This window comes from Trichomycterus rosablanca, chromosome 21 (genome assembly GCF_030014385.1).
Source record: "Trichomycterus rosablanca isolate fTriRos1 chromosome 21, fTriRos1.hap1, whole genome shotgun sequence".
NCBI classification, from domain to species: domain Eukaryota; kingdom Metazoa; phylum Chordata; class Actinopteri; order Siluriformes; family Trichomycteridae; genus Trichomycterus; species Trichomycterus rosablanca.
Genome location: NC_086008.1, coordinates 11315417 through 11459595, shown reverse-complemented (window position 1 = coordinate 11459595; position 144179 = coordinate 11315417). Strand labels below are relative to the sequence as shown.

The window sequence follows — 144179 nt, the reverse complement described above, 5'->3', positions numbered from 1 at the left end:
ACTTGAGTTCCTGCAAATGTCTTTATAAACCTTGCTTTGGGGCGCCTTCCTCCACTTACCATATAGAAGCACTTTGTAGTTCTACAATTACTGACTGCAGTCCATCTGTTTCTCTGCATGCTTTTTTAGCCCCCTTTCACCCTGTTCTTCAATGGTCAGGACCTTCACAGAGCAGGTATTATTTAGGTGGTAGATGATTCTCAGCACTGCAGTGACACTGACATGGTGGTGGTGTGTTAGTGTGTGTTATGCTGGTATTAGTGGATGACACAGTAGCACTGCTGGAGTTTTTAAATACCGTGTCCCCTCACTGTCCACTCTATTAGACACTCCTACCTAGTTGGTCCATCTTGTAGATGTAAAGTCAGAGACGATCGCTCATCTATTGCTGCTGTTTGAGTTGGTCATCTTCTAGACCTTCATCAGTGTTCACAGGACGCTGCCCACGGGCGCTGTTGGCTGGGTGTTTTTGGTTGGTGGACTATTCTCAGTCCAGAAGGGACAGTGAGGTGTTAAAAAACTCCAGCAGCGCTGCTATGTCTGATCCGCTCATACCAGCACAACACACACTAACACACCACCACCATGTCAGTGTCACTGCAGTGCTGAGAATGATCCACCACCCAAATAATACCTGCTCTGTGGTGGACCATTAAAGAACAACATGAAAGGGGGCTAACAAAGCATGCAGAGAAACCGATGGACTACAGTCAGTAATTGTAGAACTACAAAGTGCTTCTATATGTTTATGCTTTATGGCTGATTGGTATATACTGTATATATATTATATAGTGCTTTAATGGATCACATCAGGACATGTGCACACCACTTCAATGTATACCTTTTATGATAGGCTGCAAGAGAAGTGTTTCAAAAAAGAACAATCAAATTACAAAACCATGGGAATTTGTATACATAGTTGTGTGTGTGTGTGTGTGTGTGTGTGTGTGTGTGTGTGTGTGTATGTATGTGTGTGTATGTTACGTTAAGCAGGCCCACAATGCTGACTACTCAGCTGGATTTCAGCTCTGCTACGATGCAGCTCTGTTCAGCAAAAACATCTAAATCTATTTATCACAACAGCCGAGAAATGAGAGACGGATGTCATGAAATCTAGAATTCACAGTCGCTGTGTGCACATTATGCCTTTAATCAGCTTTTGCTGATATTCTGTTTTACTGGCTGTCAGCTCTGCTCTGCTGAGAGCTGGAAAGTCTTACAATCACCCGCTGCTTGCAAAAACTGATCCATGTAGTTACACAAAACTGCAAAATGTCAGATTTTTGCTATGTAATCTTTGGAATGACCTGGATTATCAGAACAAATATCAAATGTGGCCTGATTATCCTCATTATTTATGCATTATATGACCAAAAGTATTGGGACACCTCTTCTAAGTGCTGAATTCATGTGTGAATTCAGATGTAATAAATCAATTATTAATTAATAAGTCAATTAAACACCGATCAACCATAACATTAAAACCACCTCCTTGTTTCTACACTCACTGTTCATGTTATCAGCTCCACTTACCATATGGAAGCACTTTGTAGTTCTACAATTACTGACTGTAGTCCATCTGTTTCTCTGCATGCTTTGTTAGCCCCCTTTCATGCTGTTCTTCAATGGTCAGGACTCTCCTAGGACCACTACAGAGCAGGTGTTATTTGGGTGGTGGATCATTCTCAGCACTGCAGTGACACTGACATGGTGGTGGTGTGTTAGTGTGTGTTGTGCTGGTATGAGTGGATAAGACACAGCAATGCTGATGGAGTTTTTAAACACCTCACTGTCACTGTGACTGAGAATAGTCCACCAACCAAAAATATCCAGCCAACAGCGCCCTGTGGGCAGCATCTTGTAGCCACTGGTTAAGGTCTAGAAGATGACCAATTCAAACAGCAGCAATAGATGAGCGATCGTCTCTGACTTTACATCTACAAGGTGGATTAACTAGGTAGGAGTGTCTAATATAGTGGACAGTAAGTGGACACGGTATTTAAAAACTCCAGACAGAATAATACTCCATACACCTCGTGCAGGTAAAAAGAAGCGACTGGTACGGCACACCATGATGAAGTGGTCATGTGACAGCTGTTGCCCTCCTAGATCAGTGGAGTACTGCAGCAGTGGAGGTGATCAGTGTTGCAAACTCCTCAGTAAGGAAAGTAGCTACTGGCTGTCCTAAAAGTAGCTAGAAGTCGCTAAATGACGTCATTGCCTAATTTGCATAAGCTATAGCACATGTCGATAGGTCTATATCTTATTATAAGTAGTGGTAGCACATCTCGATAGGTCTGTATATTATTATAAATTATAGGTAGTGATAGATCCATTGATCTGTATCTCAGACATATAATTCAAATTTATTTATTAGGATTTTGATTAAATTTAATTTAAATTTTATATTAGCCAGTATACTAAACATTTTATATTCTAACCCTCTATGCAGGAATATCTTCTAAGGTTTTGCCTCCGTGATTTATTATACCCTGTTGGATAAGATCCCAGTGAAAAAACTATAGATCACACAGATCTTATCTATAGCTACAAACCATGGAATAAGGAACATATAATTGAACAGAACTGACAAGGTAAAAGCAACAACACTGTTTGACGTATACAAACAGCTAAGTACAAGATAAAGTAATAAATGCCCAACATATTCACTCAGTTATTGACTTTATTAGACACAACCTTGACTGTACCAGTTGAACTGCTAAGAAAGCACAAAACTGAAAAATAACCAAATACATTTTGTGTTGTCGTAATATTAAGGTCACAGATGGTTATTTAAAAATGATTGGCTTCCCTAGATGTATGAAAATCACTGAACGCATGTATAAACGTGGTTAAATAGAGTAAACCGTTAACACAGAGCATTAGATAAACAACTGTTCTTCAAGTGTATGCAATTAAGTATAGACAATTTGATCACCTTGTGTAATTCTGAAATAGAATAAAAAAGAAGTCACATAATAATGGCATTACATACACTTAAACTTTAAACTTTTAAAGGAATTAAAACTAAAACCATACATTACTAACCGCTAGCAGAAATAAATTAGGCAATGGCAGTACAGAATTATAGGCGTTCCCCGCAACGGGTCAAAAACCGATGTGCGCATGCTCGGTAGGACAAATCGATGGGTAGGATAAATCAACAGAACGCTTTTTTGAAAAAAAGTCGCTAGAGGGGTCTGAAAACTTGATAACTATAGCGACAAAGTCGCCATGTTGGCCACACTGGAGGTGATAGTACAAAATTGGGTAATTGGATATGACTAGATTGGGAGGAAAATTTAGGAAAGTGCATAAACTAAATATTAGAATTGAAAAAAAAGAAAGACAACCATATTTTGCCACTATTTAAACCACTATTACTGATATTTCGACGGCCTTATCCGGCTATAAAAATGTGCACACATTCGCTCATGGTTGCTGCATTACAAATCCACACACTGTTCTCACAGGTGTGTGTTCACAAGCCCGGGTTTGAATGTCAAAGCTCTTAAGGGAGCATCATGGCTGAATTATTTTCTCTCATCTTTTGGCAGGCTGTAATCCTGGCTGTATGTTGCTGTGCTCAGTAATTACAATCACTAAGCTCTCACACCTATACGGAATTCTTTTATAAAAAAAACTTTTTATGTCTTTTATGAGACGATGGAGAGTGAGTACTTATTTAAAAGCTTGAGAGATAACGTGATGGACTGAAATCTAGACCTGTCATCGCTTTGACGGTTTTATTCCTGGCACCTGGCTGCTGTGCTCGCTGAGAGTCAAGCCCTTTCTGTCTTCATTTTGAAGGGGTACACTTTCCCGTGCTGAATAATTAACACCCTGAGAGTTAAAAGTGCTGAAGTTTTTATCTCTGAAAACTTCAGGCATGCCGACGAGGGTGAGGCTGCTGTGAAATCGGCTGTAAATTTCGAGCGAGATTTCTAAACTGAGAGACTCTTCAGTGTTAAAGCATTTGCATGTCACGGAGCAAATGAACTGTGCAGAGGTTCATTCTTCACATTTGTAGAGGGTGGCAGGCGGGGTGAAGCTGGCGTCGGTGCATGACGAATGTTTTTTGTCGCTTGTTTGTCTACAAAGGCTTTATTTTCTGTTCTAGGCTCTGCTGTTTTGAAAATGCATTTAAACCCCATATGTCACAGATTCCATTTAAATAAAATCATGACATGACTTGTTAGGAAACTGGCGATGTAAACAGAACCAAGCTGAGGCTTTTTGTACCAAAAGTATTATAGTATAGTATAGTATATATTTTACAACCCCAAATCAGAAAAAGTTGGAACAGTATGGAAAATGCAAATCAAATAAAAATGCAGTGTTCCTTACATTTACTTTTTTATTTGATTGCAGACAGTTTGAACCCGAGATATTTCATCTTTTATCTGCTCAACTTCATTTCATTTGTTAATATACCTCCATTCCTGCATTTCAGGCCTGCAACACATTTCACAAAAGTCGGAACAGGGGCCATTCAGGGCTAGTAATGAGGTGAAAAAACTAAATAATGATGTGATTCCAGACAGGTCATTGTAATTATGGTTTGATACAAAAGCAGCTTCCAGGAAAGGCTGAGTCTTTGATAAGCAAAGATGATCAGAGGATCTCCAGTTTATCAACAAATGTGTGAGAAAATGATTGAAATGTTTAAAAACGATGTACCTCAAAGAAAGATTGGAAGGGATTTGCATATTTCTCCCCCTACAGTGCATAATATCATTAAACAATTCAAGGAATCGGAAGGAATTTCAGTACGTAAAGGCCAAGGGCGCAAGTTTAAGCTGAACGCTCGTGATCTTCGATCCCTCAGACGGCACTGCATCAAGAAACGCCACTCAACAACAGCTGATATAACCACATGGGTGAGGGATTACTTTGGCAAACTTTTGTCAAGCACTACAATACAGAGTTACTGCACAAATGCCACTTAAAACTTTACTGTGCAAAAAAGAAGCCTTATGTTAACCATGCCCAGAAGTGGCTTCAACTTCTCTGGGCTCTGAGGCATCTAGGATGGACCATCACACAGTGGAAATGTGTATTGTTGTCAGATGAATCAGCATTACAGGTCTTTTTTGGGAAAAAAGCCAGGGTCTGTCATGGTATGGGGCTGTGTCAGTGCCCTTGGTCAAGATCATTTACACTTCTGTGATGGCAGCAATAATGCAGAAAAGTACATTAAGATCTTAGAGCAACATATGCTGCCTTTAAGACGTCATCTTTTCCAGGGACGTCCATGCATTTTTCAGTGTACAAGTATTTTTATTTCCACTGTTTGTTTTTATTGTTTTTATAATTTAATACATTCATGAAAATACTGTTTAATTAAAAAATATGCAACCCCCTCAGCTTAAAAGATATCATGGTGATGTAAAGAAATTAATGAAATATACAGCAAGACGTCTCAGTAAACAGAGGAAGAAGATTGAAGCATTGATACATCAAAGCAACTGCAATGACATAAGTTATCCTGACAAGTGTCTATGCACACTATTATCCAACCCGCAGCCTCAGTACTTGGTGAAACATCCATTTGCCCTGATAACCTCTAATAAGCGAGTACAGTAAGTGCTAACAAGCTTCTGACACCTCTTCTGGAATCTTCACCCATTCCTATTGTGTGAAAGCTTCCAGCTCATTGACGTTTTAAAGCTTTTGTGGTTTTTGTGAAATTGCTTGTTTTTGGTTGGATGGATGGACGGACGGACAGACGGACGGATAGTGTTCACTATGGTTGCAACACACCTTGACCACTTCAATCACAGCTTAAGCAATATTGAGTTAACAATGGTTTTATCATTTTGTAACTCAGCTTTAGGTCCAACAGAGCTTTAGGTCTAACTATCAGTAATATAATATAGGGGTTGAAATATTGTAATATGCCCTTGAGCAAGGCATTTAACCCTGTTTGATCCAGGGGCATCCTTACATTAGCTGAACCTGTGTTCTGACCCCAGCTCCCAAACAAGCTGGGATATAAAAAAAAGTGATGCTTTGGGCAATGTTCTGCTGGGAAACCTTGGGTCCTGCCATCCATGTGGATGTTACTTTGACACGTACCACCTACCTAAGCATTGTTGCAGACCATGTACACTCTTTCATGGAAACGGTATTCCCTGATGGCTGTGGCTCTTCCAGCAGGATAATGCGCCCTGCCACAAAGCAAAAATAGTTCAGGAATGGTTTGAGGAGCACAACAACGAGTTTGAGGTGTTGACTTGGCCTCCAAATTCCCCAGATCTCAATCCAATCGAGCATCTGTGGGATGTGCTGGACAAACAAGTCTGATCCATAGAGGCCCCACCTGACAACTTACAGGAGTTAAAGGATCTGCTGCTGACATCTTGGTGCCAGATACCACAGCACACCTTCAGGGGTTTAGTGAAGTCCATGCCTTAATGGGTCAGGGCTGTTTTAGCAGCAAAAGGGAGACCAACACAATATTAGAAAGGTGGTCATAATGTTATGTCTGATTGATGTAAAGGCATCCTTCAATTTAAAATACTACATTATTCATTTATTTTTGCTTATTTGTCATGTCATGTTATTAAAATATGATTTGGAATCACAAAAGAATCCCAGAGAGGGTTTGGGGTGGATTCAGCCCTAATACAAGAGGCTACCAATCAGTCAAGTTCAGTGACTGGCCTTAAAAGAGCTGCTGGAGGAGAAAGAGTTAGTGAATTAATATCTGACTTTCCATCACTGCCAAATAGCGAGCGAGAGACAGAGTGAGTGAAATAGAGAGAGAGAGAGAGAGAGAGAGAGTGAACAAATAACCCAAACGTATGCTGTTGGGGCCCTGTGCAAATATTTTTTCTGATTTGCACATAATGGCTCATCAGTCTTCGTGTTTGTGTGTGTGCTGTACATTATTAATCACATTAGGGATGCTTAATGGTGCTGCAAACTCCAAACAAAACAACCACTCATCCTCTATGAGGCTGCCGCTGAAAAAAAAAAAAAAAGGGCAGTGTGTTCTTTGAGTTCGGGTGACTTTTGCTTTCCACAGATTTTTTTTTTAGGTAGGTGAGGTCAGCTGGGATTGTTTCAAATAAAAATAGCCTCTGATCAGGCTAATTTAACAGTCACAAACCCTATTTCTGGAACCATTGTCGGATATTCTCTGTCCACTCATGCCATTCATTCCTTGTTTCTACACTCACTGTCCATTTTATCAGCTCCACTTACCATATAGAAGCACTTTGTAGTTCTACAATTACTGACTGTAGTCCATCTGTTTCTCTGCATGCTTTGTTAGCCCCCTTTCATGCTGTTCTTCAATGGTCAGGACTCTCCCAGAACCACCACAGAGCAGGTATTATTTGGGTGGTGGATCATTCTCAGCACTGCAGTGACACTGACATGGTGATGGTGTGTGTTGTGCTGATATGAGTGGATAAGACACCTCACTGTCACTGGTGGACTGAGAACAGTCCACCAACCTCTGGGCAGCGTCCTGTGACCACTGATGAAGGTCTAGAAGATGACCAACTCAAACAGCAGCAATAGATGAGCGATCGTCTCTGACTTTACATCTACAAGGTGGACCAACTAGGTAGGAGTGTTTAATAGAGTGGACAGTGAGTGGACACAGTATTTAAAAACTCCAGCAGATCCATTCATATCAGCACAACACACACTAACACACCACCACCATGTCAGTGTCACTGCAGTGCTGAGAATGATCCACCACCTAAATAATACCTACTCTGTGGGGGTCCTGACCATTGAAGAACAGGGTGAAAGCAGGCTAAAACGGTATGTAGAGAAATAGATGGACTACAGTCAGTAATTGTAGAACTACAAAATGTTTGTATATGGTAAGTGGAGCTGATAAAATGGACAGTAAGTGTAGAAACAAGGAGGTGGTTTTAATGTTATGGCTGATCGGTGTATTTCGATGTATAAATTATATGACACATTTAAACTATTTTGAAAAACATCAGGGAGTCACAAAAGCTTCTAGATAACACATGAATAATTCCCAAAGTTTTATTAAATAATTATATCACTAATAATAATAATTAAATCACATTTATAGGACACTTAAGATTTGTAGCAGCACCCAGGATTAAAGTAAATAAACTGCATTTAATTCTAAGACTGTGGCTCAGTGGGTAGCACTGTTGCCTCACAGCAAAAAGGTCCTGGGTGGGATTCCCAGGTGGAGCGGCCCGGGTCCTTTCTGTGTTTGCATGTTCTCCCCTTGTCTGTGTGGGTTTCCTCCCACAGTCCAAAAACATGCAGTCAGGTAAATTGGAGACACTGAATTGCCCTATAGGTGAATGGGTGTGTGTGTATGTGTGTCTGCCCTGTGATGGACTGGCGCCCCGTCCAGGGTGGTACTTTGTGCCTTGCGCCCATTGAAAAGCTGGGATAGGCTCCAACACCCAGCGGTTAAGAAAGTGAGTAATTCTAAGACTGTGGCTCAGTGGGTAGCACTGTCGCCTCACAGCAAGAAGGTCCTGGGTTTGATTCCCAGATAAAATGTTCCAGGTCCTTTCTGTGTGGAGTTTGCATGTTCTCCCCGTGTCTGTGTGGGTTTCCTCTAGGAGTCCTGGTTTCCTCCCACAGTCCAAAGACATGTAAGTGAGGTGAACTGGAGATATAAAATTGAATCTTGCATAAGCAGTAACTACCTGTCCTGTCATGAATGTAACCAAAGTGTGTAAAACATGACATTACAATCCTAATAAATAATATAATAATTAAAATAATTCACATATTTTAAGACACATTGAGTAAGAAACATACTGTACCATAATATTAGTAGTTCCCTGCATAACAGAACTAGGTTAAACTGAGGCTATGGGGCTGAATAATCCTCTTCTTCTCTTTAGAGGCTGCTGAGTAGACTTCTGGTGCCCTGTCACTGTAAACAGGATTTATGTAATTTAATTAAGAATTTGTAGAATTAGGGATATTTATGACTGCGGCGGCTGTGCCCGGCTGAAACTATAGCGACACGTTGCCAGTATCTTGAGGGCTCGTAATTTTCCTCCTATCGCCCTCATTGTTCAAGTACACGGCCCTCATGAGGGGACATGCCACGGTCTGGTGTGGCCATACCTTTTGTTCTGAAATCCATTCATCTGCTCAAGCGATTTCTGTTGTAATCGGTTTTCCGGATCAGGTTAATTAGAAATGCCCCGCGGAATCAAAGAAAGCAAGCGAGTTTGTGTATTTCAGCATCCGGCACAAATCACTGTCACGATACTGCTGGGCTGTTTTATACTCTAAACTCTGGGCTACATATTTCAATTAGAAAATTCTCCACACCAGCTCTGGGGTGGTATTTAAAATAAAAGGGGGTCTTAAAACCTAACAGCACCTTGAGTCATTTCCAGATTAGAAAGACACAGTGGAGGCCTGTGTCTTTTTGTGGTGGGTGGCACGGTGGCTCGGTGGGTAGCACTGTCGCCTGAGAACAAGAAGGTCCTGGGTTCGATCCCCAGGCGGCGCGGTCCGTGTCCTTTCTGTGCGGAGTTTGCATGCTCTCCCTGTGTCTGTGTGGGTTTCCTCCGGGAGCTCCGGTTTCCTCCCACAGTCCAAAAACATGCAGTCAGGTTAATTGGAGACACTGAATTGCCCTGTAGATGAATGGGTGTGTGTGTGTGTGTGTGTCTGCCCTGCAATGGACTGGCGCCTTGTCCAGGGTGTTACTGTGTGCCTTGCGCCCATTAAAAGGTGGCGCAGCGGTAAAAGAACACGCTGGAACCAGAGCTGGATCTCGAATACATCGTATCGAATCTGAGCTCTGCCTGCCGGCTAAGGCTGAGCGGCCACATGAACAATGATTGGCCTGTTGTTCAGATGGGTGGGACTAAGCCGGATGGGGTCTCTCTCTCATGACTGGTGCAATTACGACCTCTGCTGGCTGATTAATAGCGCCTGCACAGAGATAAGAAAAGACTGCTGTCAGGGTGTGTCTCTCCGTGCACAACGCTGAGCTGCACTGCACTCGTCAAAGTGTAGGTGATAAGATGCATACAGCATTGCTGCCCATGTGTCGGAGGGGGGTGGGTTAGCTTCGTTCTCCTCAATCAGAGCAGGGATCGGCATTGGTGGAGAGAAAGCATGATGCCCCTCACCCCACCAACGACCCTATTTGGATAAGCAGTTAGGATAGTGAGTGAGTGAGTGAGTGAGTTTTGTGGTTGGTCTGGGGGCATCTGAAAACAAATTTTGCCCCCTGAAGAATGGGACGGTCCATTATGGGCCAAGATGCCCTGAGCCATTTACTCACCGACTCACTAATTCACTGTTCTTTTTGGAAGTGAGTGGGAGGAAGTGTCGAAGGGACTCATGCCAAACCTCCTACTGATGACTGGATGTGAGGATTGAACCCAGGTCCTCAGGTGCTCTGTGGCAAACCCCCCTACCTGCTGCACCACCAGATCTGTTTGTATTTGGCATGAATTTCAATTAGATGGTGCACAGTATTTTCTGTGCACATGTACTGGCTGTCCGACAGCAGCAACTCATTACCCGCCTCAGGCTGGTGTCTCTAAGGACAATGCGATTAGAGATCATTCTTTGTTTATCAATTTAGCGGACTGGTAATGTCATTATACCAGATAATAGCTGACAGCCAACACCTACGATGACTGGCAAATGAGAAAATTGGGAAAATTTTAAATGCTACCAGTTGTTAATAAACCTGCATCAGTTATTTATCCAAAATGAATGTTTTATCTGCTCAACTTCATTACATTTATTAATAATCATCCATTCCTGAATTTCAGGCCTGCAACACATTACATTTACCACTTTGTAATCTTGCCATTCCTTTTCACCACACTTAAAAGACGTTTTGGCACCGAGAATATCAAGTGATTTAGTGTTTCAGCTTTTATTTTGTCCCATTCTTCCTGCAAACACGTCTTAACATGTGCAACAGTACGGGGTCGTCGTTATCACATTTTGTGTTTCAAAATTCTCCACACATTCTCTATTGGGGACAGGTCAGGACTGCAGGCAGGCCAGTCCAGTACCCATACCCTCTTCTCCCGCAGCCACGCCTTTGTAATGTGTGCAGCATGTGGTTTTGCATCATCTTGTTGAAAAATGCCTGGAAGTCCCTGAAAAAGATGGTCTTAAAGGCAGCACAATGTACTTTTCTGCATTAATGCTGCCATCACAGAAGTGTACATGACCTTTGCCAAGGGCACTGACACAGCCCCATACCATGACAGACCCTGGCTTTTGGACTTGTTGCTGATAACAATCTGGATGGTCCTTTTCGTCTTTGGTCCGGAGCACATGGCGTCCATTTTTTCCAAAAAAGACCTGGAATGCTGATTCATCTGACCACAATACACGTTTCCACTGTGTGATGGTCCATCCTAGATGTCTCCAAACACCAGAGAAGTCGACACCGCTTCTGGACATGGTTAACATAAGGCTTGTTTTGCACAGTAACGTTTTAAGTGGCATTTGTGCATGTAACTCTGTATTGTAGAGCTTGATAAAGGTTTGCCAAAGTAATCCCTCACCCATGTGGTTATATCAGCTATAAGTGAGTGGCGGTTCTTGATGCAGTGCCGTCTGAGGGATCGAAGATCACGAGCGTTCAGCTTAAACTTGCGCCCTTGTCCTTTATGCACTGACATTCCTCCCGATTCCTTGAATCTTTTAATTATATTATGCACTGTAGAGGGAGAAATATGCAAATCCCTTCCAATCTTTCTTTGAGGTTCATTGTTTTTAAACATTTCAATAATTTTCTCTATAAGGTTTTAAAATGCACAAGACTCCTACAATAGTAATCACAGTAAATTAAGTGTTGTAAAGAAAATGTTGTTCTGTCATGTGACATCACTTTAAATAAAATTTAATGGATTTAATGAAGGTAGTTAATCCAATTCTCATGTGTTTTTTTAAACACTGTATAATTTAACTATAGTAAAAAACAGTCATTATATAAGGATATCATTTTATTAGACCTTCCACTTGTTTCACTTGTGTGAGTGATAAGTAAAGAATAGAATTAAAAAATTAGCTATGAATAATATACATGTATTGAATACTGTATTATTTATAGTTTGCATAAAGGAACCCTTAAATTTTGAATACAGCTGATCTATATTTTACATTATTATTTATTGTTACATATTATTTTTATTTTAGTGTAATGTGATGTCACACCACAGGACAACTTATGTTCCTCACTGTAAGAAAAGCTTATAAAATAGTAAAAAAAAAATAGATATCTGGTGAACACTAGCAGGTAAGGCTTTGAACATTAGAATAAAAAAAAAAATTTCATAAAAAATGCCCTAAATAGCTCATTTCCAAAAATAAGGCACTTATTTAGAAGAGTAATTAACCTGTTAATGAGGGCAGATATTTGGATCATCTGTTGTCAATCCTGTACTCACAGTTGAATTTTTTCACTTTTATGAATCTTAATTTTTTTTTTTTTTTTTTTCATTTAGGCCTGTTCTTTAAAAATAAGCCTGCATAATTAAATACAATTAATAAAGTTGCCAGTGAAAGTGTTTTCTATCACCAAAACTTTGTAAGGAACTAAATTAATAAAACTCATACATAGCTTTAATTATGAATGTGTAGTGTAGATAGAGGATCCAGAAAATCTAGCTTATTCTTTTACCAAATACACCGATCAGGCATAACATTATGACCACCTTTCTAATATAGTGTTGGTCCCACTTTTGCTGCCAAAACAGCCCTGACCTGTTGAGGCATGAGCTGACAACTTTCTATCAGAACCAGCATTAACTTCTTTAGCAATCTGAGCTAGCTCGTCTGTTGGATCGGACCACACAGGCCAGACTTTGCTCCCCACGTGCATCACTGAGCCTTGGCCACCCATGACCCTGTCGCCGGTTTACCACTGTTCCTTCCTTGGACCACTTTTGACAGATACTGACCACTGCAGACCGGGAACACCCCACAAGAGCTGCAGTTTTGGAGATGCTCTGACCCAGTCATCTAGCCATCACAATTTGGCCCTTGTCAAATTTGCTCAAATCCTTAACCTTGCCCATTTTTCCTGCTTCTAACACATCAACTTTGAGGATAAAATGTTCACTTGCTGCCTAATATATCCCACCCACTAACAGGTGCCGTGATAAAGAGATAATCAGTGTTATTCACTTCACATGTCACTGGTCATAATATTATGCCTAGTCGGTGTATATAGAAACCTTTTTTTGCGTTTTTCTCCCAATTTCCTAACAATCTAGTCGTATCCAATCAATGCATCACACATCTTCTCTACTGATGTTGATCTCCACCCCTGGTTGAGGACTAACACACATCCCCTCTGACACGTGCAGTATCAACTGCATCTTTTTACCTGCACGAGATGAGTTCATATGCGGATCAGCTTTGTGTACAGAGAGACACACCCTGATCCCATTATCCCTCGACTCAGGCGCCATCAGCCAGCCAACAATGGTTGTCATTGCATCAGTTATGAGGTCCTGTCCGGCACCCTCCCTAAACAACAGCCAATCGTTGTTCATGTAGGCGCCCAGCCTGCCAGATAGCTTGTTATATCACTTCTCTTAAATCACATAGTACTTTAGATGTCTTTTGTCACTCTAATAAACTTTCCTTTGATCTTTTACACTAATACCACTCTTATTAATCTTACACTCTTAAAATTAGAGTCTGAAAATCTGTGTTAAATATCTCGCTGCTTCAATTAGTACTAAACTTTTTTTGAGCTGGAACGAACATGTCACCAAGGGTAGCTAGTTAATCAACTTTCTCAAATCTTTATTTTGTTGCGCCTGTCCCAGCTTTTTTTGGAACAGGTTGCAGGGATCAAATTACAACTAAAAAAAACAATTGTTGTGTTCTATTACAACAATAGAATTGTTAATTGAACATGGACCATCATCTCCCACTCTTGCTATCAGACAGCTGGGCGCTTATACAGACACTGTGTTTCTGTAAGGGGCGGGACAATGTCTGAACAGGGTTTCCTCATAACTGCTACAATTACAACTTTTGCTGGCTGATCAGTGGTGCCTAAACAGAGATGGGGGATAATGGAGATTGGTGCGTGACTCTCCATGTGCGATACCGATCCTTATATGGAGTGGGGGCGTGTTGGAGTGGCGTGTGATGGTTGCAACCCTGCAGCAGTAGATGTGAAATACAATCGGGTAATTAGATAGACTAGATTGAAAGGAAAATTGGGGCATAAAAAAGCATAAAAATGGATCATCATGAATACTTATTGTACCTGGCTATCCTCTTTTGAATATGACCAAGTAAACAGTAACACGAGGGAGTAATAAGAATTGTCACCATTGGTCTGACCACAACTTTTGACTGTACCCCCTTGGTAGTTTTGGTATTATTTATACATTGCTGTGGGATGTAGGTGTGTATCATTTTTAGGGACTGCATTTTCTCTACAAAACAGCACATCTCACGGGTATTAAATAATGTTACATTCATCAAATAAAGGTTGACAAGGTGGCACAGCAAGTAATGTTTTCATACTCGTTCAATGTATGTGTGGTGTTTCTATTGTTTCCCTTCTTTCTGCATGGGTTTTCTCATACCTAGAAATGTGCCAGTGAATGAAGTGCCCTGTAACGGACTGGTTCCTTGTTCCCCACACGGAAATGTAATGTATATGGCATATACACTGATCAGCCATAACATTAAAACCACCGCCTTGTTTCTACACTCACTGTCTATTTTATCAGCTACACTTACCATATAGAAGCACATTGTAGTTCTACAATTACTGACTGCAGTCCATCTGTTTCCCTGCATGCTTTGTTAGCCCCCTTTCATGCTGTTCTTCACTGGTCAGGACTCTCACAGGACCACTACAGAGCAGGTATTATTTGAGTGGTGGATGATTCTCAGCACTGCAGTGACACTGACATGGTGGTGGTGTGTTAGTGTGTGTTGTGCTGGTATGAGTGGATCAGACACAAGAGTTTTTAAACACCTCAGTGTCACTGCTGGACTGAGAATAGTCCACCAACCAAAATTATCCAGCCAACAGCGCCCCGTGGGCAGCATCCTGTGACCACTGATGAAGGTCTAGAAGATGACCAACTCAAACGGCAGCAATAGATGAGCAATCGGCTCTGACTTTACATCTGCAAGATGGACCAACTAGGTAGTGTCTAATAGAGTGGACAGTGAGTGGACACGGTATTTAAAAACTCCAGCAGCGCTGCTGTGTCTTATCCACTCATACCAGCACAACACACACTAACTGTGGTCCTGTGGGGATGCTGACCATTGAAGAACAGCATGAAAGGAGTCTAACCAAGCACGCAGAGAAACAGATGGACTACAGTCAGTAATTGTAGAACTACAAAGTGCTCCTATATGGTAAGTGGAGCTGATAACATGGACAGTGAGTGTAGAAACAAGGAGGTGGTTTTAATGTTATGGCTGATCAGTGTATATGTCAGTATATGAAATTGTGGCTGGAACTTGCAAGCCTCCAGACGCACTGTAGTCCTGACCAGTATCAAGCAGTTATTAAAGATACACGTTAGATTTAAATGCACTAATTAAATGAATTAATTGTATCTGTATAAAGATATTGTCTGTTGTCCAGATTTAATAATGCATCCTATTTGTCCTTCATAATAAAGAATTGACTTAATAATTGTGCAATCATGACTAGGCTTGTAATCAGTGTGTAATGGTTTCGGTGGGAATTCTCATAAATTAATAGCATTTCTCTTTACACTGGCCTATTGTGGGATTGTGGGTGTAGTGTGCTGGTTGATGTACTTAGAGCAGCCCCTGCTGGATAAATCCATTCACTCAGAATGTCAATTCAGGTCTGTATGTCTCTAAAAATCGTGATTTGCCACTGTACCTTATTGACAGCTCATGAGTCATTCTATAATTTGGGGTACATTCCATGTCCAATGATAATAATGATATTTATTCTAACTATTTTCTTTAAAAATGTCATATTTTACCTATTAATGGAAAACATGTTGTAATATCACAAAAACATGATGTGCATCCTATGCTTCATTCAGCATTTTGCTGTGTCCATTTTTTAAGTTGAGGGTGCCTTGGTTTCAAAATAATGAATAAAATCATTAAGGGCAACAACATCTATTTTTTTTTTTTTTTCAAAAGTTTAAATACTAAAGAAAAATTATATTTTTTAAATTGAGTTTCTCTTTTAAATCATTTAAATATCTTTATTTATTAATGTCTGCAAAAGTTCTGTCAACTATGTTACTAACCGAACTCCACTCAGCAACTCAAAAATGGTTTGTTCTAAAACTATGTGACCAGCATTACATGATATAATTTTTCTCTGTGGAGGGCATATTGAACAAACTGTAGTGAATGTTCTCTTATTTTTAAAAATATTTTATCTATAATAGAACATTGTCAATGAGTATATTAATTGACCGTCAACTATGTTACATACATTGTTATGGTTAAAAAAATTTTTTATAATTTTAATTCAAATGTATGTTCAAATTAGACTTTATTCTGTTCAAGAAATGACATGTGGTCAGCCAGGCAAGGTCCACCACTGAAGTTATGGGTCAAAATAGGGAAATTGTCAACTATGTTACCTGTCAACTAAGTTACCTAGTAGTCTACATCTACTGTCCCTTTTAAATAAAAATAAAAAAATAATTATGTTTAAGCTTTGCAACTAGTGGATATGTTACACTAAAGGAATATATTAACTTAAACCACTGATTGTTCTGTTGAGAAAGAACATTGTTTTTGTACTTTTTGGTGATGTGAAATGTACCCCAAATTATAGAATGACCCTCATGCTGACAATCACTACAATACAGTATTAATGCATACTTATTCATTTATCCATCTTAAATTACCTCTTTATCCTAAATAGAGCTAACTACGAGTCTGGTTCAAACCCTAGTCCCTAAGGCCCATGTTGCTATGTGGCACCCACATTTCCATGCTGTTCAATACCATCCAACACATTCTTTTATTTCTTTACTCATTGTAGTGATCTGTTCATTCTGTTCAGGGTCATTCTGTTGGGTTCCAACACCCACGGCAAGCTGACAATCCAGCACCGAGTATTACAGAGCTGTTTAAAGCAAAAGTCCACCTTCTGCATACTTTTCAGACAGTGGCAACAATAGATAGATAGATACTTTATATATCCCGGTATGGGTTTTCTCATACCTAGAAATGTGCCAGTGAATGCAGTGCCCTGTAACAGACTGGTTCCTTGTTCCCCACACGGAAATGTAATGTATATGGCATATACACTGATCAGCCATAACATTAAAACCACCGCCTTGTTTCTACACTCACTGTCTATTTTATCAGCTACACTTACCATATAGAAGCACATTGTAGTTCTACAATTACTGACTGCAGTCCATCTGTTTCCCTGCATGCTTTGTTAGCCCCCTTTCATGCTGTTCTTCACTGGTCAGGACTCTCACAGGACCACTACAGAGCAGGTATTATTTGAGTGGTGGATGATTCTCAGCACTGCAGTGACACTGACATGGTGGTGGTGTGTTAGTGTGTGTTGTGCTGGTATGAGTGGATCAGACACAAGAGTTTTTAAACACCTCAGTGTCACTGCTGGACTGAGAATAGTCCACCAACCAAAATTATCCAGCCAACAGCGCCCCGTGGGCAGCATCCTGTGACCACTGATGAAGGTCTAGAAGATGACCAACTCAAACGGCAGCAATAGATGAGCAATCGGCTCTGACTTTACATCTGCAAGATGGACCAACTAGGTAGTGTCTAATAGAGTGGACAGTGAGTGGACACGGTATTTAAAAACTCCAGCAGCGCTGCTGTGTCTTATCCACTCATACCAGCACAACACACACTAACTGTGGTCCTGTGGGGATGCTGACCATTGAAGAACAGCATGAAAGGAGTCTAACCAAGCACGCAGAGAAACAGATGGACTACAGTCAGTAATTGTAGAACTACAAAGTGCTCCTATATGGTAAGTGGAGCTGATAACATGGACAGTGAGTGTAGAAACAAGGAGGTGGTTTTAATGTTATGGCTGATCAGTGTATATGTCAGTATATGAAATTGTGGCTGGAACTTGCAAGCCTCCAGACGCACTGTAGTCCTGACCAGTATCAAGCAGTTATTAAAGATACACGTTAGATTTAAATGCACTAATTAAATGAATTAATTGTATCTGTATAAAGATATTGTCTGTTGTCCAGATTTAATAATGCATCCTATTTGTCCTTCATAATAAAGAATTGACTTAATAATTGTGCAATCATGACTAGGCTTGTAATCAGTGTGTAATGGTTTCGGTGGGAATTCTCATAAATTAATAGCATTTCTCTTTACACTGGCCTATTGTGGGATTGTGGGTGTAGTGTGCTGGTTGATGTACTTAGAGCAGCCCCTGCTGGATAAATCCATTCACTCAGAATGTCAATTCAGGTCTGTATGTCTCTAAAAATCGTGATTTGCCACTGTACCTTATTGACAGCTCATGAGTCATTCTATAATTTGGGGTACATTCCATGTCCAATGATAATAATGATATTTATTCTAACTATTTTCTTTAAAAATGTCATATTTTACCTATTAATGGAAAACATGTTGTAATATCACAAAAACATGATGTGCATCCTATGCTTCATTCAGCATTTTGCTGTGTCCATTTTTTAAGTTGAGGGTGCCTTGGTTTCAAAATAATGAATAAAATCATTAAGGGCAACAACATCTATTTTTTTTTTTTTTTCAAAAGTTTAAATACTAAAGAAAAATTATATTTTTTAAATTGAGTTTCTCTTTTAAATCATTTAAATATCTTTATTTATTAATGTCTGCAAAAGTTCTGTCAACTATGTTACTAACCGAACTCCACTCAGCAACTCAAAAATGGTTTGTTCTAAAACTATGTGACCAGCATTACATGATATAATTTTTCTCTGTGGAGGGCATATTGAACAAACTGTAGTGAATGTTCTCTTATTTTTAAAAATATTTTATCTATAATAGAACATTGTCAATGAGTATATTAATTGACCGTCAACTATGTTACATACATTGTTATGGTTAAAAAAATTTTTTATAATTTTAATTCAAATGTATGTTCAAATTAGACTTTATTCTGTTCAAGAAATGACATGTGGTCAGCCAGGCAAGGTCCACCACTGAAGTTATGGGTCAAAATAGGGAAATTGTCAACTATGTTACCTGTCAACTAAGTTACCTAGTAGTCTACATCTACTGTCCCTTTTAAATAAAAATAAAAAAATAATTATGTTTAAGCTTTGCAACTAGTGGATATGTTACACTAAAGGAATATATTAACTTAAACCACTGATTGTTCTGTTGAGAAAGAACATTGTTTTTGTACTTTTTGGTGATGTGAAATGTACCCCAAATTATAGAATGACCCTCATGCTGACAATCACTACAATACAGTATTAATGCATACTTATTCATTTATCCATCTTAAATTACCTCTTTATCCTAAATAGAGCTAACTACGAGTCTGGTTCAAACCCTAGTCCCTAAGGCCCATGTTGCTATGTGGCACCCACATTTCCATGCTGTTCAATACCATCCAACACATTCTTTTATTTCTTTACTCATTGTAGTGATCTGTTCATTCTGTTCAGGGTCATTCTGTTGGGTTCCAACACCCACGGCAAGCTGACAATCCAGCACCGAGTATTACAGAGCTGTTTAAAGCAAAAGTCCACCTTCTGCATACTTTTCAGACAGTGGCAACAATAGATAGATAGATACTTTATATATCCCGGTATGGGTTTTCTCATACCTAGAAATGTGCCAGTGAATGCAGTGCCCTGTAACAGACTGGTTCCTTGTTCCCCACACGGAAATGTAATGTATATGGCATATACACTGATCAGCCATAACATTAAAACCACCGCCTTGTTTCTACACTCACTGTCTATTTTATCAGCTACACTTACCATATAGAAGCACATTGTAGTTCTACAATTACTGACTGCAGTCCATCTGTTTCCCTGCATGCTTTGTTAGCCCCCTTTCATGCTGTTCTTCACTGGTCAGGACTCTCACAGGACCACTACAGAGCAGGTATTATTTGAGTGGTGGATGATTCTCAGCACTGCAGTGACACTGACATGGTGGTGGTGTGTTAGTGTGTGTTGTGCTGGTATGAGTGGATCAGACACAAGAGTTTTTAAACACCTCAGTGTCACTGCTGGACTGAGAATAGTCCACCAACCAAAATTATCCAGCCAACAGCGCCCCGTGGGCAGCATCCTGTGACCACTGATGAAGGTCTAGAAGATGACCAACTCAAACGGCAGCAATAGATGAGCAATCGGCTCTGACTTTACATCTGCAAGATGGACCAACTAGGTAGTGTCTAATAGAGTGGACAGTGAGTGGACACGGTATTTAAAAACTCCAGCAGCGCTGCTGTGTCTTATCCACTCATACCAGCACAACACACACTAACTGTGGTCCTGTGGGGATGCTGACCATTGAAGAACAGCATGAAAGGAGTCTAACCAAGCACGCAGAGAAACAGATGGACTACAGTCAGTAATTGTAGAACTACAAAGTGCTCCTATATGGTAAGTGGAGCTGATAACATGGACAGTGAGTGTAGAAACAAGGAGGTGGTTTTAATGTTATGGCTGATCAGTGTATATGTCAGTATATGAAATTGTGGCTGGAACTTGCAAGCCTCCAGACGCACTGTAGTCCTGACCAGTATCAAGCAGTTATTAAAGATACACGTTAGATTTAAATGCACTAATTAAATGAATTAATTGTATCTGTATAAAGATATTGTCTGTTGTCCAGATTTAATAATGCATCCTATTTGTCCTTCATAATAAAGAATTGACTTAATAATTGTGCAATCATGACTAGGCTTGTAATCAGTGTGTAATGGTTTCGGTGGGAATTCTCATAAATTAATAGCATTTCTCTTTACACTGGCCTATTGTGGGATTGTGGGTGTAGTGTGCTGGTTGATGTACTTAGAGCAGCCCCTGCTGGATAAATCCATTCACTCAGAATGTCAATTCAGGTCTGTATGTCTCTAAAAATCGTGATTTGCCACTGTACCTTATTGACAGCTCATGAGTCATTCTATAATTTGGGGTACATTCCATGTCCAATGATAATAATGATATTTATTCTAACTATTTTCTTTAAAAATGTCATATTTTACCTATTAATGGAAAACATGTTGTAATATCACAAAAACATGATGTGCATCCTATGCTTCATTCAGCATTTTGCTGTGTCCATTTTTTAAGTTGAGGGTGCCTTGGTTTCAAAATAATGAATAAAATCATTAAGGGCAACAACATCTATTTTTTTTTTTTTTTTCAAAAGTTTAAATACTAAAGAAAAATTATATTTTTTAAATTGAGTTTCTCTTTTAAATCATTTAAATATCTTTATTTATTAATGTCTGCAAAAGTTCTGTCAACTATGTTACTAACCGAACTCCACTCAGCAACTCAAAAATGGTTTGTTCTAAAACTATGTGACCAGCATTACATGATATAATTTTTCTCTGTGGAGGGCATATTGAACAAACTGTAGTGAATGTTCTCTTATTTTTAAAAATATTTTATCTATAATAGAACATTGTCAATGAGTATATTAATTGACCGTCAACTATGTTACATACATTGTTATGGTTAAAAAAATTTTTATAATTTTAATTCAAATGTATGTTCAAATTAGACTTTATTCTGTTCAAGAAATGACATGTGGTCAGCCAGGCAAGGTCCACCACTGAAGTTATGGGTCAAAATAGGGAAATTGTCAACTATGTTACCTGTCAACTAAGTTACCTAGTAGTCTACATCTACTGTCCCTTTTAAATAAAAATAAAAAAATAATTATGTTTAAGCTTTGCAACTAGTGGATATGTTACACTAAAGGAATATATTAACTTAAACCACTGATTGTTCTGTTGAGAAAGAACATTGTTTTTGTACTTTTTGGTGATGTGAAATGTACCCCAAATTATAGAATGACCCTCATGCTGACAATCACTACAATACAGTATTAATGCATACTTATTCATTTATCCATCTTAAATTACCTCTTTATCCTAAATAGAGCTAACTACGAGTCTGGTTCAAACCCTAGTCCCTAAGGCCCATGTTGCTATGTGGCACCCACATTTCCATGCTGTTCAATACCATCCAACACATTCTTTTATTTCTTTACTCATTGTAGTGATCTGTTCATTCTGTTCAGGGTCATTCTGTTGGGTTCCAACACCCACGGCAAGCTGACAATCCAGCACCGAGTATTACAGAGCTGTTTAAAGCAAAAGTCCACCTTCTGCATACTTTTCAGACAGTGGCAACAATAGATAGATAGATACTTTATATATCCCGAAGGAAATTATTAACCCAAAGAAAATTATTAATGGAGTACCTATTTTATTTATTTATGGAGTTCAAGGGAGTACCTATAAGAAAACCCATACAACACAGGTTTAGAATGAATAATGAATAGTTCTTTTTATTCTTTTCATCAAGCAGGACATCCTGATCAGGGTTGCAGCAGGTTTCACAGAAAAGCACTGGGCACAAAGCAAGAACAGCCACTATGAAATATATAATAAATATATTAACTGTGGAAATGGTGAACTACAATCATTTTTACCATTTAGGTTTTGAGGATGATGACACAGCAGCAGAGAGTTGGGTTTGATTCTTTCATCTAGACATTGTCTGTGAGTTTTTCTTCCACCTCCCAAAACATACAGAAGGGGGATTGGCTACTTTGTGTAAAAGAGTGACTACCGTTCCTGTCATGAATGTAACCAAAAGTGTAAAACATGACGTTAAAATCCTAATAAACAAACAAACAAACAAACTCTGGTTTCCTCCCACAGTCCAAAGACGTGCAGTCAGGTTAATTGGAGATAATAAAGTCCCTCTAGGTATGTGTGTGTGTGTGAGTGTGTGTGTTTTTCCCTGTGATGGACTGGTGACTTGTCACTGGTGTCCTGCCTTTTACCCAGTGCGTTAAACCCACTGTGACCCTGAATAGGATGGTGCGATGGTATAATAGACAATGAATGAATGAACAAACGAACGAACAAATGAAGTAGTTACTTGGCAACATTTCCTATAATGTGTCCTGATTCATCAAAATATTCATGTCTGCTTCCATTATGTGTAACGTCCCAGTACTGTTTGCATCACCTCCATATTTCAGTGCGGGTATGTTGGTTCTGTGATATTTTTTAGTTGTTTTGTTGTTTGTTTAACCTTACCATTGTTCTTTGTATGCAAATTTTAGACATTTATCTCTGTTTCTCTTTTAGCAGAAGCATTGGGTATAGAAACAAAGATAACTGCAAGGCAAGCTTACTAATTACACTCGCTAATTGGTAATTGCAATTTATAAGTAAAGGACAGTTTGCTGGAGCAGTCAGGTGATCATTTATTTAAAATATACTTTGGGGATTGTTTTATTATGTGTATATATTATAAGAGTAGTGATAGCTCAGTGGTTAAGGTAATGGATTAGTCATCAGAAGGTCCCTGGTTTGAGGCCAACCACCAACAAGTTGCCACTGTTGTGCCCGTTAGCAAGACCTTTAATTGTAAGTCGCTTTGGAAAAAAGCATCTGCCAAACTTTACAAAATACTGTTTATTAAAGCAATAAGCCATGAGAGGCTGTGCGTTACTGCGATTTTATCACGGGGGAAGGATGTTTTGTTTGACATTTTTCTTTTTAAAATGTCAAACTACATTTTTAGCCAGAACTATTTCCGGTTACTTGTTTCTAGTGTAGTCATTTTTCACCCAATTGTGCACAAAACCTTCAGGAATGCAAAAGTAAATTGATTACCTTTGTACTGTATTGTTCCTATTATTAAACTCTCTAATGTAACAACATTTTTTAAAAGCTTTATCTATTGATTCATGTCTGTCTGACCTGATAGACCTATGAGTTTAACAGCTGCAGTTTCAAAAATTGCATTGAGTTGCTTAGTTTATTACCATTTATTAACAGAACTGTAACTGACTTTTTAATATGATAATAAAATGAGTTTTTATTAACTGGCTCGCAGGTGTGCACTAATTCCTTAGCTGTACAGTAGATCTGATTAAAAATGTTATTACAGTTCAATTTTAATGCGGCTGACTATAGGCAGTGTTGAAGTCCATATGAATGGCAGGCTTGGGATTGTAATGATTTCTGCACCGGCTATTGCAATTTATCTGGAATTGAATGATGGAAATACATTCTGTTTTATGTCTGTGGGGAAAAAAAACAACATTATGTATTTGTAATACATTCTCTGTCATCTACATTTACGGACTGTAGTCCATCTATTTCTCCACATACTTTTTTAGCCTGCTTTCACCCTGTTCTTCAATGGTCAGGACCCCCACAGGACCACCACCGAGCAGGTATTATTTAGGTGGTGGATCATTCTCAGCACTGCAGTGACACTGACATGGTGCTGGTGTGTTAGTGTGTGTTGTGCTGGTATGAGTGGATCAGACACAGCAGCGCTGCCTGAGTTTTTAAATACCATGTCCACTCACTGTCCACTCTATTGGACACTCCTACCTATTTGGTCCACCTTGTAGATGTAAAGTCAGAGACGATCGCTCATCTATTGCTGCTGTTTGAGTTGTTCATCTTCTAGACCTTCATCAGTGGTCACAGGATGCTACCCACGGGGCGCTGTTGGCTGGATAATTTTGGTTGGTGGACTATTCTCAGTCCAGCAGTGACAGTGAGGTGTTTAAAAACTTCATCAGCACTGCTGTGTCTTATCCACTCATACCAGCACAACACACACTAACACACCAGCACCATGTCAGTGTCACTGCAGTGCTGAGAATGATCCACCACCTAAATAATACCTACTCTGTGGGGGTCCTGACCATTGAAGAACAGGGTGAAAGCAGGCTAAACATAAAGTATGCAGAAAAACAGATGGACTAGAGTCAGCAATTGTAGAACTACAAAGTGCTCCTATATGATAAGTGGAGCTGTGTATAGTTCAGTGTATAGTTAAATGTTCATTTTTACTTTGACAAACCCCTTTCAATAACTAGCTAGCTTCTGGCACAACTGGTTGGATCTTTGATCACTCTACTTAGCAGAATTGGTAGACTTGGCAGAGTTAAACCAAATTTGTTAGCTTCCTGGCACAGACTACACTTTTCAGTACGACCTAAGTCTTCTCGATAGGGTTAAGGTTAAGAGATTAAGTAAAGGTCATTCCAAAAGGTTAGTTTAGGCATTTAGAAACCAGTGTTGATGTGTGTTTTGGAACATTGTTCTGCTGGAACACCTAACTGCACTTTAAATGCAGTGTATTACTTTTTGTTCACTGTGCAAGTGTTGTCACTTTATTACCTTCCTTGCCGTTTGTCTTAAAGCACATTGTAAAATCCTGTGTGGTGCACTAGTCCAGTAGTCCCCAACCACCGGGTCATGGACCGGTACCGGTCCATGAGTCATTTATTACCGGGCCGCACAGAAAGAATAAATAATTAGAGATCACTAGAAGAGTAATTAAATTTCCAATACTCTTTGGGTGTTATTGTCCCCAATCACCACTAGGTGGGAGCAGTGTCTCATTCCAGTAAAAAAAAAGCTCAGGATTCACACTGATTTTCCATTCTATAGCCCCCGCCGGTCCGTGAAATTATATCTTATATGAAACCGGTCCATGGTGCAAAAAAAGTTGGGGACAGCTGCACTAGTCGAATCCATTTGTCGATTATTGGACTGATTGTATTGACCATGATGTTTGTTAGTTTGTTTTTATTGTGACGTTTTTACATTTTTTTCCAGATGCTTATTAAGAGAATGGTGACTGGCCATGTGACACTTCACTACAATGAATCTATTAATTGTAATTATGCAATCAGTAATTATTTAGACACTTATAAGACTTTATAGGCTTTATTTGGAAATTAAACTGCAGTTTTACTGTGTTTTACCATCACGAAATCCAATGCCATGCTTATTATCCAATTTTCTTCTTTCTGCAGAGAAACCTGTAAGAAATAAAAGGCAGCCGAGTCAAGGCTAAGGAAAACACAGAACAAAGCAATAGGGATTTAACAGCAAGAAATCGATGATACATGATAGATAAGCTGAGGCTTGGAGGGGAAAAAAAGAAAAACAATCAACAAACTGGAACACAAATCCATTAAAGTAAATCAGCCCAGACTTAAATGTCACACCTGAACTTAGTTGTGATCGTGGCAAAGGATGTTTTATGGTGCTCTAGTAAATTGTACCATTATTATTTTATTTCAGTTATATTTTTCTCTGTATGTGTTAAACTAACGTTAGTCTCACAGGGCCAGAGTTCAGATGAAGATAAGTTTGAAGACCCTGGTGATTCAGTGGATAGAAACAAAGGGAGATAAGAAACTCAGTTTGAAATGTAAAATCCAATACGAGGTTAAATTCTCCATTGGACTTACCTGGGAATTGTAAAGTAAGAAAACATGGACATTATTTGTTATTTGTTATTTAGATTGGTCTGTTTAAACACTATAGATGTAAACACTGTATCTGTATGGTAACTAAAGTGAATACTTTGTCCATACTTTGTCGACCAGGCATAACATTATGACCACTGACAGGTGACATGAATAACACTGATTATTATCTCTTCATCACGGCACCTGTTAGTTGATGTGTTAGAAGCAGGAAAAATGGGCAAGCATACGGATTTGAGTGAGTTTGACAAGGGACAAATTGTGATGGCTAGACGACTGCAGCTCTTGTGGGGTGTTCCCGGTCTGCAGTGATCAGTATCTATCAAAAGTGGCCCAAGGAAGGAACAGTGGTAAACCGGCGACAGGGTCATGGGCGGCCAAGGCTCATTGATGCATGTTGGGAAGGTTCCGCTGAGGGCTGCGCACGGGTCGGAGGAGGCGTGAGCAGCAATACACCCACCTCGACTTCAATCAGGGATCCCCCAGCAGCGGAAGACAAATTGACTACACTAAATTGGGAGAAAATGGGGAAAAATGCATAAATAAAATAGAAAAAGAAAAAAAATACATAAATAAAGAAATGACTTGTATTTCATTGGTTTAAAGCCACCACTTTCAGTGAGGACATCTGCCACTTTACTCCAAGGCGGCACGGTGGCTAAGTGGGTAGCACTGTCGCCTCACAGCAAAAAGGGTTCGGTCCTGGGTTCGATTCCCAGGTGGAGTTTGCATGTTCTCCCCGTGTCTGCATGGGTTTCCTCCGGGTGCTCCGGTTTCTTCCAAAGACATGCAAGTGAGGTGAATTGGAGATACAAAATTGTCCATGACTGTGTTTGATATAACCTTGTAAAGTGATGAATCTTGTGTAACGAGTAATTACCATGTCTGTCATGAATGTAACCAAAGAGTGTAAAACATGACGGTAAAATCCAAACAAACACACTCTAAATTGTCCAGCCCTGAAATGCTAGTTAATTACTAGGTTTTAATAACTGTTTTGCTGTCAACATGCTAAAACGAAAAACAATCTACAGCTCTGAGTGGCCTCACCACGCTTTCATTTCGAAGAGTAGGTAAGATGAATTTCATGCTGTTTGTACTAAAGTAACACAAGCAGACTCTAAATGTGGTGAGTAAAACATTCATTATCATCAGTTAAGGTTTTAATTTTGTGTGCTGTAGATGTTATCAAGACTACCCACTGTCGCCGCTCAGGTGGTGCAGCGGTAAAGTTCACACTTAGCGATTGAGAGCCGAGTTTCGATCGCCGAGCGAACGCCGAGTTGCTCCCGAGCCGGCAAATCTAGCGCCGACCAGTCGCCGAGCGAAAATCGGGGCAAAAGTCGTGTAGTGTGAACTAGGCATTAGAGGGTAGAGAGTCGGATCATAGGTCCTCATAACTGGTACAACTGCGGCCCCTGCTGGCCGACTGATGGTGCCTGCATAGTGCTGAGGAATAATGCTGATGGGGGTGTGACCCTCCGTACACATCGTCCATTAGTGTATGAACTCGACTCGTGCAGGTGAAAAATGCAGTCTGTACTGATTGCTTCCTCAGTCAGCGGTGAAGGGTCGAACCAGTATAGAGGACGCATTCTGGGTAATTGGACACGACTAGAATAGGGGAAAAATAGATAATTTAAAAAAAAGACTACCCACTGTCATGCCCTTCTTTTTGGGGTCTAATTACATTACATTTACGGCATTTAGCAGACGCTTTTATCCAAAGCGACTTACAGTTATGACTGAACACAATTTTGAGCAATTGAGGGTTAAGGGCCTTGCTCAGGGGCAAAACAGTGGCAACTTGGTGGTGGTGGGGCTTGAACCGGCAACCTTTTGATTACTAGTCCAGTACCTTAACCACTGAGCTATCACTACCCTACATGCCCTACTGCCCTACGGGTCTAATGCCGTCCTTTTTGTGGTTATGTAAGTGGCCAGCCTATTCTCACACCTTACTATGTCGTGGCCACGTTTTATTTTTATTTATATAACATGTCACCTGCGTGGCTTTGTAGACATTGCCTTGTTTTGTGGATAGAAAGTGGATAGAGAACATACAAATTGAAATGAAAATGTGTGACTTCTTTGAGTAAAGGTATTGTTTGGCCAGATGGGGGCAGCACCTTTCTGTAAGGTCAGCCCACTAACCCCAGTGGTCAGACAGGCAACCGTCTGTTTACAGTATCTGAAAATACACTCTGATTGCTTTGAATTAACCAATGCTAATGAAGCTAATACAATATATGAAAGAACAAGATTCATGCTTGGACAAAGTACTATGATTTACTCTGATGTGGCCCACTTTCTAACAAATGAGTTCTGCACATGTTTTTCTTTCACTTGCACACACACACAATTCAACGCTGTATAGCCCAAGTCCTGTTCTTGCTAACAATAGCTACTGCTAGAATAATTTGTTTATTTAGCTTTTTCCAGCACACTAAATAGGTCAGGGTCTGAAAAGCAGCAGATGCAGGAGTTCCCCTTGGGGTTTCTGGGTGAATGTTGGCTTTTTTATCTTCTTATTAAAGGAACTTCTTCAGACACGGCTGGTCTGAGGCTGCCCGGAGTGAAAGCTAATGAAAGATGAGGGCCGCAAAGCTAAATGACAATGTATCAGTCCAGAACACGCTTATTATAGGCTGAGTGTGAAGCCCTGGCCCAGACGCTGTTTTTAAAGCTGAAAAAGTTCCACTTGAAACATAGAATTGGGTCAGGCTGGAACAAAAACAAGGCTTCGAGTATTATGAAGACAGTTAGATTTAGGTAGGATGTTTTGCACAATTGTCATACTGAAATGTTTGGGTTCATGAAGGGTTAGTTCTATGAATACATGCATCCATCTGTGATTTTATGTGTGGGTGTGCATGTGCATGCGTCCATCCGTCCTACTAATGTGCAGCAGAAGGCTTGGACAGCAGTACTCTCAGAGGGCAGCAGAGTGGGGGTGACTCACAGATGGGCAACGTCGACCAGGGCCGTTCAGCCATCACGTTATTAGTGCTAGTTTTTCCTCCTTAGTAGAATAACTACGTTGTGATGGCTAAAAATTATTGATTTTTTATCAGTATTTTATTCGTAATGTTGCAATGTTTTGTTTATTGTTTATGGGCCTATATGGGCAGATCTATAATTAGAAAACTGAATAATAAGCAAGGGTGAAAAGACAAACAATGCTAAACAAAAGCGCTGCCTACCAGGACAACAAGAACAACTAAAACACAAAAGTACAAAAAATTGGTTACAACAATTGTCAGATTTCTAGCCGTGTGACATATCACATTGTCTTCGTTCTGGATTTCTGGATGGTATTTGATGGAATATATTAGTTATATCTGTGGAAACAAAGGTTAAAACATGCACAGACATTTAACTCTTTGGTCCTGCCCTCTAGAATCTCTAAATCTTCTAATAATGTTATGGACTGTAGATGGAAAAAATCCTTTCCTTCCAGCAGGTGTGGAAAAAATTCCAGTGGCCTGTACAGAGCCCTGACCACATCCCCATTAAACACCTTTAGGATAAATTGAAACGTTGATTGCCAGCCAGGCCTGCTTATCCAACACCAGTGGCTGACTTTACAAATACTCAATTGACCACATGTCATTTGCTTTCTCATAATAAGCTTATGTAAACCTCAAGCACTCTTAAAACAAAGCAGGATGAACATATGTAGGTGTGTATGCATATGTGTATATGCATGCATTACTATTAAGTATTATATATAAATTATATACAACCCCAAATCAGAAAAAGTTGGGACAGCATGAAAAATGCAAATAATAAAAAACACAGAGTTCCTTACATTTACTTTGACTTTTATTTGATTGCAGACAGGATGAACCTGAGATATTTCATGTTTTATCTGCTCAACTTCATTTCATTTATTAATAAACATCCATTCCTGCATTTCAGGCCTGAAACACATTCCAAAAAAGTTGGGACAGTAAAGCATTTACCACTTTGTAATGTTGCCATTCCTTTTCACCACACTTAAAACACGTTTTGGCACAGAGGATATCAAGTAATTTAATGTTTCAGGTTTTATTTTGTCTCGTTCTTCACGTCTTAAGATGTGCAACAGCACGGGGTTGTCGTTGTCGCATTTTTGGTTTCAGAATTCTCCACACATTCTCTATTGGGGACAGGTCAGGACTGCAGGCAGGCCAGTCCAGTACCCGTACCCTCTTCTTCCGCAGCCATGTCTTTGTGATGTGTGCAGCATGTGGTTTTGCATTGTCTTGTTGAAAAATGCCTGGACGTCCCTGGAATAGATGATGTCTTGAAGGCAGCACATGTTGCTCTAAGATCTCAATGTACTTTTCTGCATTAATGCTGCCATCACAGAAGTGTAAATTACCTTTACCACGGGTACTGACATGACCCATACCATGACAGACCCTGGCTTTTGGACTTTGGACTTGGTCCTTTTTGTCTTTGAAAATCCGGAGCACACAGTGTCTATTTTTCCCAAAATAGACCTGGAATGCTGATTCATCTGACCACAATACACGTTTCCACTGAGTGATGGTCCATCCTAGATGCCTCAGAGCCCAGAGAAGTCGACACCGCTTCTGGACATGGTTAACATAAGGCTTCTTTTTTGCATAGTAAAGTTTTAAGTGGCATTTGTGCATGTTACTCTGTATTGTAGTGCTTGACCAAGGTTTCCCAAAGTAATCCCTCACCCATGTGGTTATATCAGCCATTGTTAAGTGGTGGTTCTTGATGCAGTGCCGTCTGAGGGATCGAAGATCACGGGCCCTTGGCCTTTACGCACTGAAATTCCTTACATTACTGAAGTAAATGTAAGGAACACTGTATTTTTATTTTATTTCCATTTTACCTACTGTCACAACTTTTTCTGATTTGGGATTGTATTATTATTCTATGCATTATATTGTGTTTTAATTCCATATTTGTATCTACCTACCCATCAATCTATCTAACAATCTGTCTACCTACCTACCTACCTATCAGAAACAACAAAGCGATATCAATACACAAAACAAAGAAATCCTAAAGCATTTTTACGGCACCGTATGTCCACAAAGTAGTAGTTATGTAAGTACGAACACATAAAATTTTGGTTACTCATAAAAGTACAAAAATATGCCTTTAAAAGAAGTAATGAGCTTTGCACAGGGCTTATAAATCATAATTCTTTTGGAATCATGGATTTTTCAAAGTATGTTTTTAACCAAGAGAGTATGGTTGGATAAAAATAGTCTCCATCTTGCCAGTAATGACAAAAGCATGCCTACTGATCTGCAGGCAAAGCAGCGTCTTTTCTCTCAAATGTACAAGCCAAGACCAATAATAAGTCTATTTTTGTAAGTTTATTCAGCACAAATAACTGGAACTGACTACAGCAAGGCAGCAGTAAGTAGAGTTTCCATAATCCTTCATTGCTCTGTTCAGTCTGACTTTGTTATTAAATCTGATTGTGGTGCATTCGTGGCTCGAGTACAAAGGAAAATTTAACCTATTTTATTTCAGCTAATCCACGTTCATTCATGCTTCTTTTATTCTCATTAAAGTGCTATTATAATCCTAATTATTCCTCACAGAAATGTGACCGCTGGTTAAATGAACCCATTTTTCCAGATACAATGGTGTAAAACGTAATTACCCTGTGATCTGACCCTGTAATTACCTCTGTTAGTGAATATTGGTTACACTACATCATTTAAGATCAATAAACAAAAATTGAAAAACAGTCCAAGTGAGGTGAATTGGAGATTCTGTGTAAAACATGACGTTAAAATCCTAATAAATAAATATATTGCTATCAAGGAGACATCTTCTCCTGGGAAGTCTGTGGTTATTTGGGCAAGAACAGGCAAAAACCCCTACCTCAAAACTGCAACAATTATCAGTAACAATTTAAGTATCCTCAGCTACCAATTAATTAAAAAGTGTTATTAATGGGAAAAGCGATGTAACACTGTGGTAAACAAGACTCTGTCCAATGTTTTTGAGTGCAATTTGTTAATAATTATAAAATACAATAAAAAATTACAGAATCTTGTTTTAGGGCATTGTAGTGCGATTTTACTAAATGCCTGGGTTTGTAAATAATTTATATCTGGCAATTAAGGTTCCCAACTGCAGTGAAAAAGGAAGGCTGATGAATTTAATACATTGTGAAAGATGTTGGTTCCCAGGTCTGCAAGACACAGCAAAGAGTTTTCTTTATTCAGATTTTTAATGTTGGGTGGCTTGGTGGCTTAGTGGGTAGCACTGTCGCCTCACAGCAAGAAGGTCCTGGGTTCAATCCCCAGGCGGGGTGGTCCTTTGCATGTTTTCCCCGTGTCTGTGTGGGTTTCCTCCGGGAGCTCCTGTTTCCTCCCACAGTCCAAAAAACATGCAGTCAGGTTAATTGGAGATACTGAATTGCCCTATAGGTAAATGGGTGTGTGTTGTGTGTGTGTGTGTGTGTCTGCCCTGAGATGGACTGGCACCCTGTCCAGGGTGTTACTGTGTGCCTTGAACCCATTGAAAAGCTGGGACAGGCTCCAGCCTAATTGGATAAGCGGTTAAGAAAGTGAGTGAGTGAGATTTTAATGTTTTAATATTTTAATGATTCACGATTACAGAGACCTACAAGCTCATGGAAAACATGCCAAGCAAATAAATAAAATAAATACATTAAACATAACTTTATTTGGTGGCTATCTCGCAGATAGATAAATATTAGAGTTGTTAGAAACTGAGCTACTTGTGATTATTTTACAAGTGTTGTTGCCTATAAATACAAAATCCAAAAATCTGGTTAAACTGGTTATTCATGGCTTTTTGTTAGACGAATGTGAATCGCTTCAGTGACAATTTTGAATCATGTGTAAGGCTTTGATAAATTTCCTGTATGTCAAGATACTGTTGCTAAAGATAATCACATGATTTTTAGATTCTACAGTACAGAGCCAAAACTATGTGGTTGCTTAAACATTGGATGTACACTGATCAGCCATAACATTGAAACCACCTCCTTGTTTCTACACTCACTGTCCATTTTATCAGCTCCACTTACCATATAGAAGCACTTTGTAGTTCTACAATTACTGACTGTAGTCCATCTGTTTCTCTGCACAGTATTTAAAAACTCCAGCAGCACTGCTCTGTCTGATCCACTCATACCAGCAAAACACACACTAACACACCACCACTATGTCAGTGTCACTGCAGTGCTGAGAATGATCCACCACCTAAATAATTCCTGCTCTGTGATGGTCCTGGGAAAGTCCTGACCATTGAAGAACAGGGTGAAAGCATGTAGAGAAACAGATGGACTACAGTCAGTAATTGTAGAACTACTACAGTGAGTGTAAAAACAAGGAGGTGGTTTCAATGTTATGGCTGATCAGTGTATATGTGCTTTTTTTATATAAAAAACTGTAAAATAAATACATTTGGCTGGAAAATTCAGAACCTGGCAACCCTGTAGTGACGTCAACCAGGCGAGGTGAATAGCGCCAGTGCTCTCTGCTGTTTAAAGTGAACATTGATTCATTATACATGTAAATCGATTTGAATTGTTACACATGTGAATCGATGTTTAACTATCTTGTGGTGCATCGTTACATCCCTACTAATAAATACGTATTAAGCCCAATTCTGGAAAAGCTGGGACATTCTGTAAAATGCTATAAAAACTAGAACCATATATACATATATATATACTGTATATATATATACAGTATATATATATATATAAGATTTCCAGTTTTTTTTACTGATCGACTTAATCGTGTTATGTAAATATAATTCTATAATAGAATTGTTCAAATTACGTTACCTTTCATATAAATTACAAATTTTAATCATTTCAGAACTGAGAATACTGAATGCGGGGCGCATTCACAAAAATAAAGCTTAACGTGGCTTTATGTACTAAAAGAACGACACAGGAACACTGAGTTTCTCTAAATTATTACTGGGCATAAGTTCTCTCCACCACTTAAAATTCTTCGTTGTTTTATGACAATACGTCACGTTAAATTTTGTCCAATCGTTTTTCATACAGGCTGTGTCGCTTTTATCATGTCATATGTAAGTACGGTTTTGCCGCTTCTCATGTACCTACACAGTGTTGCTGCCACCATCTGGTAAAAAGTGGAATTACATCTTGTACATCTTGTACATTAGTATATAAATATTTTTTTTCTGTTTGACTGTGCTAGCGGGCCACAAGTAATGCAATTTAAGACAGAAGACGCGGGCCGTATAAAATCCGACCTCGGGCCGGACTTTGAACATGCCTGTCCTAGTGGGTAGTGCAGCCACTAAACCAAGATTTTAGTTAGTAAAATGATGAAGCATGACTAAGAATTCCCACCCAGTGAGAATGGGTCCTTGGTGAGTCTAGTTTGTTGCAAGATCTATAATATTTAGGGAGTTTGGGACCGGTAATGTGTAAAGTTGCTTTGAGACAATGTCTGTTATAAAATGGCTATACAAATACATTTAACTTGATTTGACTTGACTTGATCCTCAACTATAAATGCCATCCTAATGCCTCTTAACCATAAATAAGTCAAAGTGGGTAGCACTGTCGCCTCACAGCAAGAAGGTCCTGGGTTCGATCCCCAGGTGGAGTTTGTATGTTCTCCCCGTGTCTGCGTGGGTTTACTCCGGGTGCTCCGGTTTCCTCCCACAGTCTAAAAACATGCAAGTAAGGTGAATTGGAGATTGTCCATGACTGTGTTTGATATAACCTTGTGAACTAATGAACCTTGTGCTTTCCTGTCATGAATGTAACCAAAAGTTTAAAACATGACATTAAAATCCTAATAAACAAACAAACATTTAAATGACCCCCTTTCTTTGTTTCTCTTTTAACTCTTTGTAAGCCCTTCATATTTCATTCCATAATTGCAAATCTAGTCTGTATTTGAATGCTAGCCTGCACTTCCTGAGCCAACATAAACCTCAGTCTATAACGTCATACTGTAAATGACAGTTAGCTTGTTAGCATTGACTCGGGTCGCTGCTCACTTCCCTCAGAAGCAGGATTAGCATGCAGGATGGGAGGCCAGTTCAGGACACATCTCTAGAAAGATTCTATTATTTACGCCCTGCCTTTGTGCACTGAATTAAAGCTGACAGCAAGCACAGGAAGCTTATGAATAAACCACCGGACCCTTAAAAACAGGAGGAGGAGATGTGGGTTGTGGTGAGTAGGTCACTCTGACTGAAACTGGTAAGTGGAGGAGGAGACTAACCTTACCAGCAGGATGAGATGCATTCTGTTAATATTTCAAAGCAGAGCAGATGACATCATTTCCACTTTCTTTGTCTGATTGTGAGAAAGGCATGATCCATGTTGTCAGCATCTGATAAATTGACTGCTTTTTTAAGGATGAAACACTCTGAATGAAATGCTCACTTCATACATATTATACTCATGTTACTGAATTCCATTCCACACCATGTTAGGAAGTCATGGATAGGCTATTGTGTACATGTGTAGTACCCAGATCAAAAGATTACAGTATTATAGTCAGATTTGACTTTGATTTAATATTTTTTAACTGTTTATTGAAAAGTTAATTAAAAGATATTAATGTTTTTTCCTAATGCAAACAGATGGAGCTTGGTCTTTGTTTGACTGAAAATAACTCTATTTCTATGAACAGATTTATCGCTTTCAGGGTTTTTGCTGTAAATGTAAATGTATTTGGACATTTGCTTTTAAATACTTATAAATAGGGATTTAACGATACACTCTACCCACGATGCGATACAATGCGATACGATTTACGATACTGGGTTCACGATTAGATTTTTTCCCGATTTTTTAAACAAATTTAAATTGAAGACAAATTATGACAGTTTCCTTTTATTATTTCTCTTAAAAAAATACAATAAAATAAAATACTAAATATTGTATGTCCTTTTATTTCTGAGGTAGGTACAAACTATGCAAAACAATGTTGCACATTTCCCTTTTTGTATAAAAAAAATTTAATATAATTTTAAAACAAATCCCACATTAAATAAATAAATGAATAATACAAATAAAGAAAGTATCCTCACATAAATTAATTTGGCTGGAAAATTCAGAACCTGCCAACCCTGTAGTGACGTCAACCAGGCAAGGTGAAGAGCGCCAGTGCCCTCAGCTGTTAAAAGTGAACATCAATTCATTATACATGTAAACTGATTTGAATTGTTACACATGTGAATCGATTTTTAACTATCTTGTGGTGCATCGTTACATCGCTACTAATAAATATAAAGCCCAATTCTGAAAAAGCTGGGACATTTTGTAAAATGCAATAAAAACTAGAACCATTCTCTTGAGCTTTATAAAAGATTTCCATCACTGTTTTAGCACTGATCCACTTAATTGTGTTATGTAAATATAATTCTATAATAGAATTGTTTAAATTATATCACCTTTGTTATAAATAACAAATTTAAATCACCAGTTTTGCTTGATACAAGACTGCTCAACAGACCATGGTCACCACTGTCTAATTCTAATCTTCATGATGTGCCTTACATATACAGATGTGATGTAGATGCCAGCATACAACTCTCTGATATCCCAGTATATGCCTCCATGTCAGTGGTATCTTCACACATATACAAGTCCAATTATCACCATGGTTTAATTTTACCACAATTCCTCCTCAAAATGCCTCAGTATTACTGTGAATCCATGATGCAAGTTTCCGCAGCTTAAAATCATTCCCACATCATCAGTGACCCACCTTCAAGCTTGACTGAGGGATCATATTCTTCTGGCCATAAGCCTTGCCTTTCTTGCACCAGATAAACGGCTAAGCCAAGGAGTGATTTGTCACTTCTTAGAACTCTGCAGGCCGAATTCCTTCTGGTGTATTCTAGTCTGGTCATGTTGTTAATTAATCTTCTTATGGTTGCCTCTGACACATTTGTCCCGGCCTTCATCAGGTCATCCTGTAAGTCTTCTGCAGTAACACCAGTGTTTCTCGTCATTGCCTAAGACAGTTAAAGCCTCTGGGAAAAACGTTGGGTTTTTTCCCATGGCCAGGAAGGTTTGCTATTACGCTATAAGTATGGAAATTCTGAACAATACTCTTAATACTCCTAAAAGTGTGTGAAGTCCCTTTTCTGGTCCAGTGTGCCTATAAAGGCATGGCTTGAGTTAGGTTGGGTGAACTCCTGTAGTCTGTACAAAGCCTGACCTTACAATTGCTGTTTTGGCTAAATAAACACAAATTTCCACATACACACCTAAATCTTGTGGAAATTATTCAGAGAAGAGAGAATGCAGTGATGGGGACAATTCCATACTAATGGACGTGTTTTTGGAATATGGAATTAATATTCAGGTCATATTTTTGGCCATATTGTCTAATGGTGGACTGTGGTAGCCCAGTGGGTAGAGCTATGGGTTGCCAATTTGGTGGTTTTGAATCCTGGCTCAGCCATGCATTCACTTTCAGACCCTTGAGCAAGGCTGTTAAGCCTCTCTGCTTTAGAAGCAGGACAATGAATGTTCCTGAGCTTTGACCCTAGCTTTCGAAGAAGTAAGTAAATAATTTCATTGTACTGTACATTTGTATATGTTCATATGGCATTATAAAAGTGTCCTAGATTATCTTTATTCTTAATCCCTACTGGTAAGTATAATAATCTATGTGTAATGATAGATAGATAGATAGATAGATAGATAGATAGATAGATAGATAGATAGATAGATAGATAGATAGATAGATAGATAGATAGATAGATAGATAGATAGATAGATAGATAGATAGATAGATAGATAGATAGATAGATAGATAGATAGATAAAAGTTAAGCATAGTAAGAAGTAAAGTAGAGTATCAACCTAATATAGGTTAAAAGTAACATCTCTGAGGACGGAGCTGCTGCAATCGGCTGCCACTCACCACGGCGTCTAAATGAGTGTGCCTAATGATAGTTGAAGTGTTTTCCTCCACCGGAGCTAAAACCCTTAAATGAATACCATTGTCTCGGTCATTAAAAAGAAGCTAACGCTGGGTTGTGGTTGTATTTTTAAGTAGGCCAGTGATCCAAAACCAATCAAGATCCAGACAGAAATGGTTTAATTCTTACAGATTCAAGCTTTGCCACCTCAATTCCAGTTGTTTGTTCTAAACCCAATTGAACAACAGTGGGTTAAGATATAGAGAAAGGTCCTGAAAATCTTCTGTATTTATGAGTGCTTTTAGATTGTTTAAACATTAAAAAAAGATTTTTCTTCTTCTTCTTTTTCCTCGGCCTTTGTCCCGTTCGGTTGCAGGGTCGGCTCTCGGCGGATTATGATCCGCATTGATTTGGCACACAATTTTTACGCCGGATGCCCTTCCTAACACAACCCTCCCTATTTTATCCGGGCTTGTGCACTACAATGCACTGGTTTGTGCATCTAGCGGCTAGGTATCTATAGGACAATTCAGCATTTCCAATTAGCCTGGTGGCATGTTTTTGGACTGGGAGGAAACCGGAGCATAGGGTTGCCAACCGTCCCATAAAATACGGAATCGTTCCTTATTTGGAAAATAAACGTGCCGTTCCGTATTGAACTGATACGGGACGTGCTTTGTTCCGTATTTTTATCAATGGGAGAGAAATGCTGCAGATCAGACTGAGACAGGGCGATATGTATGAAACAGAAGGAAACTGTCACTACCCTTGGTAATTAGAAAGCGTTTGGTTATTATTTTAAGTAGTACGTATTCACTTTTAGTCTTAGTAACGCCGTGTGTGCGCAGGCATATCAGCATAACAACCGGTTTATTACTTCACTGTTAACTGTAGCGCAGTGGGCAGAGCGCATCACGCATATGTTTCCGCCCTAGGTTCGAATCTGGCTTAGGGCGAAACTAAAGTAACACAGACAGGGCCAGCACTATGCCCCCTCCCCCAGATTTTCTCACTGCCCCCCTAAGCAACGCAGTCCAGAACCAGGGGCTGCATGTCAGTGTGAAGATGGTTTATGTAAAAATGTTGTTTGATGTTCTTTATGCATGTTGTTTTACTTAAAATATGGTTCTGATTTATTATCATAAAGAATGAAAATAATAAATGTTAAACAGCCTAAATAAAACATTTTGATAATGTTCCTATCACAGTGTAAGACCCGTTATATTTTTTATAGGTGCAACCCTAACCGCCTACCCCCCCCGCTCAGGTAAACACCCACCATCTCACCCCCCACCCTATGCCTTCCGCCAACCTGCCAGCCCAGGGTGTTCCTTATTTCCAGTTCTGAAAGTTGGCAACCCTACCGGAGCACCCGGAGGAAACCCACGCGGACACGGGGAGAACATGCGAACTCCGCGCAAAGAAAGGACCCGGACCGCGCCACATGGGGATCGAACCCGGGACCTTCTTGCTGTGAGGCGACAGTGCTACCCACTAAGCCACGGTGCAGATTAAAAAAAGATTTAATATTATTAATAATAATCATAATGTTTTATTCATATATAAAAAGTGCTGTTAGTTAGTGCTGTCATGTAAAAAATTGAACATACAGTAGTAATGCAAGTGTACTAATATGTCAACTATTTGTTAAAATAGCAGTTTAAATAAGTTTTATGTTCCAAAAATAAATGTTTTTATTAAGGGTTTAATATGTATCTGATATAAAACATTTGAACTATCTTTAAACAAAGATAGCAAACATTTAAGAGCTAACTGTAGCTAATACTGATAGCAGATGTGATCGATGTGCTCGGCGCTGTGTTAGCTGAGTCTGCGCGCGGCGCTGACGGGCACGCGCAGGGAGACGAGTGAGACTGGGAGCAGCAGTGCAGCAGAATCTCTACATAAAGCTGAAACTTTCTCAGGAATAAAGCGTTATAACGCGCTATGTCATTGGAAAGGAATAAGGAGGAGAGTGACGGATACTAGAGGAAAACCGTCGAGCGTTTCAGAGAGCAGTTTGGGTGTTTGGAACTAATTCTAAACAGAAATAAAAGGCAGGGAAAGCCTTGCGCATAAACCCTGACAATAAAAGCACTCCCTCATTCCCGTCAAGTGTGCTAACGAAAAGTAGCGCCGCGACAGCACTGAGGGAAATATTTCGTTTTTCTGCTATTTTTACTTTTATAATTTCGAATTCGTGTCATTTTCCTGCTCTAAACTCGAAACTGTGGAAACAATGAAAACATAACTCGTCAAGTGTGCCGTCAGCTAGCCTTGGCTAGCTAGCTACCCGTCGTGTGTTGTGGGACTAGCAGCCAGCTAACGGTGTACACAGAGAAAGTTTCGGGCGCTTTTCGCAAAGCGTTTATATTAAAGAAAGCAGGAGCAGGTTCTCTTCTGGCTGCACAGTTTAATGGACGGCGGAGGCCCCGAATCGGCTCAGTTTCCGTTCTGTACCAAATCGACTCGGGTGAGGGTGACAACCGACTTCCGCCCGCTGGACAATCTTAGCAGCATGATGATCTACCCGGTGGCCGGAGAGGAGCTAAACAGGGCCGGGTCGAGCTCAGGAGGCTGTTACTCCCCCGGATCGGATGGACCAGACAGCCGCACATCTCCCAGTTCGGCGGCACCGGACGGGCCTGCAGGTTTACCCCCGCTTCCTCCTCCTCCTATGTTGTTCTCTGGTTCCGGAGCCCAGGGCAGCGTGGATGAGGGCGACCAGCAGGACGGAGCCGAGTACGAGGAAGAGGAGGCTGTGTTCTCCCTGTCCGCACCACCCACTAACCAGTAGGCATTATTGTCTTTTCTTAACTGGACATGGTCTAATTAACCATCTGAAAAGTAAAATATGCCTCAGGAAAGATCCAACATGTGAGATATATCTTTGATCTAAATATGTGCTGTAATTTACTGCAAAAGTAACGTAATCTGTTGTAATCATTTACATTTTCTTACTAGCTTTGATTTAATGAAAGATCTGATTAATAAAATATGCCCCAAGAAGATCCAATGTTTGGCTTTAAATTTAGATTTTAAGAAAAGCATTTAGTGGGATCAAACATATGTCTAATTGTGGGTAATAATAAATTATTAGGATCATCTAACCCAACAAACAGATGTCTCAGTGTTCCAGTGTTCTTGCTGTTCTACTTATTTGAACCTTATATTAACCAGCAAGCTTTTGTCCCATTATCAGCCTTTCATTTTACTGACGAGCAGTGATCTTAACTGAGCTGTCTAGTGGAATATGCCTCAGGAAATACCTGGAAAATCTAATGCAGATCTCAAAATTTGTTGATAGAGAAAACAAAATAGTGGACGATCTATTTAAAGTGATAAGTCATAGTGGGCAAATAAAAACAAATCTTATTATTAGGCAGTCCACCACACAGGTGAATACTTTGACATAATTTCCAAGGCAGAGGTTTTCCCAATTCATACCACCCATTAACCTCGATACAGTGGGGTCAAAAAGTATTTAGTCAGCCATTGTGCAGGTTCTCCTACTTAGAAAGATGAGAGAGGTCTGTAATTTTCATCATAGGTACACTTCAACTATGAGAGAAAAAATGAGAAAAAAAAATCCAGGAAATCACATTGTAGGATTTTTAAAGAATTTATTCGTAAATTATAGTATTATAGTATTCGCAAATAAGTATTTGGTCAATAACAAACAAGCAAGATTTCTGGCTCTCACAGACCTGTAACTTCTTCTTTAAGAAGCTCTTCTGTCCTCCACTCGTTGCCTGTATTAATGGCACCTGTTTGACCTCGTTATCTGTATAAAAGACACCTGTCTACAGCCTCAAACAGTCAGACTCCAAACTCAACCATGGCCAAGACCAAAGAGCTGTCGAAGGACACCAGGAAGAAAATTGTAGACCTGCACCAGGCTGGGAAGAGTGAATCTACAATAGGCAAGCAGGTTGGTGTGAATAAATCGACTGTGGGAACAATTGTAAGAAAATGGAAGACATACAAGACCATTGATAATCTCCCTTGGGGTCAAGATCTCATCCCGTGGGGTCAAAATGATCATGAGAACGGTGAGCAAAAATCCCAGAACTACACAGAGGGACCTGATGAATGACCTGCAAAGAGCTGGGACCAAAGTAACAAAGGCTACCATCAGTAAACACACTACGCCGAGAGGGACTCAAATCCTGCAGTGCCAGGCATGTCCCCCTGCTTAAGCCAGTACATGTCCAGGCCTATCTGAAGTTTGCCAGAGAGCATATGGATGATCCAGAAGAGGATTGGGAGAATATCATGTGGTCAGATGAAACCAAAATGGAACTTTTTGGTAAAAACTCAACTCGTCGTGTTTGGAGGAAGAAGAAAAACCCAAGAACACCATACCTACTGTGAAGCATGGGGGTGGAAACATCATGCTTTGGGGCTGTTTTTCTGCAAAGGGGACAGGACGACTGATCCGTGTTAAGGGAAGAATGAACGGGGCCATGTATCGTGAGATTTTAAGCCAAAACCTCCTTCCATCAGTGAGAGCATTGAAGATGGAACGTGGCTGGGTCTTCCAGCATGACCATGATCCCAAACACACCGCTCGGGCAACGAAGGAGTGACTCCGTAAAAAGCATTTCAAGGTCCTGGAGTGGCCTAGCCAGTCTCCAGACCTCAACCCCATAGAAAATTTGTGGAGTCCGTGTTGCCCAGCGACAGCCCCAAAACATCACTGCTCTAGAGGAGATCTGCATGGAGGAATGGGCCAAAATACCAGCTACAGTGTGTGCAAACCTGGTGAAGACTTACATGAAACGTTTGACCTCTGTCATTGCCAACAAAGGTTATGTTACAAAGTATTGAGTTGAACTTTTGTTATTGACCAAATACTTATTTTCCACCATAATTTACAAATAAATTCTTTAAAAATCCTACAATGTGATTTCCTGGATTTTTTTTCTTATTTTGTCTCTCATAGTTGAAGTGTATCTATGATGAAAATTACAGACCTCTCTCATCTTTCTAAGTAGGAGAACCTGCACAATCAGTGGCTGACTAAATATTTTTGGCCCCACTGTAGGCACCTGTAACATTCTGAAATATCTGCCCAACTAATAGTAAATAAATGATCCATTCTTAAAATCACCTAGTCCACCAACAAATGAATGCTTTATTGTTTTCTTAACAAAACCTTCCTCAGGAAATAGCTAACTAGTGAAAGAAACTGGTCTCAGCGGAGATCTAACTAGTAAAACCTGCTACAGATTTGAAAAAAAAATCAGATTTAGGAAAGACATATCAAGTGAAACATGTGCATGAAAGATGAATGGGCAAAGCATACAATTGTTCTGCCAAGTCATAGTTCTGCACAACACCTGCTTACTCTCATTGGGGCTGACGCATATTAATACATATTCATGCTAGTACTAGTCTCAGACACTTCAAAAAAATCAAAAATAAATATTTAGCTGTCAAGAATGGCAATAAATGGCAATTTTAACCAACAACATTGGTAATTGTTAACCATTATAGCTAAATCATGCTGTCCCATCATCCTTAAACTTTGAAGCACCTTCTAAATCAAACTGCTGACTAACTCTTGGTGGTATTAAAAAAATGTGTATGACGTTGTGGTTTGAATGTGTGGTTTAGTTCCGACAGATGCGTCATAATCCATCACCATTAACATCAAAATTTGTTTGTTTATTTTCTGATTTTTCTTTCTAATTTATCTTAAATAAAGCAGCTGTGTTTAACCATGTCGAAATCCCTGTCCCTTACCAGGCCTAGCAATGTGAGGATCAATACAGCCATATGCATGAAAAATGTAATACTCATCAAGTCTTTATGCAATGTTCCGACTGGTATAATAATTCAATGCTGTTACTGACTAGTATACATGGACCACCATACTTTTGCCCATTAAAGCTCGGCATATATTCGGTTTGAATGGCACAGCCATAATTTATTTTGAATTTTTTTACTACAGACATTTGCTCTCCACAGTCTTGTTCCTTGACTGTCTGTGCAAACTCTTTTTAAACATGTTTTCCCCCGACTGATTTAAAGCCAGTGTGAAACGCGCAACTTGCTAACTAAGTCTGCGTGTAAAATAAATGTGACCAAGATAACACTAAAATAAATGAGATGATCTGAGAAGGTGCGCAAGTTCTCCCTTGATTGGTGACTTCATTGGTGACTAGACCCAGCATATGCTCAGTGGGCTGATGTCTCCAGTTAATTTTTAGTCACTGAGTGGGTTTACATGCACACTTATTCTGATTAAGCCATGGCCGTGATCTGATTATTCAACTGATGATATAAACAGCTCACTTTAATGTCTTATATGGTGTATGAGTAATCCTATTAGGTTACCTGGTTTCAGTAATTGGTTTATTGAAGTCATGTATATGGGCAGTCGGCTTGCTATTGATTTTCTGTGTCTGCATGTGTGCGTCTGGAGAGGCGATTACCCAGAAATAGTAAACACTGACAAAAAATACTGGTGGCGTTTATTGCTGTTTCAAGCCAAAAAGTTGCTGTTTCAAGCCACACCACTGCCAAGTTGTCACTCTTGGGCCCCTGAGCAAGACCCTTAACTCTTAATTGTTTGCACTTTATTGAAAATAAATAGTACTGCTTATACTGAAACCCTGTGTTAAAATAGGTGCTTATGCTTTCATGCATTACTTTCATCTTCATTTAGTGTTCAGAAAAATAGAAAAGTTGTTTTCCGGACTGCATTTTTATTTTACTTTTTAACAACCTCTTTATCCTGGTCAGGAATGTGATGAGTCCATTTCCACCGGAACTCACTAGGCACAAGGCAGGAACACCCCGGACAGGGTTCCAATCCATTGCAAGGCTTTGACCAGAACAATCTAAGACGTATGCAGTCATGGCTGACAATAACACAGCTAAGATTAAAAAACAGGATTTCAGTGGTGGTAGCATTATAGACCTTTGTGCCACCACAGTGCCCGCATCCTCTTTCAGTCCTATAAATAAATCTTGTTGTATTTGCCAATCTAACTTTCCTAATCCAGTCATAATAGTGGTTGAGAACATCATAGTATCAGATTTATTTGGATTCAGGCTGCAGTAAAGAAGATCTTTTAAATAAAGATAATTTTAGTTGATGTGCAAACCTAATTGTTGGGGAAGTAAAAAAAAAATCACAAATTTGAAGAAGCTTTTTTGTTTGCAACATGTGTGACTACACGTTGTGAGGTTTAGCATCCGATAGACAGCTATGACCATTTACGCCTCTACAACGCAGTTCATTCACAAACAGCAGTTCCAGCAGAGTTATAAATATTTCACAGCTGCTAATCAGCTTGCCGCTTAATGACGAATACAAACTTAATGATAAAAAATGGAATATGACAAGTGACATCAGCTCACATGAAAATGAGTGGTTGGTAGTTTTGTTCTCCCCACAGACTAGAGTGGATTTTAAATTATACATGGTTTCAATTTGGAGCTGGAATAATTTGGATTTTAAGGTCTGTGGCATTGGTAATGGGCTTGCCAGATATACAGAGTGTAATAAAACGTTCCCTTTTTGGGAACTGTTAATCGAGCACCCTGCTGGCTAATTGTTTCAATAGAAACATGGAGCCAGCAAAACTTCAAATAGGACAGGACTGAAATTACATAGGCTATTAAAATTAAAAAGGCTTTGCCTTTCAATAGACCTTTTTCATTTTTTGTGAAGTGCATTTTGTAATTTCTTGTGGGTGAAAGTTTTATTTCATTTCATTTTCATTTTCGGTATTTAGCAGACGCTATTATCCAAAGCGACTTGGAGTAGTGTGACAGTATACTGTCTAAGAAATTGAGGGTGAAGGGCCTTGCTCAAGGGCCCAACAGTGACCACTAGCGACCTTTTGATTACTAGTCCAGTAACCTCTTGGCTACAAATGCCCTAAATTTACATTTGCAGCATTTAGCAGATGCTTTTATCCAAAGTGACTTACAATTATAACTAAAAACAGTTTGAGCAATTGAGGGTTAAGGGCCTTGCTCAGGGACCCAACAGTCGCAACTTCGCGGTGGTGAGGCCTGAACCCGCAACCTTCTGATTACTAGTCCAGTATCTTAACGAATGAGCTACCACTACCACATTTATTACAGGACTGAAAAGATTGGACAGCACTAGTCAAATTTCTGCAAATGTGTACTTTTTTTTTTAAACTTACCTACTTATTTTTGAAAATAAAACCAACGTTAAATGTGCCATTACATTCCATTTGTTTAAGTTTATAATTTAGACATATCCATTCCCCCCATACTTTCTTGTCCGCTTTTTTTCTCATGTACAACATTCATGCTGGCCAACGAAGGCCACCCCACCAGCACTGATGCCATCTGGCTCTTCTTTTTAACAGCCAGCAGTGAACTGATACATAAAGCCATAACATGTAGAGAGGAACATGTTATACTAAAATAATCCCCTATTGATATATTTAATTAGGGGTGTCCCAGCTTTTGTGTCTTGTTGTGTTCATGCACTCATACTGCCCTTATGTCAGCACGGTGGCTAAGTGGGTAGCACTGTCGCCTGACTGCACGAAGAAAATGTTACCTTTTCCCACAAAACAAGCAGTTTAAGTTTAAAATTAAGTAATAAACAACAATGAAAAAGATTTAAGATGGGTGTGGGTAAGCTATTACAGACAGCCTTCTGTACAGGTACAGTCTGTAAAACTCACCACATGTATACAGAGCACTCTGCTGCTTTAAAACGAACAGGAAAACAATATGTACTTGTATTTTTTAAATAATGACTGACGGAACTACTGTATTGTGCATGACAGCATCTCTAGATTTAGGAAGTTGAACTCGTTCAGCCCATGGTGTTTTTGTTTCAGTATGCTTTTGAGATGGTACACTATAAGCTTGTAGGTTAATGGTTAAATATCAACTAATGACATTTGGTTTGCATCCCTAGAAGCCATGCACTGTTCATTTTATTTTAAAGCATCTCCTAGTGCCCTTAGTCAGCACTTTTAATTCAGTGAGCTGTGTGACTTTATTGGTTTAAATTAAGTCAAAGGAAAATATCTAGATTAAGACTTTCTAGGCAGTCTTACTTAATTGACAAGTTGGCTGTTGGCTTATTAATCAATTATTCAATAATTCCGATCCATCGCTGTGTGTGATCCATTCACAAACGTTAGTGGTAGTGAGGGAGAGGGTGGTGAGGTTTTCAGACCATCTGTAATCGCAGACAAAATCCCACGCCCATTTCAGTACCACTGCATCCTAATCTCTCTCAGCGTGTACACCGCGGCTGCTCTGCTCTCGTTCTCTACCTTATTTCTCATTTCAACTGCCCTCACAGAAAAGCACTGGACGCGACCCGTTAATGGAAACGTCCAACGTACGTCTGGAGAAGAATCAACTCTAGACTCGTGAATGAAAGATGATGGTAAAAGAGGTGCTACCCCTGTTCACTTCAGCTTTGCTCTTTTAAAACTGGTTAGCTTTGGTCCTGTGGATGTAAATGTAGTTTATTTGCTGTCCTGAGGAGAGAATGATGAGCTTGACGCTGCCGTGGCTCTGTCGGAAGATGTCCGAGATTGTGTGGGAGTATCAGCTATGTCCGATGAGACGGGAAAGGCAGATATTAGCAGTTTAACAGCTGAGCAGCTTTACTTTGTGCACAAGGCGTGGAGTGGGACAGGCAAGGATGCAGCAAAGGATGACGTAAGTGGGGCAGAAATGTGTGTTCCATTTTCTGATGTTTGTTGTTATTTTGAAGTAGAATTATATTGTTTTGAATAATTTTGGTTGAGAAATAAATAGCAAAATTAATGTTCTTTATTATTATTATTATTATATGTTTTAAAATTAACGTTATTAAAACACATTTCAATACTTTTTATTGGTTGCAATATAACATTATCTGTTCTTTATTGAGTCACTGTATAGTAACAAACACACACTCCCTCTGCCGTTTGTAGTATCCTCCGCTTCTTTTCGTTTGCACCAGACGGGTTCAGATTGAGGTCCGCTCCGGGTACAGAGAGTCACGCACCCTTCTCCACTATCCCTCGTCTCTTGGTGCAAGTGCCGCTGACCCTTAAGAGCAGTTAGGAGGAATCCCCCTGGTCCTCTTTTCTCCGAACAGGCCAATTATTGTCTGTATAGGCACCTGGCCAGCCGATAGCAGAGCTGAGATTCCAATTTGCAATGTCAGCACTGGTGGGTTAGTGTGTTTTACCACCTGAGCACCCCATATTTCTTACTTTTGAAATGAGATGTGCTTTCACAGTTTAAACCTTTTTAATCTAATCTTTTTCAAATTCTAAATAGGTTTCTTTTTAAATAACGTAACATTTTGCCTTTTTTTTACCAACAAGTAGTAGTAATAACATTTCTTATTTCAGAATAAACAGTGACAGAAAATACCGTTAAATAAAGAAGAAAACAATCCACCTTTAAGCCCTGCACACAGGGTTTTGTTTGTAAAATTCTCAGTTTGAAATTGCAGTTATTTCAGTTTAATTAGTAGAATTAAGCAGTTTTACGATGGCAACTTTTTATGTAAATGAAATTTACCAAAAAGTCATTTAACTGTAGTTTTTGGACTTTGATTTGCAAATTTCTATCTGTGACAGAATCATCGCAGTGTACCAGCTGAGATTTACTACAGTTTTACCCAAGCTGAGTTCCAATGTTTCAAACAGTAGCGACTTTATTTTCATTTGTGGTTCATGTAGGCCAAATTAGCTTTGCTTGCTCACAGCAACTTGGACAGGTGAGGCAAACTGTCAGCAAAACCCAAAATTATAAAGCTTTGTTTACACATAGGACCTGGTTACAATTACAGTTACAATACATTACATTACACTGCAGTTATATAGTCTGTATAACCACAATAATTTCCCACATTACAAGTAAGGAATAGCTAAAATGCTAAGTGGACCGTAATAGCAGACTATTTACATCTAAATACCTACCGTCTTTGTCTGATCACGCCTATTTTGCAAAGTGATTTTAACAGGATGTTTGCTTTGTCCAGGGATTTTCTGTGCTACTGTGGGTTTCTATGTAATAACTTTTCAAACACGTTTCTTTTTTTCTGACGCGAGTTCAGTGTTTGACGAGACATTTTGCTGTGATGCTTCGTGTTGGGAAACAAGACCAATATTTATATATATTATAGTATTAAATAGTATTATTACATATTATATACTATATTATAGTTTTTTTCAGGGCCGTTTATATCCTAATACAACTCTTAATTGGTGGAGCTATCGCTGTATAATAACTTTGTGGACATGTAGGATTTTATTGGCTTACCAAACAAATTAATTTGCATTTATAAGATGACAAAATCAGACTTTACTTACCTACTGACAATATACACATATTTGATGTGCTAAGTCACTGCTAAATTGCTAACATTTGGTTTACATTATATCCCCAAGTCAAAAGAAGCTTTGCAGTAGATATCACATGAAAGAGGGCTACATCTGTAGGCAGAGGTACATTATTCAACAGAACACCAGAAATAGTAACACATGTAAGTGTCGCAGGCACAAGGTGTTTTTAGTATACACGGTCAGCAAAAGTGATTTTTACTTTTTATACTGAGTTGTTAAAGTGCTCGGTCAACTTTACATCAACTCAAGTTTTGAACTTACCGTACTTACCTTTTTACCACCCAACTTTTAGTGTTTCCTAGACTCATTGTAAACTTGAATTCCTCATTAGCTGGATAGGTTTTTGACTTGGCGCCAGATCTGAGGAAGTAAAGTAACTCGTAGTCTTTCTCTTTCTTTTGTGGTAATTAAAAGAAAAGAGTTTTGCAGCTGACATTGTAGTAAGTGGAAGGGTAGGGCAGTCATAGAATGCAACTATTGAAAATACGCATTCACAATATAACAAAAGGTTTGTATTCAGTTCAAAATAGGGATGATTAACTGATGACCGATAAAGAATTCATTGTTCGAATAATGCTGTTAGTTAAAAAGGTGATTTCAGTTCATTTCAAACAGCTGATGGTGTGTATGCACCGGAGTAGAGTTACAAATACATTTACGTAGATGAAAAAGAACTGTTGTAAACCATACAGATTATTTCAGTCATGAATAACTGAATTATTATGCAATAAAATTACAAACGAAGTGGTTGTGTGTCAGTATGGAGTCTGATTTCATGTTTCATATTCCAGTGTCAATGTAAAACTCTGGTCATCATCTTATAACTACACTAAAAATGTTAGAAAGAGCTAAAAATACTAACTGCATCTCCTTACTATGTTTAGCATGTATAGTTAGCGCTTGTAATAAACAGTTTGCTAACAGCTACCATGTAAAATCTGCATTCAGAAGTTGTAACTTATGTTGATCTTACTTTTCTACATTACTGCCACATTTACAAGGTTAAACAGAGTATAAAGACTTGTTGATATGATACTCTGTGTTGTGTTTAACTTTGTAATGAGATGCTATGAGCTTGTTGGTTATCAGTTAATAGAAATTGGCAAATTGGCCACCCCTAGTCGAAATATGTTTTGAAAAGATTATTAGATTATTCCTTTTAAGTAAACAGTTTTTAATAGGCTCTACACAGAGTTGTATAGTTTTTATCTCGCAATTAAGCTTTTTAAACTGCCGTACCTAATTTTTGTTGCCGGTGCTTTAGGTCATTGTTTTTGCGACGCACACGCTTGTCCACTTCCCATTCCTAACATAACATATTCATTATGAGTGTATTGTGGTGTGGGTCAACTGGTCTACCTTCTTGTAATTATTCTTTCTTTATTTAGGACAAATGTGTAATTATATTTTGGCCTGGTTTGGAATGGCAATCAAATGGCATAATGCCATAATAATTAAGCTTTATTGTTACAATTGCTGTATTTTAGAAAATCCTATTGTTCCCGCCGCTCAGATGGTGCAGCGGTTAAAACACACGATGGAACACCAGAGCTGGGATCTCGAATACATCATATCGAGTCTCAGCTCTGCCTGCCGGCTGGGCTGAACAGCCACATGAACAACGATTGGCCTGTTGTTCAGATAGGGGTGGGATATTAAAGCCAGATAGGGACTCTCTCATAACTAATACAGTTATGACCTCTGCTGGCTGATTGATGGCGCCTGCACAGAAACGGGAAAAAAGTGCTGTCAGGGTGTGTCTTTCCATACACAGTGCTGATCCGCATTGCACTCGTCAAAGTGTAGGTGACAAAATGCATACGTCTGCTGCCCACGTGTCGGAGGGGGCTTGGGTTAGTTTCGTTCTCCTCAATCAGAGTGGGGATCGGCATTGGTGGAGAGGAAGAATGATGCAAAATTTTTTTTTTTACAAGCTACGTACAACATTTAACATTCAAATAAAATATTGTTTAGAGCATTTATTGCCAGAAAATCATGGGTCAAATAAAAAAAAAAGTTTTTCTGTGTTGTCTGACCCCATTAAATGCAAACCGAACAGGTTTATCTTTTTTAATTTTTTATAAAGAGTGATTTTCACATTCTGCATATTGCTCATCTTTCATATTGCTGTTGGTTGTTTTTATGCTACTCTTGGTGCAATAATTAGTGTAGAGTGGCTGTTGTTGATGTCATATGAACATCCATTGTTCTCTTGATCACATTCCTGAGGTTTTCAATGGGGTTTGAGTCTAGATATTGGGTTGACTATAAAGGGTTTAGATTTTTTTGAATTTCATCCACACCTTGTTTGATTTTTCTCTGTGCCAAGGAGCTTTGTCCTGCTGGAAAAATACCAGTTCTCAGAGTTGGCTGACATGACTGGATTAATGTGTCCAACACAAGGACAAATCACAAGGATTCTAGCCTTGGTGAAGCACCTTAGATAATCAGAGATCATGCACCAAATTTCACAGTGGGTTTGAGACACTGTGGCTTGTAAGTTTTTCCAGGTACCTGTTAAATGACCAGGAGTTGGGCCATGCTGAAAATTGGTCATCTACAGTTCTGGTTTTTTGCAAACCTCAGCCTGGATCTTCTTTGATTCTCTTTGATGCATGTTTTTATTCTAGTTTTGCATGACTTCACCATGCACTTTATCCCAGATGCCGCTTGCCATTCTTTTTGTAGGTCACTTGATGTCATCCTCAATTGTTAAGTGAAATATGCATTCACGTAATATGAGTTAGTGGTCAAGAGAGTGAATAGAGAGGTTTTTTTTTTTTTTTTTTTGCTGGTCTGTTGCTTTGTTGTTTCCGATGTCTGCTCCTTGACCTGGTTTTAAACCACAGTTTTTGAAATTTTATGGGTGGGAAGCCTTCTAACACTCACTGTATCCCTCTGCTATTAAAGCCAGAATTGAACCTTACTGTTTTTCCTACCCAGCTGTTTCTGTTTTGCATGAAAACAGTGATGACCACAGCAGTGGTTGAGTTGATCATTGAATTAGTTCCCCATTAAGCAGAATGTACAGTGTATCACAAAAGTGAGTACACCCCTCACATTTCTGCAGATATTTAAGTATATCTTTTCATGGGACAACACTGACAAAATGACACTTTGACACAATGAAAAGTAGTCTGTGTGCAGCTTATATAACAGTGTAAATTTATTCTTCCCTCAAAATAACTCAATATACAGCCATTAATGTCTAAACCACCGGCAACAAAAGTGAGTACACCCCTTAGTGAAAGTTCCTGAAGTGTCAATATTTTGTGTGGCCACCATTATTTCCCAGAACTGCCTTAACTCTCCTGGGCATGGGGTTTACCAGAGCTTCACAGGTTGCCACTGGAATGCTTTTCCACTCCTCCATGACGACATCATGGAGCTGGCGGATATTCGAGACTTTGCGCTCCTCCACCTTCCGTTTGAGGATGCCCCAAAGATGTTCTATTGGGTTTAGGTCTGGAGACATGCTTGGCCAGTCCATCACCTTTACCCTCAGCCTCTTCAATAAAGCAGTGGTCGTCTTAGAGGTGTGTTTGGGGTCATTATCATGCTGGAACACTGCCCTGCGACCCAGTTTCCGGAGGGAGGGGTCATGCTCTGCTTCAGTATTTCACAGTACATATTGGAGTTCATGTGTCCCTCAATGAAATGTAACTCCCCAACACCTGCTGCACTCATGCAGCCCCAGACCATGGCATTCCCACCACCATGCTTGACTGTAGGCATGACACACTTATCTTTGTACTCCTCACCTGATTGCCGCCACACATGCTTGAGACCATCTGAACCAAACAAATTAATCTTGGTCTCATCAGACCATAGGACATGGTTCCAGTAATCCATGTCCTTTGCTGACATGTCTTCAGCAAACTGTTTGCGGGCTTTCTTGTGTAGAGACTTCAGAAGAGGCTTCCTTCTGGGGTGACAGCCATGCAGACCAATTTGATGTAGTGTGCGGCGTATGGTCCGAGCACTGACAGGCTGACCCCCCACCTTTTCAATCTCTGCAGCAATGCTGACAGCACTCCTGCGCCTATCTTTCAAAGACAGCAGTTGGATGTGACGCTGAGCACGTGCACTCAGCTTCTTTGGACGACCAACGCGAGGTCTGTTCTGAGTGGACCCTGCTCTTTTAAAACGCTGGATGATCTTGGCCACTGTGCTGCAGCTCAGTGTCAGGGTGTTGGCAATCTTCTTGTAGCCTTGGCCATCTTCATGTAGTGCAACAATTCGTCTTTTAAGATCCTCAGAGAGTTCTTTGCCATGAGGTGCCATGTTGGAACTTTCAGTGACCAGTATGAGAGAGTGTGAGAGCTGTACTACTAAATTGAACACACCTGCTCCCTATGCACACCTGAGACCTAGTAACACTAACGAGTCACATGACATTTTGGAGGGAAAATGACAAGCAGTGCTCAATTTGGACATTTAGCGGTGTAGTCTCTTAGGGGTGTACTCACTTTTGTTGCCGGTGGTTTAGACATTAATGGCTGTATATTGAGTTATTTTGAGGGAAGAATAAATTTACACTGTTATATAAGCTGCACACAGACTACTTTTCATTGTGTCAAAGTGTCATTTTGTCAGTGTTGTCCCATGAAAAGATATACTTAAATATCTGCAGAAATGTGAGGGGTGTACTCACTTTTGTGATACACTGTATATTATTGCTTAAAAAAAACACACACTTTTGATTTGTCTGCAATGCTATTTCTTGGGTAATACAGTAGACCCTTGAGTTACGAACGGTTTACCATATGAACATTTTGGGTTACGAACGATCTTTTTCAACTTGATGTACAAACAAATTTCGGGTTACGAACCGAAATTCGTAAAACACATGACGTCACAAACAAGTTGACTCCAACTCTCTCTCTCTCTCTCTCTCTCTCGCTCTCTCTCTATAAAATTCTATATTAAAATGGCCAAAAAGAAGCTGCAGAGAAAGCGTAGTTGTGTTGTATAATTTTTCCTGCCAGTAGGTGTCACAGTGTATCAGACAGAGGGGACAGTGAGTGAGAGAAGAAGGTACCTAAAAAATACAACACTATTGGAATAAAGAAGGAAATATGAGAGTTATTGTTGTTTCTGGTAGATACATTTAAAAAAAAAAAAAGAAGGAAATGTATTATGGTGTATGGTACAGCACACGTACTGTACTGAAATGTAATGTGTGTTTTTTATGTACTGTACTACTGTGTATTGTTTATTATTGTTTATTACAGTAATGTTTATTCTATAATTTAAAATTTAAGGGAAAATATACTTGTATTTATAACAAAAAAAGACCATTTAAGACATTAGAAAAATTAGGTAAGGGGGGGTTTGGGAGGTCTGGCACGGATTCATCCTATTTACGTTATTTCTCATGGGAAAAACAGGTTTAACTAACAAACATTTTGACTTAAGAACAGCCCTTCAGAACCAATTAAATTCGTAAGTCAAGGGTCTACTGTATATTATTAACTATTCAGCTGTGAATATTTTAAAAGCATTCTGCATGAAGTGTAGTTTCTAACTGCCATGTTAAACTCACTGACGGAGAGGAAAGTTTGCAAAATCCTTCCTGAATGTGATTCCCAGATGACAGCCAGCAGCGTGGCAGCAGCACATTTCTTATGTCAAGCGGTACAGTCTGCTTTTACACTGATGCTAATGAGCAGTGACTGGACATCCTCGGAGATGTATTCTTAGCCTGTCGGGTTCCATCAGGGAAAAGAGAGGTGGATAAATGCATCTTGATGGAAGATGTAAAAGTAAGAGAGGGAGAAAAATAAAGAGTTTAAGTGACCCCTCAATCAAATCTCAACGAGCAGGGGCTGCTCTTGCTTTGAATTGAAGCGCTGTAAATTGAAAGGTGTTTTTCCACAGGATGGCTGTCATGGATGAACAGAATGTCCAGTGAAGTCAGGTCCAGTTTTATTACAGAAGGTTTAAAACTAACAAAGGAAGAGAATGTGGTATTGATTTATGTGTACCTTGTCTTCCATGGTTGCCATTGGAACTGAAGTATTGAAATAAGACGTCTTGGGGGATAATTGTTAACAAATAGCTCACTTTGTTGGCTAAGTGGTTAAGCTACTGGTCTATTGATCAGGAGGTTACTAATCCAAGCCTCCTCACTGTCAAGTTTCCACTGTTGGGCCATTGAGTAAGAGCCTTAACCCTCAGTAGCTTGCATTATATCCAGTGACAATAGTGAGTCGCTTTGGACATAAGCATCTCATAATAGCTATAAATGTACTTCTTTTTTGCAAGGAAGTCCCTTTTAAAAGTATTTATTTAAGCATTTTACACCCTTTTTTCCCCAGTTTAGCGTAGCCAATCCGCTGCTGGGGACTCCAAGGCTTCCAAGGAGGGTGTATATTCACCTGACACACACACTCCAATGTGTGCACAGTCCACCCATACCCTCTTATTCACCTATGTATCTGTAAATTTTCTGTGGATTTGTGTGCGAGAGCCACGCCCTAATCTCTGTGCTCCTCTACTTTCTGTACAGGTGCCCTACACAGTTTAAACAGCAGAAATGTTATTAAATATATTTGTATGCAGACTGTTTTTTGAGTATTCTATTTACAATAAATAATTTGCCTGGATTAAGTTTATACCTTTGTTAGTAGACCTGGGCTCTCCCTACAAGCTGATGAGAAAAAGCAATGCTAGAAGAAAACATGGCAATAGTGACAAATAAGAGGTAATGCCTAGTTCACACTACATGATTTTTGCCCTGATTTTCACTTACCGATTTGCTAGAAAATCGGTTCTCGATCGCTATGTGTGAACTGTTCAACGACTGATCGGCTTGCCGAGCGCTCGCCGATTGCTCGCAGACTGTAGAAAAAGTTCTTTAAGAGTGTCTCTGTAAGCAGACTTAAAGATGTGGAAATTCATTCTTTTTTTTTTTTATTTAGTTTGTCGTGAAGTTTGGGTCTGATGGATCACTACATTTAATTTTCCTTCTTTTATTACAGCTAATTGTTTGCTTTTGTGAATCGGGATGCATGGTTGGTTTATGAAAAGCTCTTGTTTTTATTAAAGCCCCATTATAGCTGTAGCTGAACTTGCAGTTAACCTGTTATAAAGACCTTGTTAACCCTTTTTACAGCTTTATCAATAAAACAATGGCTAAATTGCTAATAGGTTAATTGTTCTATTACACAGAGCAAATCGGTCAGCTTGCATTGTCTGGAACTGGAAGTGTACATGCATCTACGGGTGTGCAACTGCTGACCCCATGAGGCACAGACTTTATACAGCTGTGCATAAAATTATGCATACTGCCATGTTTATGGACAAACATTAACAAGGGGATAGGTCATACTAGAAACTTACTGGCTTTGTGTTGGACTGGCATAGGCTGCCACTTTTCCAATGAGTTAGTCCCAGAAATGTTCTTCTGACTGTAGGACACAATATCTTTGACACATATTTTTACAGACACGTAGCAAAACCTTGTGGAAAGCCTTCCGAATAAAGGAGTCTGATATAGTCGCAAGTGGGATGTGGCTGTGGGTCCATATTTATGCTCAGTATTTTGGAATATGATTTCTAGCATGCTGATGACCTCTGGGAGCAACACTGGAAATTGTTGTCAAGATTTTTATGGTTGGAATTGCATAGCCAAGCAGCTGCAATGCCGAACATAGTGGAGTAAAAAAGCCTCGGTTGGTCTCTGGAGTAATGGAATCACACTTTCTGTAATGATAAATTACACTTTACAGTCTGGAGTTCTGTTGGGGGGATGCCAGGTGAATGCTTATGCAGTAATTGTTTTATATACATTATGCAATCTGAAATATTTAACCCCTCAAAATTATATGCTGTTGCAATTAGAAATATTTAACCCTCCAAAAATAAGGATTTAACTCTTAAGCTTTCTTGCAAAGCTTGTTTTTGCTTTAAATGAAGTCTTTAGCAAATAAGCAAGGCAAAACGAATGATTTTAGAGTAACAGTACTTTTTGATAATACTGCCATGTCACAATTATTCAACCCCAAAATAATATTGCTCATCTTAAAACCTAGTGTTAGTCTGTATGAACTAAAGTTTGGTTACAGCATGATTAAACTATTGGGAACTTAATAAAGACCCTTAATTTGCTTCAACTGTGATGTCGCATAAACATCATCCAGAGATGTGTTCACGGTATGTTGGTAAAAACTTAAAACCATGGTGAAAACTAATGAGCTAAGAGAGGAGGTCATTTAATCACAGCAAAAGAGCAATGTGTACACGGTGTCCCTAAAGTCTGGACACAAAGGCAAAATGCATATTTTCAATACAATTTTCAACACCATTTTTTAAAATTAGATTATTAATCAATAAAATCTTCAATGTGTTTTCCACTATTCATGATGCAATATGTATGTGTGTGTATTTTATTAAACATATAGTTAGTTAGTGACATTTCCTGTGTCCAGACTTTAGGGACACCCTGTATAATAAGATTTCTAAGACATTCTAGACACACCCTTGGATAAATTTTTCATTTTCAAACTCATATGGATCAGCAGTTTTTCTGGTGCATGAAAGGCAAGGCAAGCCTGTGACTAGAGGAATACTCTGCCTCATGGGCAAGTGTGAAGGTGGGTCAGTGATGTGGGGATGGGTTTCTGCTGCAGACACTGGCAATAATGACCATGTGATTGTTAAGGCTTTGCGAGGAGGACTGTTATGCCTTCTGTGATTAAATTGAACCTTGGTGTTAATTATACTTTCTAGCAAGACCATGATCCCAAAAACACTTCCAAGTCAACCAAAGCTCAGACAAGGAAATCCTGGAGTGGCCTTCTCAGTCTCCAGATTTAAATCCCAAATTGAAAGAAAGCAGTTAACTTGCAACATAAACCATCAAACCTTAATGAACTGGTAGTCTTAGCACAAGAAGAATGGGTGAAGATTCCAAGCATGAGCTGTCAGAAGCTTGTTAGCACCTACTGAAATTGCTTATTAGTGGATCTCAAGGCAAAAGGATGTTCCACCAAGTACTGAGACTGTGATTAAATAATAGTGCACACTGACATTTATCAAAAGAACTAGATGGTTTTCATTTAAACTCAGAATAATGACTTATGTTCTAAATATTGCATCTATGCATCAATAAATCTGTTCCTCTGTTCACTGAGAATTGTTGCATATTCATTTAATTCTGTACACATCACCATAATGTATTTTAAGGTGAGGGGGTTGTATTTTGTGCACTAGGCCGTTGCTCTGCTAAAACAGGAAGAAGTGACCCACAGTCTGTTACCACAAGGAAATGGTGTACTAAGTTTGGTGTGGAAAAAAAACCTCATTGGCCAACACACATCCCTAATCTTATCTCTGTTTAACACTGTTGGAAATAATTGGAACACAGACTATGAGCAGAGCCTATAAAATTTTTTATGCAAGAAATAAAGTAGCATTAGTAAGTACATGTCAGCTTAAGTGCTTAGTAAAGAGGTTGGTTTTAATTGTCTTTTGAAGACAGCATGAGACTCAGATGTTCGGACAGACAGAGGAAGCTCGTTCCACCACTTGGGTGTAAGCACAGAGAAGAGCCTTGATGCTCGTCTTCCTTGAGTTTTGGGTGGAGGATCAAGTCGAGCAAGTTGCATGGTACACAGCAGGGTTTTATTAGACATTGAAGGTAGCTTGGGTCTGGTTTATTTTTGGCTTTGTAGGTGAGCATCAGTGTTTTAAACTGAATGTGTGCAGTAGGGCTGAAACGATCACTCGAGTAATTCGATTACTAAAAATCATCTATTCAAATTTTTTGCATCGAAGGAATCGTTTGTTTTCATACACCGATATACAGCTCACAGTGTTTCACACGGACTTCAACAACGCGTTCACGCTGTGTGCAGGTGACGTGAGGAAGCCGAGGGCTGCGTCCCAAATCTCACACTTAAACGTGACTTAACAGGATTTAATCCGGGTACTTTTCGCCTGCGTACTGTTTACTATGAAAGTAGCGATTTGAAATGCAGCCGAGATTTGATAGCGCGGACTGCAAAATGGGGAGAGAGAGAGAGCATAGCGGGCCGAACAGAGAAAATTACTGAATGTTTGAGATCATTTTAAACTGGAAAAAACTAAAACTCAGAACAATATCCACACCACCAGACTGTCGTGTTTCTTTTCTTCATATATATATATATATATATTAGGGCTGTCACACGATTAAAAATTTTAATCGAGATTAATCACGATTAAAGAACAAAATTAATCGCGATTAATCTCTATTAAAATTTTTAATCGTGTGACAGCCCTAATATATATGTATTCATCTCAATTAATCGCAAACTAATAATTATGCAAAATTTGAACAGTTATGCACATTGTTATTGCAAGAACGTGTTTACCAATAAAACATTCATAAAATATGATAAAATTATTAAATCTAAATTCATTGTAGAAAGCACATTATCTGACAAAAGTGAGGATCTTTTCCTGTTCATGACCCTGACACTGAAAACAGGTGCACCAACCATAATGTTTTGATCTAATATATATATCATAATATATATCATATAATATATATAATATATATCAATACAGCATCAAAACACAGATATGATTATTTCATAGATCTATTAAGAAAACCCTTTAATACTGTGTTTGTGCAGAAAGAATACTGGGAAATACTGTTCTAAATTACCATTTAAACACCTATAAATACCTGAAACAGTCAAGTTAGCAGACATTATCTATAAGTAATTGACTGTAGCTATATAAAAAAAAGTGTTAATTAAAACAGTCCATGTAAACGCTTAGTCCATATAAATATCAGATACGAATGTGTTTTTAGAAAACTACAAACATCACAAATATAAATCATGTTTATAACCATGTGATAGAATAACCTGAATAAACTGTAGAGATGAAACATCACACAGAGTTTCACACGGAGCTACACGGTTTTGATGGACAGCTCTAGCAGCAAATGGAAATACTCGTTACAAAGCTTGCGTGGTGTCGTTAATTTTTTCATCGACACGTACAAAAAGTGAAAACCGCTAAAAGTAGTTTATCATCGGACAGTTCATGCGCTTTACATCCTAATTCATCTGAAATACAGTTAATTACCACAGAGACACACATGTATGTGGCACAAACAGCCAAATAAAAATAGTTAGATATTTTTTTTTAATCGCGATTAATTTTTTTAATCGCGATTAAAATTTTAACGCGTTAATCGCGTTAATTAACGCGATTAACGACAGCCCTAATATATATATATATATATATTATAAACGGTTTATCTTTAAACTGTCCTGTATACAAGTAATAAAAATATACAGTTTGTTTTAACAGACATGTTGCATTTAATCTTATATGTATTTATTTTTGCTCTTTTTTTAAAGCAAAAGCATTTCTTATCCGATTACTCGATTAATCGCTGGAATATAACATAATCGGATAGAATACTCGATTACAAAAATAATCGATAGTTGCAGCCCTAGTGTGCAGCTACAGGAAGCCAGTGAGGAGAACACAGCAGTGGGGTGATGTGGCAGTGTTTAGGTTGGTTAAAAACCAGGCGAGCAAGGGTTTAATAGTGGACATAGGAGCACCTGCCAGGAGGGAGTTGCAGTAGTCCAACCTTGAGATTACAAGTAACTGGTCAAAAATCTGAGTGGCTTCCATGGAGAGGAATGGCCGAATCTTCTTGATGATGTAGAGGAGGAACCGGCACGATCTTGTCATGCTGACTACATGAGGAGAGAAGGACAGCTGGTTATCCAGGACAACACCAAGGTTTAATACATTATCAGATGGTCTGATCTGGAAGTCAGTTTACTGGGAGGCATATTACTCAATACCAGTCACTTCATGACACTTTAATAGTCGAATGAAAGCTAATCTGCTAAGTGGTCATGTTCCAAAATCAGCTGGAAAATTTTTGAGTTTGGGGTTCAGGTCTGGATATTGGGCAGATGGCCTTTTTTGAAGAGTGAACACTGTTAGTGCAGCAAAAGGTCAAAAAACTTCACACTGATGCTTATTTAACCAAAAAAAACAAACAAACATATGTTTGGGAAGTTCAGTGGTGCACAAACTTTAGTCCCTCACAGCCTGGACACAAATGTTCTAGAACACACATAGGGGAATTGTAACAGCTGCACATAACACCCTGGAGCGCACACTGCAATGTAGGTCAGATCTTATGACTATTTACAAATGCACCGTGTAGTGAAACAAGTAGATAAATGCATCCTTTTGATGGGGTTCAATTATGTAATTAGTTTAAAAAGAGGAGATTGATAATTGGATGATGTATCTGAATTGCATCTCTGAGTTTATCGGACCTCTCACTGCCACATTTCATGTTCTGACATGTTCAAGCATTCCTCAGGCTGATGAATGTTTGACTTAGGGTCTCTTGACCGCTAGTATTTTAATCGTGCCCTGATAAATTAAACATTGACCTGTTTGACCAGAGCTAAGCATAACTAGCAAGGCTAGTGAAGCGTCTGCTTTCTTATGTTCACTTATATTTGACCATTTTAATTGGGCCATAATCGTATCAGTATTGTATTGTGAGGAATGAAGTTAATAAACAAATGAGCAAGCAAGCCTTACGTTATAGACTCAAAACAGGTACATCAAATTCAGCTCCTGATGTTTTACATTCAAAACTATCTAGACAAATGTCCTGTCAACAGAAGGTGCAGAGTGGAGGCTGCTAAAGCTACAAAATGGGTTCAACTGCATAGTAATTCCCATGGTTCTAAAATGAGATGTCAAACGAGCGTATAGTCAGGTTTCTACATACTTTTGCTCTTATAGTTTGTATCAGATTATTGCCTTTCTTCCTTCCTTCCTTATTTTATTTACTTCCTTCTTATTTTCTTTAGTTCTTTCTTTCTGTCTTTCGTTCATTACTTTCTTTGGTTCTTTCTTATTTTCTTTACTTTTTTAGTAGTTCCTGCTTTGGTTCTTTCTTTCTTCCTTTTTCTTCTTCTTTTATTTTTCAGTAGGTCTTTCAGTAGGTATTTCTTTAAGTATTTGTTCTTTGCCTAACCATAACTTTTATTTCCTTCCTTCCTTCCTTCCTTCCTTCCTTCCTTGCTTCCTTCTTTCTTTACTTCTTTCTTTCTTATTTTCTTTACCTCTTTGTTTCTATCTTTCTTTCACGACTTCTTTCTTACGTTCTTTCTTATTTTCTTTACTTTCTTTTTAGTTTTCCTTCCTTCCTTCCTTCCTTCCTTCCTTCCTTCCTTCTTTCAGTAGGAAATTCTTTAATTACTTGTTCTTGCTCTATGCCTAGCCCTAACTTTTATTTCCTTCCTTCCTTCCTTCCTTCCTTCCTTCCTTCCTTCCTTCCTTCCTTCCTTCCTTCCTTCCTTTCTTTCTTTCTTTCTTTCTTTCTTTCTTTCTTTCTTTCTTTCTTTCTTTCTTTCTTATTTTTTTTACTTCTTTCTTTCTTATTTTCCTTACCTCTTTCTTTCATTACTTTTTTCTTAGGTTCTCTCTTATTTTCTTTACTTCTTTCTTTTTTGTTTTCTTTCATTACTTCTTGCTTTGGTTCTTTCTTTCTTTCTTTCTTTTAATCTGTCTTTCAGTAGGTATTTCTTTAAGTACTTTCTTGTTCTTTGTCTAGCCCTTTCTTTCTTGCTTGCTTGCTTTCTTTCTTGCTTTCTTGCTTGCTTGCTTTCTTGCTTGCTTTCTTGCTTGCTTTCTTGCTTTCTACCTACCCTACCTACTTACCTACCAACCAACCAACCAACCAACCAGGCTGGTTCAAAAAGAGGCTGTTTAAAAAGCTTGCTTTAGTTTCCAGGGTCCTGGATTGCCATCGTAAAACGCATATAGCCACCAGAAAAAGGCAGATTACCAGCTAACAAGTTCATTACTTATTTACTAATGATTAATGTAGTGGGATTAATTTAAATGTAGTATGCGCGTGGCGCATTAGATGCCACGCATTCCTCCCCCATGGAAACAAGTTACATCTGTTTATACCACTTGAAGACAGTGTTGATTGTGACATCGCATTAATCACACTGCAAAAGGTGTCAAAATGCAAGCGATATGTAGTCAAAAGTCCCTGGTTCTTTAATGTGGTGACCAGTTGGTAGCACAGTTGTGTGTGTCATCTCATCGCCCACCTTCACCACACAACCACACCTACACTTCCTTTACTTAGACACTCGACTAATTTCCTACAGCCACATAGCTGAGAATGTTCTGGTGGTTTATGGTAATCATTGATGTGCAAGTTTGCAAGTTCCTGACGCGTGTCAATAATTGATGGTTTCATAATGTAAATGATATTTCAGATTGTTTACAAAAAGCTGGGTTCATAATCGTGCTGCACAGTTAAATACTGAGTCCTTTACAGTTTATTTTTTGCTAGCAGTATAAAATACCCTTGTACAGGGCTTCAGGTGTGTTGGTTTATTAGCTCTGTACCAAGAAACACATACAGACGTTGAACCTCCAGCTCCTCATTCTTGTCCCGTCTCTCAGCTCTCTTGAGATTTTTGAGATTTCACAGATCTGGTCATTTAAAGCCGACTGGAAACGGCTTGCACGCTATTCTTTCACATTTGTCTGTTGTTCACTTTACTTCTTCATTGGTCACACCTTTTGGGTCTGGTTTTCTCACTCGTGCTTTCTTCTCTTCCTGTCTTATCATCAAACCCCATCTCGCTCAATGCTAATCCGAGAACATGTGCGAATACTCATCTGCCCCCACAGGCTAAAAATGTAACCAGTGTTTAAAAAAAACAAAAACTAATTTTTAATTCATAGAGTGGCCTGCATTCTAGCAAAAGGTTTTACTCTTAATTCAATGCAGGGCTGCCTTCTTAATAGTGATTTCAGAATGGCTCTAAAATGATGAGATTGTGAAGACACTTTAAAAGATTTAAGAACAGCTTTCTTATTATTCTTTTTCAATTGTGTGTCCGGTATGTGATATTCATTTTTCATTTTCAAAGGACCAGGTGGCACAATGCTTTAAGCCGAAAAAAAGCAAAAACCTGTGTTTTTGTTTCGATTAAGAGTATCCTGGAATTCCTGTTTGGTTTCTTTTCTCTACATCTATTTTCTTTTTTTTTTTATAACTGTGTCTGTTAAAGTAAGTTTAAATTCTATTCCCTCTTGTCACCCTAATGCCTAGTTCACACTACACGATTTTTGCCCTGATTTTCGCTCGCCGACTGGTCGGCGCTAGATTTGCAGACTCGGGAGCAACTCAGCGTTCGCTTGGCGATCGCAACTCGGCTCTCGATCGCTATGTGTGAACTACTCAACAACTCGATCCGAGCGTAACAAAGCGAAATTTCTCGCCGATTGCTCGCAGACTGTAGAAAAAGTTCTTTAAGAGTGTCTCTGTAAGCAGACTTAAAGATGTGGAAATTCATTCTTTTTTTTTTTTATTTAGTTTGTCGTGAAGTTTGGGTCTGATGGATCACTACATTTAATTTTCCTTCTTTTATTACAGCTAATTGTTTGCTTTTGTGAATCGGGATGCATGGTTGGTTTATGAAAAGCTCTTGTTTTTATTAAAGCCCCATTATAGCTGTAGCTGAACTTGCAGTTAACCTGTTATAAAGACCTTGTTAACCCTTTTTACAGCTTTATCAATAAAACAATGGCTAAATTGCTAATAGGTTAATTGTTCTATTACACAGAGCAAATCGGTCAGCTTGCATTGTCTGGAACTGGAAGTGTACATGCATCTACGGGTGTGCAACTGCTGACCCCATGAGGCACAGACTTTATACAGCTGTGCATAAAATTATGCATACTGCCATGTTTATGGACAAACATTAACAAGGGGATAGGTCATACTAGAAACTTACTGGCTTTGTGTTGGACTGGCATAGGCTGCCACTTTTCCAATGAGTTAGTCCCAGAAATGTTCTTCTGACTGTAGGACACAATATCTTTGACACATATTTTTACAGACACGTAGCAAAACCTTGTGGAAAGCCTTCCGAATAAAGGAGTCTGATATAGTCGCAAGTGGGATGTGGCTGTGGGTCCATATTTATGCTCAGTATTTTGGAATATGATTTCTAGCATGCTGATGACCTCTGGGAGCAACACTGGAAATTGTTGTCAAGATTTTTATGGTTGGAATTGCATAGCCAAGCAGCTGCAATGCCGAACATAGTGGAGTAAAAAAGCCTCGGTTGGTCTCTGGAGTAATGGAATCACACTTTCTGTAATGATAAATTACACTTTACAGTCTGGAGTTCTGTTGGGGGGATGCCAGGTGAATGCTTATGCAGTAATTGTTTTATATACATTATGCAATCTGAAATATTTAACCCCTCAAAATTATATGCTGTTGCAATTAGAAATATTTAACCCTCCAAAAATAAGGATTTAACTCTTAAGCTTTCTTGCAAAGCTTGTTTTTGCTTTAAATGAAGTCTTTAGCAAATAAGCAAGGCAAAACGAATGATTTTAGAGTAACAGTACTTTTTGATAATACTGCCATGTCACAATTATTCAACCCCAAAATAATATTGCTCATCTTAAAACCTAGTGTTAGTCTGTATGAACTAAAGTTTGGTTACAGCATGATTAAACTATTGGGAACTTAATAAAGACCCTTAATTTGCTTCAACTGTGATGTCGCATAAACATCATCCAGAGATGTGTTCACGGTATGTTGGTAAAAACTTAAAACCATGGTGAAAACTAATGAGCTAAGAGAGGAGGTCATTTAATCACAGCAAAAGAGCAATGTGTACACGGTGTCCCTAAAGTCTGGACACAAAGGCAAAATGCATATTTTCAATACAATTTTCAACACCATTTTTTAAAATTAGATTATTAATCAATAAAATCTTCAATGTGTTTTCCACTATTCATGATGCAATATGTATGTGTGTGTATTTTATTAAACATATAGTTAGTTAGTGACATTTCCTGTGTCCAGACTTTAGGGACACCCTGTATAATAAGATTTCTAAGACATTCTAGACACACCCTTGGATAAATTTTTCATTTTCAAACTCATATGGATCAGCAGTTTTTCTGGTGCATGAAAGGCAAGGCAAGCCTGTGACTAGAGGAATACTCTGCCTCATGGGCAAGTGTGAAGGTGGGTCAGTGATGTGGGGATGGGTTTCTGCTGCAGACACTGGCAATAATGACCATGTGATTGTTAAGGCTTTGCGAGGAGGACTGTTATGCCTTCTGTGATTAAATTGAACCTTGGTGTTAATTATACTTTCTAGCAAGACCATGATCCCAAAAACACTTCCAAGTCAACCAAAGCTCAGACAAGGAAATCCTGGAGTGGCCTTCTCAGTCTCCAGATTTAAATCCCAAATTGAAAGAAAGCAGTTAACTTGCAACATAAACCATCAAACCTTAATGAACTGGTAGTCTTAGCACAAGAAGAATGGGTGAAGATTCCAAGCATGAGCTGTCAGAAGCTTGTTAGCACCTACTGAAATTGCTTATTAGTGGATCTCAAGGCAAAAGGATGTTCCACCAAGTACTGAGACTGTGATTAAATAATAGTGCACACTGACATTTATCAAAAGAACTAGATGGTTTTCATTTAAACTCAGAATAATGACTTATGTTCTAAATATTGCATCTATGCATCAATAAATCTGTTCCTCTGTTCACTGAGAATTGTTGCATATTCATTTAATTCTGTACACATCACCATAATGTATTTTAAGGTGAGGGGGTTGTATTTTGTGCACTAGGCCGTTGCTCTGCTAAAACAGGAAGAAGTGACCCACAGTCTGTTACCACAAGGAAATGGTGTACTAAGTTTGGTGTGGAAAAAAAACCTCATTGGCCAACACACATCCCTAATCTTATCTCTGTTTAACACTGTTGGAAATAATTGGAACACAGACTATGAGCAGAGCCTATAAAATTTTTTATGCAAGAAATAAAGTAGCATTAGTAAGTACATGTCAGCTTAAGTGCTTAGTAAAGAGGTTGGTTTTAATTGTCTTTTGAAGACAGCATGAGACTCAGATGTTCGGACAGACAGAGGAAGCTCGTTCCACCACTTGGGTGTAAGCACAGAGAAGAGCCTTGATGCTCGTCTTCCTTGAGTTTTGGGTGGAGGATCAAGTCGAGCAAGTTGCATGGTACACAGCAGGGTTTTATTAGACATTGAAGGTAGCTTGGGTCTGGTTTATTTTTGGCTTTGTAGGTGAGCATCAGTGTTTTAAACTGAATGTGTGCAGTAGGGCTGAAACGATCACTCGAGTAATTCGATTACTAAAAATCATCTATTCAAATTTTTTGCATCGAAGGAATCGTTTGTTTTCATACACCGATATACAGCTCACAGTGTTTCACACGGACTTCAACAACGCGTTCACGCTGTGTGCAGGTGACGTGAGGAAGCCGAGGGCTGCGTCCCAAATCTCACACTTAAACGTGACTTAACAGGATTTAATCCGGGTACTTTTCGCCTGCGTACTGTTTACTATGAAAGTAGCGATTTGAAATGCAGCCGAGATTTGATAGCGCGGACTGCAAAATGGGGAGAGAGAGAGAGCATAGCGGGCCGAACAGAGAAAATTACTGAATGTTTGAGATCATTTTAAACTGGAAAAAACTAAAACTCAGAACAATATCCACACCACCAGACTGTCGTGTTTCTTTTCTTCATATATATATATATATATATTAGGGCTGTCACACGATTAAAAATTTTAATCGAGATTAATCACGATTAAAGAACAAAATTAATCGCGATTAATCTCTATTAAAATTTTTAATCGTGTGACAGCCCTAATATATATGTATTCATCTCAATTAATCGCAAACTAATAATTATGCAAAATTTGAACAGTTATGCACATTGTTATTGCAAGAACGTGTTTACCAATAAAACATTCATAAAATATGATAAAATTATTAAATCTAAATTCATTGTAGAAAGCACATTATCTGACAAAAGTGAGGATCTTTTCCTGTTCATGACCCTGACACTGAAAACAGGTGCACCAACCATAATGTTTTGATCTAATATATATATCATAATATATATCATATAATATATATAATATATATCAATACAGCATCAAAACACAGATATGATTATTTCATAGATCTATTAAGAAAACCCTTTAATACTGTGTTTGTGCAGAAAGAATACTGGGAAATACTGTTCTAAATTACCATTTAAACACCTATAAATACCTGAAACAGTCAAGTTAGCAGACATTATCTATAAGTAATTGACTGTAGCTATATAAAAAAAAGTGTTAATTAAAACAGTCCATGTAAACGCTTAGTCCATATAAATATCAGATACGAATGTGTTTTTAGAAAACTACAAACATCACAAATATAAATCATGTTTATAACCATGTGATAGAATAACCTGAATAAACTGTAGAGATGAAACATCACACAGAGTTTCACACGGAGCTACACGGTTTTGATGGACAGCTCTAGCAGCAAATGGAAATACTCGTTACAAAGCTTGCGTGGTGTCGTTAATTTTTTCATCGACACGTACAAAAAGTGAAAACCGCTAAAAGTAGTTTATCATCGGACAGTTCATGCGCTTTACATCCTAATTCATCTGAAATACAGTTAATTACCACAGAGACACACATGTATGTGGCACAAACAGCCAAATAAAAATAGTTAGATATTTTTTTTTAATCGCGATTAATTTTTTTAATCGCGATTAAAATTTTAACGCGTTAATCGCGTTAATTAACGCGATTAACGACAGCCCTAATATATATATATATATATATTATAAACGGTTTATCTTTAAACTGTCCTGTATACAAGTAATAAAAATATACAGTTTGTTTTAACAGACATGTTGCATTTAATCTTATATGTATTTATTTTTGCTCTTTTTTTAAAGCAAAAGCATTTCTTATCCGATTACTCGATTAATCGCTGGAATATAACATAATCGGATAGAATACTCGATTACAAAAATAATCGATAGTTGCAGCCCTAGTGTGCAGCTACAGGAAGCCAGTGAGGAGAACACAGCAGTGGGGTGATGTGGCAGTGTTTAGGTTGGTTAAAAACCAGGCGAGCAAGGGTTTAATAGTGGACATAGGAGCACCTGCCAGGAGGGAGTTGCAGTAGTCCAACCTTGAGATTACAAGTAACTGGTCAAAAATCTGAGTGGCTTCCATGGAGAGGAATGGCCGAATCTTCTTGATGATGTAGAGGAGGAACCGGCACGATCTTGTCATGCTGACTACATGAGGAGAGAAGGACAGCTGGTTATCCAGGACAACACCAAGGTTTAATACATTATCAGATGGTCTGATCTGGAAGTCAGTTTACTGGGAGGCATATTACTCAATACCAGTCACTTCATGACACTTTAATAGTCGAATGAAAGCTAATCTGCTAAGTGGTCATGTTCCAAAATCAGCTGGAAAATTTTTGAGTTTGGGGTTCAGGTCTGGATATTGGGCAGATGGCCTTTTTTGAAGAGTGAACACTGTTAGTGCAGCAAAAGGTCAAAAAACTTCACACTGATGCTTATTTAACCAAAAAAAACAAACAAACATATGTTTGGGAAGTTCAGTGGTGCACAAACTTTAGTCCCTCACAGCCTGGACACAAATGTTCTAGAACACACATAGGGGAATTGTAACAGCTGCACATAACACCCTGGAGCGCACACTGCAATGTAGGTCAGATCTTATGACTATTTACAAATGCACCGTGTAGTGAAACAAGTAGATAAATGCATCCTTTTGATGGGGTTCAATTATGTAATTAGTTTAAAAAGAGGAGATTGATAATTGGATGATGTATCTGAATTGCATCTCTGAGTTTATCGGACCTCTCACTGCCACATTTCATGTTCTGACATGTTCAAGCATTCCTCAGGCTGATGAATGTTTGACTTAGGGTCTCTTGACCGCTAGTATTTTAATCGTGCCCTGATAAATTAAACATTGACCTGTTTGACCAGAGCTAAGCATAACTAGCAAGGCTAGTGAAGCGTCTGCTTTCTTATGTTCACTTATATTTGACCATTTTAATTGGGCCATAATCGTATCAGTATTGTATTGTGAGGAATGAAGTTAATAAACAAATGAGCAAGCAAGCCTTACGTTATAGACTCAAAACAGGTACATCAAATTCAGCTCCTGATGTTTTACATTCAAAACTATCTAGACAAATGTCCTGTCAACAGAAGGTGCAGAGTGGAGGCTGCTAAAGCTACAAAATGGGTTCAACTGCATAGTAATTCCCATGGTTCTAAAATGAGATGTCAAACGAGCGTATAGTCAGGTTTCTACATACTTTTGCTCTTATAGTTTGTATCAGATTATTGCCTTTCTTCCTTCCTTCCTTATTTTATTTACTTCCTTCTTATTTTCTTTAGTTCTTTCTTTCTGTCTTTCGTTCATTACTTTCTTTGGTTCTTTCTTATTTTCTTTACTTTTTTAGTAGTTCCTGCTTTGGTTCTTTCTTTCTTCCTTTTTCTTCTTCTTTTATTTTTCAGTAGGTCTTTCAGTAGGTATTTCTTTAAGTATTTGTTCTTTGCCTAACCATAACTTTTATTTCCTTCCTTCCTTCCTTCCTTCCTTCCTTCCTTGCTTCCTTCTTTCTTTACTTCTTTCTTTCTTATTTTCTTTACCTCTTTGTTTCTATCTTTCTTTCACGACTTCTTTCTTACGTTCTTTCTTATTTTCTTTACTTTCTTTTTAGTTTTCCTTCCTTCCTTCCTTCCTTCCTTCCTTCCTTCCTTCTTTCAGTAGGAAATTCTTTAATTACTTGTTCTTGCTCTATGCCTAGCCCTAACTTTTATTTCCTTCCTTCCTTCCTTCCTTCCTTCCTTCCTTCCTTCCTTCCTTCCTTCCTTCCTTCCTTTCTTTCTTTCTTTCTTTCTTTCTTTCTTTCTTTCTTTCTTTCTTTCTTTCTTTCTTTCTTATTTTTTTTACTTCTTTCTTTCTTATTTTCCTTACCTCTTTCTTTCATTACTTTTTTCTTAGGTTCTCTCTTATTTTCTTTACTTCTTTCTTTTTTGTTTTCTTTCATTACTTCTTGCTTTGGTTCTTTCTTTCTTTCTTTCTTTTAATCTGTCTTTCAGTAGGTATTTCTTTAAGTACTTTCTTGTTCTTTGTCTAGCCCTTTCTTTCTTGCTTGCTTGCTTTCTTTCTTGCTTTCTTGCTTGCTTGCTTTCTTGCTTGCTTTCTTGCTTGCTTTCTTGCTTTCTACCTACCCTACCTACTTACCTACCAACCAACCAACCAACCAACCAGGCTGGTTCAAAAAGAGGCTGTTTAAAAAGCTTGCTTTAGTTTCCAGGGTCCTGGATTGCCATCGTAAAACGCATATAGCCACCAGAAAAAGGCAGATTACCAGCTAACAAGTTCATTACTTATTTACTAATGATTAATGTAGTGGGATTAATTTAAATGTAGTATGCGCGTGGCGCATTAGATGCCACGCATTCCTCCCCCATGGAAACAAGTTACATCTGTTTATACCACTTGAAGACAGTGTTGATTGTGACATCGCATTAATCACACTGCAAAAGGTGTCAAAATGCAAGCGATATGTAGTCAAAAGTCCCTGGTTCTTTAATGTGGTGACCAGTTGGTAGCACAGTTGTGTGTGTCATCTCATCGCCCACCTTCACCACACAACCACACCTACACTTCCTTTACTTAGACACTCGACTAATTTCCTACAGCCACATAGCTGAGAATGTTCTGGTGGTTTATGGTAATCATTGATGTGCAAGTTTGCAAGTTCCTGACGCGTGTCAATAATTGATGGTTTCATAATGTAAATGATATTTCAGATTGTTTACAAAAAGCTGGGTTCATAATCGTGCTGCACAGTTAAATACTGAGTCCTTTACAGTTTATTTTTTGCTAGCAGTATAAAATACCCTTGTACAGGGCTTCAGGTGTGTTGGTTTATTAGCTCTGTACCAAGAAACACATACAGACGTTGAACCTCCAGCTCCTCATTCTTGTCCCGTCTCTCAGCTCTCTTGAGATTTTTGAGATTTCACAGATCTGGTCATTTAAAGCCGACTGGAAACGGCTTGCACGCTATTCTTTCACATTTGTCTGTTGTTCACTTTACTTCTTCATTGGTCACACCTTTTGGGTCTGGTTTTCTCACTCGTGCTTTCTTCTCTTCCTGTCTTATCATCAAACCCCATCTCGCTCAATGCTAATCCGAGAACATGTGCGAATACTCATCTGCCCCCACAGGCTAAAAATGTAACCAGTGTTTAAAAAAAACAAAAACTAATTTTTAATTCATAGAGTGGCCTGCATTCTAGCAAAAGGTTTTACTCTTAATTCAATGCAGGGCTGCCTTCTTAATAGTGATTTCAGAATGGCTCTAAAATGATGAGATTGTGAAGACACTTTAAAAGATTTAAGAACAGCTTTCTTATTATTCTTTTTCAATTGTGTGTCCGGTATGTGATATTCATTTTTCATTTTCAAAGGACCAGGTGGCACAATGCTTTAAGCCGAAAAAAAGCAAAAACCTGTGTTTTTGTTTCGATTAAGAGTATCCTGGAATTCCTGTTTGGTTTCTTTTCTCTACATCTATTTTCTTTTTTTTTTTATAACTGTGTCTGTTAAAGTAAGTTTAAATTCTATTCCCTCTTGTCACCCTAATGCCTAGTTCACACTACACGATTTTTGCCCTGATTTTCGCTCGCCGACTGGTCGGCGCTAGATTTGCAGACTCGGGAGCAACTCAGCGTTCGCTTGGCGATCGCAACTCGGCTCTCGATCGCTATGTGTGAACTACTCAACAACTCGATCCGAGCGTAACAAAGCGAAATTTCTAGCATGTCAGATTTTTCAATCTGAGTTGCCCGACTGGCAATGAGTGCTATGTCGAACAGCTGATGAGAACGCAAGATACGGGGTGAGAGGAAACGCAGGGGGGAGTTGTAAACAGGTGGGACAGGGGCATAATATAGTTTATATCAGAATACATCGGCACACACAAGTTTACAGTATTTCTGACCTGATGGTTCTCTACAAAACATAACACCAACGTTGCATTGCAAAAATATTTATTAACCTCCAACTCACTATAGAACAATCCATACTGTTCATATAGCCAAATCCACTCAGATTCATTTATTTTTCCTCTTTGATTTTACGCTGCACATTAGCGCACAAACTTTGATCGCTTGTTACTTGTTGACGTGCATTTTTGGACGTGGTATCATTAAACCCCTCGTCACTTCTCACGTTTTCATGTTTTCATGACACAACGTAGTTTGGGAGACCATAGATCGTGTAGTGTGTGACCCCCTATCGCCGATCAGTCGTGTAGTGTGAAATACACACCGACTTGAAGTACTCCTGATTACAAGAGATCTAGTCGTGCAGTGTGAACTGTACAGCAACCTGACGAGTTGGAAAGTCATGTAGTGTGAACTTGACATAAGAAAATGCTGTAATGCTCATAACTGTCATTTTTTGTCATTTTTAGATGGTACCATGGGAAGCTGGACCGGACCATTGCAGAGGAGCGACTGCGCCAGGCCAAAACGCCAGGCAGCTATCTGATCAGAGAGAGCGACAGGAGGCCCGGCTCCTTCGTCCTCTCCTTCCTCAGCATGACCAACGTGGTCAATCACTTCAGGTGAGCACAATGCCATTACATGCCAGAGGTGAACGATCAGCCTAGGCTTCAGTTTGAATTCTGAACTCATTTCAGTTTTGTTTTGAAGACACTTCGCGTGATGTTTTTTTGTTTGAGTGGTAACCGTGGAGAGATGTGGGAGATGCGTGGGTGGACTTAAAAAGGAGAACGCAGCAACTCGGCATGAACAGACTTAACACATTTGCAGCGTGAAGTCAATGTTTATAAATCAGCTGACATTTAGACTGCACATAACACTCCCCGTTTTGTCTGAAACTTTTATTAATGGCTTATTTTTGTACTGATGGGGTGTGATTCTCTTTTTAGATCTTGCAGATTATTATTCACTGTGAAACTGAGCCATTATTGTCACATACCGGAACGTTTATGCTTGTCATGTGATACACTGTTTTTTAGCCAGTTCACTTTAACCAAAGAACAACTTTTATAAATAAATTGCTTTTACTTATGTTGATATATTGGGTGAGTCAAAATTATGTTCACAATAACCTCACGAATACCCCACGAAATGTGTGTCCGGGCTTTAAATGGTATTGTTGCTTGCTGGTTTATGTCTTGAACATGATGGCCCGATGAAGATGGCCCTCCACTTTTAGTGCATCCAATTTCTACCCATCAATCATCCTCTCACTAATGCTGGTCCCTGCTCCGACATGTGCACAGCAATCGAACATCTTATCACCTACACTTGACGAGTGCAGTGCAGTAGAGCGCTGTGAAAGGAGAGCCACACCCTCTACCGCACTCCTTTCCCATCTCTGTGCACAGCGCCACCAGCCAGCCAGCAGAGGTCGTAATCGCACTAGTCTGAGAGAGAGTCCCCATCCGGCTTGATTGATTGATTGATTTGAGTACTTTATTAATCCCCGAAGGGAAATTATGGTGTCGCAGCAGCAATAACAATTATGACAAAAAACATCACACAGTGACATTACAATGAGGTAAATAAAGAATCAAAAAATTAGTACAAATGTAAATACAAGTAAGATATAAAATCTAAAAATATAGATATAAAATCTAAAAATATACATATATGAAGAAAATAAAATAAAATAAAATAAAATATAATAACATAAAAAATAATAATATAATATAAAAACATCTAACAGGACAAGAACAAAAGAAACTAAAAAGGGGGGGGGGGGGGGGCTGAAGGTGCAGTTACAGACGTTGTGCAATTTTGAAATTTTTAAATAAAAACTAAAAACAGTACCCTGTGCAAATTGTAGTTTAATTGTCTTTTGTGGGTGTTATAGGTTCTGAGTCCTTCTCTTGCACCAGTGAGAGTTATTATAGGTTGCCACCGCTGTGGGCAGAAATGACTTCCTATACATTGAAGGACCTGAGCCTCCTTAAGAAATAAAGTCTGCTCTGGCCTTTTTTGTAGACAGCCTCGGTGTTGCACTTCCAGTCCAGTCTGTTGTCAAGATGGACACCAAGGTATTTGTAACTTTCCACCACCTCCACATCTTCCCCCAGGATACAGAGGGGTTTCAAAGCAGCCCTGGTCTTCCTGAAGTCTAGGACCATCTCTTTTGTTTTGGTCACATTTAAAAGAAGGTGGTTGTTCCTTGACCACGAGACAAAGCGGTCAACCAGATCCCTGTACTCACTCTCATCTCCACCCCTGATACACCCCACCACTGCTGAGTCATCTGAGAACTTTTGTAGATGACAGGACTCAGAGTTGTACTGGAAATCTGAGGTATACAGGGTAAAGAGAAAAGGTGAGAGAACAGTCCCCTGCGGTGCTCCTATGTTGCTAATCCCGCCCCTATCTGAACAACAGGCCAATCGTTGTTCATGTGGCCGCTCAGCCTTAGCCGGCAGGCAGGGCCGAGATTCGATACGATGTATTCGAGATCCCAGCTCTGGTGAACAGCGTGTGTTTTTACCGCTGTGCCACTTGAGCGGCCTAAATCATAATTTTTAAAATCAAATATATTAATTGATGATTATTTTTTTTTACCAGTGCATTAAATTGTATGATTGTAAAACTAGACGATTAGCTCATATGGTTGTGATTATGTAATCATTGCAACACCCCTTCTGCTTAGTCTCAGATAAAAAAAAAGGCCTTCAGTTCTGCTTTTGAATTAAAATGCATTTTATAAAAAGTAGATAAATAAATAAATTGACTTATTTTAAGCTTTGTGTGTTTGTGTTTCAGGATCATTGCCATGTGTGGGGATTATTACATCGGTGGAAGGCGGTTCTCATCCCTGTCAGACCTCATTGGTTATTACAGCTATGTGTCTTGCCTACTAAAAGGTGAAAAGCTGATCTCACCAGTGGCTCCACCAGAGGTAAAACTGCAGCCCTGGCTGTCCAAGGGCTTTCCAAACCTCATACATTTAGATAATGCGAACTTTGCTGTCATTTATCTTTAAGTAATTGCATTAGTTGTTAGTAGGGACGTAAAACCAGTTCAGCATCTAGAATATAGATTTTTACAATGGTCGGTCTTTTTAATTGGAGAGTGAGTCCACTTGGTGCTAAATTTTTTTTTTTTTTTTTACCATGGACCCATCATATTGAAGTGGGCTGTCTGGTTGGCATCAGAAACTAAGCAAACGGTCGACTGGTCAGATAAAATCTCCACTAGAGATCCGACGGGATAATCCACTAGCACACCAGCACCGAGATTCTGAGCTCATAGGTTCAAATCTCGGCTCTGGTACCGGTCGACTGGGCGCTCTCTAGCAGGCACTATTGGCTAATGCATGCAGCAGACAAAATTGGCTTCCAGTTTGCTGGGTGGGAAAGACTGGATTAAGCGGTGGGGTAGAAGGACCTTGTTCAAAAAGTGAAGGAGAGCAGAGATCAGGGTGTGGCTGTCGGTACACAAAGCCAACCTCACCAAATCCACCGAAGTATGGCTGAATAACAAGGGACTGGTGGACTGCGCACACGTCGGAGGGAGTGTGTGTCAGGCGAATATACACCCTCCCTGGACTTCGTCGGGTCCCCAGCAGCGATGTTAATTGGGAGATAAAGGGGGTAAAATGCATAAAAAAATACTAAAAAAAAACCTCCACTATACTAGAGTCAGTGCAAGCACCATATTTCAAACCAAACTGCAATAGATTTTATAAAAGCGGTGTCATGAAAAACAACAACATAAAACACCACAGCAGCAAGGCAAACAGAAAACAAGTTTAATCCAGTTGTGCTACTGCTAGTGTTTACAGTTACCGTGGTGTATTTGCTCTTTGCATCTGCTCGGAGAATCCCAGCCTCACTTTCCACGAATACTCTGGTGCAATCCGAAGCTAACAGTAGCTTCATAGTTAAGCTAGCAATAGAAAAAAGCTGGATACTGCAGCATGATGCAAAATACCCACACAATCCATATAAAAACCCCAAAAACAACGTTCCACACAAAGCCACATGTGTAGTCATTTGAACTATTGTGCGTTCAAACCACAAGCCAGATTGCAATGTTAATTATATGAATAATATCGAGGGTTTTCCTTTTCGTAACACAACTGCAGTGCTCTTGAATGCATCTGCTTTCTCTGAATGAGTATGTAAACACTCAGCTGGTGCATGCCCCCGAGAAGTGAAGCACAGTGAATTACAAACCAGCCGTCTAAACTCTCTGCAAAGCTTCTATCTTAGTGCAGATTAAACATCAGATTTTGGAAATAAACTGAAATTACATTTGTCATAGACAGCATTAATCAAACAATGACGTCTTGCTCAGTTATTAGTTATAAATGTAAAGAAAATTGATAGATAGATAGATACTTTATTGATCCCGAAGGAAATTAGAGTTTGATTAAAATTGATTATTTGATAGTAAGAAATTGTGCTGTAGCCCTTTTGAAGTTTTATTCACTCCCCACACAAAGACAAACAACTGCCCAGATGTATAAAGGACATTTTTAATGATTTGATGCTAGTTAGATGTCTTTTGTCTCTTTCATTCAGCCTGTGGAGGACAGGAGAAGAGTAAGAGCCATCCTTCCGTACACCAAAGTGCCAGATACAGATGAGATCAGGTACACTCTTTATCATTCTTGAGAAGCTCCATCATATATGGCTGTCGACAAAATTACAACTGCGTATATCAAATGGGCCATGTTATTATGTCTTGAGTGTTTTTTAGTTATACCCTGTTGTTTTATGTATGCCCCTTATAAGCCTTTTAATGATTGTATAACAGATCATGTACAAGGAAATATTAATTCTTTAAACACAAGCATTTGACCATGCCACCTATCTCCTTACTGTCCAGTATCAGCCAAAGCATTAACCACTTCCCAAAAATGTGCATGACATCTTAGACTAATTCATAGCAGTGGAGAAGCTCAAATCTGCCTGAGAAAATCATGTACGACAAGATATCTTATACATTCTTTAAACAAAAGCAAACAAGAACGCCACCTATCTTCTTACTGTGACTGTCCAGTATTGTTTACATTTTACATTTTCGGCATTTAGCAGACGCTTTCATCCAAAGCGACTTACAGTACTGTGACAGTATATTGTCTAAGCAATTGAGGGTTAAGGGCCTTGCTCAAGGGCCCAACAGTTGCAACCTGGCAGTGGTGGGGCTTGAACCAGCGACCTTTCGATTACTAGTCCAGTACCTTAACCGCTAGGCTACAACTGCCCTATCAGTCAAAGCGTTAGGACCACTTCTTAAAATGTGCCACATATTATTTCATAACAGGGGGCAGAACAGTGGCACGGTGGGTAGCACTGCCACCTTACAGCAAGAAGGTCCTGGGTTCGATCCCCAGGTGGGGCGGTCCGGGTCCTTTCTGTGTGGAGTTTGCATGTTCTCCCTGTGTCTGGGTGGGTTTCCTGCAGAAGCTCCGGTTTCCTCCCACAGTCCAAAGACGTGCAAATGAAGTGAATTCAGAGACACAAAATTGTGATTGAATTGAATGTGTTTGACATCAAAGACTTAAACTGATGAATCTTGTGTAACCAGTAACACATGTCCTGTCATGAATGTAACCAAAGTGTGTAAAACATGACTGATCCTAATGAAATAAACTAAATAAATAGTTACAGCTGTATGTTGTGGGTAACGTACTTCAATACTTGCGTATGTTTGTGTCAGTTTCCTCCAAGGAGACATGTTTATCGTTCACAATGAACTCGAAGATGGCTGGATGTGGGTGACCAACGTAAGAACAGAAGAGCAGGGTCTCATAGTGGAAGATCTGGTGAAGGAGGTGGTAAGTGCCTGCCTCTCTCTTAGCTAACTGCAATGCTCTTACGAGCTATCCAATATCAACCACTTCTGATTGATTGCAAGAGTGCTTATAAAGACTGGGTCAAGGCTTCAGTAGCGTTGTCGTCTGAAGCGCTACTTACGGCGATTAATGACTGCCTCTGTTTTGCAGGGACGAGAGGAGGATCCCCACGAGGGCAAAATGTAAGCCAGCACAATGTTTTATGTTGTCTCATATTGTGAGAAGGCTGCAAAATTAATGTGATGGAACCACAGTTTATTTAGGGAGCCAGAGTATAACAAATTGTTCAAGAGGGGGGTTAAGTAACACTCTCGTAGCCCTCTTAAAGGAGATATACAATACAGCATATTTGAAGAGCCACTTTGTTTTAATTAAGAGAGATTCCTGCTCCCTCAGGGCCACTTATTCTTAGTTCAGGTGCCATTTACCGAAGGGAGGATGTTTAATCTATGAGTTTTAAAAAGCATCCGTCTCTGTGCACTAATGACAATGACCGTGACTATTGTTCATTTGTTTGTCGTAAAATTGCAACAAAAACTGAAAAAAGATACACGGTGCTTTGGTAAGTGATAAATTCTGCTAGCATTCTACTGCTAATCCTTGGCAGTGCTATTGGCTGCTCTGGCGTCTACATACAGACATAATTGACTACGTCTGATGGAGTGCAATAGATTGCCGTCCTGTCCACCCTGACCAGGATAAAGAGGTGGTAAAACATAAAAATAAAAAATTTATTATTTTTTAAAATTTATTAGTAATGAGGAGCAGGTAAAAAAAAAAACATGTTTTAATTAAACTCATTTACAGGACTGTTTACATGAGTCCTTTAGCCATGAGCTATTAATTTGATCACAGTATGTCGATGGTTAGACTGACAGAAAACCCTGATGTTTTATGAAAGATGTGGCGTGTCATAAACTCAGTAACCCACCTTGATTTAGGACTGATTCATATTCACTAATTCTGCGTCCTGCCTCAGATGCATGATTTATTCTTTGCTTCTAATATCCTTTCTTTCGTTGTAGCTGGTACCATGGGAAAATCAGCAAACAAGAGGCGTACAATCTGCTAATGACAGGTATATACATTTATACATACATACATTGTACATATATTGGGACAGTGATAACCTAGTGGGTAGAGCTTTGGGCTATCATCAACTGTTGGGCTCTTGAGCAAGGCCCTTAACCCTCTCTGCACCAGGGGTGCAGTGTAATGGCTGACCCTGCGCTCTGACCCCAGTTTCCAAGCAAGCTGAGATATGTGAAAAAAGAATTTTATTGTACTGTATACGTGTATATGTATATATGAAAAATAAAGGCATTGTATAGTATTGTACTGTATACATGTAACATTGAATGATGCCCACAGTTCGACGTTTCTGTGTAAGTGTATAACGATTGTTCAAAGCAAACCTTTTCATAGGGCTTTCATCAAAACCACACAGGATACAACATTAAAATCAATACATTAAAAATTTTGTTATTAGGGCTGTAATAATAAACACTCAGTTTAATAATGCAAGTTCTGTACATTTGAATAACCAATACTTTTTTACATGCTTGTGCTTATTGAAAATTCAGCTCCAACTCCTGTGTATGACTAAAGTTTTAAGCACCATCCCAAATATTTTCTTTGACTTATTGTACCCTGAAAGATCAATCAAATGTATATAAATCATCCTTGAGTGTTCTTGAAGCCTTTTATTATTGTTAGGCAGATTAGCAGTGACTTTTTTTGTATGTAAAGCCTTAAACCTACAGAAAACGAAAAAAAAAAAAATCATATCACCTTTAAATGCTATAAAATCTGGCTGCTCAGGTGGTGCAGCGGTAATGATACTGGTCTGCATACCTGATTTGACACTGTTTTTACCGGATGCAACCCTTCAGGGCTTGGGGCCGGCACTGAGAGCACACTGCCAAATTAGTATTTACTAAGTACTTGAATCAGCCATGTAATCGTAAATGACATATTATAATAATAATAATTGTAATAATACCCTATTATAGCTTCATATATTTTAGGGACACTGTAAAGCTGTCAGATTCAGCAGTGTGTGTCATTTCTACTGTACAGTATTTTAATTAAGCTAAAGGTATTACAGCAACACAATTCAGGCTAATGCAGGCTAATGCAGACTGCACAAACCGCACAGTGAAGCTGAAGATTGCTTTATAATTGTTCATCCAACTGCTTATGGAGCAATAACTGCATTTAATTTTGTTAATTTATCCCATTAATACTTGATTATACACCAAACATGACTGAAATATGAAATGCTCCAGGAGTGTGTTGTTTAATTTGAACAAGCTTGGAAGAATATAAGTAAAGTATAAGTAAATCAAATTACTGCGAGAGGGAAAAAACAAACAAAAAAACACGGCATTAGAGAAATAGTAGACTTAAATGTTTAATGTCTTAAGATACACTATATGGCCAAAAGTATGTGGACACATAACCAAAAGCTAGTTAGACATTCCATTCCAAAACCATGGATATATGTACAGTGTTGGTCTTATTATGGATGTCACAGCATATTCTGTTCTGGGATGGCTCTCAACAACATTTTAGGTGTTTGTAGGAATGTTCCCATGTGATAAGAGCATCTGTGGACAAAATGTTATGGGCCGCAGTTGATCTTCTGATTTGTACCTAGAACGATCAGGAGCATTGAGGTCAGGGCTTTATGTAAACCACTGAAGTTCCTTCACACCAAACCCATTAATGCATGTCAAACTGGAACCTGAATTTAATAATTAGGAGGGGTGTCTACATATGTCTGGCCATATAGTGTACTTATAAGCCACTGTATTGTAGTAGCATAGCATTGAAGAAAGAACGAAAGCATATAATGCATTTTTTATGCATTTTTTTTATGTATTTGGTAAAGAAAACAAGAAACAAGCAAAACATAAAAACACTGAGTTATACAAGCAATTACACCACAGGCTCAGCCAAATTAAGTAACAAACCCTTTCAAAAGGGTGCGATATTTATAGCTCTATATAGTCAGGGTACCCATTACCCATACCCATTAAATTACAGCGGCCTGCTGTAAAAAGTGCGGCAAACTTCCCTTATTGTTGAACTTTAGAATAATGACCTCACACAAGTGCACAACTTCATTACATTACAGCATGACACCAGCATTAATCACAGATTAATTGCAACATCTTTTGCCTAATAAGTGTTTTATTGCTGCATTATAAGAGCTGTGTATAACACGCTGTTCCTCGTCTTTCCACTAGCGGGCCAGGTGTGCAGCTTCCTGGTGCGGCCGTCAGACAACACGCCGGGAGACTACTCGCTCTTTTTCCGCACCAGTGAAAACATCCAAAGGTTTAAGATCTGCCCCACCCCAAGCAATCAGTACATGATGGGCGGGAGGTACTACAACAGGTATGTCTAGAGGGCATGGCTTTAATGTGCACTGGCAAAGCCTAAGGGCATACATTTCCCCCTGGAGCTGTGTCTTCACTGGGAATTGCTGCTCATTTATATTTTATGGATTTCCAAACAGGCAGCACACCAGAGACTAGCAGAGGATCTATGCAAAAGTTTAGACACCCTTGGTTAAATTCCATGTTTTTAGTGATTTAAAAAGAGGTTAATATGTACCCACATGTGACCCACATTTTGTCCATGGTTTTTTTACGCACCCATGCAACAAAACAATTCATTTTACTGTCTCTGTACAATCTGGTCCCACTGTGATTTACAAAATGTAACATAAAGCCTCCATAAGGAGTCGTTAGCTTACAAGTTTATTTAAAAAAAAATTTCTGCAACCCATTTTTTTGGCTCTTCACCCACTTAAGGATCGTGACCCTCTGTTCTAGCACCCAAGTGGTGGAACGAGCTTCCTCTGTCTGTCCGAACATCTGAGTCTCTTGCTGTCTTTAAAAAACGATTAAAAACCCACCTTTTTACTAAGCACTTCAGCTGACTTGTACTTATTTTACTTACACTTTTCTTCCATTTCCAAAAAAAAAAAAAAAACTTTGGTTCTAACAGGTTTCAGCAGATTTGTGTTCTTTGACTGTTGTTTACTAATACTTGAGAAATGAAATGTTTACTATGGAAGCACTTCTGTAAGTCGCAAATGCAGAAAATGTAAATGTAAATGTGACCCAGCCTTAAAATATTTAAGACTTAAAATACTTAATATAAATATCCCAAAATTTTTGGATTTGGTGAATGCATTTTAAATCTACAGTTAAAACAGTTTCCTGTAGACATGTTTTATTTATTTTATTTATTTATTTATTTATTTATTTAATTATTATATTTATTTATTTATTTATTTTCCCCACAAATTTTCTCCCAATCTTGTCATATCCAATTACCTGATTGCATTATGCTTCCTCTCTACTGATGTTGACCTATTCCTGCCTGAGGATAGCCGTGATTAACACACGCCCCTCTAACACGTGTGCAGTAGCCAATGGCATCTTTTCACCTGCATTAGGTGTTATGGAAGAAATTAGATTTTATGCTTAATATCACTTTTAGTAGTATGCTGTTTTATATCTTAAATTCTTAGTTATATTGTGCTTAAGCGGAGACTAGGAGTCTATACTACAAAGATAAGCAACATACCTGTCATTTAAGCACTAAATGGTTGTAAAGCAGTTGTAAAGCCTACAGGGGTAACACCCAATGGGTCCAACACCCAATGTCATGTGACCAGAGCAGTATAAAGAGATAGCCATAGCAGTTGTTCTGGGTTCTCGTCCAGAGACACTGCTGGAGGAACCCACGGCCGTGCCAATAAATTCTGCAATCCAGTCATCTAAAATCTTTGTTTTTATTTACCATCTCACCATATTTTTCCATGACAGAGGCGAGTTCATATGTGGCTCAGCTTTGTGCATGGAGTCACACCCTGATCACATTATCCCCCGTCTCTGTGCAGGCACCATCAATCAGCCAGCAGAGGTCGTAATTGCATCAGTTATGAGGAATCCTCTCCAGCACCCACCCTGCAAGCAAGTCAATCATTGCTCGTGTAGGCGCCCAGCCAGTTGGTAGCACAGCTGAGATTCGAACCAATAAGTTTGAGATGTCGGCTCTGGTGCGCCAGCCTGTTTTACCACTGCGCCACCTTGTTCAATAATTTTTACACAGAATATCATAAAAACTGAAAAGTTGACCAGGGTTATGCAAACGCAAACGTGATGAGACTATATCTTTTTTATCACTGTTATTGTGGTGCTGATGTAAAACAGCTTTATCTAGTCTTATTGATCTCGCTGAGCAGCAGAGGCCACAGTTGCAGCAGCAATGAGGAAGCCTTTCGGCCCATCCTCCCTCAGACAAAGCCAATCATGTCTGTGAAGGTGCCTGTCTGGCCGATATCAGACCTGAGATTTGAACTCGAGAGTGGGATAGTGTGTTTAAGCGTTCTGCCACACAAGTGACCCAAACTAAAAATTCATTAGTAAAGAACTTCTGGTAGTAATTTCCATTCACCATTTGGTGGTCAGTCATAATGGATGAAGCTCATTGTTTCCTCTATGATTGTTTTTAACAGTGTTGATGAAATCATAGAGCATTACAGAAAAGAGCAGATTGTAGAAGGCTACACCTTAAAAGATCCTGTTTCAGTCCAGGTAGGTAAAACCAAAGCTGCTTTTTTTTCTAGCACTCTATATTTTTTGGGAGGGTGAATATTATTAATTTTGCCTGTTTTCTAGCAACAAGAACAAGTACTCTCGGACACAGCCATGGGCAGAGAAATTTACAACACTATTCGCCGAAAAACAAAAGATACTTTCTATAAAAACATTATCAAGAAAGGATATCTCCAGTTCAACAAAGGTACTGAAATCCAGTGTTTTATTTTTCCTAGCAGCACTGTGTTACGACCCAGTCTAGGGGAAAAGTTCATAACACTTAAATGTAAAACACCAAATGCGCATGAACCATTTTATAGTAATAAGTGCAGATATTTACAGGTGGGGAGAAGGGCCAAAGTATGACTATATACAATTACTACATACAACATACACTGATCAGCCATAACATTAAAACCACCTTCTTAAAATATAGACACACAATTATTCTACAATTATTGACTGTAGTCCATCTATTTCTCTACATACCTTTTTAGCCTGCTTTCACCCGTTCTTTAATGGTCAGGACCACCAGAGGACCACCACAGAGCAGGTATTATTTAGGTGGTGGATCATTCTCAGCACTGCAGTGACAATGACATGGTGGTGGTGTGTTAGTGTGTGTTGTGCTGGTATGAGTGGATCAGACACAGCAGCACTGCTGGAGTTTTTAAATACTGTGTCCACTCACTGTCCACTCTGTTAGACACTCTTTCCTAGTTGGTCCACCTTGTAGATGTAAAGTCAGAGACGATCGCTCATCTATTGCTGCTGTTTGAGTTGGTCATCTTCTAGACCTTCATCAGTGGTCACAGGACGCTGCCTACGGGGCACTGTTGGCTGGATATTTTTTTGGTTGGTGGACTATTCTCATTCCAGCAGTGACAGCGAGGTGTTTAAAAACTCCATCAGCATTTCTGTCTTATCCACTCATACCAGCACAACACACACTAACACACCACCACCATGTCAGTGTCACTGCAGTGCTGAGAATGATCCACCACCCAAATAATACCTGCTCTGTAGTGGTCCTGGGAGAGTCCTGACCATTGAAGAACAGCATAAAAGGGGGCTAACAAAGCATGTAGAGAAACAGATGGACTACAGTAAGTAATTGTAGAGCTACAAAGTGCTCTTATATGGGAAGTGGAGCTGATAACGTGGACAGTAAGTATAGAAACAAGGAGGTGGTTTTAATGTCATGACTGGTCAGTGTATAACTAATAACAGACAGATGACAGGACAGGCCCTTACACTAACACTGGCAGCAACACTAGATATAAAGCAAGTACAAACGATGCGCAACGCTAACAAGCAAAGAAAAGTGGGGCTAATATCAGAATGAGTCGAAGTCGCAGAGTGGATGCCAGTTCCAACTCTTGAAGTGTGAACCCCGCCTCTTCTCCACGATCTACTGCGGTGATTGGCGATGCTGCTGCCGGAGTGCTACAAACTTTGGTCCAGCCACCGGGTGGAACAGCGATCCATTGGCCAATTCCCTGGACTGAGATGATGGCACACTAAAGCGCATAAGAGTGCAAACACTAATAATAAGCTGTCTCTTATCAGGCAATGATCTGGATCAAATGAGATCAAATGAGACCAGGCTAGTCTGTAGTACTGTGTGCTGTTTTTACTCCTTTAACCTTTTGAGGCATGTTTTTTGTTATGATCTTGCTACAAACGCTCAGGACTTAAGTTGGGTTACAAAAGTGGGGCAAAGTTAGCACCTTTTATATAAAATGCTTGGTTGAAAGTCAAAATTCTGTTATCAGCCTCCACCAAGACTTTTTACAAGATTTTGAAATCTGTTTGTGGGAATTAGTGCCCGTGAGGTCATGTTGGACTGAAAGGCCTGGCTTGTAATTGTCGTTCTTATTCATTCCAGAAGTATTTGGTAGAGCTGAAGCAAGAGCTCTGTCCAGGCCACTAGAGATACTTTATAATAGGCTCATTAAACCATGTGTTGACTCACTTTCTGCACAAGGGCACAGTAATGCTGAACAGGAAATGGCCTTCAAATTATTGTCATGACATTGGTGGGACATTATGTATCATAGTGCTTAAAATCATACAGACTTGGGTCAAGAGTTAATGGTAATGTGTATGCCAAACATCAACAGAAAGAACAGTAATGTGAATACACTGCATCGTAGTTAATGACAAACATCAAGGATTTTCATGCAGAGCAGTTTTCACAGAATAGGGCAGAAAAAACGTCCAGTGAGTGGCAGTTCTGCTGGTAGAAAAAGCTGTGTGATCTTCATGGGGAGTACAATAGCATCCTAGAATGCACAACATGTCTAACATTTATGGCTGATGGAGTACAACAGCACAAGACAACATCGAATTATACCCCTTGCAGTCCAGAGCATCAGGCTTGGTGGGTAGCACTATCACCTCACAGCAAGAAGGTCCTGGGTTTGATTCCCAAGTGGAGCGGTCTGGGTCCTTTCTGTGTGGAGTTTGCATGTTCTTCCCATGTCTGTGTGGGTTTCCTCTGGGAGCTCTGGTTTCCTCCCACAGTCTAAAGACATGCAATGGTTAATTGGAGATACAAAACTGTCCATGACTGTGATTGACATTAAACTTGAACTTATGAATCTTGTGTAACCACCTGTCCTGTCATGAATGTAACCAAAGTGTGTAAAACGTGACGTTAAAATCATATTTTAAAGCAGCATAACTAGAATGGTACTAAGTGTGTGCTTTTTCTGTTCTCCTACTCAAAGGAAAGCGCTGGAAGACCCTCTACTTCATCCTGGAGGGCAATAATGCTCATCTCATCTACTTTGACAGTGAGAAACGAGCTACCAAACCCAAAGGTCTAATCGATCTTAGCACATGCTTAGTGTACGGAGTGCACGTCAGTCTGTTTGGCAGGTAACCTATCTGGGCTTTTTCTCACAGCACATCTTCCAACCTTTTAATCATCATGAACCATTATCTCCTGTCGAGGAAATTGTGCCCAATAGAATACGAGAGCCTTTTTTTGTTTTCGTGCAGGCCAAACTGTTTCCAGATTGTGGACCAGCACTTCAGTGAAGAGCAGGGTATTTTCTACTTTGAGGGAGAGACAGCTATGCAGGCCCAGGTATGTGATAATGCTACATCTGGTCATTCTGTTTCTCAACATTATTGGGAGTCTGACCATGTTACTAAAAATTCTCAGGACTGGATGAAATGCCTTCAGACCATCTGCAGCAATCTAAGGAAGCCCACGCAGACCTCGTCAAGCAAGCGCCTACGCCAGGTAATAACCTTGTGTTTCAGAAAATCACCAATTCTACACAGAGTAGAATTGCCCCAGGTTAATACATACTTGCTAAATAAAAATATATTTTATTCAGAATTAAGGTAATTATAAAAATATAATATATATATATATATATATATATATATATATATATATATAATTATTGTTGTTAATATTTACTTAATAATACCTCATCATTTGATAAATATATTTTTCCACAATAGTTTGTTTCAATGGATGAATTAAATTCAATCAATAATTTTTATGGTTAACCACAGCTTTGCAGTAACACACCCTGGACGGATGCCAATCCATGACAGAATCCCCCTCTCCCCCTCAGACATAGCCATTCATGTCTCCATGTAGATGCGAGACAGGTCGATAGCACGGTTGGGGATTCGAACCCTGGATCCCAGCGGTAGTGGGCTAGCATAATTTCTCACTGTGCTATCCGACCACCTTGAATTCAATTTATGTTTGAGCAAAATCAAATAATAGTTGAATTAAATTTATTCAATCAATCATTTTCATGGTTTACCACTGCTTTGCAGTAACACACCCCAGACAGGATGCCAGTACATGATCGAATCCCCATCTTCCCCTCAGACATAGCCAATTATGTCTGTATGTAGATCCTTGACTGGCCAATAGCACAGTTAAGGATTCGAACCCTGGATCCCAGCGTTAGTGGGCTAGCATAATTTCTCACTGTGCTATCTGACCACCTTGAATTCAATTTATGTTTGAGCTAAATTAAATAATAGATGAATTAAATTTATTCAATCAATAATTTTCATGGTTTACCACTGCTTTGCAGTAACACACCCCAGACAGGATGCCAGTACATGATCGAATCCCCATATTCCCCTCAGACATAGCCAATTATATCTGTATGTCGATCCCCGACTGGCCAATAGCACAGCTGGGGATTCCTACACTGAATCCCAGTGGTAGTGGGCTAGCGTAATTTATCACTGTGCCACCCGACCACCTTGAATTCAATTTATGTTTGAGCTAAATTCAGTAATAGATTAATAGATAAATTTATTCAATCAGTAATTTTCATGGTTTACCACTGCTTTTCAGTAACACGCCCCAGACAGGATGCCAGTACATGACCGAATCCCTGTCTTCCCCTCAGACATGGCCAATCATGTCTCTACGTAGATGCAAGATTGAGAATGGAGTTTATGTTTGTGCTAAATGAATAGAGAGAAAAAGTTTTACGCTTCACCAGCATATGACAACATACAGATAAAGTATGATGTAGGCATTATGAGAACAGGTGGGTGGCTAGTATTTAGCCCATCTTTATTTTTATAAGGTTTAGTCAGTGTACCCTGGTAAGTGTAGTTTATGTGCATAGTCATCTTTGGCTCATGTTTGACAAATACATTTAAGCCCTTGACCCGAGTCACACGTCACGTGAATCACCCTGCTGCTGTGGAAATGCTGATTGGATGCAAGCATGTAAACTTGTTTTTAGGCAGGATTCATTTTGAATGTAATTCTATGTTCTGATGTGAAGCAAGTTAATGGATTTTTTTTACCTAGAATCAAGGATTTACCGCATAAACATAAATGTTTTGCTGCAATTACATCAGGCTTACAACCAATTTAATGTATTCTTCTGTTTTAGGTGAGCAGCTTAGTGCTTAATGTGGAAGAGGCCCATAAACTTCCCATCAAGTATTTCACCAACCCATACTGCAACATCTACTTGAACAGCGTGCAGGTAGCCAAGACTCATCCAAGAGAGGGCCAGAACCCTGTCTTCACAGAGGAGTTCATCTTTGAGTGAGTACATTGAGCGCAGATTAAGAAGGCTCTGTGTAGGCTAGAAAAGTGACACCAAAACATGACAAAATTAGGGGAAAATTTTGAATCAGTTGACCAGAGAATCTCAGTATTTATTTATAGACACACACATTAGGGCTGCAAATGTTTATTAATTAATGACCAAGCAACTTATAGCATCCTATTCAAATCTAAAACACATCAGAGTTTCATATCAACATGTCCTTATACCTCATATTCATTTAGTGTAGCCAGTTAGTCTTCCACTGCTGGGGATCCCGATTGCGTTCAAGGAGGGTATATTTGCCTGCCCCATGCCCCCTCCGATGTGTGCGCAGTCCCTTAACCCCTTCTTTTTTGCCCGTGCCTTGCTCATCCACTTCTGCACAGGTGTGGTCTGCTAACCAGGGTCCTTGCACAGTGTTTGATGACCCCACCCACTTGGTCTGGTCTTTTCCCATCCATCAGACTCGGTGGCCAATTTTGTCAGCAATTATCCGCTGTGCTAGACCGGTAGCAGAGCCAAGATTCCAACCGGGGAGTTCAGAATCTTAGTGCTGGTGTGCTAGAGGAATATCCCGCTGCGCCCCTTATACTTTATTTAACGAAAACAGTGTCACGTAATAAACATAAAACATTGTGAACAGAAACCGTTTAGTATTTAGAATGCAGCTTTTAAATGGAAGTATTCAGGCCCTTTTGCTTTTGCACTCCAAATTGTGCTCAGATTTGCTTTAATTGCTCATCTAGAACTCAATTGGAGTCCACCTATTGATTTGAATTTATTGGACATAGTTTGAAAAGGCACCTGACAATTTACACTGCATTGTCAGAACAAAAATTAAGCCACAAAGTCCAAGGAACTCTTTGCAAATCAAATTGTTGCACAGAGATAAAACAATGTCTATGGTGTTGAGTGTCTCCAGGACCACAGTGGCCTAATTTTGAAATAACAGGTGCTTGGCATAACCGCGAACCCTCCTAGTGTTCAAGACAAGAATGCCTTGGCTTTATGGAGGTAACCAATGTCCACTGTAAAACAGAGATTGGTGAACCTGTTGGACAGACAACACAAGTCTGGTCTTCTGTATGTTCCTGTTCCTATCACTTTTTGGCTTAGCTGGGCAGCACGGTGACTAAGTGGGTAGCACTGTTGCTTCACAGCAAGAAGGTCCTGGGTTTGATTCCCAGGTGGAGTGGTCCGGGTCCTTTCTGTGTGGAGTTTGCATGTTCTCCCCGTGTCTGCGTGGGTTTTCCTCCGGAAGCTCTGGTTTCCTCCCGCAGTCCAAAGACGTGCAAGTGAGGTGAATTGGAGATCCAAAATTGTCCATGACTGTGTTTGACATAAAGACTTGAACTGATTAACCTTGTGTATCGAGTGTGCTTAGTCTTTTTTCCTACTGATGTAAGATGTGGTTTGTCTTGCTTTTCTTTTAGTGACTTGTCCAGTGAAATCAACCGTTTTGAAATCAGCCTAAGCAACAAAACTAAGAAGAGCAAAGAAAGTGACATATGTAAGTAAATGAAATTGTAATTTTTATGCTACATTATTGCTCAAAATGTGATATTCGAGTACATCTATAAAAGAATCCAGTTGACTGAATTAAGTGCACTATAACCAGGCACCACATTTTTTGATATACATTTCTTTCCTTGCACTATAACACCCTCTGCTGTCCAGATGAAAAATCAATGACAATGAGTCTGTCTGATAGACTATCCATCTGTCTTTGCAGTGTTTATGCGTTGCAATCTGAACCGGCTGCAGAAGGGCCAGATGATTGATGAGTGGTTCCCGCTGAGCTCTCATGTGCCTCTAAAAGGAATCGAACCAGGCTCCTTGCGTGTGCGGGCACGCTATTCCATGGAGAAAATCATGCCAGAGGAAGAATATAATGAATTTAAAGAGGTAAGAGTCTGTCACCTAGGCTTAGATCGGAATGGAATACATATATTGATGGTATGTAAGTAAAATGTCATGACACTCTTAGGATTAGTTACAGTGAGTTTAGGCTGCCATACAAGAGAAAAACCCCTGCCACTGTTTTTTATTAGTCAGTATACTCGGCACCTGACTTCAGTGATGCTTTAAGGTGCTGGTTTTACAGCAGGGGCTTCTTTCATAAAATGCAGCCTGTTAGCCTATTGTGTTCCAACTGCAGACCCATGTCCAATGGCATTCCAAACTTCAGCTAACACTTGGTAATGGCGATCCTAGATTTGTTTGCTCTTGCTTTGCCTAACATCATGAGCTGATCTTTTATCTCTGCAGTTTTGGAGATGCTCTGACCCAGTCGTCTAGCCATCACAATTTGGCCCTTGTCAAACTCACTCAAATCCTTACCCTTGCCCATTTTTCCTGCTTCTAACACATCAACTTTTAGGATTAAATGTTCACTTGCTGCCTAATATATCCCACCCACTAACACGTGCCGTGATGAAGAGATAATCAGTGTTATTCACTTTACCTGTCAGTGGTCATAATGTTATGTCTGGTTGGTGTATATGTGCCATAAAGTAACCAATGTGTTGACATGGCGTAAAACCAATAAACATACAAACTAAATTGAAAATCATCAGGCCACTGTGGTCCTGGGAACATTTAAAGCCTCAGATACTGTTTCATGTCCTTGCCCTGATCGGTCTCTGACACCGTTTGTGGAAACGCCACCATCTTCTAAGTCATTGGACTGCTGGCCAATGGTTTATATAAATACTCTGTCCCTGGTGATCAGGCTTGCTTGATCTTTTAAATAATCCAGGGCAGTTGCACCTCAGTGGCTAAGGCAATGGTCTAGTGATCAGAAGGTTGGTCCCTGATTCAAGCCCGACCACTTTCAAATGCCACTGTTGGGTCTCTTAACATATAAATAACGAATCCCTTAACCCTTGTTTGCTTACATTGCATTTAGTCACAAGTCGTAAGTCGCCTTGGATCAATGCCAAAAATGTAATGTTAGTATTATTTATTTACTGTTTTAACCTAAAAACCCTTTTCACCCTCAGCTCATTCTTCAAAAAGACTTCCTCGTCATCTATGCACTGGCACACGTGTGTGGGCAGGACCGCACCTTGCTGGCCAGCATTCTGCTCAGGATTTTCCGACACGAGAAAGCCGAAGCTTCTTTGCTCAGGACTCTCAATGACAAAGAAATCAGCATGGAAGGTAAAGCTTTGTGCCAGCCTCAAATTAGTCTACAAGTCAGTGTTTGTAAAGCCAGCCTGCAGTTACCAAGTGTCCGTAATGCTATGTTTCAGATGAAGCCACCACTCTGTTCCGTGCCACCACCCTGGCTAGCACTCTGATGGAGCAGTACATGAAGGCCACAGCTATGCCTTTTGTTATGCATGCCCTCAAAGACTCTATTCTCAAAATCATGGAGAGCAAGCAGTCCTGCGAGGTTTGTTATAAATATATTAGTCTGATCTTTTCCTCCTCTAGAGGAGTCCAGCATTGTTTTTGCTTTTATTATTAGTGCTGGCCGTAAAAGTTGCATTATACATGAAAGTCTTTATTAAGCAGGTGGAGGCAATTCAATGTATTTTTTCCCCAATAACCAGCAGATTACCAGCCGCTTTGTTTTGGTCAGCGTCACGGCGGGTCCGGTTTCACAGAAACCACTGTGCGCGAGACTAGAATACCTGGGACAGGGCGCCAATCCCTCACAGGGCTTTGGCCACATCCCCACACACTTCAGGGTCTGTTTAAAAACCTAGTGAGCTGCCTTGCTGTCTACTGCCTACCTAGGCAGCTGCCTAAGTAGAGAGGATTCTAATAAGTCAACGACCTATAAGACAGGTTATTCAAACACAACTTGGACAGCGTTTACACCACCGCAGTGTTTGCTTACTAAGGTAACAGTTACTGTTTGAATGGCCTGAAGCAACATAACCCCCTAGCATGGCAGCTAACATCTCCCTCCGTGTACCGAAAAAATTCAGTCAAATTGTCCCTGATGGGCCCGAATTTGCAAATAAATGATGCTTGTATGCCTTTATACAAATAAAAAATCAATGAGAATTTACTTACATTCGAAAAGAACTTTGTTCGTTGCTCCGCTTTTGTCCGCCCTATTTGTCATTTTTTGTGAGAAAAGTTGTGCCGCACTGAGTGCTGGGATTGCCTTCACCGGTAAGAAAGCATCGGAAGCTTCCTCGTCATTCAGGCAGTTTATAGCTTCGAAATATGGCACCTCATAAGACAGCATTTTAGGGCATCTAAAAATTCGAACAGCATTCTTCTCGGGAGCGCGCATAAGATGACGTAAAATGCATCTATGTAGTGAGCTCACTAGGTTTTCGAACAGACCCTCGGTGTCTGTGTAGACACCCGGCTGCTTGATAGCAACATTGAGGTTCTAACCCGGTAATTTGCAACTCTTGCAAAATCCAAATTATTTCTATAAGGAAAACGATGACACTCAGACACATGCCGTCAATCTCCGTACTAGGGGAAAAAAGCTTTCCTTTGTGATTTTAATGTGTAAAAGTGCCATTGTTTGATTGAAATAATATAATTACATAAAATATTTCATTAAAAGTGTCAACTCAGCGGCCCGAGCACTCGTTGTGTAAAAAAAATCTGTACCTCTGCTCTCAGTTCAAATCAAGCCAAGTTCAAAATTGTTGAAAATAAATAGAAATGACCCTTTTAACTGACTGGGACGGCATGGTGGCTTGGTGGGTAGCACTGTCGCAAGAAGGTCCTGGGTTCGATTCCCAGGTGGAGCAGTCTGGGTCCTTTCTGTGTGGAGCATGTTGTCCCCGTGTCTGTGTGGGTTTCCTCCCACAGTCCGAAGACATGCAAGTGAGGTGAATTGGAGATACAAAATTGTCCATGACTGTGTTTGATATTAAACTTACACTGATGAATCTTGTGTTAGCAGTAACTACCTGTCCTGTCATGAATGTAACCAAAGTGTAAAAGATGACGTTAAAATCCTGCATCAGTCAGACAATGATTTTGTTTTTGGTTATCAGATTAATTATTGATGCCCTTAATTCTAATATATGTACTGATATATGATACTGATCTACTAGTCCATGAAACTGTTGCCCTGATTTTTAGTGTTTACTGCTCTTTCCCCTAAAGCTGAACCCGTCTAAACTAGAGAAGAAAGAGGACGTAAGTCCGAATCTAATCAATCTACTCTTCATTCTCTCGGAACTGGTGGAAGAGATCTTCAAGGCGGCAGAGATCCTACCTCCGTAAGCACACCACCACTCGAAAGCATTTCAGCTCAGCTGCCGTACACGTTATCCAACCTTTAACAAGTCCATGCTCTTATTGACTTTTTTTTCTTTGTTCTGTCAGGACTTTGAGGTATATATACGGGTGCCTGCAGAAGTCTGTGCAGGAGAAATGGCCCACTAACACTACAATGCGGACCAGAGTTGTGAGGTAAAGCTCCATAGCGCTGCCATTTCTCGGTTTATACACCTCCTTAGGAATCTAGTTATCAGTTTTAGCTAAGCAATGTGTTTCTCTTTGTGTCTTTATTCAGTGGTTTTGTCTTCCTGAGGCTCATCTGCCCTGCCATTCTCAACCCCAGAATGTTCAACATTATCACCGGTGAGTGAACAGTTTGCATAAGAGCTCTTGCTTAAAGATACTCAACATAAGGTACTTACAGTGTATCACAAAAGTGAGTACACCCCTCACATTTCTGCAGATATTTAAGTATATCTTTTCATGGGACAACACTGACAAAATGACACTTTGACACAATGAAAAGTAGTCTGTGTGCAGCTTATATAACAGTGTAAATTTATTCTTCCCTCAAAATAACTCAATATACAGCCATTAATGTCTAAACCACCGGCAACAAAAGTGAGTACACCCCTAAGAGACTACACCCCTAAATGTCCAAATTGAGCACTGCTTGTCATTTTCCCTCCAAAATGTCATGTGATTTGTTAGTGTTACTAGGTCTCAGGTGTGCATAGGGAGCAGGTGTGTTCAATTTAGTAGTACAGCTCTCACACTCTCTCATACTGGTCACTGAAAGTTCCAACATGGCACCTCATGGCAAAGAACTCTCTGAGGATCTTAAAAGATGAATTGTTGCGCTACATGAAGATGGCCAAGGCTACAAGAAGATTGCCAACACCCTGAAACTGAGTTGCAGCACAGTGACCAAGATCATCCAGCGTTTTAAAAGAGCAGGGTCCACTCAGAACAGACCTCGCGTTGGTCGTCCAAAGAAGCTAAATGCACGTGCTCAGCGTCACATCCAACTGCTGTCTTTGAAAGATAGGCGCAGGAGTGCTGTCAGCATTGCTGCAGAGATTGAAAAGGTGGGGGGTCAGCCTGTCAGTGCTCAGACCATACGCGGCACACTACATCAAATTGGTCTGCATGGCTGTCACCCCAGAAGGAAGCCTCTTCTGAAGTCTCTACACAAGAAAGCCCGCAAACAGTTTGCTGAAGACATGTCAACAAAGGACATGGATTACTAGAACCATGTCCTATGGTCTGATGAGACCAAGATTAATTTGTTTGGTTCAGATGGTCTCAAGCATGTGTGGCGGCAATCAGGTGAGGAGTACAAAGATAAGTGTGTCATGCCTACAGTCAAGCATGGTGGTGGGAATGCCATGGTCTGGGGCTGCATGAGTGCAGCAGGTGTTGGGGAGTTACATTTCATTGAGGGACACATGAACTCCAATATGTACTGTGAAATACTGAAGCAGAGCATGATCCCCTTCCTCCAGAAACTGGGTCGCAGGGCAGTGTTCCAGCATGATAATGACCCCAAACACACCTCTAAGACGACCACTGCTTTATTGAAGAGGCTGAGGGTAAAGGTGATGGACTGGCCAAGCATGTCTCCAGACCTAAACCCAATAGAACATCTCTGGGGCATCCTCAAGCGGAAGGTGGAGGAGCGCAAAGTCTCGAATATCCTCCAGCTCCGTGATGTCGTCATGGAGGAGTGGAAAAGCATTCCAGTGGCAACCTGTGAAGCTCTGGTAAACTCCATGCCCAGGAAAGTTAAGGCAGTTCTGGGAAATAATGGTGGCCACACAAAATATTGACACTTCAGGAACTTTCACTACGGGGTGTACTCACTTTTGTTGCCGGTGGTTTAGACATTAATGGCTGTATATTGAGTTATTTTGAGGGAAGAATAAATTTACACTGTTATATAAGCTGCACACAGACTACTTTTCATTGTGTCAAAGTGTCATTTTGTCAGTGTTGTCCCATGAAAAGATATACTTAAATATCTGCAGAAATGTGAGGGGTGTACTCACTTTTGTGATACACTGTACATAGGTAGCATCAGTTTAATACACCAAAGCCTCTTTTACACTCAAAACCAGACCAGAATAATTACCCTGATCCATTTGCTATTAAGTGCGTTGTTTATACACTGATCGGCCATAACATTAACACCACCTCCTTGTTTCTACACTCACTGTCCGTTTTATCAGCTCCACTTTCCATATAGAAGCACTTTGTAGTTCTACAATTACTGACTATAGTCCATCTGTTTCTCTGCATGCTTTGTTAGCCCCCTTTCATGCTGTTCTTCAATGGTCAGGACTCCCACAGGACCACCACAGAGCAGGTATTATTTAGGTGGTGGATCATTCTCAGCACTGCAGTGACACTGACATGGTGGTGGTGTGTTAGTGTGTGTTGTGCTGGTATGAGTGGATCAGACACAGCAGCGCTGATTGAGGTTTTAAACACCTCACTGTCACTGCTGGACTGAGAATAGTCCACCAACCAAAAATATATCCAGCCAACAGCGCCCCGTGGGCAGTGTCCTGTGAACACTGATGAAGGTCTAGAAGATGACCAACTCAAACAGCAGCAGTAGATGAGCGATCGTCTCTGATTTTACATCTACAAAGTGGACCACCTAGGTAGGAGTGTCCAATAGAGTGGAGAGTGAGTGGACACGGTATTTGAAAAACTCCAGCAGCGCTGCTGTGTCTGATCCGCTCATACCAGCACAACACACACTAACACACCACCACCATGTCAGTGGCAGTGCTGAGAATGATCCACCACCTAAATAATACCTACTCTGTGGTGGTCATGTGGGGGTCCTGACCATCGAAGAACAGCATGAAAGCAGGCTAAAATAAGTATGTAGAAAAACAGATGGACTACAGTCAGTAATTGTAGAACTACAAAGTGCTTCTATATGGTAAGTGGAGCTGATAAAATGGACAGTAAGTGTAGAAACAAGGAGGTGGTTTCAATGTTATGGCTGATCAGTGTATATGAAGAAAATCTTAATGATCTCGGTCCCAGTTCGGAAATTCTCGGCCTTCAACATCAAGACACTTGAAAAGCAGTAAAAGCATAAGTGCAGGCGGCATTCAAACTGCATATTACTGCAGGATTTTTCAAACCCTGGGTCACAAACTAAAAAGAAATGGGTCGCAGAGGAAAGTAGTAATAATAATTAAATAAACTTGTACATGAATGCCCCCTTGTGGAGGCTATATGCTACATTTTTCAAACCACAGTGGGACCAGACAAATGTGGGTCAGTTAAAAAAAAAAAATCTTTAATTTAATGTCAATATTGTTAAATTTGAAGTGCGCTATTAGGAACACTGCCGTTACCTGGGACTTGTGTTGGGAAGTGTTTGCCAGCATTTATGTAAAATCTGTGTAAAAACATGCATTTGATGCAGCATTTAATGTATGAAAAACCACATACTTAACCATTTAAACTTAGCATGTGAAAAAGTAGGCACTGCTGCTGATATCCAGGGTGTTTCTGGAGGGGGGTGTTTCTGCTGAGTGACAGACCCATTACCTAAAATAATCATCACAAGTGCATGTTCAAATGAGACTGAAGTGTTGGATGAAAAAAAGAAATCTGGACGAAAATATTTTATAATGATTGATTCTTTGCAGACCCTCCGTCTCCGACTGCGGGTCGAACTCTCACCCTGGTGGCCAAGTCACTCCAGAACCTGGCCAATCTGGTGGAATTTGGAGCTAAGGTTTGTTTTGCTTTTTATTTGTGCAACAATGCTTGATGTCTGCTCGGCTTAGTAGTGCAACAACTCTCACGTTCTTGTTTGTATTTGTGGTCTAGGAGCCCTACATGGAGGGAGTGAATCCATTCATCAAAAATAACAAACAGCGCATGATCATGTTTCTGGATGAGTTAGGGGTGAGTTGCTTTGAACCTGTTTTTAAAAGTGAGGGTGGCTGATTTTTATAAAGCGGTGGTTCTCATCCGTTGAGGACAGGTACTGAGAATCAACTAAGCCTTGTTACTTTGTTTTTTTTTCCTCTAGAATGTCCCTGACCTGCCTGATTCTCCAGAGCACTTTAGGACTGATCTGTCCCGAGACCTTGCTGCCCTGCATGAGATCTGCGCTATTCACTCTGATGAACTGCGCACCTTGAGCAACGAGCGAGGAGCACAGCAGGTGGGTGTGGCCGAAAGAAAGAATGAACGAACGAATAATGCATTAAGTCCCTCTAAAAGACAAACGTCTTTCATCTTTTGATAAAAACAGTTGCTTACTTCAATGGCACGGGTGGCACAGCAGTCTATAATGTTAGCCTATCTGTTGTCTGGCTATCTGCCAGACGAGCGTCTACACAGACATGATTAGTGGTAGCCTAGTGGGTAGGGCTTTGGGCTATCAACTGAAAGGTTGAGAGTTTGAATCCCAGCCTGCCATGCAGCCACTGTTGGGCACTTGAGCAAGGCCCTTAATTCTCTCTGTTCCAGGGGTGCTGTACAATGGCTGACCTTACAAACAAACTGGGATATGTGAAGAATTTTGTTGTACTGTACACCTGTATATGTATATATGACAAATAAAGGCATTCTGTTCAATTAACTATGTCCGGTTTGGGATGACCATGTTTAGGGTATTATTCCTGCCTAGCACCCAGTGTTAACTTCTAGGAACCAGATCCGCCATGACCCTTACTGGGTTGAAGTGGTTGATGACAATGAAATAAATGAACTAAGTTAAAGTCAGTAGCCCATATAAGGGGGGTGGGGGGGCAATAACCAATGCAGTGGTAGCTCTGCTGTTAAGAAACTGGACTCTGCCAAAAGGACACTGCCAGGTTGGCATTGTTGGGCCCTTGACTTTTAATCACTTGGATTGTATTCTGTCCAAATTCGCACTGGAAAAAAAGTGGCTGCTAAATGCCTAAAGTCAGTTACATTAGGTGTCATAGGCTTGAGGACCATTGCAGGGCTTAAAAACAAACCTTCACCTCCCCCAGGGACATAACCAATTGCATCTGTGTAGATTTTGATGGCACCACTGACATTTAAACCCCGCCTAAAAGACTGTTGCACCCAATAGTTTAAATTGGTTTGTACATTTAATCTAGTACTTATTTATGGTTGCATTTTATGTACACCTTGTATTGTTGTTTATAAGTAACTAACACATGTAGCCTGCATGTGTAACTGTAACTAAACAAGCATGTCAGACAGCATGCATGACGTTTGAACCTAGCTCTAGTTTGAAACTCAATAATTGCTTTATATCTGTGTGTGTGCAGCACGTGCTGAAAAAGCTGCTGGCTATCACCGAGCTCCTCCAGCGGAAACAGGTGCAATACGCCATGTCCAACAGCAACAGGTAGTTCATCTCTCGCTCTCTGTCTGTCACTCCATCTGTCTCCGTCTCCATGGAGTAGCCAGTGGGATCCAAGCATGTTCCATCTTCATTTCCATGGCAACATCTCTCCTGCCTCTTTCGCCACACCCCCTCCCTCATACCACGATAACTATGCAACTGAAAGAAAAGCCTGAGACCTGTGTTTTACACCAGTGACTTTTTAAGCTACACCAACAGCAGCTTTTGGGTTTGACTGTGTCCCATGCTTTGAGAGGGGACCCTCCCACCCTCTCGACCCTCATTTCTTTTTTCTTTTTTTTTTTGCTTGTCCGACAGAACATGGGTCCTAGTTAACAACTCATGAATCTCAGAATACCATCGAACAAGCATTGCCAAAGCGTTTGCTTTCCGTCTGCCTGACCTGAAAACTGACACGAGGCTGCAGCGATATCGATAACTGGATTACCTGTAATGCTTTTTATACTGTAATTTGTTACTGATTTCCAAGGTCATGCGTGTGCAAAATGTCCTCAGACTCGTGTGTTTCGTTTAGTTCCGATTGTGGTGTAGACTGGATTTTTAAGAGGGTATGATTATTTTATATCAAAACCATAAATTCTCTTGCTGGAATCATGAGTATATCATTTGATTTAAAAGAAATCCTCCTCTCCCATTTGTTTCATTTGGTTCAGTCTTCCCTGAGTTTAATTTAAAGGCAGGCTTGTCCTCAGGGGAAGAAGAAATCTGATGTTTACAGCAGTTACATTTATAATAGTACAGACTGTATCAGGAATGCATGCACTTATTAAAATATTTTGTAAAGTAATGACTGACTGGTTTGTCAGACTGGGGTGTAATGGATGAGTGAGGAAAGAGTTCAGTTCCTGCAGTAGGATGTACGGTGTTCTGTACGGCCTTTTTTAAATTTTTTTAACAATTTAAATCTGTTTGGTTGATTCAGAAGCCATCATATCTATTCCTTAACAGTTGGATGTCTATATTATTTGGATGCTTGATAATACAGGGTCACTACAGCAGTGTGCATTAACGTTTCTTTATTTTTCAGACCTAAATATTTGACTGTTAGTCCAAGGCTGGATTTAAACATATACTACCTTTGCATGGCGAGGGTCATTGCTGTGCGACTGTAACAGATTAGACACGTTGGTCATTTGTACTGCAGACAAAGTGTGGCAGGCCAAAGTATTAGTTACCATTTGCAAGAATTTACTCTTGCCTTGTCCATTATTAGTGCAATGGGACAGTTATTGACCTAGTACGCACATAGCTATTTAAATTAAGCAAAACACATAATTTTTATGTATAACAAACTTAAATTATACATTGATTAAGCAATGTTTTCCCACCCAACTATTACCGTTCACGGTTATACAGCTTCACCAGCTTTACTTATGATTCTGATGCTATTTTGGGACAGGTACACATTAAATCAAAGATATGTGTAGTGGAAACCAATTGGTGATGTACAAAGTAGTGTCTGAAGTATTTTAGTGTGAAATGTTTAACCTATAAGCGTGAGCACTATCTTGCCACACAGAGCTAGTATATGTAAAACATAGCAGGAAACAATGTAAAAATGCTGGTGGTTATGGGCACAAACTTGAGACTTGGTGATTTAATTGGTGCTTAAAAAATTGAAAATATTAAGAGACAATTATGAAAATCACACTAAAGAAACTAAAGAAAATGTAAAAAAAAAAAATGTAACATTAAACAACTGTTGCCGCGTTGCAAATGGTGCAAAAATACTAAAAACATGAACTATGGTACGAAACTTTTATTTCAGTAAATAATCATGCGCAAAGCAGGCAAATATTGCCTAGGTACAGTCAAGCAAATCTTTTGAACACCAACCTGCACAGCAAATGAAGCCATTCTTTCCAGTGAACAAACTGCTTATTTGATGAATTAATAAAAATTAAATATTCTAGCATTTAATCTGTTCCAATCTGGCAAATTAAGCAAATAAACAATGTCTTTTAACATGTTTTACTGGAAACAAAAATAGAAAATGATCTAGAATGTAACCAGGGTGTCTGAGCATTTGAATAAGACTGTATTTATAAAACACCAAATATGTGAATAAGTGCAAAGTTCTGGAATGTGTCTTGATTACAGATGTGCTAGTGTTGTCAGAAAGTATCCAGGTCTTCATCGGTCCACTCCTACAAGTGATAAAGCACTCTTAGATGTGTTTATAATAAAAATTTTTAAAAAAGTAGTGCTGTTATCACTTACCTCCTCGGTAACAAGGGGCTTTTTCACAACGTGGTCGTCATCTTCATAGCCATGCTTTCGTTTCCTGGAGAACATCAATTCCAAAGCCATTAGATTGTAAGTGTTGTAGTGACATATCATCTGGAGCATGTGAGTGCATCCCCCTATGTAGCTATAGACTGTCCATGTCTTGTAGATTCATAGTTATTTAATTTACTGATGAAGATCTCATTGACAAGGTAGGTGTGGTTTTAAACTTACAATTTTATTTTAACATGAACATTGTTGCATGAAATTAAATAAAATTCTGCTTATTAGATTGGTGCTTACAACCATCCACCATTGGCTGACCAGTAACCAGTCTTTTGCCTTATTATTTTACAGACCTGAATGTACCATCATGTCTGCAACAATCCAAGTGCTTTGAAAAGAACAATCACTGCGTTCTGGGCACATGCAGAAGTCACTGATGAGCATCTTAGACACAGGGTACACACCATTCCTTTTGTATTGCTTCTTTGTATTGTGGACACCATTCAAGAGCAATGAAAGCCTCCTAACTAAGATGTATATCTTTAAAGCGTGCTGTGAACCCAGCTGTGTTTAAAATCTCCAGCACTGGCAACCATCAGGGACTTAAGAAGCACCTGAACTAGAAGCCTTAAACCTAAACTCTGACCGGAGCCATCTGATCCTACTGTTCCTCTTCCTGAGCTCTCCCGCCACAGAATGCTGCACCACGGCCTTTATCTGCAAACCTGAACCGGACACCAAACCTTGCGAACCGCTCGGCGACAGATAGGCAGGTTGTACTTTGTCCGTTCACGTGTTTACATTTGATGAACTGGTCTTTTACTCGCTCTGGAGCCGATGACATTGTTAAGAAATGCAATACAAACTGCCACTTCAGCAGACCCGACATGCAGTGCAAATCATGAGGATAAGCGTGCTTGATTTATGCAAGAAATGATTTCGTATAGGTTTTCTAACCTTTATATGCTTCCGGATGGCCCATCCACTTAAGTGCCAGAAAAACTTGTACACCAATATAATACTTGGTAGCGTAGGACTGCAGAAATACGACGGAACATTGACTCCACGAGCTTGCGGAAACATACTGTAGGCCAGGGTTTTCCAAACCTTAGGTGTGTCGCAAACGGAAAAAAAAATAACAACAATGAAATAAACTTGTACATAAATGCCCCCTTGTGGAGGCTTTATGGTACATCTTGTAGATCACAGTGGGACCAGATTGTACAAAGAGAACGATGCATTGCTTCTGTTGCCTGGGTCGTGGAAAAAGTCATGGACAAAATGTGGGTTGCCTGAGAACAACCCTGCTGTAGCCAATGCACACCATACTTCCAGCAGAATGATCCACAATTCAGTTGTATTCTGAGGTGTAGGATTTCTGCATTCTGTGCATGGCATCCCAGATGTGTTTGATAAAGTTGAGATCTGGTGACTTGGCTGGTAAGGCAAAACCACAAACTCCGCTGACACACCAGCACCGAGTTTCTGAATTCCTGGGTTCGAGGCTCGGTGTTGCCACCGGTCTGGGGTTCCATAGAATACCAGCTGAACAAACGTGCATAGGTGACATTGCTATGTATTTTGCATAGACTCGTCTATACCAATTTTCTGGCACTTCAGTGTATTTCTTCTGTTTAGAAAGTGTCGCCATCGAATTAAACCCTTTCATGATTTTTAGGCCTGTATTTACCTCCACGTGCTCGATTCTACCGCATACCAAAATTATTTTGTAGCTGCAAAGCAGTGGCTTTCAGTGACCTTACTGTAGCTTAACTGTGTTCACTAGAAATGGCATGAATTACATGGATTTTTATTTTTCTATCTGAAACACTTTTGCATCTTAGATACAAGACACTGACTGAACAAGTCGAATAAAATGTGTATTATATATAATTCTGCTGTGTGTTTGTTTGGTCAATTGTAAACAGGGATGAGAACATTGAATACATAGTGGAAAAAAGAGTAATTAATTACATCTGTGTGAACTAATACCTTTAATTAAGTTCAGGTGGTGTGGCAATCCATTACGCTAACCACTGCTGAGATCTGGGTACGAATCTCATCCCTCAGGTTGGACTAAAAACCCTTGTTGAAGTAAGTGGTCAGAGAAGACTGAATCAAGCGTATAGGAAAACTATGGTAACTTGACTATGCCTGACCTTTTAATGGTCTGTTCAACCATTTGGTTGAGCTTACTTTGAGTCTAAATTCTTGGCTGCATTTAAAAAATCTTGTTTGGGCCATATCTGCTCCTTGGTTGACATGTATTGTTTGTTTGTTTATTAGGATTTTAACGTCATGTTTTACACTTTTGATTACATTCATGACAGGAAACGGTAGTTTATCTTCACACAAGGTTCTTCAGTTCACAAGGTTATATCGAACACAGTCATGGCCAATTTAGTATCTCCAATTAACCTCACTTGCATGTTTTTGGACTGTGGGAGGAAACCGGAGCTCCCGGAGGAAACCCACGCGGACACGGGGAGAACACGCAAACTCCACACAGAAAGGACCCAGACCGCCCCACCTGGGGATCGAACCCAGGGGTTGACATGTATTAAACTCAAAGATATTGGCAGATGGTTTTAAGAAAACAGCCCTTCTAACTTATATGTCAACTTGAAGCTAGCAGCAGAAAAATCATCCATTAAAGTTCATTAAACATTATTAACAATATTTTATTAGTGAGACCATTAAATGATTAAGACACCTCGAAACACAATGAGCTAAACCTTGAGGTAATCATGGCTTTAATAGCAGGGAACCACATCAGGTTGCAAGTGAAGTTACAGTGGGCACAGGCTTACGGAAACCGGATGAATCTCGATTCTTGCTGTGATGCGACAGACAGTTTGAATGAATGGACCCAGCCTGCCTTATGCCAACAGTTTAGGCCTAGTATACACCTCACAGAATGTCAAATCCTTTTTGGGCCAAGACATACGTGTAATAACAGGACAGCATTGGGTTTGTTTGTTATGGTACTCAAGTCCGATCACCATGCAGCAATCCACCTTGTCTGAGTTGTATAGCACAAGTACTATAAGACCAATGCAGTAGTACCACAATGCATTTAGATAAGCTGTACTTACAAATGTGTGTGGCTGGTGAACTCTGTATGAATCTTCTCCAGTTTGTGTTTGCAGGCGTTTACTTCCTCAGCTTTGGGAAACTCATATTCCTTGAGGAGTGTTGTGATTCCTAAAAGGGCAATTTCAGTGTATAAAAATTGTAACAGATCGAATAGCATTTGGTCCATTGTCTAATTTCCTTTAGGTTTGCTTAACTAATACACATAATGGTTTCAGATCCACATGGAAAATATACAGTAGTGTTAAAAAAAATAGCAGTGATTTAAAAAAAGTGAATAAAGCACAAAATCATTATAATAACTTTTAGTTCCATAAATGCAAATGCACTGAAAATAAAGCAATAAGCCACAAGAGGCTGTGCATTACTGTGATTTTAGCACGGGGATGACGTTTTTGGCACGACGGCCGTGCTAAAATCATAACAGTAATGCACGGTCTCGAGTGGCTTATTGCTTTTATAAAACGGCGGTCAACAAAAAATATAATAAATACAATGTTTAATTCATAAATATATTTATCGTGTATAAACTTACAATAAAGCATTCTTCCGCGACGCAAAATACTGTAGTTCGATTAACAGTGTTGCTAGGCAACATGAGGGCGAAAATAACATTAACTTTTTCGATTCAGTGGCGTATTAATATGGAATGATGTGAGGTGGTCCTAGGTGTGCGTTTATCGGGGATTTTACAATGGCTTCGAACGCGGCTCAGCCAATCAGATTTTAGGACCAGAACTATCCGTTTTATAATACTACACTTTTAATTCTAAATCAAAACATTAACAACATTTAGCCAGTTTGTGTTAATCCTTTACAGAAAGTTAAGAAAAATGAATATTAGGCTGTTCAAAAAAATAGCAGTGCCAGCATTTTTCTTTAAAAACTCAAAAAATGTATCTATAAACTGAAAATGTTTGAGGTTTCACTTTACTTTAAATTACTGAACTAATATTTAGTGGAATAACAATTGTTTCCAAGATCTGTGTTGCATGGAGTCGACCAACTTCTGGCACCTCTGCACAGGTATTCCAGTCCAGGATGATTAGACGACATTCCACAGTTCTTCTGCATTTTTGGGTTTTGCCTCAAAAAAACGTGTTTCAGACGTCAGCCCACAAGTTCTCTATGGGATTGAAGTGGGCTGGCCACTCTATTACCTCAATGTTGTTTGTCTGTAACCAAGATGTTTTGGGTCACTGTCATGTTGAAACACCCATTTTAAGGACATTTCTTCTTCGACATAGGGCAACATGATCATCTCAAGTATTCTGATATATTTAAACTGATCCATGATCCCTCGTATGTGATAAATAGGTGTAACACCATGGTATGAGAAACATCCTCATATCATAGTTTTGTACCACCATGCTTTACTGTCTTCACAGTGTACTGTGGCTTGAATTCAGTGATCGGGGGTCGTCTGACATACTGTCTACGGCCACTAGACCCAAAAAGAACAATTTTGCTTTCATCAGTCCACAAAATGTTGAGCCATTTCTCTTTGGACCAGTCAATGTGTTCCTTGGCAGATTTGAACCCATTCAGGACACGTCTTTTTCTTAACAACGGGACTTTGCAAGGAGTTCTTGCTGGTAAATTGGCTTCACTTAATCATCTTCTGTACTCACTGCTAACTTCAGATGTTCCTTGATCTTTCTGGAGATGATCATTGGCTGAGTATTTGCCATTCTGGCTATTCTTTGATCCATTCGAACAGCAGTTCCACGCTTCCTTCTGCATCTTTCAGGTTTTGGTTGTCACTTTAAGGCATTTGAGATCATTTTAGCTGAGCAGCCCATAATTTGCTGCACTTCTCTGTATGTTTTTTCCCCTCTAAAATCAACTTTTTAATCAAAGTACGCTGTTCATCAGAACAATGTCTGGAACAACCCGTTTTACCCAGTATTTCAGAAGTAAATGCGCTATGACCAACCTGTGCAACATTTGCCCCCTCCTACCTTAAATAAGGGCCAAAATTGACACCCGTTCTTCTGCAGAATGAATGACTTCACCAATTGAACTCCTCACCGCTATTATTTTGAACAACCCCCTTTCAATCAATGCTTCGATTACTCAGAATGAACGGCATGCATGTCCTAATTGTTGGGTTTGTTTTGTTTTCATTACTCTACTACACTTTTAAGTCAATTTTTTGCTATGTAGAAATAGCATTTCTACTAAAAACTTTGATTTATCAAGTTAATGGTGTTGGACTGCTGTTTTTTTGAACACCACTGTAATACGAGGACAAACAAAGCATACTTTATCCTGCAGTGCAACATTGTGTATTGACCCCAAGAGTCTAGAGTTTCAACACAATAAAGGTTTTAAACAGAAAGTGGGTTTGAAATTAATTAGCATAATTTTGGACAGCAGTAGGAATAGTTTGCATCGACCTTCAGCTTCATTACCATTTTATACACATTAAACATTGTGTAAATTTAAAGTGACTATATGCATAAAATATCATTTAACTGTGTACCATATACTCCTAATGGTGTGCTTGATTTCTTACACAAATAGGGCTAGTTTGAAACGATCACTTTATGCTAAGAGGTTTTTTTGTCCAAGTGGTCAGATGTAAACCAAGAACCATCAACAACCTGACATGTGCCAGGCTGATGGAACATGGGTGACACTGTCCAGTCAGGTAAGCTTTACACTGCCATGGGCTTGATAAATGAAAGGAAAAACCCCACACACTTACGTCTCATTGCTTCATACATCTTGGAGAGCGTTTCTTTCTTGTCCTTCAGCCCTATACAATCAGTAAGATACCTGTGTAGAGAGAAGATTGTTTCAATTGGATTGGGTATAAAAAGAGACAGATGTCATTTAGTAGTCAGGGTCGCAGTGGCTTTGGTTTCCCAAGAATTACTAGGCACAATGCAGTAACACACCCTGGACACAGGACTCATCCACCAACTCCAAACATAGCCGATCATGTCTGTATGATCTCAGCGCTAGTGCAATTTACTGCTGTTCCACCTGAGCAAGTACATACTCAAGTTGGAATGGCACTCGTGACCAGGTCAGCTAGTCAGTGTCAAATAAGCAACACTTTTTTTTTTTTTAGGTTACTTATGTGGCCAATTGGTCCTTTACTTCGGCTCTATCCCAGACCACATAGCAAACTGCAAACTTCTGAAAAAAAACACTGTTAATCAGCTATGTAAAACACCGCTAGATTATTTTTATAGGTGTAAAGCAGCTAGAAATTAGTGGACATTTACTTCAGAAACATAGAACAGTTTACTCCCTGACACCTTTTAAGGGTTATGACTGTCAATTGTCATTTTTCCACACCATTAGATAATCTTGCAGTGCGTTACTACACACTCTGGGTCTGTACTCACAGATATTTTGTATTGCATTTTACAAAATGTCCCAACTTTTCTTGGAATCACTCAACCTAAATAATGGCGCTTGTTTGTACTGGGATTGTACGTACAACATAAGTGTGTGTTAGTAAAACCTACGTTTCTAAGCTGAGGCCAGCACGTGCTGCACTGTTGAGAACTGCGGTGAGGGCGATCTGAGACGGAGAGAACAGAAGTCCTGTGTCCGTCATTGCTGCTCTGTTTAGGAAGTCTTCTGCACTCTTCCTCAGCATCTCCGGGTTCTCCAAAAGTGGATACCTTGTCTAAAACACCAGCACACACCTTAAACATCATAATAAAGTAATTTGATACATTACTGCAAGCTAAAGAGCTAAAATCTCATTAAAGGAATCTGAGTTTGTACTGAGCATGCCCTTAGGTATTGTTTAAAAGTCATTATTCTTCTTATTACTATGCTAAAGGCTGTCCTACCTTCAGGTCTATAAGAAATCCTTCGAGTGGTCGGTATGGGTTGTGTACCACCAGGTGGAAGTTTAGTTGCTGGATGAGGAGCAGCTCATATTCCAGGATATGCTCAAGAGCTCGCTCCTGATGATCTGGCTTTTCCTGAAGGTTCCCCACAAACTGAGTGATGGAAACATTGAACTCGTCCACTTTACAGGACAGGTATGCACACGTCAACCTAAAAAAAGATAAAGGATAGTTAAAAGTAACACACGTTATATAACCTGGTAATGATGACAGTACTTAAAAACATTTAAAGGAACAGTTTTGCCCAATATACAAGGGATATAAAAGGTGATAAATAAATCAGACCAAGATAAATATGATTTTAGATTATTTCCACTTTTACACAAGTAAAAAAAATAAAACATTTAAAGGGGGAAAAACAAAAATAATGTGGTTGCAACATCTTATGATAAAAATAATAAACACTTCAACAATACATTCCTATGTGATCAATATGTGTACAACAATTGCAGCCCTTAACAGAACAAAGTACATGATTGATTATAGAATTGCTGACTTCACACTTACATTATTGTCCTAGGGTGATACTCCATTAAAGAGTTGTTCAAATAAAATCTTCTGAAATACATACAGGCGCTGCCCTGAGAGGAAAAACAAACACACTTTTTAACAGGCCAGTCAGATATCGATTAAGAAACTGGCAAAATGTGCGTCCCTTGTTTTAATGTTATAAACGCTGTCCGAGTGTTTTGAAAAGCCAGAACCATGAGGGCGTTAAAACACCCATAGCCCTTTCTCACTCAAATCACAGTCAAACACACTAATTCCCAATTCTCAAAAACTCTAATTCCCCTCACCTGCATGTCTTTGGACTGTGGGAGGAAACCCACACAGACACGAGGAGAACATGCAAACTCTACACAGAAAGGACACGGACGGCTCCACCTGGGGATCTAACCCAGGACCTTCTTGCTGTGAGACAACAGTGCTACCCACCAAGCCCCTGTGTCGACATTACTGAAATATCTTTACCGGTAATGTTCCATTTTCGCATGAACACATCCCACATGTTATGTATAATAAATTCCACATACAATCGATTCACTCAAGTGCTGGTGTTTCTGATGCAGAACAAATACTTACCACTACAGATTTGGGCATGGCAGGTTTAAATGCTGCGCAGAAGTCGAGCAGTTTCTTTTCATAGTGTCTAAACAGCACTTTTTCCTCATAGGGATCAAGAAACATGGACTCATTTATTCCAGGCTGTTAAACACAACACAGAAATCAGCTTCGATAACAATTAATAAGACATCGTTTACTTGCTGCTTGTCCTTTCTGAAAGAATCTGATTAATAATTTTAATTGAATCTAGAATGTGTATCTGTTAGTATACATAAACATTGAGCTGCATGTAACCAGTTCCTTTCCATATGAATAATAATTGTTGGACATTTTAATGGTCTTTTGTTTGTTGGATTTTGTGTTTAAATTGTTAAACATTTTCCTCAGTTGCCTTATGCTATAAGGCAACTGAGGAAGGACGAAGGGACCACACCACTGTGCCACCAATGCATTGTAGGAAGCAAGCCTTGGTTAACTGCTTAAAGAAGCTCATATTAGCTAAATATTTGAAGAGTCATATCATTTGTATCCCTGTGAAATTCTCATTGGGTAAAATTTCTATTAGCAATTTCTGACTTGTGTAAAGACTAGTGTAAATTAAGCCTCATGAGAGAAATACTGACTGTACAGCTGGATGAGTGTCCACACTTCACACAATTATAATTTTCTTAAATTTAAATGAAATTTAAATAAATATGACATATTCTCGATCATCATTTCTGCCCTATAATCATGATGTAACAGCAAGCACACGGTAGCTGCCGATATCCTGTCTTACCTTTCGGAGATTCAGGGCTTTTGTGCGAAACTTCTGGTTAGCCTTGTGTCTGAAATCTTCCACAGTGGCCTCTTTTTCAAAAGTCCAGTATTTCTTTTGAGAACTGTTGTGGTACATGCTTGCAAATGCTGGAAATTGAAAAAAAAAATTTTTTTATTTCACTGGGACTGCATTTAAGTGTAGAAAAAAAATGCTGTATTTAATAGGGGTGGGTTTATAAAATCGATTTTTCGATTCGAATCGATCTTTATTTGAATGATCCGATATCGAGTCATATAAACGCGAGATCGATCTTTTAAATACGCCCCTTTTTACGGGTGTACACGGAAATCTGTTACCCCCTTTAATCTCGCGTGACCAGCCGCTGTTTTTTCGTGCAACGAGATCTGACCTGCACATCAGTTCAGCATGGCAGAAGCTCCAGTAATGTAGTGATGGGAATTTCGCCTCCTTTTAGAGAGCCGGTTCTTTTGGCTCGGCTCACTAAAAAGAGCCGGCTCTTTCGGCTCCCAAGTGGCTCCTTAGATTTTTTTGTTGCTTAAATTAATTTATTACCAAATTACATGTAAAATGAATTAATAATGTAAAAAAAACATTGTATCAAATGTTTATTATTTAAATTGCTTTATTTATATACTCAACATGGAACAGAGTGCTCCAACAATAAATTATAAAATACAAAAACAAAGACCCATCTCAATTAGACAAAAAGACCTGATTGTGTATATTATTTGTACGTTTGCATCTAGAGTGGGACGGCATGGTGGCTAAGTGGTTGGCACTGTCACCTCACGGCAAGAAGGTCCTGGGTTCGATCCCCAGGTGAAGAGCCCGGGTCCTTTCTGTGTGGAGTTTGCATGTCTTTCCCGTGTCCGCGTGGGTTTCCTCCGGGTGCTCCGGTTTCCTCCCACAGTCCAAAGACATGCAAGTGAGGTGAATGTTCCTGTCATAAATGTAACCAAAGTGTAAAACGTGACATTAAAATCCTAATAAACAAAACAAAATAAACAAGCATCTAGAGTGAAACAACACAACATCAACGAAGCATCACTCAACAAAATATAAATGAAAATGTGCAAAACAAAAAGAAAATCCAGGTGAAAGCATCCAGGTGACAGTATTTGTAAGTATTTAGTGAAGATTGGCATTCAGAAAAACCAAGGAGCTCATCTTTGATGGCTTGATCCTGTTTCTCCTTTCTGTTATGATTTGCCCTGTTAAAAAAGATTCTCTCTGGGGGGACAGATACACAGTCTATGTGCCATCACATGTATAAGATGAGGGTAGACTGAACACTTGGTCTCACACCAGCTCAGTGGGTCTGAACTTCTCTGTAAAAGGGGCTTCTCGTGTCCAAACTTTACTATGTCTCCTCTCACTCATTTTCCTCACCTTTCCAGCGTGTAATGTCTGGCTGTGTAAAGCGCTGAGTTCTCTCGCTCTCCCGCTCTCCCTCCTGTTCGTGTGCACGCTGTCTCTGTGTGTGTGTGTGTGTGTGTGTGTGTGTGTGTGTGTGTGTGTAACCCCTCCCCTCCTGCTCAGTGTAATTACACAAACGCCACCACGTATCTTGACCAATCACGTGCGGGTTTGACAGAAAAAAAAACCCGGAAAAAAACGAATCGGCTCCCAGTCAGGAGCCGTATCCCGTCGTTCACTTTAAAGAGCCGGCTCTTAGAGCCGGCTCGTTCGCGACCGACCCATCACTACAGTAACGCCTGGTTCACACTACACGATTTCTGCCCTGATTTTCGGCGACTGGTCTGCGCTAGATTTGTCGGCTCGGGAGCAACTCGGCTCTTAATCAATGTGAAACAGCGAGGGGAAACACACGGGAGAGGTTGTAAACAAGTGGAGCAGGAGCATAGTTATCGTTCTCTACAAAACAAAATATTTATTAACCTCCAACTTCAGAACAATCCCTGTTGGTCGTGTTGCCAAATCCACTCAGATTCCTTTATTTTTTTCTCTTTGATATTACGCTGCTCATCAGCGCACAAACTTTGATCGCTCGCTATTTGTTGGACTGTATTTTAGGACGTGGTTTCATTAAACCCCTCGTCACTTCTCACGTGTGTTTTTGTGACAAAACGTAGTTTGGGAGACCAGACAGACTCAACTGAGATTCCTCCTGGTGATAGATGGTGTAGATGTGAAAAGATTGTGTTGCCATGTGTTAGATAAATAAACGAGCAGCAAAGGTAGTTGAATTGCAGGCCTAATTAGTGAAAACTGATGTAATTGTGGAATAAACCGTTAACTAACTAACTAAATAAATACATAAATAATAAATAAATAATAGGCAAGCCGTGTCAAATTGTCACGGATATTCCTGCTATTGTACTTATGACTAGAAGTGACACTAGGTTTTCTGAAAATGATATTAAATACAACTTCCCTTTATTAGTATTATTATCAACAAATTACATAAATTCATGTTAGTAACTCAATAATAAATCTGGGTAAATGTAAAGTCAAAAGCTATTAACAACACTGCAGTATTTATTTCACCAAAACACAACTTTAAATACTCATACCTGCCTACTCCCTGCATAAGTGCGCTATATCCAGTCTAAATATGTGCTTCTAACACCCGATCTAGTGCACCACATGTTTACTACTAAGCTTTTTTGTAATACAGCCATGGTGTTACATAGGCAGAACAGCACAACACAAACTATCCTAGCAGCGTGTTTAAGTTTGTTCTTTATCTATGACATTAAGTAAAGAACATACCAATTATAGACTTAGAAACAGATACAGAAGCAGAAAAATATACAGTTTTACCTCTGTAGCCAGAAACGCTTTTCCGTCACCAACCTCGATTAATAGCAGCACATTAAACTGCAGCTTTATTCTTTACCGCGAAGTATAGCAAGCTCCCTCCTATACTGCCACCTAGTGGAACCACCAATATATGGGATCCACAAAGTTGAATCAGTTCATCTGGACACAAGTTTATTGTAGAGATACGTTTCGTCACTCAATCCGAATGACTTCTTCAGTCTGAGCTGGTGTTGAATACCCCAACCTTATATGCAGTTGATTTGCATAACAATGGAACTGGTGATCAGGTCTATATGAAATTCACAATGACCATTAATTACAATGGCCATGTGTGTCTTTCACACATGATTGGGGTAAAGCTCCAATGACGGCGTTGTATGATGGTGAGAGATGTACTCTCAGGTCCCCTCCCTGGTTCAGAGATGGTCGTTCCCTCTTCACGTAAATGGCCTCTTTGACTCCACGTTCAAACCAGCGTTCCTCCTTGTCAAGGATCTGCACATCTTCATCATTAAATGAGTGGCCGCTGGCTTGCAGGTGGGTGTAAACCGCAGAGTCCTGGCCAGAAGAGGTCGATCTTCTATTTTGGGCCATCCGTTTCGCCAGTGGCTGTTTAGTTTCCCCGATGTACAGTTCCCGGCAATCCTCCCGGCACCTAACAGCATACACTACGTTACTCTGTTTGTGTCGAGGAACCCGGTCCTTAGGGTGAACTAATTTCTGGCGTAGCGCGTTCTGGGGTTTGAAAGCAACTGAAACACGGTGTTTGGAGAATATCCGTCTCAACTGTTCCGATACTCCCGCCACATACGGAATCACCACTGGTTTGCGCTTAGCCCGCGGTTGTTCTTCTCCTCCCTTCGATCCACTGGAGTCGTGTTTGGGCATTTTCCCCGCTCTTACGAATGCCCAGTTGGGATAACTACATTCACCCAGGGCCTTCTTGACATGAGATTTCTCTCTATCCTTGGCCGTAGTGTCTGTGGGGATGCTGTTCGCCCGGTGGTGCAGCGTCCTGATGACTCCTAGTTTGTGCTCCAAAGGATGATGGGAGTCAAACCTTAAGTTCTGGTCCATGTGCGTTGGTTTGCGGTAAACATTTACTTTCAACCGTCCCCCATCTTTACTAGCAATTTCACAGTCTAAGAAGGCTGTGTATAATATATGGGATATTGGCATAGAGCATATTTGTGTCCAAAATCTATCTATCATTCATTTATGTATTTATTTTCTTCAGAACCTCTTAATCCTAGTCAGGATCGTGGTGGGTTTGAACAAAGAAAAGTAGGCAGGGGTACACCCTGAATAACAAACCAATCCATCACAGTACAACACACAAACATCCACTTTATCACTCACACCTGAGACAAGTTAGAGCAGCCCATTCTGAATGAAGATGGCAAGAGGTCATGTCATGGTTGGTTGCCTTCAGTGTTGTCATATGGCTGCCTCATCTCATGCCCAAAGTAAGGTAACTTGCAGCATTTAATGTGGTAATGGCAAGAGGATACTTACATTAAAACCTTAAAACCACTGACAAGAGGGATAACCAGAGAATAACACTGGCAACCTTTCAAGGGGTGGGCTATATCAAGCAGCATGTGAACAGTCAGTTCTTGAAGTTGATTTGTTGGAACAGGAAATTGGGCAAGCTGAGTAATGTTATACTGGGAAGCCTGGGAAAAGACCTAAACGTTGTAGACCAAGGACACCCTTTCATGGCAATAGTATTCCCCAGTGACTGCAGGGTAATGCAGCGTAATGGTTTGAGACCTCAATACAATCCAGCAACTGGATGTGCTTTCCAGGACTTGCTGCTTGACTTGTTGGCAGATACCACTGGACACTCTCAGAGGTCTTGTAAAGTCCTCAACAGCTCAGAGATGTTTGGTGCCACAAGATGGACCTGCACAATATCAGGTAGGTGGTTTTAATGTTATGGCTGTTTGGTGTATATATAGTGGCTTTCGCTTACTGTGGGTAAGTGCATGTGTGGCATGCACCAAGAGAACAGTACAGGTCTAAACGTCTGATTTATATATTAATTGATTAAGTGGCTCGGCTGTACTGTGGGTGCATTTTGCTGGCATTTATCATACACAGCCTTTGTTGTAGACCAACAATATAACGAGTTTAAAAGACAAGTGTTTAAATCGTTTGAGTATCATAATCGTCATCATTTATTGATTTCACTAACCACTTTATCTTGGTCAGGACTGGTGGATTCGGTACCACTTAAAAACATTGGGTACAGTGCAGGAGTGTACCCTAAACACCCTTTAGCATCTCCTGACTGCATGGCTTTGGACTGTGGGAGGAAACCCTCACAGATAGGGAATAACATGCATCAGCCATAACATTAAAACCACCTCCTTGTTTCTACACTCACTGTCCATTTTATCAGCTCCATTTACCATATTTACACAATTACTGACTGTAGTCCATCTATTTCTCCACTTGCTTTGTTAGCCCCCTTTCATGCAGTTCTTCAATGGCCAGGACCCCCAAAGGACCACTACAGAGCAGGTATTATTTAGGTCAGCACTGCAGTGGCAATGACATGGTGGTGGTGTGTAAGTGGATCAGACACAGCAGCGCTGCTGGAGTTTTTAAATACCGTGTCCACTCACTGTCCACTCTATTCGACAATCCGTCCTAGTTGGTCCACCTTGTAGATGTAAAGTCAGAGACGATCGCTCATCTATTGCTGCTGTTTGAGTTGGTCATCTTCTAGACTGCATCAGTGGGCACAGGATGCTGCTCACAGGGCGCTGTTGGCTGGATATTTTTGGTTGGTGGACTAATTTCAGTCCAGCAGTGACAGTGAGGTGTTTAAAAACTCTCTCATACCAGCACAACACACACTAACACACCACACGAACAGCATGAAAGGGGGATAACGAAGCATGCAGAGAAACGGATGGACTACAGTCAGTAATTGTAAAACTACAAAGTGCTTCTATATGGTTAGTGGAGCTGATAAAATGTACAGTGAGTGTACAGTAGAAACAATGTTATGGCTGATCAGTGTAGGAGTGTAGGCGCAATGTTCGCTCCAATCCTGTAGGTGACAGCACTGAGGTAAAAATGTGGCGTGCTTACCAGCGTTAAGATTCACTAGAATAAGAATAACTGACCAATCCTGGTGCAGGAATTAAAGCCGTGTTAGTACAACAATAATAGTATCGTGGTTGTAAAGCAACATGACTGGAATAAAGAGAAGATTCTCCATAGATGATAAGCGGAGATTGCTGGAGTTGTACGATCAGCTTCCCGCAATGAGCCAGAGGAAAGCAGCGGCCACGTTAAACGTGGCTCCGTCTCTGCTCTGGACCTGCCTGCACAACCGGAACACCATCATGAAAGGAGAAGTTTTACCCCGCAAGAAAGCGCCTCCACGCTGCTGTAAGTTCCCCCGCCTGGAGGCAGCGTTGTGGAAGTGGATCGATCACTGCACGCTTAGCGGGGATCCCATAAACGATCTCATGATCCACCGGAGAGCAGTAGCTCTGGCAGCGCGCATGGGCCTGACACGCTTCCGAGCCAGTCCGAACTGGTACAGTGGATTTAAAACCAGAGAGGCAGTGGTGCGAGAGAGGTATCGGATCTACCCAGAAGCGGATCCGAATCATCAACCCAAACCAGACACAAACGGAGCCGGTTCTGTTTCTCCTGCCCCAACCCCAACATCAGATCCGGACTCCCAGTGTGTACAAGAGACGCCTGATGAAGCCTCCACACCATCTGTAATCCTTTCAGATCAGGAGGAGATCAGGACTGCACCCACTGTGACCAGCACTGATCTGGAGGATGACCTGCAGACCATCACGGTACCTTCTGTACACCAGATGAAGGAGGCTATGAACACTCTTGCTACTGGATTGTTATACAGAGGATTTAGTGATTTTAAACTTCTCCACCAGTTTAAGAAAGAAGTTGAAAACGTCGTAAAGAGATCAGTGGCACTAGGATGTAAGGACAGTTTCATAGCCTGATCCTCAATTTATAAGAACCCCCCCCCCCCCCCCCCCCAATTTTCCTCCCAATTTTCCTCCCAATTTTCCTCCCAATTTTCCTCCCAATTTTCCTTCCAATTTAGTCATATCCAATGATCCATTTACCTGATTGAGCAATGCGAGATACGTGTGCAGTAGCCGACTGCATCTTTTCACCTGCGCGAGACGAGTTCATATGCGGACCAGCTTTGTGTACGGAGAGCCACACTCTGATCGGCGAATTATTCCTCGACTCGCCAGGCAGGTGCCATCAATCAGCCAGAAGAGTTTGTAATTGCATAAGTTATGTGGTCCCTGCTCTGTCTCCCACCCTGTATGAACAACAAGCCAATCGTTCTTGTAGCTGCCCAGCCCGAGTTTCGAACTGACGAGCTGCGCCACCTGAGCGGCCAATTTATACTCATTTTATACGCATTTTATACATGATTATTGCTCTGACTATTTTATATCCTTAAACCACTAACTAGACAGACTAACCAACACTTGTTGGATCAGTGTGTTTACATCAGAGGATCCAACTACTCTTTTTCTTATGAGCTGCTTGACTAAATTTGTGGTTTGCTCGAGATCAAGACATGAAATATCAGCAAAACAACATTCCCATAAATAAAAAGACGCATTCCTTGGACAATGCCACGGTACCTTTTGTACACCAGATGAAGGAGGCTATGAACACTCTTTCTACTGGATTGTTGTACTGAGGATTTAGTCATTTTAAACTTCTCCACCAGTTTAAGAAAGTAGTTGAACTTGTTGTAAAGAGATCAGTGGTGCAAGGATGTAAGGACAGTTTCATTGCCTGACCAAATGCCATCCAAATTCTCACTTTTTTATACAATTTTATACTGGATTATTGCTCTGACTATCTTATATTCTTCAACCACTAACTAGAAAGAGAACACTTGTTGGGTCAGTGTGTTTACACCGGAGGATCTAAGTACAGTACTATTTTCCTGATGAGCTGCTTGACTAAATTTGCTGTTTGCGGGAGGTCGAGACATAAAATACCAGCAAAACAACATTCCCATAAATAAAAAGACATGTTACTTTGAAATTGCATTAATAACAGTGTCCGAAACATCCACATAATGTTTTCAGCATGCAAATGTAACAAAATTACACATTTTTATAATTTTGTTGATTTTCTGTGTCAATATAGGTTAAGTTACTTTAAAGGAAACCAACTTCATTGGATATTCAGTTAATTTTAGTGCACACGTTTTATTTATTTGCTTAATTACACATATTGGAACAATTAAAGCTTAAAGCCTTTACACATGCCTCATTTTATGTTGTATTTTTTGAATTATATGAAGTTCTAATTATGTTTTCCAAAACAATAATGATTAAAAGGTGAGGGACAGTTATTTCATTACATTAAAGAAGTCATAGATAGTAAACTTTGTCTGCCAGTGCATAAAATGAGGGATTTGTGAAAGCTGACTTTTAATCGGAGTCATAATAATCACAACGTAATCACATAGTTCTAATTAGTGTGATTATATGATTATGTAATGAATAAAACAGTATATAAATGTATCTAAAGATAGAGAACACTACCTTTATATTGATACAAAACTCGCATTCACATTTGCAGGGCTTAGCATGTTTGTTGATGTTCCTTAGCAGGTCTGTACCCAATTGAAACAGCTTGCTTAATTATGATTTACATTGGCAATATTTTTCTTATTTAGATTTTAAAAGAATTTTATGCATTTATTTTACAGCCATAAAGTAAAAAAAGACACCTTTAGGTGAGAAAGTTGGAAATAAAGCTGTGGGCTAGCGCTAACTTGTGAGCACATTTATGAGGCTCTGTGCAGCTGCGCTAAATGTTGAATTATAGTCAACATTCTGGTAAACACAGATGTAAGCTAAGATAATACACATTAAAGGCAAAAACTTGAGCTGGACACTGTAAGGAGTAGGGGTGTAACGATACACTGCTCACGACTCGATTCGATTCACGATGCTGAGTTCACGATTCAATTTTCTCACGATATTTTAAACAAATGTGAATGAAGTGTGAATGTGAATTTTTTCTGAAGTGTAAGCAGTGCAAAACAATGCACATTTTCTTGTCGTTTTTTAAACAAAAAAAAACCGTCAGTCCCCTGCAATTAAAGGTAATTACCAAGAACAGAGGTTTAACATTGTAAACAAAATGCTCTATTGTGGCTTCACTATCTTGTGAGTGAAAACATAAATTTTTTTTTTGAGTACTTTCTTCCTCGCAGGCAGTGGACGGAGCTTTTCACTATGATTGCACTCTAGGTGTTGCATCATATTTGTAGTGTTTGCCGTTATGTACGCCATGGTTTTCTTGCAGTATTTGCAAATTGTTTTGCTTTTGTCAGTTACCCTTTCGCCCTTTTTGTTTTTCGGGAAACGGGGAAACCAAAGTGATGCCACACCTCAGATTTAAAACAGGACGGAGCATCCTCAATCTCAAATTCACCTTCTCCGGTTTCCATTGCAAAACGGAAGAAGCTGTCAGCATATGGGAGCATGACGTATGACGTGCTTGTAGGGGTAGAATCAATGGGCGCCCTGTGGTGTTAAAACAATGCAATTTAATTAAATGCCATAAATAACAACGCACGTGCAATCGTCGATCTCCACGATGCACATCGCTACATTTTTGCATCGCGATGCATCGTGAAACGATGTATCGTTACACCCCTAGTAAGAAGTGTAAAATTAACATACACTTGCTAACAGAAAATGCTAAAGCTAGTTCATGCTAGCCATATGCTTCATTTCAAGCTTGGGAAAATTCTCCACTGTTGAACTGCGCAATCTGGCGGAGTTTATCACTCTTACTTGTGTTGAATGCTGGTGTTGAATGCTGTCTAAATCAGCTTGCTAAACAGAACTTTGTCACTAATAACAATAATAATTAACTGAATATGGTGTAAAGAAACTGTTGTATCATTGTTTACACAGGTTTCTTTGCTATGCTGTCACTACACCCCTGTCTGTTCAGTCCAAGCTCAAATATCAGTGAACATCAGGGTAAAAACGAGATATTTACTTTGTATAGGCCTATTTGTATTTAGAATATATTTTTATATTGTTTAAGGGTGCTTGGGTGGTACAGGGGTGAATTACACTAGCCTACTATCGCTGGGATCCAGGGTTTGAATCACCAATCAGGAGTCTACAGTATACAGACATGATTGGCTGTGTCTGGGTGGCCAAGGCCTCATGATGGATTGGCATCCTGTCTGGTGTGTGTTACTGAATTGCGTCCAGTAATTTCGGAGAAACTAGACTCGCCACGATCCTGGCCAGGATAAAGCGTTGGTAAACAAAAAAATGAAATAAATAATAAATGATGTATTTTAGGTGGTGGGTTTTACAAATAAAAAAATTGTCTTGGAATTGGCTCCATAGGTCCTTACCATGTTTACTGCAAGCAGCTGTTATTATTTCATCTATTAAAATATGCTGATTGGTTGGGGCTTCATTTTAACATATTACATATTACATATTGCAACAGTGTATACATACAGTTTAACACATGCTGTTCTTCTTAGTTGTGTCCAGTGTGTTCATGCAACAGTTGTTAATACCAGCTACTGCAGAGTCATTTACTGTCTTCAAAGTGTTCAGAATTGGTGGTTAAAATCAAACAAAGGCGTAGTAGACAGAAAGTAGGAACATGAACATGAAGAACTAGTAAGAAAAGTCAGGTTTGGAATGTAGTCCTAAACATTGTCCTGTTATATTTATGGCCAGATACATAAACATATACAGTTTATCTTAAAATGGCATGTATTGGCTGGTATTTTGGGGTCACACATTTGCTAGTGTTGGTGCTGTTTTATAAAAAATAAGGGAACTTTGCTTCCAGAATCAAAACCATTAAAAAGTGTGCAGTTATTGTTCAGCTTTACCTTTTGTTTTGGTTAATGGTGCATTAAAATGCATACTAATAAAATATGCACAGCTATAAATTCCAGAATTGCTGAATAATTCACTGGATCAACGTCTCATCCAATATGCAATTTCAGTGTTTTACAAGCAGATGTCACCCTTTACATTAGAATTTATTGGTCTGATAAAAATCTTAGTGGTCATGTCAAGAATGTTTAATAATAAAAAAAAGAATTCCATGATTTAAAGCCAAAACCATGTTAGGAGGATCCATGTTTAAACATAATCTGTATTTGCAATACTGCTACACCAGTCAAATAAAGTTTTATTGTTTACAACCTGTTGTTTTTTTGTGTAATAACCAAACACGGATATGCTGTCATTTAAAATAATATGTATAATACTTTAATAATAAATATATAATTTTTACACTCCTTCTTATTTATCTTGTGGATGCTTAGGGATTTGTGTATATATAAGCAACTAGGGTGATAAATTAGCACAGAATGCAAAGAGTTAGGATAAGATAAGACTTTATTGATCCCCTTGGTAAAATTAACTTGTTACAGCAGTATGAAAAAGGAGGTAGAAACACACAAAAAATATTCCCATTATAAAAGTGATGTACATATATTATTGTGAAATGTTATATATACATTAATAAATATAATATATTGCATATTGCACTTTTTTTATTGCAAATTATTGTAAATGTAGATATGATTGATATATTACATATTATTGTAAGCCCTGATGGCTGCAGATATCTATCTACCAGATATCTATCATATATACAGTGTATCACAAAAGTGAGTACACCCCTCACATTTCTGCAAATATTTCATTATATCTTTTCATGGGACAACACTATAGACATGAAACTTGGATATAACTTAGAGTAGTCAGTGTACAACTTGTATAGCAGTGTAGATTTACTGTCTTCTGAAAATAACTCAACACACAGCCATTAATGTCTAAATAGCTGGCAACATACAGTAAGTGAGTACACCCCACAGTGAACATGTCCAAATTGTGCCCAAAGTGTCAATATTTTGTGTGACCACGATTATTATCCAGCACTGCCTTAACCCTCCTGGGCATGGAATTCACCAGAGCTGCACAGGTTGCTACTGGAATCCTCTTCCACTCCTCCATGATGACATCACGGAGCTGGTGGATGTTAGACACCTTGAACTCCTCCACCTTCCACTTGAGGATGCGCCACAGGTGCTCAATTGGGTTTAGTCCATCACCTTTACCTTCAGCTTCCTCAGCAAGGCAGTTGTCATCTTGGAGGTTGTGTTTGGGGTCGTTATTCTGTTGGAAAACTGCCATGAGGCCCAGTTTTCGAAGGGAGGGGATCATGCTCTGTTTCAGAATGTCACAGTACATGTTGGAATTCATGTTTCCCTCAATGAACCGCAGCTCCCCAGTGCCAGCAACACTCATGCAGCCCAAGACCATGATGCTACCACCACCATGCTTGACTGTAGGCAAGATACAGTTGTCTTGGTACTTCTCACCAGGGCGCCGCCACACATGCTGGACACCATCTGAGCCAAACAAGTTTATCTTGGTCTCGTCAGACCACAGGGCATTCCAGTAATCCATGTTCTTGGACTGGCTTTCTTGTGCGTCAGCTTCCTTCTGGGATGACGACCATGCAGACCGAGTTGATGCAGTGTGCGGCGTATGGTCTGAGCACTGACAGGCTGACCTCCCACATCTTCAACCTCTGCAGCAATGCTGGCAGCACTCATGTGTCTATTTTTTAAAGCCAACCTCTGGATATGACGCCGAACACGTGGACTCAACTTCTTTGGTCGACCCTGGCGAAGCCTGTTCCGAGTGGAACCTGTCCTGGAAAACCGCTGTATGACCTTGGCCACCATGCTGTAGCTCAGTTTCAGGGTGTTAGCAATCTTCTTATAGCCCAGGCCATCTTTGTGGAAAGCAACAATTCTATTTCTCACATCCTCAGAGAGTTCTTTGCCATGAGGTGCCATGTTGAATATCCAGTGGCCAGTATGAGAGAATTGTACCCAAAACACCAAATTTAACAGCCCTGCTCCCCATTTACACCTGGGACCTTGACACATGACACCAGGGAGGGACAACGACACATTTGGGCACAATTTGGACATGTTCACTGTGGGGTGTACTCACTTATGTTGCCAGCTATTTAGACATTAATGGCTGTGTGTTGAGTTATTTTCAGAAGACAGTAAATCTACACTGCTATACAAGCTGTACACTGACTACTCTAAGTTATATCCAAGTTTCATGTCTATAGTGTTGTCCCATGAAAAGATATAATGAAATATTTGCAGAAATGTGAGGGATGTACTCACTTTTGTGATACACTGTATATATACAGTATATACAGTATATGTATATATACAGTGTATCACAAAAGTGAGTACACCCCTCACATTTCTGCAGATATTTAAGTACGTATATCTTTTCATGGGACAACACTGACAAAATGACACTTTGACACAATGAAAAGTAGTCTGTGTGCAGCTTATATAACAGTGTAAATTTATTCTTCCCTCAAAATAACTCAATATACAGCCATTAATGTCTAAACCACCGGCAACAAAAGTGAGTACACCCCTAAGAGACTACACCCCTAAATGTCCAAATTGAGCACTGCTTGTCATTTTCCCTCCAAAATGTCATGTGATTTGTTAGTGTTACTAGGTCTCAGGTGTGCATAGGGAGCAGGTGTGTTCAATTTAGTAGTACAGCTCTCACACTCTCTCATACTGGTCACTGAAAGTTCCAACATGGCACCTCATGGCAAAGAACTCTCTGAGGATCTTAAAAGACGAATTGTTGCGCTACATGAAGATGGCCAAGGCTACAAGAAGATTGCCAACACCCTGAAACTGAGCTGCAGCACAGTGGCCAAGATCATCCAGCGTTTTAAAAGAGCAGGGTCCACTCAGAACAGACCTCGCGTTGGTCGTCCAAAGAAGCTGAGTGCACGTGCTCAGCGTCACATCCAACTGCTGTCTTTGAAAGATAGGTGCAGGAGTGCTGTCAGCATTGCTGCAGAGATTGAAAAGGTGGGGGGTCAGCCTGTCAGTGCTCAGACCATACGCCGCACACTACATCAAATTGGTCTGCATGGCTGTCACCTCAGAAGGAAGCCTCTTCTGAAGTCTCTACACAAGAAAGCCCGCAAACAGTTTGCTGAAGACATGTCAACAAAGGACATGGATTACTGGAACCATGTCCTATGGTCTGATGAGACCAAGATTAATTTGTTTGGTTCAGATGGTCTCAAGCATGTGTGGCGGCAATCAGGTGAGGAGTACAAAGATAAGTGTGTCATGCCTACAGTCAAGCATGGTGGTGGGAATGCCATGGTCTGGGGCTGCATGAGTGCAGCAGGTGTTGGGGAGTTACATTTCATTGAGGGACACATGAACTCCAATATGTACTGTGAAATACTGAAGCAGAGCATGATCCCCTCCCTCCGGAAACTGGGTCGCAGGGCAGTGTTCCAGCATGATAATGACCCCAAACACACCTCTAAGACGACCACTGCTTTATTGAAGAGGCTGAGGGTAAAGGTGATGGACTGGCCAAGCATGTCTCCAGACCTAAACCCAATAGAACATCTTTGGGGCATCCTCAAGCGGAAGGTGGAGGAGCGCAAAGTCTCGAATATCCGCCAGCTCCGTGATGTCGTCATGGAGGAGTGGAAAAGCATTCCAGTGGCAACCTGTGAAGCTCTGGTAAACTCCATGCCCAGGAGAGTTAAGGCAGTTCTGGGAAATAATGGTGGCCACACAAAATATTGACACTTCAGGAACTTTCACTAAGGGATGTACTCACTTTTGTTGCCGGTGGTTTAGACATTAATGGCTGTATATTAAGTTATTTTGAGGGAAGAATAAATTTACACTGTTATATAAGCTGCACACAGACTACTTTTCATTGTGTCAAAGTGTCATTTTGTCAGTGTTGTCCCAGGAAAAGATATACTTAAATATCTGCAGAAATGTGAGGGGTGTACTCACTTTTGTGATACACTGTATATATATATATATATATATATCAGCTATCTAGAACTTGGTAATGTGGCGAAATTAAAACTGTGATATACAGTAATAGTAAAAGAATTTAGTATTTAAAATACATTTATCGATTCCAAAAAATAAAATGTTGCATAAGAAGTAAATACTATTTGATTGCCTGTTATTGTATATTTGCCACATTGTGAAATTTAAACACAAACGTTTAGTAAAACTTAGTGTAATTTATATAAGGAACAAAGTTATCCAACAGTTTGGGAATAACCCTTTCCTGTTTAAGCATGAATGTAACATGAGTTTGATGTGGAGGAACTCAAGTGGCTTTCATATACCACACTTAAAAACTTCAGGATAAATTAGGATGGTAATTGTAAGCCAGGCTTAGGGGAGGATTTCAGAATAATACCCGTGGGTTTGAAAACAGATTTCCAACAAGGCCATGGTCCAAGGTTAAATACAACTGTCTAGATGTGCAGCAATCTAAATGTTTTTGACCAAAATACAAGGTAATCCTGGAATTATCACCCCCTAAATTTTGGGACACCCCTTGAAATCATATGTGTTTCAATAAACAACAACATAGTGCAATATCACCTATTCATGCTCTATTTTATCTATCTATCGGTCTCTGTCTGTCTGTCTGTCTGTCTGTCTGTCTGTCTGTCTGTCTATACGAGGATTCTTCAAAAAGTTTCACACTTTTTTAACTCTATTAAAAATGTCACTTTTCTACATAGTCACCTTTCCAGTGTCGTACCAACTTTTTTTGGTTGAGCATGTAGCCACTGATGCATTGCTGCTTTCACATCATCATCACATGAAAATCTTCTTCCCCTTAAAGCTTCTTTGAGCGTTCTTTGCGGTTGCAGTTAAATCCAGACTATAAGCTCTTTTTTGTATTTATGCATTTAAACATTTGTCATCTACATTTTCTATCTGTCATTTGTTTAATAGTGTTTATTAGCACTGTTTCACTTTATAGATTGTGTATTATTGTTTGTAACTGCTTTTGCAAATGTGTACTTGAGAGAGAGAGAGAGCACTTAATTAGGTACACCTCATTTTATCACTAAATATGTCACTTGTACCAGTATTTTGTTTTGTTTTGTTTATTTTTATTTATTTTTCTTTCTTCTACAGTAGAAGCTCTCATTTTATTTTTCAGTCCAAGAATTTATGTACACTTAAATAATCTCATTTGGCCACACGGTGGCGCTGTGTACCACAAATGCAAAACACGTTCATAATTGTTTTTCCTTCTTTGTTAATTGAGTTTAAATGTAGCTACATTAACGCTTTTTATTTATTTATATATATTTACTAAATGTTTCATCCCTGACAGGGACTCATTAGGTCCAGCACCACCCAGAAACACTAGTCCCAAGGCAGAAATTCACCCTGGATGCACCTAGGACGCCAATCTACCTTGAGAAGAAAAACATACCATTTTAGAACAAGACAGTTTTCAATTCTATATATAATAATATTAAAATTAAACAGGTTGTCAAATGCAGCGTTTAGCTTTTCATATGTATGTTGGTCATGCCACTAGTTATAGAAACGTTATTCTTTGTATTATAATGGTGTTTTTCATCATATTACTGATATTTTAATATTTTGTGTATGTGTAAAGCTGTAGGTTGCAGTATCATGTAATTTTTAATCAAGTAATAATAAGAAAATATTGTGCTGACATTATAATTATTATAACATATATATTATATATATATATATAACATATATATTATTTTAACACACACACACACATATATATATACTGTATATATATATATATATATATATATATATATATATATATATTATAACATACTGTAACGGTAAGTGGGCTAGACTGACAGGAGGGGCGCACACACACGCAGAGAGGTATTAACTGATATATTTAATAACAATAAAGACAAAAGATCACACAAACAAAACCAACAAATACTTGACCTAAGCTAAGATAAATGCTAAATATACAAACACGAACCTAAACCCTAAGCTAAACAAGAACTAGACAGGACTAAAGGCAAACAGGACTTAAATGACTAACAGGGCGAACCAACAGGCTAAACAGACAGGCTAAACAAAGATTAAACAGGTTACTAGAACATGAACTAACTAGACAGGAACATAGAACAAAACCAAAACAGAATGAACAGACCGGATGGGACGGAGCAGAGCAGGTAGGAATCAGAATCAAGAGCTATGACCAAACAGGAACCAGAGCAAACAGAGTTACCACAGAATAGTCTCCAACCAGCCTTTCCCTGATCCTCTCCTAAATACAGGCAGCCGGGGCTAATTAGCCCCAGCTAACCAATCAGGAGAGGGAGGCTGGCTGGAGACTGGGGAGAGAAGGGCGTGGCACACTAGAGCACAGGGAGGCTTAAAGCGTGACAGTAGCCCCCTCCCAAAGGCACGCCTCCTGGAGTGCCCAAAAAAAAAAAAAAAAAAAATCCCAAAACAAGGAGGTCCCGGGCCCTGAGGGGCAAACTCAAAGTCATTAAGAATGTCCTCAGGCAGGCGTGATAAAAATGGTGGGACGCAGGCTGCCAACAGAAATCCAGATGTGCCGTCGGGGGGCGTCAACGAGAATTCAGAAGCGCCATCGGGGGGCGCTGACGAGAAATCAGGAGCAGCATCTAGGGGTGCCGACGAGAGTTTAGAAGCGCCGTCTGGGGGCGCTGACGAGGAGTCAGGAGCACCATCTAGGGGTGTCGACGAGAGTTCAGAAGCGCCGTTGGGGGGCGCTGACGAGGAGCCAGGAGCACCATCTAGGGGTGTCGACGAGAGTTCAGAAGCGCCGTTGGGGGGCGCTGACGAGGAGCCCGGAGCGCCGTCGAGCATCATCTCATAAACAGAAATACCATCGGAGAACGCCATCTCCGGAACAGAAGTGCCTTCGGAGGACGCCATCTCAGGAACTGAAACGCCATCGGAGGGCGTCATCTCAGGAACAGAAACGCCTTCGGAGGGCGTCATCACAGGAACAGAAACGCCTTCGGAGGGCGTCATCACAGGAACGGAAACGCCATCGGAGTACGCCATCTCAGGAACAGAAACGCCATCGGAGGGCGTCATCTCAGGAACAGAAGCGCCATCGTAGTACGCCATCTCAGGAACAGAAACGCCATCGGAGGGCGTCATCTCAGGAACAGAAGCGCCTTCGGAGGGCGTCATCTCAGGAACAGAAACACCATCGGAGGGCGTCATCTCAGGAACAGAAGCGCCTTCGGAGGGCGTCATCTCAGGAACAGAAACGCCATCGGAGGGCGTCATCTCAGAAACAGAAACGCCATCGGAGGGCGTCATCTCAGAAACAGAAGCGCCATCGGAGTGCGCCATCTCAGGAACAGAAGCGCCATCGGAGTACGCCATCTCAGGAACAGAAACGCCATCGGGGAACACCAACTCAGGAACAGGAGTGTCGTCGGAGGACACCAACTCAGGAACAGAAGTGTCGTCGGAGGACACCAACTCAGGAACAGAAGTGTCGTCGGAGGACACCAACTCAGGAACAGAAGTGCCGTCGCAGGGCACCAACTCAGGAACAGAAGTGCTGTCTGAAGACACCAACTCAGGAACAGAAGTGTCGTCGGAGGACACCAACTCAGGAACAGAAGTGTCGTCGGAAGACACTAACTCAGGAACAGAAGTGCCGTCGGAGGACACCAACTCAGGAACAGAAGTGTCGTCGGAGGACACCAACTCGGGAACAGAAGTGCCATCGGAGGGCACAAACTCAGGAACAGAAGTGCCATCGGAGGGCACAAACTCAGGAACAGAAGTGCCGTCGCAGGGCACCAACTCAGGAACAGAAGTGCCATCGGAGGGCACAAACTCAGGAACAGAAGTGCCGTCGCAGGGCACCAACTCAGGAACAGAAGTGCCATCGGAGGGCACAAACTCAGGAACAGAAGTGCCGTCGCAGGGCACCAACTCAGGAACAGAAGTGCCATCGGAGGGCACAAACTCAGGAACAGAAGTGTCGTCGGAAGACACCAACTCAGGAACAGAAGTGTCGTCGGAAGACACTAACTCAGGAACAGAAGTGCCGTCGGAGGACACCAACTCAGGCACAGAAGTGTCGTCGGAAGACACCAACTCAGGAACAGAAGTGCCGTCGGAGGACACCAACTCAGGCACAGAAGTGTCGTCGGAAGACACCAACTCAGGAACAGAAGTGTCCTCGGGGTGCGCCACCCCAAAAACAGAAGCGCCAACTAGGATCATCTCAGAAACAGGAGCGCCCTCGGGATGCGCCAACTCTGGAACAGGAGCGCCAACGGGGGGCGCCAATTCAGGAACAGAAGCGCCGTCAGGGGGCGCCATCGAGGAAACAGGAGCGCCGTCAGGGGGCGCCATCGAGGAAACAGGAGCGCCGTCAGGGGGCGCCATCGAGGAAACAGGAGCGCCGTCAGGGGGCGCCATCGAGGAAACAGGAGCGCCGTCAGGGGGCGCCATCGAGGAAACAGGAGCGCCGTCAGGGGGCGCCATCGAGGAAACAGGAGCGCCGTCAGGGGGCGCCATATAGGAAACTGGAGCACCGTCAATGAGCTGCGAGAATTTTGCTCTCATGAGGCCCTTGAACACCTTAACCGAGTTCAGCACAACTCCCCTGTCAGACCAAAGCTTCCTGGCCCAGTCACGAGCAGGGCCCCTCAGCCTTGACATCATAAACCGAATTTTATCGGTTTCAGCTGGCTGGGGGTCTAAAAGGTTCTGCAGGTAGAGCTGGCTCTGCAGAAGGAAGCCTTCGACGCCTGAGTCGCTTCCATCATACGGAGCTGGCCTACTTAACGGAAAGGTCTGTGGGAACCTCATGGAGTTACACTCCGGGAATTCATGTACCAAAAACATCTCGCTGTGTTCTGGTAAAAGGGGAGACTATTATGTAACGGTAAGTGGGCTAGACTGACAGGAGGGGCGCACACACACGCAGAGAGGTATTAACTGATATATTTAATAACAATAAAGACAAAAGATCACACAAACAAAACCAACAAATACTTGACCTAAGCTAAGATAAATGCTAAATATACAAACACGAACCTAAACCCTAAGCTAAACAAGAACTAGACAGGACTAAAGGCAAACAGGACTTAAATGACTAACAGGGCGAACCAACAGGCTAAACAGACAGGCTAAACAAAGATTAAACAGGTTACTAGAACATGAACTAACTAGACAGGAACATAGAACAAAACCAAAACAGAATGAACAGACCGGATGGGACGGAGCAGAGCAGGTAGGAATCAGAATCAAGAGCTATGACCAAACAGGAACCAGAGCAAACAGAGTTACCACAGAATAGTCTCCAACCAGCCTTTCCCTGATCCTCTCCTAAATACAGGCAGCCGGGGCTAATTAGCCCCAGCTAACCAATCAGGAGAGGGAGGCTGGCTGGAGACTGGGGAGAGAAGGGCGTGGCACACTAGAGCACAGGGAGGCTTAAAGCGTGACACATACATTAATATTATTATAACATATTTATGTATATATTATTTTAACATACATACATACATACATATATATATACATATATATATATATATATATATATATATATATATATATATATATATATATATATAACATACATATGCAGTATATGTTATATACATATATATTATTATAACACATTATTTAAAACTAAAATCTATCAAAACACTGAACATAACTTAATTAAATATTTCCCAATTATCAGAAGACAATAAACCCCAGACTGCTAGGCATTGACACCCTTTGTTGACTGTATCTGCAACAAGACAGAGAAATTACCAACCCCCCATTTGAGTAGCTCTGTGTAGCCTCATTTGCATAAACATGAGTAATTTATGAATAATAAATGCACCCCTATTCGGTGTGATCCATTAATTTGCATATCACCATGCCACTACAGTTATTTTTTTCTGTGTGCTCTGCTATCATGAAGCACTAAGAACCTGGATTAAACAGAATCAAAAGCTGGTGAGTATTTCATGAATTTCTTCTTTGTTTCTCTCTGGTTTTTTTTTCATCCCCTCTTTTAAACTTGGTACCACTGGTAAGCGGAGTGGGTTAAATATTGGTCTGGGTAGACAGTATGTGTTTTGCAGGCGTGTCAGTCTGTACAGATCTCGAAATGCATATGTGCTCGCTGCTTGCCGTTGCATAAACATGAACCCGTGCTGCATTATTGATGAGATCCTGGCTCAGCTATATGGCTGGCCGAGAAGATGCCCGGATAGACAGAGTGATGGCTTTAGTTTATTATTTGTGTGCGTCTCACAAGTGTCAGATGTGTTATTTTCCAGAAACCAAGTTGCTTTAACCACAGCTTTGGGGTTTAAAAAGAGCTGTGATGGGTGGCTTCCTTAGAAGGGAACAGTGTTTGGACTGAGCAGTTACTGATGGATAGCGTTTACCTCCTGACACCTTATGTGGTTGTTTCCTTCCAAGGTCATTTGCATGATCTATTTGTCATGTGGCTACAGTTTCTCCACTGTTGGCATAACCTTTGGTCTATTCTGTGTGTAGATTTGGTGCAATAGCAGCTACTGTGTGGATGTTTAGGTTGGTTGTAATTAGCCTTTTCACCCTGTTGATTTTGCCAATCAAAGGAGTGTTTGGTATCCTGTAAAAATTCTATTGATTGTTTAGTAATGAATTATAATGTAAACAGTGTTGTATGGTACATAATAAGACAGAATAACAGTATGTTTATTCAATAAAACCATTAAATCATGGCATAGTAGAGGCATTATTTATGTACAAATACATAAGATAAGATATACTTTATTGTCAATGTAGTTATACAATGAAACTTTGTTTGGTAGCTCTCAGTGAGACCAGTAGCAGTAATAAAACAAAACATATATAACAAGGTACAACACCAAATGAGATAAAATGAGAGGAACTATACATAGAGTATTTACATGGTGATATGAATATATACACTAGGTTTTAATGGTTTTAATATCCCCATTCTATTTGATTTTATTTCCTAGATTGTATTACCAAAATTACTTGAATAAAAGCATTGTTCCTTATTGTAATCTAATTTTGACCCTGATACAGTGGACCCTTGACTTACGAATTTAACTGGTTCTGAAGGGCTGTTCTTAAGTCAAAATGTTCGTTAGTTAAACCTATTTTTCCCATTAGAAATGATAGAATAGAATAAATCCGTGCCAGACCTCCCAAACCACCCCCTTACCTAACCTTTCTAATGTCTTAAATGGTCTTTATTGTTATAAATACATGTATATTTTCTCTTAATCTTAAATGATAGAATAGATAATACTGTAATAAACAATAATAAACAACAATACACAGTAGTACAGTACATAAAAAACACACATTACATTTCAGTACAGTACGTGTGCTATACCATACACCATAATAAATTTCCTTCTTTTTTATACAAAATATATCTACCAGAAACAACATTAACTCTCATATTTCTCTATTATTTCCTTCTTTATTTCAATAGTATTGTATTTTGTAGGTGTAATTGCATGAAAGAATAACTTCCTTCTTCTCTCTCACTCACTGTCCCAGCTGTCTGATACACAGTGACAGGAGTTACTGGCAGGAGTAATTATACAACACACCAAATAGTAATACATTTGTTCATTTTGTCACCACTACGCTTTTTCTGCACATTCTTTGGGGTATATATATATATACAGCGGACGGTGTTTTTTCGGTGTTTTCTTTATATTTTGTAAAATTAAATATTAAAATGGCCCCAAATATATATATATATATATATATATATATATACATAGAGAGAGAGACGATCTGAGTCAACTTGTTCGTGACGTCACGTGTTTTGAATTTCAGTTCGTAATCCGAAATTTGTTCATACGTTAAGTTGAAAAACATTGCTCGTAACCCAAAATTTTCGAATGGTAAACCGTTCATAACTCAAGAGTCTACTGTACTAACTTTACTGAGAAAACATTATTATTATTTTATGTCTTTTTTACTTTATTAAACACTTAATCTGCAGTGATATACACACAGATTGATGGATAGATAGAGAGACAGACGGACAGATAGATAGCTAGATCCTTGGTGCTCCTCAACTTGTATTGTGTGTGTACTAACAACCTAATTTGTAATGTGATAGTCTGACACACTATTTAGTGCACACTATTAAGTGGTTTGGGACCCAGCCAAAACAGTCAGTTTTGTGGTTCATCTTTTATACACGTTAGCTGGCTTGCCTTTATGTAGTGGCAGGTGAATATGGGGTTGTATAGATGCTTTTAAGATTAAATTAAGGTTTAATCTTCATGTAATAAACTGGGGGTGCTTGGGTGCAGCAGTCTAATGCAGTCGCCTCTATCGCTGAAATACTGAGTCTCTCGAGTTCATATCTCAGCTGTGCTATCAACCTAGCTGGACATCTGACAGGCACAGTTGGCTGAGCCTTAAGGGAGGGGATTAAGGAGGTTCCTCATGGCTGCTGTAACTGCAATCTATGCTGGCGTGGATGACCCTCGAAAGCGCATAGCGTGTCTCTGTATAAAGAACGGCTGTCTGTGGGACTCTGACAGGGGAAATAAAGTGGCCAATGACGTTTTGTAGATATACAGCACTGCTGCTCATTATTTAAAGCCATGTATTGATACTGTATATTAAATTGCAACTGACCATGTGTATGTAGAGTGCTTTAGAAAGAAGATGTAAAGACCCTGCTGCATTACTGTCAGTGTGATGAACAGCTATGTGTATGTGCACAGACATGCCTGGAAAATCAAAGCCAGCCATATTGTGACAGTGCCGAATCTCACGCTGAGCTCTAATCAAATCAACACTGCTATGATAAACTTGTGTACTCCGGATGCTGTGCGGGTTTTCTTTTTTCTCTTTCTTTTTCATTTTTTTCCGTCCGTAGCGTACGAACATGTTGTGTGGAGGCGGACAGCGAGAATCTCCTTTTATCGTGAGAGAATGAAACACAGAGATTGAAGCCGGATTTTCAAATGAACTGATGAGCTGGTGCAAAGTGTGACTGGTGATTGCTTCCTGTCTGCCAGCATACAAAGAGCATCCTGGTGACAGCATCAGCTAAAATGCCTGAATTAACAAATTCAGTGGTTTTTCTTATTCTGCGTAGTCCCTTAATGCACAGAATATGTTCGTCCTTGTTATGCTGTTTCAGAATGCAAAAACCTATTTTATTTTTTATCAACCGCTTTATCCTGGTCAGGATTGTGGCAGGTCCAGTTTCACAGGGAGACACTGGCCACAATTAATTAAGACAAGGCTCTAATTAATTGCACTCCGCCCCCCAAAATAGCCAATCATGTCTGTATAGATGCCCGGCTAACAATTTTCTACAACCCCAAATCAGAAAAAGTTGGGACAGTATGGAAAATGCAAATAAAATAAAACACAGTGTTCCGTACATTTACTTTGACTTTTATTTGATAGCAGACAGGATGAACCTGAGATATTTCATATTTTGTCTGATTAATAAACATCCATTCCTACATTTCAGGCCTGCAACACATTCCAAAAAAAAGTTGGGACAGTAAATAATTTACCACTTTGTAATGTTACTGTTCCTTTTCACCACACTTAAAAGACATTTTGGCACAGAGCATACCAAGTGATTTAGTGTTTCAGCTTTTATTTTGTCCCATTCTTTCTGCAAACACGTCTTAAGATGTGCAACAGTACGGGGTCGTCGATGTCGCATTTTTCGTTTCAAAATTCACCACACATTGGGGACAGGTCAGGACTGCAGGCAGGCCAGTCCAGTACTCGTACCCTCTTCTTCCGCAGCCATGCCTTTGTAATGTGTGCAGCATGTGGTTTTGCATCGTCTTGTTAAAAAATGCATGGACGTCCATGGAAGAGATGCCCATACCATGACAGACCTTGGCTTTTGGACTCTGATAACAGTCTGGATGGTCCTTTTCGTGTGACGGTCCATCCTAGATGCCTCCGAGCCGAGAGAATTTGACGCAGCTTCTGGACATGATTTAACGTAAGGCTTCTTTTTTGCACAGTAAAGTTTTAAGTGGCATTTGTGCATGTAACTCTGTATTGTAGTGCTTGACAAAGGTTTGCCACAGTAATCCCTCACCCATGTGGTTACATCAGCTATAAGTGAGTGGCGGTTCTTGATGCAGTGCCGTCTGAGGGATCGAAGATCACGGGTGTTCAGCTTAAGCTTGCGCCCTTGGCCTTTATGCACCGAAATTCCTCACGATTCCTTGAATCTTTTAATGCTACTATGCGCTGTAGAGGGAGAAATATGCAAATCCCATCCAATCTTTCTTTGAGGTACATTGTTTTTAAATATTTCAATCATTTTCGCACACATTTGTTGACAAACTGGAGATCCTCTGATCATCGTTGCTAATCAAAGACTCAGCCTTTCCTGGATGCTGCTTTTGTACCAAACCATGATTACAATCAACTCTGGACATCACCTGTTTAAAATTGCTTAATTATTTAGTTTTTTCACTTCGTTACAGGCCATAAATTGCCCCGTCCCAACTTTTTTTGGGATGTGTTGCAGGGCTGAAATGCAGGGATGGATGTTTATTAATAAATGAAATGAAGTTGAGAAGATAAAACATGAAATATCTTGGGTTCAAACTGTCTGCAATCAAATAAAAGTCAAAGTAAATATAAGGAACTCTGTGTTTTTATTTTATGTGCATTTTCCATACTGTCCCAACTTTTTCTGATTTGGGGTTGTACAGTCACTATACTATATATATATATATATATATATATATATATATATATATATATATATATACACACACACACACACACACAGTATAGTGTGTATATAGTGACAAACTGGAGATCCTCTATCTATCTTTGCTCCTCAAAGACTTGTGTGGATGCTACTTTTGTACCAAATCACGATTGCAATTACTTGTTAGCATCACCTGTTTGAAATCATGTCATTATTTATTTTTTTAACCTCATTACTAGCCCTAAATTGCCCGTCCCAACGTTTTCTGACACTGATCATGTTGTCATCATACATAACAGTATCTATCTTGCCCTTTATATTACATTACATTATTTGTATTAATATAATTTTTTTATTGCACAAAAAAAATCATTTAATCCACTCATTTAAGATCCACACATATAAACCTAATAATAATGCAATGTATATACTGTTATAATCAGTGGTGTCCAGCTTAAAAAGTCATGCCAGGATTTTCTATCATCCACTTAATTTCTACCTGCTGGCTGAACTAATAGAAAAGTCATGTAGCTGGAACAAAATCCTTAAAGTGTCTGTACGTTTTATACCTGACATACACAACCTATAATGAAATCCCTTAAAGACATACAGAGCATTATTTAGTAAGACTTATTGATTAAACCCCCCCCCCATGTAAACTGTAGAACTATAGAATTAACCCATGTAAAACTCAGTGAAATTTCGTCATGTACAGTGTATCACAAAAGTGAGTACACCCCTCACATTTCTGCAGATATTTAAGTATATCTTTTCATGGGACAACACTGACAAAATGACACTTTGACACAATGAAAAGTAGTCTGTGTGCAGCTTATATAACAGTGTAAATTTATTCTTCCCTCAAAATAAATCAATATACAGCCATTAATGTCTAAACCACCGGCAACAAAAGTGAGTACACCCCTTAGTGAAAGTTCCTGAAGTGTCAATATTTTGTGTGGCCACCATTATTTCCCAGAACTGCCTTAACTCTCCTGGGCATGGAATTTACCAGAGCTTCACAGGTTGCCACTGGAATGCTTTTCCACTCCTCCATGACGACATCACGGAGCTGGCGGATATTCGAGACTTTGCGCTCCTCCACCTTCCACTTGAGGATGCCCCAAAGATGTTCTATTGGGTTTAGGTCTGGAGACATGCTTGGCCAGTCCATCACCTTCACCCTCAGCCTCTTCAATAAAGCAGTGGTCGTCTTAGAGGTGTGTTTGGGGTCATTATCATGCTGGAACACTGCCCTGCGACCCAGTTTCCGGAGGGAGGGGATTATGCTCTGCTTCAGTATTTCACAGTACATATTGGAGTTCATGTGTCCCTCAATGAAATGTAACTCCCCAACACCTGCTGCACTCATGCAGCCCCAGACCATGGCATTCCCACCACCATGCTTGACTGTAGGCATGACACACTTATCTTTGTACTCCTCACCTGATTGCCACCACACATGCTTGAGACCATCTGAACCAAACAAATTAATCTTGGTCTCATCAGACCATAGGACATGGTTCCAGTAATCCATGTCCTTTGTTGACATGTCTTCAGCAAACTGTTTGCGGGCTTTCTTGTGTAGAGACTTCAGAAGAGGCTTCCTTCTGGGGTGACAGCCATGCAGACCAATTTGATGTAGTGTGCGGCGTATGGTCTGAGCACTGACAGGCTGACCCCCCACCTTTTCAATCTCTGCAGCAATGCTGACAGCACTCCTGCGCCTATCTTTCAAAGACAGCAGTTGGATGTGACGCTGAGCACGTGCACTCAGCTTCTTTGGACGACCAACGCGAGGTCTGTTCTGAGTGGACACTGCTCTTTTAAAACGCTGGATGATCTTGGCCACTGTGCTGCAGCTCAGTTTCAGGGTGTTGGCAATCTTCTTGTAGCCTTGGCCATCTTCATGTAGCGCAACAATTCGTCTTTTAAGATCCTCAGAGAGTTCTTTGCCATGAGGTGCCATGTTGGAACTTTCAGTGACCAGTATGAGAGAGTGTGAGAGCTGTACTACTAAATTGAACACACCTGCTCCCTATGCACACCTGAGACCTAGTAACACTAATGAGTCACATGACATTTTGGAGGGAAAATGACAAGCAGTGCTCAATTTGGACATTTAGGGGTGTAGTCTCTTAGGGGTGTACTCACTTTTGTTGCCGGTGGTTTAGACATTAATGGCTGTATATTGATTTATTTTGAGGGAAGAATAAATTTACACTGTTATATAAGCTGCACACAGACTACTTTTCATTGTGTCAAAGTGTCATTTTGTCAGTGTTGTCCCATGAAAAGATATACTTAAATATCTGCAGAAATGTGAGGGGTGTACTCACTTTTGTGATACACTGTATATGTGAATGTTCCAGGCATTCTGTGGCATAATGTAGATAACTGTACCACTGTTGCTCAACTTTTTATATATTAAACCTATAGAAAGAATTTATGAGAAACCTGCTCATACTTTGTAGACATTTTGTGACATGATCAATATAAATAAAAAACCAAACCTCTTTAGTCATATCCATATTTAAACCATAATGTTATAGTTATTTAGCAAATAGTAATGTCATGTAAAACCCATTATCATTTTTGTATTTGGTATTTCACACATATAAAAAGTATATTAAGTCTATTCCTGTGCCATCATAAACATAAAATATAACCTAAATACCTACATTAAAAGCCTTTACTTTACTACTTTGTGTCACAATATTATATCAAAATAAAAAATAATATTAAAGAAGGGGGAACACCTTTTTCTTTACAGTAGGGTGTTAGTAAGCTAAGTATAAATAAAACATTTATCATATAATAATAAAAGCATAAATAAGTCTAAGTAAAATAATGATCATATTATAATATCGTAATTCAGACCTACTCAATCAATTAAAGTGCATTATGTGTTGAAATTTCAATCCATGTGTACATGACAGAATTTGGGCCCAAAAACTAATATCACACTGACACAATAGTATCCTTTGTTCTTTGGTTCTTTTGCCCATGTTAACTCTATAATAGTAGTATTATTATAACTTTCTGATAAATATATTATTGCTCACTTGACCCTGTACAGTGTATTTTTGGTGAAATGTACATTATATATTTGGTGATGGTTATTTTTCAAGTGCTAATCTACTATATAAACCAAAATGGAAAACGTATTATATTCTACAGGTCTGACTTAAACCAAACAGGTTTATGTCCGATTAGCTAAATGTAATTTAGTGAGCTAGAGTAACCAAGCTGGGAATGATTTTATCACTTGGATATTGGGTAGATCCTGGATATTTTATGCCAGATATTTTCATTAATCAATATACAAATTTAATATCAGTTTCCTTTGGTTATTTCCACTTATTAACCCATCTAGATTTTAAATAAACACATTATCCATAAATGCACATAAAGATGTTATTTTGTTTTGAAATTCACACACTATTAAAATTAAAATGTGGAAAAAAATCCTACTCATATTTGGTTTATTCTAAATACAGTATATATAGTATACAGTATACTTTATAGTTAAGGATTGCATAATATTTTTGGTTCAAACTTGTGTCCAGATGAACTGATTCAACTTTGTGGATTTGTGTACCTGGATTATTGAGCATGCATCAACAGAATATTTTTGGTTAGACTTTATAATATTTTTTGTACACTATGAACATTTTGTGACATTTTGTGGTCCTGTTTCACTGTCAATTTAAAATACAACACTGAATCTATTTTATTGGATAGTCAGGACATTATAATAACCCTATAATATTATTTAATCCTAACATAATAAATATATCTCAATTAAAAATGTATATATAACACAGTCTCTGCACTTAAATAATATTTCCTCCTATTTTTCTTATACAAACTGCATAAACCCTGTAGGTAGGATATTAATATATCCTAATAATAATGAAATATACCCTTATATAACCATATAATGATTTTTTAACATTCTACACAGATGCTTCCATCACTTTACTTCCAAATGCAAAACCAATGCACATGCTCTTAGATCCCCCCCCCCCCCCCAGCATGGCATTATTATAATCTCATATATTAAGACCCTGTGTAACTCTACAAACGGCAATGTATGGTGAAGTCTGTGTATACATTATTCACATTTAGTGGCAGAAATCACAGTATAAAATCATAACACTCACTTTTAAATGCAAAATGAATTACATTTTTTAAATTTCTTCCTTATTGTAGCAATAGTATAACAAAACCTGACAATATATGGGCACTGGTTGGTAAGATTTGGTGAATTTAATGTCTTGTCATTTTTAATATCAGGCACCCTACCTGTCCTTCACTGAAATGGGCAGAGATTGGGGCGTATGCTTTTTTGCATGAACAAAAGGAGCTGTATGCACTTCACCTACTCTTTATGCAAAATTAATGCCTCTGCCCACGACGGCGTGATTTAATTTCTACCTCTCGCTTTCTGTTGCCCGTTGCCATGGCAAAAAAGGAGTAAGGCTGGGGTGACATTAGTGTCTACGGTGGGGATGAGTGCAGTTTCTCCACCAATCCCATCCCTGAATTACCAACCTCATCAAGCCTCTAGTCTACATGCAGACGAACATTGATGCCATGGCTGAAATGTATCAAACATGGCTAATGCATCTTAAATGAAAAAGCATATTAAAGCATTAATCAGTGCATCATTCTGCCAAAAAAAAAAAAAAGAAAAGCAAAAGTTCAAATATAAAAAAACAGATAAATAAACATATTTATTATTACTACTATTATATGTATTATTATATGTATTATTATATTTATTGTTGTTATTGCTTATTATTATAATAATAATTATTAATAGTAGTTGTATTATTTTATATTGTTGTAATTATTGCTTATTGTTATCAAAACAACAAATACTATTTGATCATCTGTGTAGAAAAAAATATTATTATTATTATTTACATAATATTGGAAATAATTCTTCCTATTTTCTTCTTCTTCTTCTTCTTTTTCTTTTTATTATTATTATTGTTTTTAGTATTATATACATAATATTGGAATTATTGTTCCTCCTGTTTTCTTCTTCTTGTTCTTCTTCTTATTGTTATTGTTATTATTATTATTAATAATAATAATATTTTTATTATTATATACATAATATTGGGATTATTATTATATCTTCATATTATTAATATTATTTTTTTATTATTATATACAGTACATAATACTGGAATTATTGTTCCTCCTGTTTTCTTCTTCTCCTTTTTATTTTTCTTCTTTTTATTATTATTATTATTATTATTATTATTGTTTTTAGTATTATATACATAACATTGGAATTATTGTTCCTCCTGTTTTCTTCTTCTTATTATTATTAATATTATTTTTATTATTATATACATAATATTGGAATTATTGTACCTCCTGTTTGCTTCTTCTTCTTATTATTATTATTATTTTTATAATTATTATTATTATATTATATACATAATATTGGAATTATTGTTCCACCCGTTTCCTTTTTCTTCTTATTATTCTTCTTAAGATTTTTTATTATTATATATTATTGTTCCTCCTGTTTTTTATATATTTATATATACATTGAAATTGTTTCTTCCTATTATCTTTTTCTTCTTCTTATTATTATTATTACTATAATTATTTAGTTGCAAATCTATTTGGATGAGAGAGGTTTTTACAGTGACTACATAACACCCCTAAGCTAGAGGTTTCATAAGGAATTTACTAATCTCTGTTTTATAAAAATAAAAATAAATGGTTATGGTTGGCAAAAGAAAGATGTGCCGTTGGCTTGTGCTGTGCGTTGTGACAAAGCGTATTGTGTCAGAGAGTATTGTGTCACCCTTCCTTGCCTGACCTTAAAAACCCAGTGTGTGTACTGGTTTGTGACTGTCAGTGGGTGTATATGGACTCTATGTGTGTATTTGTTATAGTGTCTGATGGACGAATAGGCCTGTCTGTAAATTCAGGTGTGGAAACCAGAACATCTCAGGTTGGCATAAGATACCCAGCCCCCACAACACACACACACACGCACACCCAGACTATCCAAGCAGCATGGTGCTGCTCTTCCCCTCCCTTTTCTAATTGAGCTTTGTGTCTGCATCCCTCTCATGCTCAGACTCTCTCATTTGCATCCCATATTGGCACCGTCTCCAGCTGCATGAAGCCAAGCTTAAATGAGAAACACGGACCCACTTTACGTGACTCACATTCTAAATACACTGCTTACTAGCTGCTGCGATGCCAACCTTGCACACACTAGTAAATGAATTTATTACTGAAAATAGCTTATAGTGGGCACCAACGATTTTGGGGAAAATATATAATAAGCCTTTAAGTGAAGTACATTTACACTTACAAAGTACATTTATCACAAGAAAATTAAATAACCTAAGAAATAATTGTTATTAACCAAACCACGTGTGTCACTAGGCGACACCTGCCTTCATTTGCCAATAAAACAGAACCGATTCTTTTTTTTTAATGCTTGATGAGATTGGATAGTCCTAGTTCAAATGGACAAATTAGAATCTTGATTCTGTGCTTATTTTACAATATTTTATGATTATTAAAACCTTGATATTAGTATTATGTTGCTTGTGCATTAAATCTTTATAGTTGTTAAATCCTTATGTTGGTGTGTGAGGTGTGACTGGGAGTCTAAAGTACAGAGATGAGCAACATGTCTGTTATTAAGCTGTTGTAAAATGTTGTAAGCAGATAAGAAACAACAGTTAGCACAGAATGGAGGTTCCAAAGTCCAACACCCAATGTGATATGACTAGAGCAGTATAAAGTGAGGCCCACAGTTCTGTCCCTTGTTCTTCTTCAGATAGACTGCACTAAAGAACCCACGATCGTGCCAATAAATTCTCCAATTCAGTCAACTGTAATCTTTGCTTTCTTTTATCCCCAGTGCACACTGCTG

General features: G+C 39.5%; 3 protein-coding genes across 3 annotated transcripts; 2 read left to right on the top strand and 1 right to left on the bottom strand.

Moving 5' to 3' along the window:
* Positions 1–40217: 40217 nt before the first annotated feature.
* Positions 40218–101559, top strand: rasa1a (RAS p21 protein activator (GTPase activating protein) 1a). Its single transcript, XM_063017410.1, has 25 exons — positions 40218–41129; positions 74111–74263; positions 76455–76590; positions 78218–78288; positions 79359–79476; positions 79645–79676; positions 80520–80572; positions 82746–82896; positions 85031–85109; positions 85194–85317; positions 87845–87995; positions 88119–88206; positions 88285–88365; positions 90008–90165; positions 91603–91679; positions 91902–92074; positions 93172–93331; positions 93424–93566; positions 95258–95373; positions 95480–95566; positions 95670–95737; positions 99049–99137; positions 99233–99310; positions 99438–99572; positions 100675–101559. Exons 1-25 carry the CDS (start codon positions 40753–40755, stop codon positions 100756–100758), a joined length of 2982 nt encoding a protein of 993 aa, XP_062873480.1. The 5' UTR covers positions 40218–40752; the 3' UTR covers positions 100759–101559.
* Positions 101560–102523: 964 nt separating this feature from the next.
* On the bottom strand, positions 102524–114685 carry ccnh (cyclin H). Its single transcript, XM_063017411.1, has 10 exons — positions 114603–114685; positions 111816–111943; positions 111056–111178; positions 110480–110553; positions 109913–110123; positions 109580–109743; positions 108808–108878; positions 106100–106208; positions 102993–103056; positions 102524–102919 (listed from the first exon to the last, which is right to left on the bottom strand). Exons 2-10 carry the CDS (start codon positions 111930–111932, stop codon positions 102887–102889), a joined length of 966 nt encoding a protein of 321 aa, XP_062873481.1. The 5' UTR covers positions 111933–111943; positions 114603–114685; the 3' UTR covers positions 102524–102886.
* Positions 114686–117796: 3111 nt separating this feature from the next.
* Positions 117797–118597, top strand: LOC134335723 (uncharacterized). Its single transcript, XM_063018315.1, has one exon. The coding sequence runs from the start codon at positions 117806–117808 to the stop codon at positions 118595–118597; it is 792 nt and encodes a 263-aa protein (XP_062874385.1). The 5' UTR covers positions 117797–117805.
* Positions 118598–144179: the final 25582 nt, after the last annotated feature.

Excerpts from the sequence above, each read along its gene's own strand:
- rasa1a (XM_063017410.1), top strand. The coding sequence starts at position 40,753 with ATGGACGGCGGAGGCCCCGAATCGGCTCAGTTTCCGTTCTGTACCAAA. Across the intron at positions 79,677-80,519 it reads GATCCCCACGAGGGCAAAAT|CTGGTACCATGGGAAAATCA; the intron begins GTAAGCCAGCAC and ends CTTTCGTTGTAG. Across the intron at positions 95,374-95,479 it reads GCGGCAGAGATCCTACCTCC|GACTTTGAGGTATATATACG; the intron begins GTAAGCACACCA and ends TTGTTCTGTCAG.
- ccnh (XM_063017411.1), bottom strand. The coding sequence starts at position 111,932 with ATGTACCACAACAGTTCTCAAAAGAAATACTGGACTTTTGAAAAAGAG. Across the intron at positions 106,209-108,807 it reads GATGTATGAAGCAATGAGAC|GAATCACAACACTCCTCAAG; the intron begins GTAAGTGTGTGG and ends TTGCCCTTTTAG. Across the intron at positions 102,920-102,992 it reads AGCCCCTTGTTACCGAGGAG|GAGTGGACCGATGAAGACCT; the intron begins GTAAGTGATAAC and ends TATCACTTGTAG.
- LOC134335723 (XM_063018315.1), top strand. The coding sequence starts at position 117,806 with ATGACTGGAATAAAGAGAAGATTCTCCATAGATGATAAGCGGAGATTG.